The following is a 144,179-nucleotide window of genomic DNA, read 5'->3' on the forward strand; positions in this document are numbered from 1 at the left end:
TAGGTGCACCGATGCCCCATTGCCGGGCATGGTCCACTGTGGGGGAATCGCATCCCACACCTGTAGCACATACTCTCTTCTCCACCTGGCTGCCACCCCTGGGGTTGCTTGCTTGTTTGAAAGAATTTAATTTCTGAAACCAGGACAAAAAAGACCAAATTTGAAAAAAAATAAGGTTGCCCATTAGGTCAAAGTTAGTAGAAACCAAGAAGGCATGTTAATCATAGTGTATCAAACATGCATGATGCATCTGTTAGTTGAATGTTTGTTTCTCCCGATTTGTAATACTAATACAGGGCTCTGCAACTTTTGGATCTTCAGATGTTTTAGACTTCAACTCCCATCATCCCTAGTCAGCATATGCAATGGCGGGGGATCTTGGGAGATATAGGACAAAACATCTGGAGAACCGCAGATTAAAGATTTATGTACTAAACGTTATCTAGAGAATGTCTTCCATGACCAATTATGAGGTGCATAGTCTTATCTTGAAACTGCTACAATAGACATAAAAGAAAGACTCTGTACATTTTATAGATTTTCGATAGGAACACGCATATGGGAATAAAGAGTTAGGGTGCCATATCTTATTTAGAATTACATAAAATAAGTCTGACATTATGTATATCACAATATTTATAAATGCACCTTATATTATTAGATGCTAAAGGGTGTGTATAATCGAAGCAGTCAGAGACTGCGACCTACCCTCAATGATGTCTGCACAGCCACTACCAAGTGCATGCAAAGGGTTTGAGGGTCAATAAAGCAAGTTGTGCAGTGGTCCAGTGACACTCTAGACCAGTAGCTCGCTGTGTATGCACATTTGTTCAGCGCTCACAGCTCCGTGCACACAGGACAACTGGGGAAGAAGGACAGAACACAGCCCTGATGGTAAATGATGGCAGATGTGGATTAGGATTCTCACAAGGTGCCAACTTGGCAAAGGATGACTATGTGGGGCAAATATCTCAGGACCCCATGCCATTGTTTCTGCCACATGAGCTACTTGCAACCAGTGTGCCCGGATGCAAGCTATGGATGGCACCATCTACAAATAAGACGACAATGATCAAGGTCATGTGGGTTTGGGGGGCAGTTAATGCTACACATTCAGGAAAAGTTCATAAAAAGGACTGCCCCCCACACGCCCTTCATTCCACTGGTGAACACAGACTGAACGTTTCATCATGAGAGGCGGCCCCTGTTGAATTGATCAATGCATTTGATGCCTTTCTGATTGAACTGTTCACAACCTGTACCACCAAAACCTAATGAAGGGATCCGAGCCCAATTCATTCAGGGCTGTAATTCAGCAAAACTGTGACCCTTCTTCCGACGTGAGTCAGCTATGACGCCGAAATGCATGCTGGCACTGGGGCGGTGCCATAGAACACTAAGCGTCCGGGGCAGCGCACAAGGAAGCAGCACAGCACGGAAACCTGGCTGCATGCGGCCTCGGGGCCTGCCCTGACCCTAGCCATCCCTGATAACTATTCCATCATTAGAGGCGATAGGGATACTAAGCAAACAAAGGGGGGTGGATTAGAAGTTATATTTAAGAGTTCGCTCAATCTCAGAGCTGATAACACCTTGCAGCTGCCATCAGCTGAACCACTCTCTATTAAACTACTGATTTCTCCCAATCACACAGCCTTAGTGCATCTCATATACAGGCCACCTGGCCCTACCTCCACATTTGCTGAGGACATCTCATCCATTTTAGCCTCTAGCACTAAGCCTAAATCTCCAATCATCATACTTGGCAACCTCAACTTGGGACACAATATGACGCAGCAAGTTTTCTGGCTGACTTCGGCCTCACCCAACACATAAATGAACCTACGCATTTCAAAGGTCGCACCCTTGACTGGGTTTCAGACATGAACTGTGCACTAAAGGTAACCTCCGTGACACCATGTGCGTGGTCTGATCACCACAAAATAATATTCTCTATTAATTCTAGCCCTCCCACTGACAAACCTAGCATTGCCCAGCCAACCTATACGCGAAACAAGAAGGATATTACGGTTGAGAAACTACTCCCACTTCTCCTCCCTCTACTGAACTCTGCCTCTACCTCTTGCTCGGTCCCAACTAATTTAGTTGACACCTACAACCGTGCCATGTTAAAAGCCCTTAACACTATTGCCCCACTCAAACTACGCAAACAAAAACCCTGCAACCATCTTAATTCTTGGTTCACCCCTCACCTTCGCGAACTGCGTGAAGCTAAAAGAAAAGCTGAGTCACATTGGAAAAACTCACCGACACTAGTAAACAGAAACAACCTTACAGCCTCCTCCCTCCCTTACCAAGTAGCTATCCTAGCGGCGAAAAAAAGAAGTGTAGACCATCAGGATCACACAAGCTCAATCCAATACCAAGGAACTCTTCAAGATCCTTAAGGAACTCGAGTCCCCAGTCGCTCCATTGGATACATGCACCACAGACACTGAATGGTGTTCTAATATACAAAAAGCACTACTAAACAAAATTGCCTTGCTCCAAGCCAAAATTAACAGTAAAAAGAGCCACCTCTCGGACTCTGCGGGCAACCCCCAGCCCAACAATACCCCCGCTCCGAAGCATTTATTTAAACATTTCAGCTTCTCATCCCACAACCAAGGAAGTCAAAAACATCATCATGAAGCTTAAGCCTTCCAACTGCCAAGGTGACGCCTGCCCTGCGCCCATGGTAAAGGAAGCGGCTCACGACCTCGCTCCATTCATTACCTCCTTTATCAATTCATCATTCAAAACGGGCACAGTACCCGACAACCACAGGGATGCGTGGGACATCCCCGTAATTAAAAAACCTAACCTTGACCCTAGCAATCCCTCTAACTACAGGCCCATCACCACGGTGCCTTACCTTCTCAAAATTCTGGATCGTGCAGCCTATCTCCAAATCCAGGATTACCTTGATACTAACAACCTACTAGGGCTTAGACAATCTGGCTTCTGCCCAAGACATGGCACGGAGACAGCCCTGACTGACTTGAAAAGCCAAATCAAGGACCTGAAGGACAAGGGCAAACAAGCCTTCTTGTTCCTCCTTGACCTCTCTGCTGCATTTGATGTGGTCGATCACCAAATCCTCTGCCATCACCTTAAGATAGCTGCTCACTTTTCAGAAGCAGCTACTTCTTGGATCAGTTCCTTCCTAACTAACAGATCCATGAGGGTCTTCTCCCCCTTAGCCGCGGCTGACCCAGCACATGTCCCGTGCGGTGTCCCACAAGGCTCTTGTGTATCGCCCACATTGTACAACGTGTTTACTAAACCTCTCTTTGATATTCTCGACTATCTGGGTGTCTCGTACACAAATTATGCAGACGACACCCAGATACGCATCCATATCACTGGTGACTATGTAACCAATGTCAACGCACTCAACTCAGTCTACTTGGTCATCCAGGCCTGGATGGCTCACCACGGGCTCTGCCTTAACGATGAGAAAAGCAAGCTACTCATCTTAGGCTCTCAGTCCAAACTCACAAAGCTTGCCCCCAAATATTACTCCTTCATTATTGATGGAAATGTTATTCAAGTCACCAACGTCACGAAAACACTTGGAATTTACCTAGATTCCACTCTCTCTCTCTCTCAACAGACAAACTAACTCAGTAGTATCAGCATCATCGTACACGTGTAAACTCATCACTGCGTGTCACCCATTCCTGACAACAGACAACTGCCTGATCCTAGCCAGAACCCTCATCATGTCCAAAATTGACTATTGTAACGCCCTCTATTTAGGGACTAGTCAAAGAAACCTCGACAAACTTCAGGTCACCCAGAACAATGCCTTAAGGGCTGCTCTCAACATCCCCAGGCGTTCACACATCTCCTTTACCAGGCGCAACCTACACTGGCTACCCATTACACTTTGCATCTTACTCAAAACACTGGTACTAACACACAAGGCACAGAATAATGCTGCACCTGCTTACCTGGCTACGCGCTTCACACAACATACAGTGTCCAGACCACCGAGATCAGCACAGGCGCACACGCTTTCCATCCCCAGTTTCAAGCTCCAGACAGCCATGGGTTTGAGTTTCCCAGTACTGGCTGCTAAGCTCTGGCACTCCCTACCCAATGATCTTAGGAATGTGCCAGCCATCCATTCCTTCAAAAACAGAACTAAACGATGGCTTCACGAACAGGACGCACTGGCCTCTGCCTTATAATTAATGCTGCGGTCACCCGCATATAGGCCACTCACTGTATATACTGTTTATTGACCATACTGTTTATTTGACCATCAGGCCATTTGGTGTAATATTACTGATTCATGTTCTTACTCCTGTTGTAAATATGTCTATAAAATGTAACTTGTACCTATCTATGTAACACTTATCTGTAACTACCTTTCCAAATATGCACCCTGATGCTCGTTGGCAGGGTGCGCAATACAAATAAACAAAATACAAAATACAAATACAAATAAATACAGCCTAAGCAAAACCAAGTAAGGAGGGTGGTTATTGCAGGGATTGGCAGTGCTCTGTCTCCAGCAGTCTGAACCATCAAGCCAACGTGTATCGGTCTACAGCGCCAAGAGGCAAACTGAGTGGACACCAACACAAGGCGCGCAAAGTCTGTGAAGCCCAGGAACTGAACACAGACAGTTCAACCCCAGCAAAGAGGAAAATATCTCTCCTCAGCTGCAGGGCCAGGCAGGCTCCTCAGTTGCAGGGCCAGGCAGGCTCCTCAGCTGCAGGGCCAGGCAGGCTCCTCGGCTGCAGTGCGCCAGAGGCTATGTCCATCAGCCTCTCCGCTTGGCAGTCTGGTACAGTGAGCCAGAAGCTATGTCCATCAGCCTCTCAGCTTGGCAGTCTGGTTCAGTGAGCCAGAGCTATGTCCATCATCCTCTCAGCTTGGCAGTCTGGTACAGCGCAGCAGAGGCTATGTCCATCAGCCTCTCAGCTTGGCAGTCTGCGACAGTGCGTCAGGGGCTATGTCCATCGGATTCTTAGTTTGGCAGTCTGGGACACTGTGCCAGAGGCTATGGTCATCAGCCTCTCAGTCTGGATGTCCGGTATAGTGTGCCAGAGGCTATGTCCATCAGCCTCTCAGCTTGGCAGTCTGGTACAGTGCACCAGGGGCTATGTCCATCAGCCTGTCAGCTTGGCAGTCTGGTGCAGTGAGCAAGAGGCTACATCAATCAGCCTCTCAGCCTGGAAGTCTGGTACAGTGCGCCAGAGGCTATCTCCATCAGCCTCTCAGCTTGGCAGTCCGGTACAGTGCACCAGATGCTATGTCCATTAGACGCTCAGCTTGGCAGTCCGGTACAGTTCACCAGAGGCTATGTCCATCAGACTCTCAGCTTGGAAGTCCGGTACAGTGAGCCAGAGGCTATGTCCATCAGCCTTTCAGCCTGGAAGTCTGGTACAATACGCCAGAGGTTATGTCCATCAGCGTCTCAGCTTGGCAGTCTGGTACAGTGAGCCAGAGGCTATGTCCATCCCCCTCTCAGCTTGGCATTCTGGTACAATAGTCCAGAGGCTGTGTCCATCAGCCTCTCAGCTTGGCAGTCTGGTACAGTGAGAAAGAGCCACGTCTATCTGCCTCTCAGCCTGGATGTCTTTTACAGTGCACCAGAGGCTATGTTCAGGAGCCTCTCAGCTTGGCTGTCTGGTGCAGTGAGCCAGAGGCTATGTCCATCAGCCTCTCAGCTTGGAAGTCTGGTACAGTGAGCCAGAGGCTATATCCACCATTCTCACATGACAAAGTCAATCCAGATGTTATACACCTGATGGCCATCTTGCTCCCAGTCTTCATGGCTTCTGTGCATATTCTAGCTTAGTCTCCATCCTGAGTTTCTCCAGTTCACCTGGTGAGTTGCACAAGATATTGAAGGGCAAGGGGGACAGGGAGTCAAGTTTAGCAAGATTTTTCTCACAGGCCTTCAGAAGCACCTGGGAGCTCTGTGTTCTGAAATATAGATCTGGGCTACCTACATAGCAGGAGGCAGCCCATACGCGGCAGCGGCATAAACGTGGACAGAACCCTGGGTTTTTCGTTTCATGCACCTGCTTGTGGTGTGTTGCCCAAGAAGGCCTTGACTTGTCAGAGTGCCCTCAGGCCGCTTGGATCTGGGCTAGGAGGGCTGGGATCTTTTGATACCGGCCACACAGCTGCAAGACTGCGTAAATCCCAGAGAATTGTGATATGTGTTATAAGAAACATTTTAGGCCCACCTTCAGGATCACAGATGGATAATGAACTTCCACCGCTTCCCATACAGACCTCCCAGTAGAGATCAATGTTGTCCTAAAATGTTTCAAAACAAATGATAGCTAGCCTAATAATCGCCCCGCCCTTTCCAGATTGCTTACTGCCGATTTACAAATAAATAAAACTTGGCTTTCCATCTGACTAACGTAGTACCCTCCCTACATTTCACAGATCCGTAGACCAACATAATCAAGTGGACATGCAAATTGAAGTCTCGCCCACACACTGAGAAGGTGATCTTGAGAGATAATATTCCAAGTCCATGGAGGGGCTTATTTTGGCTCATCCAACAGCAGTGCCACTGTTTGGGTATGGCAGAAAGAGCACAGTGCAGAGAAGAGCACAGTGCAGAGAGGCGCGCCATAACTGCCGCCATCTTGGGAAACATTCCCCGCACAACCATGGACTCCGGTAGCTGTTTTTCAGAAGATCTCGGTTCCCTCCCTCCCGTACTCTTCTGGATCTAGGAAGAGACCACACCAAGACCAGGAGTGTTCTGGAGCATCCGCTGTAACATCGGTCTCATCACAGAAGATTGGAGAACTCGTGCTTAGAAGCTTCCAGGAGGACGGTCCAGTTGACACCGTCATTTCTAGTGTCGGCTAAACGACATTGAACTATATATAAGTGGCCCTCTAGGACAGCAACACACCTCACTCTTTGCATTGTGCTTGACGGTGGCGGCTGAGTGAGGAAGTACTGGACGTGCTCCTCGTGATCCGCGAGGACTGTGAAAGCCACCCGGAAAACCTATGTATCGGACACTGCCTGAGACACATTAACCGTAAATAAACACAAAGGCATTACAAAACTGTTTTCCATACAGGCGAGAGAGCCTTAATCTAAAGGTTTCTTTGGCCTTCAATGACATAATTCAATTCTGCGCTTGTGGGCATCGATCTTTCAAAATGTCGCCCAAAATCCCCATCGCGCCGTCCTCAAAGGTGGCCGGATTTGCTTAGCCCATCCCTTGTAATCCTTTATGCCCTTGTGAAAGCGGTCGATAGGCGCTGGATTTCCACAATAGACGAATGAATGCATTATTCTTTTATTAGGCCAAGCCTGCACTGGCAGCTTCACATGTTGCTCGATGCGTCTGCTTCCAATTTACTCCTGAGCTGTCAAACCCAAATGAGTTTAATTTGTCCCATTTCTATTTCTCCTACTAAAACTCCATCTTCCTGCTTTCATCGCCCCAGCATGGAGAACAATTCAGTGAGCAAGCATATCACATTTACCTCTTTTCTCTGTCACTATGAAGCTACCAATCCTGGGCTCTTAATGTAAGGGAGGGTACGATGGTGTGTATCCATGGGACGTTTAACAAGAGGATTTTTGTAATAAAGACTGATATTTATCTTTTGAATACCCCCATCATTATCTGCTATTGATGGGCTCTGAATCGATCTTCTGCTTGAGCGCATTACAAACCCCAATTAAGAAGGACTCAATGGCTCAGTCCAGTGCATAACGCCTTCTTCCTGTTGTGGGATGCCAGTGAGGGCAACACAGCACCATCTACTGGTGGGTTCCTTGTTGGCCGTCTCCATAAAGTACGAACCCTCTTTGTATGAAAATTGACAACCTAGGGTTATCTGTGGTTTCTCAGCCGTTGGTTCTGGAAGACTCCAGTTTTTGAATGATAAGCACATTTTAGCCACACTCTGGCAGATGAAGCGTTGCTGCGTAAACGTATTAGGCTGAGTAGTGTGGGCTCCCCTTCGCTCTAATTCTATAACCCTGGTACCCCTGATACAGCAATAATAAAACAGGCAGGGTTTTTGTTAGTGGAAAAATTATGGCCGTAGGCTTGTTTATTTTCTACAGAAAATAACACAAACAATAATCATAACAAGAAATAATGACACCAACTCGCTTTTGGGCACTTCATGTCCAGGAGGTGTAGATGCCCCGCCCTCTTCTTGGCTAGTCTTAGTTACCCGGGGCATCCGTTCCTGGACACGTGCCCCTGCCTACGACTTTCTGCAACCGTGTACCGAAGGAAGTACTCAGCGTTCCTGTTCCTTGTTGTTTCTCCTCGCCTTTTTGCTGGGTGGGTTGGGTGGAAAACGTTTCCTTCTCCCCCTTTTCCAGGCCCTGGGAGCTTACCCGTAATAGGTGAGCTCCTTACCCGATTGTGCTTGTCCTTCTTTTCGTAGGGGTACTTATACCGACTTCCTCCAGCCCCCCTGTTGTTTTTCCCCACACCTTTCCCCCTGAGTGTTTGGGTTCCCTTGGCAACGCCATGGGTGGGGGCGCCGCTTGGCTGCCCCTCCCCTTGCTTTTTGCGCCGTTTGGTTCCACCACCCCGCGCCTAACCTCCCAGGCCCTCTATCGTGCCGCGCTTTGTGCCGCACGGGTCCTGGGGCATAGGCTGAGTAGTGTGGGCTCCCCTTCGCTCTAATTCTATAACCCTGATACCCCTGATACAGCAATAATAAAACAGGCAGGGTTTTTGTTAGTGGAAAAATTATGGCCGTAGGCTTGTTTATTTTCTACAGAAAATAACACCAAACAATAATCATAACAAGCAATAATGACACCAACTCGCTTTTGGGCACTTTGTGTCCAGGAGGTGTAGATGCCCCGCCCTCTCCTTGGCTAGTCTTAGTTACCCGGGGCATCCATTCCCGGACACGTGCCGCCACACCTGAGTGGGTGACGCCTTGGCCGCTCAGGTCCCCCCAAAAAGCGTCCCTACTTGCAACCTCGTTCAGCTAAGGCTCTAAAAATGTTATCCGTAAAAATTCCCATCCCTTTGTTGGATAGATGTATCCCGTCCCGGTGGAACATCTCTGGGTTGTTCTGCGACAATCCATGCTTTATAAACTGAAGCCCCATGCTCCTACAGTACTTTTCTACTGCCTTGTTGAGCTTTTTCCTTGCAATTTCGATTGCATGCCTCCTGTGCGCACCGTACCAGACTCTGCGGGTAACTATCTCCGACATAAAAATTTCGGTTTTCCCACCAGCACTGGGCTATAGCCCTTAGGGACTCGCACATGTTGAGCAACAGCTCGCCCTTATTTGTTTTAACCAGGTCATTTCCGCCCAGGTGGATTACCAGATACTCGGGGAAGGGGGTCCCTAAACCCGATCAGATCCGATAATCGATCGTGAATGTCCTCCCAATGCATACCTGGGAGGCCCCAGCAGGATGTTATTGTCTTTTTAAAAACGCAGGCCCTCTTTGAAGTCTTCGATCCACCTGCCTGCCCGAGTTACAAATGAGTGGCCGACTATCCATGCCGACTTGTAGGGGCTCGTATCTGCATTGGGTGGATAGGAGAGAAATCATATCAAGTGTTCTCTTACATATCTTTTGAAGCATTGAGACCTCCACCCCCCGATTTTCTTAACTCCTTTTTCTCACAAGCCTCCTGCCCATGCCGGCGTGGCTGCCCCTATTCTAAAAGAGTGGGTCCCAAACTCTGCTGCATCCCACCCTGCTTCGGCTATGGTTTTCTTTAGCACTGCTTGGAACTGGTATCTGCTGAGCGCCCTGCCGTCCCTGCGTATTAGTAGCTGTCCCCCGACATCCGGCCGTACTTCAATAAATTCCTGGGTGATGCACCGGGGCAATGCTCCCTATCCTTAATGCAATTCAGTTCTATTGTTCTACCTTTCCCCATCTGGTCTGTTTTCGATTTCCTCAGTACTATTGACATGCCTTTGGATCCTAGGCTGATGTCGCCTCTTGCTAGCCCGTCCCCTGCAACTGTGTTGCGCGCTACCAGTTCCCCAATCCTAAAAGCCCCATAATACGCTAGTGCAAATGCCGCCCTGAACAGCCTTGTCTCATAATTGTCGCTGCACGTACCCTGCAACAACTGTAACAGTTTTATCATTTTAACAAAATTCAGGGGTCTCCTACTATCTGGCTTCTTTCCTTCCAATTTTGCCCAGCCCTTCATTGCATATTTTATCCGTGGGCTAACTGTTGGGTCTGTCATCCCGGCCACCTTAGAGGTAAATGCGACTGCGGCCAAATGTGCTGCTGCCCAGCTTTTTCTTTTCCCTTGTGCAAATGCTTTTTCCAGGAAGTCACACATTTTGGAGATTGTAATCTCCCCCACTTCTTGCAAACCAGTTTCCTTTAACACATTATTTACATGTTTCTTGTATTGCTTACCAGTTTTGTATGTTATGGTGTTCCTGGCCAATCTTTCTATCACTTGGCCTTGGACTTCCTCTTCTGAGTCAACCTTGTAGCTGACCGTTTTTTCTCCATTGCTTTTAATGGGACCCGTGCCTTCTGTGGCGTGGGCGTTTTTATCTTGTTTGCATCCGGCATATGCCAACTTCAAGTTTCACCCAGTTGCAGGCATGCCAACATTCAAAGTCCTATCTAGATGCAACGCAGGCTAACATCAACAATCCAACGATCCAACATCTTCAAAGGGACAGAAATGCTGCAGTGGTGGTGGGCTGTGGATGTTCGATACACAGAATCTTCTGTTTATGTAGATACCCAACGACGAGGCAGGTTCGTGGCCTCTGCTCCGTTGGCACTGCGTACAAAGAGTGAGGTCAAATTTGAGAGATGGCAAAGGATCTGCAGCACTGTAGAACGTTTTGACCAGGTGTTCTATGCTTTAGCCGGCTGTCTTCCCTATCTTACGTTCGCCTCTGTGAGATTCCCTCATGTTTGCAACATTAAGTGGTAGGATCTGCAATTAGCAGAATCCTGAATCATGTTGCTACACACCTCTCACAAGGAGTACGACACACGAAGCAGGTTGAAGGAAGGGGTTTGTGAGCCTGTATCTAGAATTGCATTTAGCGCTGGATGTTTAAAGGCGGTGATGTGCAATCTGGTGGGCACTGTGTAGACTAGGATTCTAAATCTCGTGTTGAGAGCCACCTCTCTTGTCATGGTGCATGTCAGTCCTGCCGGGCTTTCGAGGGCCGAAATCCAGATGGGTTTTCAGGATATCCCTCATTCATATTCATCATTTTATGCAAATATCTCTCATGAATATTAATGATGGGTATCCTAAAAGCCCAGCCTGGAGTTGGACAACCGGGACTGTTCTGCAAAGGGAGGCGACAGATGTGTCCTAAAGTGTTGCGATAATTGGGTTGTGCTTCCAGGGCAGATTTAGAGAATTGAAAGTTAGTAAACAGTGTTATGATAGGTTATTAATAACATGCTTAATACCCAGAGGATTCTAAGCGCAGACCCAGAGATCAAACATGTGTTGCTCCGTGTTGTCTTGATTCAAAGGCAAGCATGTTGCTCATGAACTATCCTCCCTAGAGTGTAAATTCGGTTGCTTGAAGGGCTTGGGGGTAAGTTTACTAGCTTATTTGGCTGGGCATCACTATAGATTGTACACCAGGTCACAACTCAGAATGTTAATTCTGTGACTGCCAAGTCCGAGCAGTGTGTGTCCTTGTCAAGAATAGACTGGGTCTAAAGGTGAATGGTTTTGGCAACAGAACATATGGGAATGCAGTGGTCAAACTGGTGAAACACAATTGAAAAAGCCGGTCAGCTTGATCTGAAAAGGTGATTAGTAAGAGTTTGATGCTAAACTATTTTCGATCACCCTGAGACAGGGTGCTGCCTTGCTTGGACTTGCGCCATCACAGTATAGCAATAAGTAGCAAACTATAGTGAGAAAATATAGGCTGAGCTCCGCATGCAGGCTCGTTAGACTGAGTGCAAGGCTGAGGTGGACAGATTATAAATGCTGGGGCACATGTACTAGAAGGCAATATAAAACGATATACCAAAATGAAACAGAAAGTGAACCTAAAAGTTGGTTTATTTTTCACATCTGACACAGCACAACTTCACACACTACCCTATATATGATTGTACTTCTTTCAGACTTGCACACAGCCCAGATGTCTGTATACATTTTGCAATTGAAGGTGTTACATCCCTTGCAACAGATGGCCAGTCAGAGCACCCTACTGGGGCCAGAGCCTGCATATAACAGCTATTGCTGGGCTCCATGTGTGCTTGCACTAGTAAGAGGCTCTTTCCAGAGCGGCTCCCAGTGCTCTTCCTTGTGGCTGGGAACTCCATGTGTTGTGCAGCTCACGTGCACAGTTTTAAACCCCATCTGTTTATTGTACTGTGATACATATCGCTATGATTAATGCGAGGACTTGTTAAATTCCCTTTAGCAGTGTTTTGATCCATGACCTGTACAGCATTCACCCGAGCTACTTATGTGCTTTAAAAATATACAATACTAATATAAACTGTTGCATGGACATGCAACATCCTGCAGTCAGAGAAGGGAAAGACTTCACAACAAAATGGTTGCTTCCCGCTGTGCCCAGGCTCCTTTTGCATCCGCAGAAGCTACAGGAAAGGGTTTCATTTATCTAATGGAGTAAACCAAACTGACTGCAGACTGAGCCATGGTGCCATTTGGGCTCTAGTGGTTTATTTCTTGCTTCTCCTTTCTTTTTTCTGTTCCCATTGGGATTGGTTCTGACTCTTTTAAATCAAAGCAGTTTTCACGTATTTGGGCTCCTGGAGAACAGACAACTTTGTGGACCGCAAAACAAAATATTAAAAGCACCCCAAGACTCTCTGGTGGAACTTCTACCATCCTCACTACTTTATCCGGATCACAACAGATAGCTTAATAGGTGGCTCTGGTAGAATTAACATGAGCATGAGAACTTCCTGGAAGTTCCCTTACCCCGTGAGAAACCTGAAAGTGTCTCCCTAGCTAGTCCCCGGGGATCAGTCATCCAGGTGGCCAGGACACGGCCATCACTACTGGATCCAGTTCTTGGGGGTGGACCAGTGAGGGAGAATCACCTGGATGGTGGGGGTCTTTGGGAGTGTGAAACCGACGGGCAAGACGCAGTATCCTCCTTCTTCTTTCAACACCTTTTCCCCATCCTACCCCATAGGATATTCGAAAAAACTGCCCCCCCACTTTTCCACATGAAAAACTTTCACACAACACGAAAGACAACAGACTAACACCAGGCCGTTTACCTGACATGTCCCAAAACCATAGTCAGGCAATAGACCAGAATCATGCACTCCTGTTGGCCCTTCCCCTTCCCCACAGGGATAAAAGGTAAAGCGCAAGAGCACAATAGGAGCAAGGCAGTCATCACGACTTAAGAGCTAACTCAGCACAGCAGTTCAAGAGGAGGCGAAAGGCAGCAAATACTGAGAGGGTGACAAGGAGAGAGTAACCTTGCCCTTTCCAATCAAGGCCAGTGAAACCTCCACAGGTGGAAACATAAGACCGCAAACAAAGGCCAAGTGTGATGCAGCAGATGTCAATGGTATACAAGACCCTCCTCCGCTGATTACCAAGCTTGTCTCTGTGGTACTAACCTTGAGTCCAAAGCCAAGCAGTTCATCACAGCTGGTGAGTCAAGGGGAGTATCAATAAGAAACCAAACTATGTTGAACGAAAAGAAGCCAAATGCAGTGGTCGAAGTGGATGGGGCGGTTGACCTAAACTTTTCAGAATTAAGTTTCACTTTTCCTATACTTTTATTTTAAAACGAAACCATTCCGGAGCAGTTTCTTTTTCAAATAAAGTGTAGGAAGAAGTTGAAATGTACACTTCAGTGCACTGCACTGAACGTTCCCTTATACAGCAGGCGCATTTGATTAGGGGTTTGTATTGCACGTGGGAGTGGGCATGGTGATGGTATTTGAGGGGAGTGGGGATAGGCCAGCAGGGAACCTAGTTCCACTACTTCTTTTCGTACACTTTGACCACTGGCCAAAGGCTAAATGGTACTTTGAAAAGCAAATGATACTATTAACGAACAAGGGGAAAAACCAGCGACAGAGGAGTCCGCCACCCCATGGGTGCTCACTCCGCAACCTCTGGCCAATTACCCAATTGTAAAGACTACCGTAACCAGAAGGCCTTGGGAAGAGGCGAAGAAAGGTCAAAGTGGTCATACAGGGGTCTTGTAAAATCCTCTGTACCGTCGAAGGTTTTTGACCGGCAGATGATTGCGAAAGCTAAGGGAAGTGAATCTGGTGAGGTTAGGGTCCAGCAAATCTAGCTCTTGAGGCCCTACGCATGTTTAAACTCCACTCTTTGAGATGGAAAACCTATGAGTACCAGGATAAAGGGGGAAGCTGCCTAGTGTGGCTGGTTAGTCAAGAAGAAGACAGGAGGCCCATTGTATCGCTACGCTCAAATACCAGAGAGATGGTATACACTCAGAAAGGCATCAATAATATCCTTTCTGAACATATTAATACCCTGCATTCTTAGTCCCCTCCCGTAGCTGAAGAACAAATGTGACTAATGGTCAATGAAAAACCTGGCTGAGTGAAGCTAGGGAGTGGTTAGAGCTGCGTGCTACATGGCGAGAGATTAGATTAGCAACCAGATCACTTAGAAAGGAAGGGTATCAGGTTTTTTTGGGCCCTGGATTAACAATGCTATTTAGGAGGGGATTCTGTCAGGGACCCTCAATGCCATCAATGCGGGAGGTGGTCGTCTCTGCTAGTTTAAAACCAGGGAAAGACCTCGGGATTGTTCAAAGTATCGGCTGATATCCATATTCAACATGGATTTCAAGATACTCGGCAAATTCCTAGCAATGGCAATCTAATATGCAGGAGTTCATTCACAGCAATCATTCCGGCTTCATACTGGGTTGTAACACTATTCATCGCCTACAAGCTATAGGCTCCTAAAATGCAGTGGAGGCATTCAACTCAATTGAGTTGTCTGCCATGTTCTGCACAACAGAGGCAATGACATTTGCCTGGATTTCTCAAGTAGATCAAACTGTTATATTTGAACCCATTAGTTAGGATTAGATTATGCACTTGCATGCCGGAGCGCTGGGAACTAGGAAGAGGGATGGGGCAGGTTTCCCTTCTATCTCTGTGACCTTTCGTTAATTCGATGGAGCCCAGAGGCCAACGCAAACTTGAGGGGACTGGGAATTGTTGCATCCGGGAATAGAGGTCATGGTTGCACTACATGTAGATGTTCTACCATTCTATCTAAGGGATCAAGGAATCAGTGCCTTAATGCTGGTGACCATAGAATGCACCTGGCTCGGTTTGGGACTTGAGATTATTTGAAACAGTATTTACTTTGTGCATAAGCGCCTAAAAAGCAAACAATAAATACATTATTGGGTAGATATGATAGGATAGGATAGGTTATTTATAACGCACTTAATACCCAGTGGTATCTAAGCACGGACCCGGGGATCGAACCTGTGGTGTTACATGTCGTCTTGCTTCAAAAGGTGCGCGTGTTGCCCCTGAGCTATCCTCCCGAGAGGATAGCTAGAGGTTCTGCCTGTTTCCTGGGGGAGGGCTCCAAAAAAGCTGCATCAAAGGCCTTGCTACCAATGCTTCTGCTGCTCTGGTCCCGATTTACATATCTGGGAATTTGGCGTTACCAGGTAGCACAGGACCAGTTTATGCATAATGTGAAACAGGTGGTGGCTGGGCTGGCCTCCTCGATTGATTTTTGGGTTAAGTTGCCCATTTCATTGGTCAGACGGGTGTCGCTGTGCAAAATGATAATGCTGCCTACATTGTGTGTCTTTTCAGGGTCCTCTTTGCATATCCTGGTCTCTACATTTAAGGATATCGATGGCTTCTTAACACGGCTACTGTGGGCTTATCAAAGGAAAAGGGTTGCTTTGAGGATGGTCCCTAGAAAGGATGAGGATAGGGATGGGTAACTTCGAGAGGGACTATGCCTCTGTTAAATTAAAATTTACAAGGAGATGGTTTGATCCAGATGGGAATTCTGAAAACAGGCTGTTGGGAGAATTTGTGCCTGGGATTAATTGGGATTATTTCATAAATACTAGAAAGCCTCTGGTGGGAAATTGTCTTATCTAGCAGAGCTAGGGAGAGCCTCATTGTAACAGACACCAAATCAGATTCCTTTTGCGAAATGTAGTCCCTTGCAAGTTTTGCTGCCAGTTAGCAAAAGAGTAACGCTGTATGACTTGGATCCATGGATGCAAATTGGCTGTTGCACCATGGGAGATTTTTACGGAGAGGACACTCACATTTATTGAGATGAACGAACAAGACGGGGTTAGGTCTGGCTACGTCTTGCAGTTTGTCAGACTAAGCAGAGCAATCAGTGATGGCTGGGGCGGGGGTTGCAAAGGGAACTAAACATGTGTACCTTATTTTGGACACTGCTAGAATTGGGCAGGGATAGTCGAGCAGTATCGCAGGCTGACAAGGATATATACTCTGATCTACCAAGGAAGCAGCTGGCTAACAATGCCCATTGGGAAGCATATATAGTCAGGGGGTTCACAGGTTTATAATGTAGAAAAATATCTTCACATGTCCAGAAGGTTTCTAGGAACGCAAAGTTCAAGCAAATCCAACATGATGCGTTTCCCTGCACCTACATTACCCTAGTCATAAAGCACACACAGGATGGATCGTTACTATCCAACTTTCTGAAACGCAATGGCAAAGCAGAACGAGCCTCGGTCTACCACGTGATATGGGCTACTCCAAAGGTGGAAGAATTCTGGACTCCTTGGAGATGATCACTAACAGACAAGATTTGGTAAGAAGAAGCACACATTGGTCTATAGATTCATACGCTTGGCATGTATCATAGCAAAGCGGTTGATAGCCATGATTTGGTTGGCACCTGAGGCAACGGTTGGGAGACTTGGGAGGGTGGCCCGTGTTTGAAAGTGAGGTTCTCACGAAGGAGATGGTAGGGGATGGATAAATGGGTTACTCTGCCTGCACTCCCATCCCCCTTAAATGCAGCGAGACAACACTGTAGGATTGTTCTTAAGACATTGACAGATATCATTTATCGTTATTTGTTTGAAATTCTGGATAGCCACACCACTGTGCAGGGAGTGTGAGACTAGAGGGTACCAGGCCATTGAGGAGCACTGTTATGTTGATGAGGAAAGGGGTGCAAGCAAGAGTTCACACAGTTGAAAATTGGATAGAACTAATGTGAATTGCCTGGAGTTGGGATTACTAGGAGGACTGTTAATCTAATGTTCACAAGACAGCGGCCCTCATTACGACCCTTGCGGAAAGCGACTGACCGGACCGCCACAGCGTAAATAGCGTTTCCGCCATTGCACGATGGAGCAAAGTGCGGCCCATTCCGACCCATCGGGCACGAGCACCACGCCATGGCGGAAGTGCAAAGTCCGCGATGGCGGAAATGACCCCAAAACGGCCCACACCGCCGCCGTACGGCGCCCTAGGTGCAATACCGCCACCCATCATAGCGGACACCGCAGTGAGCGCCAACCGGAAAGTACGGCGACCGTAAATATACGGAAACGGAAGTAAAAACATGGGCCCGGAAGGGGAAACAACACCCCGTACACCCATAAAACCACAAAATACACACAACCACTAAAAACACCACCCTGAGACACATCCCAACCCGTCATCCACCCTAGTGAAACCAAGAAAAATGGGAAAAGTAGCGAAGAAAGCGTGCGACCGCAAGCGGCAGGTCCACTTCTCCCGTGAGGAACTCACCGTACTCACAGAGACCCTCCAGGAGAATGCCGCCGCCGCCGTCTTCTCCACGCAAATGACCAGGACGGCACTTGCGAACAAGAAGGCCATATGGGCCCTGGTGGCACAGCAGGTAAGTGCGGTGGGGACCGCACCCCGCAACCCACAGCAATGCAGGAAGCGGTGGGACGACCTGCGGATACGCGTCCGTAGCATACTTTCTGCCAACCGCAACATTGCCACAGCCACCGGGGGAGGGTCGGAATCACCCATCAAGTTGACCCCCTGGGAAGAAATCTGTGCCTCCACCATTGGAATGGAGAGCATAGAGGGAGTCGGAGGGATGGAGAAAGGAGTGCAGACATCCGGAGAATCAGGTAGGTGGCCCAAATAAAACCATGCCAAATTCACAATGTCCAATCATGTGACTCACATGTGTCCACATAGCGCAACAGCAACACATGGCCAGGAGAACGTCCACACACATTGGCCGGATAGCGCACTTTAAAACACACAATAAATACATAAATAAGTAAAAACCCCAAAAACACCCACTACACGTGCAGCAGGCACACCCTAACTGCAGGCTGCCAAACAACTGCACCCTCACTCCACACACAAATGAAAGCACCTCCAAGGCCCCGACCCAAATCACCCTCAGGTACCACCCCAATGCATGTGATACATTGCCATTCCAATTCCCACAGACCCATTAATAACGCTCGCCCTCCTTTACTCCACCACAGGGTCCGATCCAAACGACAAGCTCCAGGACACCCCTACCAGCACACCTGCAAAGAGGGCCAAGACCGACGGCCAAAGACCCTCCACCTCAGCTGCACGCATCAAGACACGGCAGCAGCACAAATCAAGTGGCAGCACACAGGAGGGAACATCAACAGGCACCCCAGCAGCCAGCATGCCCACAACAGCACCACCACAGGTCCCCCCAATGGATGCCACAGAAGGTACTGCCTCTGGTGGCAGCAGCACCATAGGTGACACCCCATTAATGGCAGCATGCTCCGACACAGAAGACGGGGATGTCGAAGTCAGATCCATCCATGACCTGTCCCAATCCCCCTGTCTGTTCCATCCCGTACACCATGAGGATACCACGCAGGGGCACCCACAAGACGACGACTGGCCATCCCCCACAAGCCCTGTGGCAGGGCAACATGAGGCGAACAGCCCCTCTGTGACACCACCGCAAATGGCCATGGCCCAGCAGAGGCAACAGTCCCTCGACCAGTTAATCGTGCAACAGCAGCAACTGGCCACGCTCCTCAAGGACCATGCCGATGGATGTGGGGGCACTAAGGCAGACATAGAAACATCAACTGAGACACTTAGGGCACAAATGGAGAGTAGCACCGAGAGCCTGAGAGTCCAAATGGAGAGAAGCACCGAGAGCCTGAGGGGGGAACTGCATGCGACGGCCAAAGACGTATGTGCCGAACTTGCCGCAGTGCGCCGTGTGCTCACTGAGCTCTCACAAACCCTTAGGGACATGCATGGACGTGAGCAGGCAGAGACATCATCCGTTGCAAGTTCCGTCCAGGGCAGCCCCCAACGTAGATCTGGGAGGAACCTGCGCTCCACAGGCAGGGGTGCCCCTGATACCCGCAGAGGGGGCTTGCAATAGCGACTGCCCACTGGCAATGAGCATCTCTGGACACTGGTGTTCGGGGGGGAGGTAGGAGGGTGGAGGGGGTGTGTTGGGCTCACTTGGGTGGCGGGTCGATAGGGTGTTCAACATGATATCACATATGCCATAAACAATGCACGATCAAACAATGAGATGTGTGGACAATGATCTTTGTGTACTAGGCCATCATAGGCGTACAGTCCATATTGTGCATGTACCAGACACACACAGTGCCACGAGTCCCGTGTCCATGTATCAGCCACCAGGCGTGAGTGCTAGAAGCATGCATCTATGAGATGCTGACGAATTTCACGGCCCTCCTGTGCCTCGCAGACTCCTTGAGGTGCTGCCACATCCCCACCCTCATCATGACCATCTTCAGGTGCTTGCAGTTCTGCGTCAGGGGGCATGGGCACATTTCTACGTACGCACATGTTGTGGAGCATGACACATGCCATCACCATCTTTGCAACCTTCTCATGGCGGTACAGGAGTGCCCCGCCAGACCTGCTGAGGCACCGGAAACGGGTCTTCAGTAGGCCGAATGCCTGTTCAATGACTACACGGGTACGTGAGTGGGCATGGTTGTAGTCCTCCTCATGCTGGTCCCGTGGGTTCCGGACTGGTGTGAGGAGCCATCTCTTCAGTGGATATCCGGCATCACCTGTATGTGGACGATAAACGAATTATGTGGAATGCCATTGCTACGTACGCACCCCCCCCCTTCCTGCCAGGTCATTGCCGCATCACATACCCCACATCATCATGCATGAAATGAGACTCACCGAGTAGCCAGGATCTGTTCCCTGCGTGTCGCTCCATGTAGCGTGGTATTGTAGAGTTCCTCAAGACCATAGAATCATGGGTTGATCCAGGGAATCGGGCACAACAATGTGTAATGATCCTGTTGTAGTCACACACCATTTGTACATTCAGTGAATGAAATTGTTTTCGGTTGCGGTACTGGGCCTCCATGGCATGTGGGACGACCAATTCCACATGGGTGCAGTCGATGGCACCAATGCAACCCGGTATGACGCCAAGTGCATGGAATCCCACTTTTGTGTTGGTAATTTCCTGCTCCGAGCGTGGTAGAGAGATGTAGTCGTCTGCGTGCTGCAGGAGGGCATCGAGCACTTGCAATAGTGTCCGTGAGAACAGTGGCTGAGAAATGCCATGCAACTGTCCGACTGTGTGCTGGTAGGTGCCTGTGGCCAGGAAGTGGAGTACAGACACCACCTTCAGTAGGGGTGGGATGGCGGTTGGGCTATCTATCATGCTGACAAGGTCAGCCTGTGTCATGTCCACAATGGCGGCTATGGTGTCCCGGTCCAAACGGTAGAGGGTGTGGATCTGCTCATCAGTGAGGTTGAACGGATGTGCTCGGTGGCGTGGGATTGCGGGCTGCCTGCGTGGTGGTAGTGGCTGTGCTGGCAGCCCTTGCTGGCCCTGCCTTGCCCCCCTCCTCCTCCTGCGTCTCCTCCGTGCGGCCGGTTGTAGTTGGTGTTCGTCTTCTTCTTGGAGTTGGAGTACTTGCAGTGCTATCAGGTCCCCCAGGGCCAACATCGCGAGTCCTGCCGGTAGCATTTCGGAGTGGTTGTGGGAGGAGACTGGGCGTGCAATTTATGTGTTTTCAGGCTGTATGGCCTCCACCTGTGGTGATTCATTCCACCTGTGCAAGCTGCTCTCCCCTTTGGGCGAGCACGTCCCGCACACAACGCTGCAATTCGAGGAATGGCATCTTGCTATTGCAATCATGTATTAGTACCCGATGGCCGTGTAACATTGGTTGATATGTTCATTCGGCTATGGTCCCATTGTTTCACATGCATTCTTTGCAGTCGCGAACAGACTTGTGAAGGGTCAGTGGAACGTAGTACTCGAGTAACGGTGGACCCTCATGCATCACTGTACCGAGGTTCACCGACGGGCGGGGCGTCCCATTTGTGAGTGAAGGCAGTTGCCATTTTCACACACAGCCGCACTAGATGGATTAATTTGTGATTTCAAGCGGCCACAGATGCCTTTTCGACGTGATGTTGCAAATGAGGAATTCGAAGGGCGGCGCTTTCGGTCTTCAGCTAGCGGCGAGGAGATGCCCACAGGTCTGACTGCAAATATAACGTTCTATTGTTCAGTGTCCTTGGGACAGGGGCCATGGCGAGGATGCAATGATTGATATGAATAGTTTGGGATGCGCAATAGCGAAGTGGATGATGAGGCCGGACGTTCCCAAATACATGTTACTTCACAACACTGGAATTACGGGCTGGGGCACAGTGGATTTTGCAGGCTGCATAACGCACAGACTCAATGGAGTTCTCACATGTTATGTGAGTATGGTAACAGGCGTTATCATTACGGGATGAGGGAATGATGAATGGATGCATGGGCAGATGATTTGATACGGTGTTTGCCATGTACAGGGCTTCTTGGAATCTGTCCGCCTCCCCTGCGCTATGTGATGCAGGGCTGCCATAGTGGGACCATCGTCTGTCTGGCCTTGTTGAGCCCTCCCTGTCTCGACGCGCCTTCAGACACTTGTGTCCATGCACGTTACCAATCCCATCTGATGGATTCTCTTTTCACAGACGCATGCACAGGTACACTCGTTTGTGATGGTGTTTTCACCTCGATATGGATAGTTATGAGTCGCAAGTGGTTTTGGGGTGGTGATGATCCTTTGGAGTAGGCTAGCATGCATATGGCTGTGGATTTAGTGTGATCATTGAGGTGAGTTGTTCGGATGTAGTTCTGATGGCCATTCTTTTCTTTTTCTTTTCTTTTGGTTGACAGGTATCTCCTCCCCTTTTGCCACTGCCATCTGTATGCCACTCCTGCAGATGGGTTTTAATCCCGACACCTGCTGCTTCGTGTTAATCAGTGGAGCAGCATTACCATCTTATGGGACGATCGCCAATGGGCCACATGCCCTTACGCAGTACTAGTGGCTCGGAGCAACATTTCGGCCTTTCAGCTGGACTAGTGCCTCCCTATTGGGACGGCCCTGCGGTTCTAGGCGCTTCCATGTTGCCTTTTCGTACGGAATGTAGCCCCTGTGTACCATGAAGGAACAGGGCGTCACACAAGAAGTAGCTGGTCATTTCTTGCGGATGCAGCCCACAATGGTGAAATGTGTTTTGGAGTTCATGGCCTAATGGCTGTATGGGCTTGGTGAATTTGTTGTGCATTAAATTTCTATTCTGATATGGGCCGTGTAGCGTTCTTCTTTGCAAGTGATGTGGCATATTCCTATTTGGGGAGCGATGTATTGTGAGGATATCTGCATTGGGTTCCAGCTTCGGAGTATAGTTGCGTGGTACTGTGCTGGGCGCGTTTGCCTACGAAGCCCAGTGAGGTCAGGGGTGAGGGCTGCCAATATGACTGTTTGGATGATGTCATGCTCAGGGGCGGGGGATTAGCTTTTGTGTAACAGATGCCGGTCAGCCAGGTGGATTGGTGGAATGATGTGATTATCGGAATATTGCTGGTCACAGGTGCCTGTGTTTGCGTGCGTTTCTTGGTGGGAGACTGGGGTCATGTCCATTGGTATAGCTTCTGTATTCGTGCCATCTGTGCCCTGCAGCTCCCATTGGCCCCTCTTGTGATTCTTTTGTTCGTTGGCATGCATGGGTGACTTGTACATTTCACTGGTTGCATTGTGACTTCGTTGCACCTACGGGGAGTTGTACTATGTGGCCAGGGAGCGGTGTACAGGCACTCAGTGGGGCCGTTTACGGTTGATTCGCGATGCCGTACTTCTCACCATGGCGGAATGGTACTTTCCGCCGTGCTTGATGGCGTTAAGTACATGTCCGCTAGGGTCAGAATTTGCGTACCCTTGCGCCATGGTGCTGATTACGGTTTGGCATGGCGCGCGCGCGTACTTGGTGCAGTTAGCGTTGGCGTTCACTACGGTGTTGCTAATGGCATCGTACTTTACGGTGACGGGTCATAGTCGCACCGAGCGCTATTCGATGGCGGTATTGCATTTCCGCCATCATTTTTCGATTTCCGCCAGGGTCGTAATGAGGGCCAGCCTCTTTTATGATCCTGGATATGAATTTGTGCTAGTCTTGTGAAAAACCTCATGAACATTGGCACCGTCCCTTTCCTCATGAATTTCCTCCCCCGTACTGAATGCCACTGGTCGGGTCCTCGGGAAGAGAGGGCAGGCCTTGCCGTTGAGGCCACTGCCTAGGCAACCATGATGTGCATCTAGCAATCTGTTGCCTTGGGTTGGGTTGCCGGCTGCAGCCAGGACGGTCATGACTCATTGGCTGGATCCATGTACCGGAGTGCTCCCCTGAGCAGCAAGGAAGAAAGCCAAGGGAAGAGCTCCCTCAGCATGCCAGGAACGGGCTTGCCTTGCGTTCTCTTCTGAGTCTCGTGTACATAAGATGCAGAGATTGGGTAAAAGAGGGCAGGCCGCACAATCACTCGTAGCGTGGGCTGGCAGGCACCATACTATGCTGGCAGCAGTAGGAGAACAGCAGTGCCCTCCACGGGACCACCCACTCTGCTGCAGGCGGCATTATCACCACCTTCACCACCTGTTAGATTCGAGGTAGGATGGGGCGTACACAAGATATCATATAGCCCAATAATGTGAATAAAATAAGAAAGCACCAGCAGAAAACCAAAATTCAAAAAGGTCTTCAATATAAAAATTACCTCGGTACTGTAGAAAAGTAATTCCAAAACATAATTTTACAAAAGTACTATCCACCGAGCAGAACCCTTCACCGCAGACATACGAAACAAAAAAAAGAACATAGGAATCAATCAATTTTACCTTTGTTATAACAATTGTCTACATGGATCAGATGGAAATCAGACTGATCATGGACAAGAGTCAATTGCTCATCACAGTACTCTCAAAGTGTTATATGACGTAGCAAAGCCGTTATCATTATGTAGCGACACTGTCATCATTCAGTCACATTTTACGAAGCAGCAGCTCGCTTTCATGTTTTTGAAGAAGCCACAAGTTTCAACTGTGCCTGTTATTTTAGGCTCAGCCTTCCTCTGGGCTTACATGTTTCATCAATTTGGGCATTATCTTCGATACTGGAAGGTAGTCTACAAAGTGGAAACCAATGTACTAGTATTCTGTTATTGTGCCATCATGGAAGACCAACAATGTTGCTAAAATGTATATTTTAAAGTGGAACGCAATGATGCATACCGGTCCATTCCAGGATTTACACCACAGTGGTGGTACCACTGACAACTTCTCCTCCTACTCAGCAAATTCTCGTTTGTGGAGGGCAAAGCACAGTGGGCCTCATTACGAGGTGGGCGGAATGGGTTTACTGGCACCAGTAATGGTACCGGTGCCGGTAAACCCATTCCGCACTATTACGAGGTTCCCTTGCGGGACCCGCTCAGAACGTCTGCTCAGACCAGACGTCCTTTGCGGGTCCCGCAAGGGGACCAGGGGGCTAATAACGGGCCCGTTAATAACGGCCCCGTTATTAGCTCCCTCCCCATTTCCATTCCCATTGAGCCCTATGGGGGCTCGAATGGGGATGGGTTTTTTGAATGAGGAATTACCGGGTCCTCCAAGGTTGGAATGACCCGGTAATTCCTCATTCAAGGAACCCGGACCCAAGTTTGGAGGCAGGCATGGCACTAATAGCACCATGGCTACCGCCAAACTCGTAATGAGGCCCAGTGGGCCTCATTAGGAGTGTGGCAGAAAGGCAACAATGGCACCAGTAATGCTACCGGTTTCGTCATTACCTCTCCACCTATCAGACTTCGGCTCCACCTCCCCCTTCTCCTCACCTGAATCTTCTGATATTGAGTCCTTTACCGTAGTCCGGATCCGGGGTCGTTCCTTCTTGTTAGAGATAAGATCCTTAGGTGATCTAACCTTCTTATCGTGCAAGTAAGGTCTGGTCCCTCCGGAGGCCACCGTGGCAGAAGTGGATACCTGCCGTGGGGGGCTCCCAGTGGGCCAGCCTCGGTGCCCAAGGGAAAAAGCCGGAACGGCAGAAAAAACCCTTGAACGAAGATCTGCAGGCAAGGTGAGGAGTGGTTCCAGGCCAGGTATAAGGCAGGTTCTCCCAGGCGGAGATGAAGAAGGTTCAGTTATGATGGATTGAAAGGTGAGAGCTTTCTTCACAGTCAGGACACTTCAGAATGCCGGGAGTGTCAGATGCTTCGGACACCGAAGCAGATAGAGGCCGCAAGCAGTTTAATGTACCGGAAGGCAGAGCGAAGAGCTGAGTGCGAAGGGATGGGATTCGCAAGTGGAGAAAAGTAAACAGAAGGTAAGTCAGAAGCGGAACGCGAAAGGGATCGCGAGCGGAGAAAAAGGATTCAGAAAGGCAGAGCGAGGAGCTGAGTGCGAAGGGATTCGCAAGTGGAGAAAAGTAAACAGAAGGTAAGTCAGAAGCGGAACGCGAAAGGGATCGCGAGCGGAGAAAAAGGATTCAGAAAGGCAGAGCGAGGAGCTGAGTGCGAAGGGATTCGCAAGTGGAGAAAAGTAAACAGAAGGTAAGTCAGAAGCGGAACGCGAAAGGGATCGCGAGCGGAGAAAAGGATTCAGAAAGGCAGAGCGAGGAGCTGAGTGCGAAGGGATTCGCAAGTGGAGAAAAGTAAACAGAAGGTAAGTCAGAAGCGGAACGCGAAAGGGATCGCGAGCGGAGAAAAAGGATTCAGAAAGGCAGAGCGAGGCGCTGAGTGCGAAGGGATTCGCAAGTGGAGAAAAGTAAACAGAAGGTAAGTCAGAAGCGGAACGCGAAAGGGATCGCGAGCGGAGAAAAAGGATTCAGAAAGGCAGAGCGAGGCGCTGAGTGCGAAGGGATTCGCAAGTGGAGAAAAGTAAACAGAAGGTAAGTCAGAAGCGGAACGCGAAAGGGATCGCAAGCGGAGAAAAAGGATTCAGAAAGGCAGAGCGAGGAGCTGAGTGCGAAGGGATTCGCAAGTGGAGAAAAGTAAACAGAAGGTAAGTCAGAAGCGGAACGCGAAAGGGATCGCGGGCGAGAAAGGCTGAACACAGATAGTAGGTTACGAGAAACTACATATAACTAGAACACAGAGCGGACAGAAAGGGTAGAGGGACACAGGAGAAAATAACAAGCTCACGCCGAAAACGAGAGCTAGGAGGAATACTCGGAAAAAAGTAACGAGCTACTCGGAGCGCTGGTAGAAGTGTAAGCAATACACAGATACAACGCGCCGAGCTGGAGGCGGGGCCTAAATTTATAGTGAAGGCAGCCATCTTGGGTGAGGACTAGAGCGTCCATCGATCCCACAGCTTCCACCCTCGATTCCTGACACCACCACACTACAAGTTCTGCTCACGGGTGCCAGACTGCACACCTGGTCTGACCAGGAGTGCATACCAGCACCCGCGAGCAGAACTCAGGATTTCACCAGCACCGTTATTAATGGTGCAACTATGCTCCCTGCCCTATGGAACAGAATGGGGATCGGGAGGTTGGCCATAACGGCACCCGTGAATGGGCAATTACCGGGTCCGCCAAACTCGGCATGACCCAGTTCTTGCACATTTGCGGGTGCCGGAAAAAAAAAAAACTCCTCCGGTGGCAGCCGTGCCCTTAATAAGGACATGGCTACCGCCAGAGTTATAGTAAGGGCCAGTGTCTATTCGTCCTTTACTCCCATGCTGTAAAATTCTAGATTATAACGTGGCAATTCCTAGGGACACACAAAACACATGGGGCCTCATTACGAATATGGAGGTAGCCATGGTGCTATTAGCGCAATGGCTGCCTCCATACCGGGTTCCTTCAATGGGGAATTACCGGGTCATTCCAACATTGGAGGACCCAGTAATTCCTCCTTGAAGGAATCATTCGCCATTACCATTTTAGCCCCCACAGGGCTCGAATGGGGGGGGGAGGTAATAACGGACACATTACAAATGGCCCGTTATTAGCTCCCTCTTCCCCTCGCAGGACCCGGAAAGGACGTCTGGTTTTACCAGACGTCTGTTCTGGGTCCCGCAAAGGGAACCTCGTAATAGGTGCTCCCGTAATGAAGGGTGCCAGTCCCGTACAGGCACCCTTCATAACGGGACTGCCAGGGTCGTAATGAGGCCCTGTGTGTCAGAACCCATCCCATTCATCACTAAATTCATTAACTCCTCCTTCACCCCCAAACCTAGTACCAACTAGCCCTAAAGAATCATAGGACCTCCCTCTGCTTTTTTTTTTTTTTTAAAAACACATCCCTTGACCCCGAACAACTATAGACCAATCACCACAGTTCCCTTCCTCCTCAAGTTCCTAGAACGAGCTGCCTACAACCAGATTCCACACTATCTGGAATCCCATTACATTCTCTGCTTGAGACAATCAGGGTCCAGACCTGGCACGGGACGGAATCAGCACTACGTGATCCTAAAGCACAAATTAATGCCTACAAAGACGAAGGCAAACCAGCCCCTCGCTTTCGACCTGGTAAACCATAGCATACTCTGACACCACCCGACGTCAGCTGCCAACTTCTCACCAGAAGCAGCCACCGGGATTGCCCCCCCCTTCCTAGAAGGGAGAACAATGAGTTCTCAGATACAGCCAGTGAAGACCCGATCCCCTGGGGTGTCCCCCAGGGGTCCTGTGGCTCCTTTTGTCTCCACCGCACTGTACAATATATTCACCAAATCCCCATTTGACCTGGAGAAACTAGGTATCTCATACACCAACTATGCGGACTACACGCAAGTACTCCTTCCCTTGACAGGCGACTAGGACCTAGATGCCCAGCTACCCAACTATGTGTATGCCACAATACAGGCATGGATGGCAACAAGCCACCAATGCCTCAACAATAAGACAGAGATTCTACTAGTATGCTCCCCAACAGTCGTCAAAAAACTCAACCCACAATTCTCTGCTTTCATGATAGAAGGGATTAAAATCACAGTATACAATGTATAGGGGTGTATCTAGATGCTTCACTCACCCTAGACAGACAAGTGAGTGACATCTCTTCATCCTCAGCTTACACGGCAAAACCCATCACTGCCACAGCACATTTCCTCACCTCGGACAGCTGCTTGACCGTTGCCAGAGCTATAACAGGCGCAAGGCTAGACTATTGCAACTCCCTCTCTGCAAGAACCTCCAAGCAGAATCTTGGGAAAATGCAAGCTATCTAGCACAATGCCCCAAGAGCAGCACTCAACATCTCCAAAAGGGACCACATCTCTACCGCCAAAAAACAAGCTCATTGGCTGCCAATCAAAGAAAAGATAATCTTCAAGACTCTCACCATCACACACAAATGCCGGAGCAGCTCTGCTGCTCAATACCTTTCTCAGAAAATCATAAGACCTGAACCAAAGGCCAGTGAGAGCCTGTCACGCACTCAAAGTCACCACACCAGGAGTAAAGAGAGGCAAAGGCAGCAGAGCAAGTGTCCCTGCAGTGGCGGCTACCCACTGGAGCACCCTCCCCACAGACTTCAGAGCACAAGAGTCATACTGGACCTTCCACAAAGCCCTGAACACCTGGCTCTGCGTCTAACTATGCCACTAACATTCCATCGACTTTTACTGTATGTGTGTCAAGCTATATTCGAATGTAACTGGGCTGCAACAGCGCCCTGATGCCTAAGGGCTTAGGCACTTAAATAAATTATAGGGCAGGGCACAATAAAAATTCAGCACTGAAGCTTCCAATACATGTAGCTTTTAAAGAGAGGGAATTTGCATAGATGCACAATCCAACTCGGATGAGAGTGCAAGCATGTTTTTTTCCCCTTTGCATTAGCAATCAAGCGAAGTTGAGAATAGAGCACAATTGCAGGGGTGCATTATATGTGACCGCAGGTTGCTTACGATACGTGTGTTGCTATGCAACCGACTGTTGCACCTTTTTAATAAGCCTGCACTGAGTGGAACATTTCAGGCACTGCAAAGCAGGGCCCATGTTTGATGGGCTTTAGCAGTCCAGTCTCAGGCATTTTAAAGCAGCGCTCCTGTAACGTGGTGCTGGATGAACAGACACAGTCATCTTCAAGGAAGAGGAGACAAATCCAAAAGCTCTTCATGGTTTAAGTTCATATTTACAAAGGGCACAGTCACACCAGAAGGCAATCCTGCAGGAGAGGCAAACTGCACAGACTACCAGGGCCAATCCCTGCCCTAACATGACAGCCTTCCAACTTTTACTTCTTTTGACAGCCAAAGTAATCCTTATCTGTAGCGTCTGAAATAAAAACATATTGCTAGTTTGGCCAATTCATCCACAATAAAATGAAAACACTTGGGAACTGCCTGCAAAAACAGCACTTCACTTCGCAAAATACATCACCATATTTTTGCAATACCGTCAAGTCAGAGGTTATTTTAAATTTAAAAACAAGCTTCAAAAATACCCTTTATTTCTACTAGTTATATCTGGGAAGAGATGTGTTCAAGTTCCCAAATTGCAGACTCGTATGAAATACGGCTTCTCCACTTAACCAAAGTGTGTTCTCCAGGACAAATCCTTCATCTCACGATCCCTTGTCTGTCAAAATCAAAGTCTATTTAAATGTATTTAGCTCCCACCTTCTGCTACTTCCAAAAAAAAAAGCCACATCTCATGTATCCATGTAGGTAAATATAGTGACAATTTATATATACTTCAGTTTATTTTCCTCCTGCCTTATCATGGCAACATGTTTTTAATTTAACGTCCCATGATAGCGTTGCATATTGAAGACTCACTAATATTTATCAATATCATGGATGTCATCATTTATGCAAATAAAGGGGAACCCCACACACTTTTTGCCAGCCCTGCTCAGCACCAATCACTCATCTTAAAATACAACCCCATATATATGTGAAAACATTGTGTGCTGAGCGGTGGAGCCACGTGCGTCTCCTCACACTCTTTTGCCAAACTTTCTGGCGCGACATACCAGCAAGAAACCTGTGGGTTTTGATTAAACTGCTTTCAGATTGCCACACCTTTTGAATTCTGCTCTGGTTTCAGGTGCACTGTGGATATCTATGGGGCTCCCGGGACACAACTGGTATATAACATAGCCGAACCTCATGATGCAGAGTACTGCTAGCTCATCTGCACTCAATGCGCACATTTTCACCTTTTACCACATACATGAACCAGAGCAAACCAATGTATGGTACTGAATTCCTTTTAAGCATGAAGTCAATTTGTATTCACTTAACTTTACGAGTTAATGGGCCTCATTACGAGTCAACTGGTATGGAAATAACGGTGGCGGGAAACCCACCGCCACCGTTATTTCCATACCGGGTGATTCGAAGTCCTGCAGGCAGAGGTGTCATTCCCGCCAGGTCTGACCTGGCAGGTTTAACACCGCCCACCTGCAGGCGGACGTGGAAACACCGGCACCATCACAAGATGGTGCCAGGGTTTCTATGGGACTCAATGGGAATGGGGATTTACCAAATTCCACCTCTGGAATTTCCAGGTCACCGGGGATGTTATGCCCCAGTAATTCCAGGAATCACAGAAGCGGAATGGTAACTCGAGTCCAGCAGGTACCGAGACGGAAAAACCGGCAGGTTACCGCCAGACTCATAATGAGGCCCAATGTAATCAGGTGACGTACTGTTCTTTCATCTGTTCTTCTAGTTTGTGGGGGGTTGTTCTGTTCAATTAATAAAGCACAGAGAGGTATAACGGGCAGACAATGGGGAGTGGTTACCACTGAACACCTTATTCCATTAGATCTTTTGCAGCACACCCCTTCCACTGTTAGTGCAGACATATGCAACCAATCTAGCCAATTCTTACTGTGGCATGACATTTTGTATTGGGTGTCTTTACTAAGTATTATTATGCAAGTATACGGACCCTGTGGTGCAGCCAGATTGGACAGGTTTGGTGGGATGAACAAGTTACTTTCTTACCTGGTAACGTTCTTTCGATGGGATGGTCCGACGACGTATTCCATATCTATGACATGTAATCACCACAGCTGTGCTGCTTCGGAAACTTTTTTCGGCGTCTGCGTCCTGCGTCGATGACGTCGATGCGCCGTCGTCGAGGGCCTCCTCCGACATCATCCGATGTGATAAGTAGGACGCACGACGCCCGTAGCCTCAGTTGTAGTTTTTTCCCCCAGAACGTGTGACACTAGTCAACTGCCAGTCAGACACAAAGCCTTGCGGAACGTAAGCTGCAATCGCAAAAGAAATACTGCAGCGGGGAAGGCAGGGCGGGAGCGATATGGAATACGTCGTCGGACCATCCCATCGAAAGAACGTTACCAGGTAAGAAAGTAACTTGTTCCTCGAGGGGATTGGGTCCTCCGACGTATTCCATATCTATGACAGACTCCCAAAGCAGTACCAGAGCAAGGAGGAGGGAAAGAATTTAGAATCAAAATTTAGAATAGCCAATCAAATAGCAGAGCAAAGGACCGCCTTGCCAAAGGCCAGATCCTGTGCTCGGATGGAATCGAGGGAATAGTGACGTACAAATGTATGTACTGAAGCCCAGGTGGCTGCATCACAGATGTTGCGAATAGGAACACCCCTCTGCAGGGCAGTAGACGCAGCCATACCCCTGGTAGAATGGGCCCGCAAGCCAGCCGGTGGGTCCTTACCCGCCAAGCGGTAGCACTCCGAGATGGCCAAAATAATCCAGCGAGACAAAGTCTGTTTCGTCACAGCTTGCCCAATAAAGAGTTGATCGTCCACTCTGACCCGGGACATCCGTGAAACATAAAAGCTTAAAGCTCTCCTAGGATCAAGTCTATGGAGCCTCTCCTCTTCCTTACCAGGATGCGGAGGAGGATAGAATGCCGTAAGAACAACCTTCTGGGCCAAATGAAATTCCGTCACTACCTTCGGAAGAAAAGAAGGACGAACTCTAAGGACAACCCTGTCCTTGTGAAATACAGTGAAGGGAGGCTTAACTGAAAGTGCCTGTAACTCACTCACTCTGCGAGCGGAAGTAACCGCAACTAAAAACACAGTTTTCAGAGTTAACAGCCTCAAAGGGCAAGAATGTAAAGGCTCAAACGGAGCACCCATAAGAAACTTAAGAACAAGGTTTAAATCCCAACCGGGCACCAGGAAAGGTGACGGAGGGAAACACATTAGTGAGCCCTTTCAGAAACTGTGAAATCAAACGGATTTTAAAGTAAGAACACTCTTCAGACGAGCGCTTAAAGATGGACAGCGCCGCCAGGTAACCTTTAACGGTACCCACTTGCAAGCCCCTGTGGGCCAAAGAAAGTAAAAAGGACAGAACCATGGGGATGTCACATGCAAAAGGATCCACATTCTGAACTCTGCACCAGTCGCAGAACTTACGCCAACGGTACAGAGACTGTTGCTGGCCTTCGGGCCGAAAGCAACACCTCCATCACGTCCTCAGGGAGGTCCCAATCCTTATACCTCAACCTTTCAGAAGCCAAGCGTGAAGGTTGAGGAACCTGACCCCCCCCTCCCGTGAGAGCAGATCGTCTCGGTAGGGAAGACGACGTGGAGGGCAGATGGATAAGTCGAAAAGGTCCGGGTACCACGTCCTCCGAGCCCACGCCGGGGCAATGAGGATCATCCGGGAACCGAACTTCTGTAACCTCCGCAGCACTTGCAGGATGACGGGGACTGGAGGAAACGCGTACAGCAGCGGGAATGACCACTCCACCACGAACGCGTCTCCTAAGGCTCCTTTTGGAGGAAATTCCCGCGAGCAAAACTTTCGCACTTCCGGTTGACACTGGAGGCGAAGAGATCCACTTGAGGGGTCCCCCAAAGGGCAAAGATCTCCAGGAGAATCTCCTGAGCCACCTCCCACTCGTAAGAGATTGCGCTCTGCTGGCTCAGCGCGTCCGTCACATTTTCGTCTCCGGCCAGATGAACTGCCGAGATCGAAACTTCCTGCTGGATGGCCCAGAACTCGAGCTGCATCGCCTCCCTGCACAGAGGAAGTGACCCTGCCCCCCCCCCCCCCCCTTTTTTTTGTCGAGGTAGTGCATGGCCACCGTATTGTCCGTCAGGATCAGGACACTCTTTCCTCGCACAGTCGGCAGAAAAGCCTTCAGGGCTAGCCTGATGGCCCTCAGCTCCAAAAGATTGATATGGAGTCTGGACTCCGACGGAGACCAACGACCGCTGACTGTCAGCCCGTTGGCATGAGCTCCCCATCCCGTGAGGGATGCATCCGTCACGATCGTCACCTCCTGCCAGGGAAGACAAAATGGAGCCCCCTTCATCAAGTTGCCTTCGACGGCCCACCACAGAAGATCCCGGGCGACCGAGGGCGGCACCTGAACCGGGTCCGACATCCTGCCGGAGGACTGCGACCATTGCGTCTTGAGTGCCCACTGCAAAGATCTCATCCGCAGGCGAGCCTCTGGCACCAGAAGAATGCAGGATGCCATGAGGCCGAGCAACCTCAAGAACTCGAACGCAGGGAGCGTCTGGGCATGCTGAAACTTGTGCACCATCTGCTGAATGTGAAGAGCCCTCACCTGGGGAGGAAAACACTGCCCCAGGGAAGTGTCGAGCACTGCTCCGATGTACTGGAGCCGCTGTGTTGGCGTCAAATGGGACTTCTTTAAATTGAGGGAGAAGCCCAGCCTGTGAAGGGAGCGGCAGGTGACGGACAGATGATCCAGGACTTGCTCGGGAGAGCTCCCCCTGATCAACCAATCGTCCAGGTAGGGGTAGACGTGAATCCCCCCCCCCCTTGCCTGAGATGCGCTGCCGCCACCACCATGAGCTTGGTGAAAACCCTCGGGGCGGAGGTCAATCCGAACGGCAGTACCCGAAACTGAAAGTGCGAGTCGCCAACCGCGAACCTCAGGTACTTCTTGTGCTTGGGATGGATCGGCACATGGAAGTAAGCATCCTTGAGGTCGAGTGACACCAACCAGTCCTGAAGCTGAAGGGCCTGGAGGACTTGAGAGAGAGTAACCATCTTGAACTTGTCCTTCCTGAGGAGTTTGTTCAAACCACGCAAGTCCATGATGGGTCTCAATCCCCCGTCTTTCTTCGAAATCAAAAAATAAGGGGAATACCATCCCTTGTTCCTCTCCGCTACAGGCACCAGTTCTATGGCGCCTTTCTCCAGCAGGGCTTGAATTTCCTGCGCAAGGAGCGGATCCGGACTCTGCAAAGAGAGGTTCCCCGGTGGATTGTCGCGAGGCCTGTGCCGAAAGGGAAGACAGTAGCCGTGGGTTATGATCTCCAGAACCCACACATCTGAAGTAATGGCTTGCCACTCTACAAGATGCTGCGCCAGCCTTCCCCCAACCGGCGAACCATGGGACATGGCCTCACGACTGAGTGGGAGCGGCTGCGGCGTTACCTGAGGGCAAAGAGGCAACTGCCCGAGCGGCCTTGGCACCACGGGTACCCTGTCATCCACCTCTGGTACCCCTGCGTTGGCCTCTTTGACTGCCAGCTCCTCTCGCTTTACTGAAGGATGAGTAATAGCGAAAGGAACCACCCCTCCACTGCTGTCCCCTAGGACGAAAAGGCGGAGGTTGGCGAACTGCAGCGCCCAACGATTTCGCTGCAGCTTTTGAGGTCTGCAACCTCTCAAGGCTCTCGTCAGCCTTGCTGCCAAAAAGGTGTTCACCGTCAAAGGGCATGTTGAGGAGCCGGGACTGCACATCAGGAGCAAACCCCGACTTCCGCAACCACGCAAACCTGCGTATCACGGTGCTCGCCGCCATGGACCTACTGACGCATTCAGCTAAATCCAATCCCGACTGAACGGACTCACACATGGCATCCTTACCATCCTGGAACATAGCAAGGAAACCATCCCGTTCTTCCCCTTCGGGAATATGTTCAGCCGCCAACGCAACACAGTTCCACAGAGTGTGTGTGAAACGAGACAAGGCACAAATGGAGTTGGCCGCCTGAAGCGCCATACCACCAGAAGAAAACACTTTCTTCGCCCAGCCATCAAAACGTTTGTCGTCCCTATCAGGAGGGATGGTAGGGTACGACGCCTGCTTTGCCGGGGCCGTGGCCGCCTGCACCACCAAACTCTCCGGAGTGGGGTGCCTGGTCAAGTAGCAGGGGTCGCTACTGGCTGGACGGTATTTTCGCGACAAGGATCTGCCCACCGCCGGGAGACTCTCCGGAGCAGTCCAAGCCGCCGCCACCCTTCTCTGTAAAGCCATATGGAATGGCAGTACCGGGTCAGTTGGGGGACCAACATCAAGGATGCCCGTCAGATCATCCTGCACAAACTCTCCTGGGGGAGCAGACCATCCCAAGTACTCAGAAACCCTAGCCATAAGGCGCCGGTACGAGGAATCGGCATGAGAGCCAGGCTCAGGCCTACAAAACTCCACCTCCGGAGAGGTGTCCAGTCCACTGGCATCATGCAGTGACTGTCTCAAATCGTCAAACTGACTATGGCCCGAGACAATTTCATCTGGAACCTGACCAGGAACCAGGCCATCAGAATCCTCATCCGCCTCTGAAATATAGTCCAGGTGGCGAAAAGAAGGCACCCAAGAGTGCTTGCTCTTAACCAGAGCCTTCCTAGGGGGTTCTCCCATGCCACGGGGTACCTCCGACACGAAAGGCGTCGAGCGAATCGGCGCCGGCATCGAGAGACCCGGCATCGGCGCCAAGGAAATCGGCGTCGACGTCAGACGCAGCGCATCCAGCATCAGCGGCATCGACACAGCTCTCGAGGACGGAGCCCCGAGCGTGTCCCTCGACGACCCGAGCGTCGACGGCTTTGATGACTTCCTCAAAGCCGGAGCCTCGAGAAAGCCTGTCGACGCCCTCGACGCCTCAGACGTCGATGTCTTCCTCGAAGACCTCACAGGTGCACACGGTCTCGAACGCGTCGAGGACCAGGACCAGGACCTGGAACGGGTACGGCGAGAACGAGTCTCCTTGTCCGAACGGGACCTCTCCCGTGACTCGTGCCGACCACTCATGCGAGCGGTGTCTCTCGACCTCTCACGACCGACCCCACTCGGGGGCGCGGACGGCTTAGTACCCTGCGACTCAAGAATCGCCAGCATTTTCTTCCCGAAGGAAGCCCATTCCTCCGGCGTCGCACGGCTGGTGGGGTAAGCGACGTGCTGGGCAGAGTCCGAGGAGGAGGACCTGGAAGACGACCGGTGTCGGCGCTTCCGAGAACGCCTCGAAGAGGCTGAGGAGTGGCGAGACCGACTCCTAGAAGGAGACCCACGAGACTTCCGACGATGACGCGGAGAGTCACCCCTCGAATCATCCATCGAAAGCCCCGCAGACTTCGACTTCCTGGGCTTGGACACCCAACCTACCGACAACTTCTTACGTTCGCGTAAGGCTTTGGACGTGAGCGACTGGCAGTCGATACAGTCATCCGTGTCGTGGGCCTCCCCGAGGCACCAGAGGCAGGCGTCGTGCGAGTCCGTCACCGACATCTTGGACCCACACTCCCCGCACTTCTTGAAACCCGGACGCGGGGTCGAAGACGAAGTAGAAGACATCTTCACACGAAGGATTTGCACAAAACGAACAGGTTCGAAGAACAGAACTCCAAAGAGTCGAGGCGTGAACCGAGAATCACGAAGCAACACGTTCGCGGAAAAAACGGAACTGAGGCTACGGGCGTCGTGCGTCCTACTTATCACATCAGATGACGTCGGAGGAGACCCTCGACGACGGCGCATCGACGCAGACAAAAGTTTCCAAAGCAGCACAGCTGTGGTGATTACATGTCATAGATATGGAATACGTCGAAGGACCCAATCCCCTCGAAGTATTTTTATGGTAAAGCCAAATGCAGCAAGTCCTTGTGTGGGGATACGGGCATATGCTGTGAGAACATCAACATGTTTTTTATAGTATCATTGCTGGCATTCTCAAAGCAAACGTGGGGTGTTCCTATGGGCATACTATGGTATGTCGTCAGCATGGAAATGTAGGGGAAAAGCCAGCGTGAAAACACTAGCACATTTCAGGGGCAAAAATATCATGAAAAGGTGTTGGAGAAAATATTTCTGTGCACTGTATGTAACATACATCTATTGGATTTTTCATTAGTTACCCTACAAAACCGATTGCAAACTTGCTTTTACCCAATTATTAAAAGATGTGCTCTAAAAGGCACTATTTTAACACATAAAAGAAACATTCAGGTGAACACCGCAAATGTTCCTCAATTGGAGCTACCGCCCTTGCTACGCTTGGTCACTATGGCATATCTGGGAGACACATTTACACCTCTCCACTTAATTCACCAGCTGCCACTGGTCAGTCACATTCTCAGGAAGTGACCAGAATCAGGGAAAAATATAGATGTAATGGAGCATTTGAGACAAGCAGAAGCTGGCCTATTACAGGCAGCAGATCAAGATGCTCGAGAGCACCAAGAAAATGCATGCATAATAAGAATTAAGAGGGAATTTGAAATCAGAAGATAAAGGATCGATTGGCAGAGCAGCATGCTTTAACCAAGCCAAACAGTGTCAGAAAGTTCAACTCCCTGGCAGAGAAAACGATGGGAGAAATTAAAATACTGAAATTCAGAAATATAAACTGGCATCAAGACACCCTGATCAATCATGGTACGGGATAGGCCCTATGATCAAGGAGAGATACCCCGCCTATCAAGGACCTCATGTAAATTGCCCATGATCCCACCCCCCCCCCCCCCCAAACCAGGTACAGACAAAGCTCATGCACACCACTCAGATAACAGGGATGGGGCAACTTGACTCACCTATTCAGAGCCAACTTGATCATGAAGGTCAGTCCTCACCCAACATGGATGACTATTCACCTCTACCAAACAGAAGGGAAGGGTGGGGTGGGGTGGGCAGACCAGAGTGTCATGGGAGACCAAAAATAGTCAGCCAAGTACTTCGGCCCCTGAAAACTCAGACTTGCAGAAAAATCTTGTGACGGAGATGATCTCACTAGCCTTGCAAAGGGAAAAGCAAAGGTTTCAGCCTAAATTGGGCATTCTAAAAACCACCACATATTCAGGTGAATGGGTAGATTCCCCAGACTACCTAAAATGACATATAGTACCCATTGGCAACAGTCTGAAGAAAAGACTGCTCTATCCTGTGCCAAAATGTGATGAGACCCTGAGTTCACAGTGGCACAGGCAAAAGGAGGAGTCCAGATCCTATATTTCTGCAAGGCATTCCAATTCTCAGTGATAGCACTTAAAAGCAGCCTCGAGTCTGACAGTGAATGGATGCAGGTTCAGGGGCAAAAATAATACCAGACAAAAAACAGGTTTTGTTAAAGGCCCATTCTGGCAGATTAAGCCATAAAGAGCCTCATGACCTCAATATCACAAGCCAATTATTCAGTGTGGGAGCACTTGGATCTCTATGAACAAATGTCATCATTTTAAATTCAAAATGATTGCAATTGCATGGAGTTACCGAACTGGGAAGTACATGACTGCAAAACTCAAAATGTCCTGCATGAGAAATGAACCCACCACCTCAGCACCTGAATTTCAACAAGTACACTCAAAATCCTAACAAACCTCCCTCTTCACCCCAGTTTCAGGACAATAGATCCCCGAACCAAGGAGAAGGGTGAATCAGGACAGAGTAATGGTAAAAATGCCCAATACCCAAGCTCCTTCACTAGAAGGGTCAGTTACTTAGGGAGTAGCAGATATGAGCAGAGACCTCCCTACAATCTAGAAACCAAGGAAACTGAAGCAACAGGTCCAACAATGACTACCAGGGGCACATGCCGAGGGCTCAGCCAAACCCTCAACCTAACCATGCTTCCCAGAAACCCCCCCCCCCCCCCCCCACCCAAAAAAGAAACCCAGGTCTGATACCCCAGGAGGGAAACGACTGCAGGAATAAATAAAAAAAAAAAAAAACAGGTTCCAGAAGATGGAGCCAGTGTTGAAGGGAGATGTGAAGCCCTTGAAGATGTTTCCTTCATTACCAGGACAATGCTAAGCACTTCAGGAGGTTTCCATTCTTACCAGAACAGAACCCATGGAAAACCTCCAGCCGAATCGGGACTTTTTGGAAGTTAGAACACACTTTTTGCACTCAAGAGGAGAAAAAGGGTAGATTGTATGCGCCGCCGTCAGGAACAGGGTCTGTGTGAATTATCGGCTCTACCAAGCTACTCTTCTGTCCAAATAAGCCTTCAACCAACTGAATTTAGGAAAGGGGGGGGGGTAGTTCACCAGATTCCCCTCCTACCTCTTCCTAGACAACTCCAAAATTTCAATGGGAATATTTCCATTTAAGACTGCAGGTCTAAAAATAAAATTGTGCACCATATTTTAAAACACCCAGTGATAGTCATGGCTCCAGAGGGCCCGCCTTGTTTACTGGTGGAACAATTTCCTTCAGAGATTGTCACCTCACTATGTGAACCAGGTGCTCAGTACCCAGACTAGCCATTCAAGAAAAGAAAGAAATTATTAGAGTCTGAATGGCACCTGCCATCCTATTGAGCAGCATAGAAAACAATTGTAATTTCACTTTAGAATCAAGTCCCAGAAATCACCATCATCTCTGTAGGAGAACAAGCTGGAGGCAGGCACTCTTCCCAACTCTGGAAAAAATCAAACTTCCTCCCAGTTGCAAATAGCATTTCACGCCGAAGTGAACACTCATTTTTATACTAGTCAAACGACAGACTGAATTACTTGAATGGGGACAGTAAAACCAGCCCTAAGTTTGACATTCAGAAAAAAGGTCCTGCTAAATGAGTGGGAGAGCCAGTGCTCACCAGAGTATGTCTGAATAAGGACTAACCAGGAAACTCCAAAAGATCAGACCATTCCTACATTTAAGTTTAATGATAAACGGGAACTGGGTCTGTAAACACCACATCCTAGCAGGTGTATGCTAAACATGTCCATTGGCAACAAAGTTACAGAAAACAATTGTTGGGTATTTGTAATGTAGCACTAAACTTGCCCAAAGGCCTCACGACATAATACATAAAGGACACATGAATCAAAAACACAGCAACATATCAGATCACGCTAGAAGCAAAGGAAAAAATGAAAAATCATTCCAAGGATCCTAAAACATGACATTCACAATTGAGCTTCAACAAGGTAATGTAGGTCATAGACCAGAGTACCAATCAAATTGAACTGGCCATTAGATTTAAGATCACCCAGAAAGGTGGATGATACTACCATTGCATCCCACACGGACAGTCTATTCTTGTCGATTCCAACCAAACACAGAATCTTCAGGTAAGGGTTTCTGACCCCCAGCCTGGTCTTCAATCTTAGCAAAGTCACTTTATTTCAGAGAGCCACCTTCAGTCCTTGCCCAGTCAGCTTCTCAACATCTGTGATCACAACGTTTCTTCTGTCCATGACAAAACCACTCAGGGACTTGTCCAGTATTGCAGGCATATGGTCCTTACTCCCACACAAGCTCTTAAGGGGAGAAGAACAAACAAAAAACAAACAGCAATAACTAGGGTAATAGAACACAAAGATGCTTGAAGGGACCCATCAGCTCCCATAGGTAGTTATATCAAGGTGAAGGGAACCAGACGTTGCCTTCACCTCACTTAAGTGGCCTCCTCTTACAATGGTTGCCTAGTAACCGCAATTCAAAGGCAACTATCAGTTTGTCAAATTTTGATCAGCCTTTTCCTGACAAACCTGTAGTACACAGACAATCTATACCCAGCAGTCTGCAAAATTAGTACATGGATTAAGATTGCAGATAATGATCACTCAATTTGCTGGTCAACCAATCTCACATGGCCCAGGGGAGGTTGTAGAGAGGATTCAAAAGTACAGATGTGACCAGGTCTCAAACACAGGCCAACAGTTAACTCGACTGCTCAGTGCAGTAAAGAGGCCTAAGGTGCAGATTTGAACACTGGACAAAAGGAGGACCCTACTATGAGAAGAATTCTAGCAACACGAAGATCCCACGAGATTTCCTCCTACAGAATCAGATTATACCAATTAAGAGAGATCTCTGGGTGTTCAACATTTTCCAAAATGTCTGAATTCAAGACTTTTGGCACAGAGCAACCCATCTGGATGCAACCAGTGCATGGTACTTACCTCAATCCAGAGCCCAATTTTGAGCCATGCCCATTATGCAGACACTGCTGTTATAGGGGTTTCACACAATAATGGAAATCGAGAGGTTGCATACCTAAGTGTACACAATTTCAGCAAGATTCCCCTATACACAGAAGTCCCAAAAAAGGGGAATGACACTGCCTTTGCATGGGGAATATCAGGCCAGATACATTCCTCTTGAGGAATGAAAGTACATGTCGACTAACCAGCTTTTTCACAAAGTGGGCAGCAGGTCTACCTGCCCTGAATTTGAGAGCTGCTGCAAATATTAACCAGATCTCCAATTTCAGCATCCCGCAAAAGATCGGAGAGAGAGATGTATTTTACCAGTAAGGCGAGGAATGTAGGAGGTTCTAGCATTACAACTCCACATCTTCTAGATGGGTTGAGATATACAATAAGGACATTTTAAGCACACTGAAGTTCGGGGCCGACTCTGGATCCAGTTGGGACATTAGGTCTAGACCATCATCTAGAACTACAATGTCTCCATTTGATCTCATGACCGGATGGAAAATAGTTTTACCTCAGTATCTGCTCTATAGAAATCGTAGCAGGCACTGATTAATGCATCCACTACTCAGGAGGCCATCATAAACCCAAAGAAATTTCAGCACCCATTTGTTTACGCACAGTGCAACTTTGAAAGGTTGGCTGAAGGAACAAAATCACACGACCTGGAGCCCAGGAAAAAGGAGTAGGAGGTCCCATGAAAAAAGGAGTAGGAGGTAGGTGACAAGGTTTCCCTGTACAATTCCCAGCAAAACCAGACCAAAGAATGGAAATGTCTTCCATCTTGGGTTGGTAGTTTTGAAATAGGTTATTAACCTGTTGCCTACAAGATAGACTAGAAACAGGCCCATAGCAATTGGTTAAAAAGCAGTCACCGCAGATATGCTCGAGACACAGGATAAGCCCACTGAAGTTAGAGCCAAGAAACCATCTGAGGAATGAAGATCAAAACCCAGTATGGATGCAGGATATATTATATATCTCACAGGTGAGTAATTACATTCAAAGAATGTATGATACATGATTCAATGAATATTGTTTTGGAATGTAAAATTGTTTTGTTCTGAAATGTTATCAGGGGAATTACATTTTACACTAGAAACGTTGTTCCAAGTAGTGAAAATAAACAATATCACCCACTGCTAGAAAAATAGTGGGACATGCTCCAGCGAAGAATTTGATTTGAAAAACCCCCACTCTTGCCCAGGAGGGAAACCATGATAAAGAGATGTGGGAGGCGATTGTTGGTGTTCAAATGAAACGCCTCACCTCCCAACACCATACTGCATTTGGCAGACAGGGCCTAAAACAATGCAACAATACTTGTAATTTGAAAGCACAGTGGACTGGCAGAGAAAAGGGCAGCAGTTACTTCAACTGCAAAACTATGAAACAGTTGGTTCATTTGTTAAAAAGACCATGGAAATGTGTATGCTGCAGCCTGGAACAAGGAACAGTTTCATACGAAACTGCACTGCAGAAGAGAATACAAAGGCAGCATTCCATGCTAAACTGCCACATAGAAATGTGGTGTCTAGGAAAGAAGAAAAACACTAGGTTAAAGCCCTGAAACTAATGTATCATGCAGCTTAAATGGGAAAACAAATCTCCATTGCCAGAGTAATGTGAATTTATTAGGATGTAAAGTATATGGTAAAGGTGCATGTGAAATCTACAAAGGATGAGGCCACATGTGTAAAATGTTGCAACATTACCATTCTCTGGGCAGAAAGCAATGCTGGTATTTACCCATAAGACTCTAAGGAGATTCAAATCCCACACATGGTTTACTCCCCAACATTCTGCTTTTATCCATCTTAAAACAAATCTTTGAAGCAGCAGCCTGGCTGTGACGGAATGTATGGGGTTAAGATGCCAAACAGAGGAAGTCCTTAAGGGTTGACCTTTGTAAAATAGAATTAAAACTCAAACTGAAGATCTGCATTTCTTCCCCAGAAATTGCCAAAGTAAAATAAATAATGTGGAGTGCCCCAATTTGACGGTGGATCCAGATAGAGATTCTTCATAGCATTCTGGTGAAGGAAGCGGGCGTGTTTATACACACATTCTGCACTCAACACTGATGGCATTGCCTAGTGCACAGGAAGACAGCACTGCATGTGTGAAGTTGTATAGAAAAGGGTTGTACATTATTAAAATTAAACTTCTTGTAAAGTAGAGTGCCAAGCCTATGATCTTATCATGTTCTAAGGTTCTGCATCATTGTTTGCATCAAGGTGTGGGATAGAAGGGTTGACCTGTTTCAAGACCCCAAAAGTGAACTCGCACATGTGGTGTAAGGTCAGATCTTTTTATGTTCATTCCCAAAAGAGTTTGTGGTATGGAGTTGTGCCATGGAGACAGTGGTGTCTGTTGTATTTTCCAGTTCATTCATATATATTCTTTCGACACCAGCCAGATGCTTGGCTCATCTATGGATGAGGGATCTATATGTTCCACGAGTCAGACAGGGCTAGATTGAGCAGGACTATTGGTGTTTTTGATGGGGAAGGAAAAGGATTCCCTGAATTGATTGTGGCCACATAAATATCAACAGTTCCCTAGTAAAGGGACATGGGTCTCTTGGAAGAGGGTTTTCTGTAAGGGGCTCTGAACAAGTGTACAGTTAGTGGGGTGCATTACCCCCACAAGAGTTGATTTAGGTTTGTTTAGCCCTTTATACCAACAGGTGAGAAGTAATCCTGTGACTCAATCTAGTCACAGTGTAGGGTTGCTCCACAGATAAGGGCTGCATCAGCTACTTTTACGCCATAGGCAAATACTCCCGAAAATGAAGGCAACATGACCTTGTGTCCTCACCCACACAACTCCATGGATCTTTGGACCAGCAGTGCACGTGGCAGCAGAGGAAGAAACCACTATACCTGCATGATCAGAAGTAGTAAATATGTATCTTGGGTGCGATTACACAGGAAAAAAAAAAACTCATTTTGAGTCACAACCTTAAATAGGTTGCCACCCAGGGGCACATGGACAGAAGCAGCCTGAAAAGTCAGCTCTGTATCCACTGTGTCATTTAGAGCATGTGCCCAAGTTTACACTGCGGGGGGGGGGCAGGGGGTGGCAGAGGGTCGGGTCTACTGGCTCTGGGGTGAAATCCCAGGCCCAGAGCTAGTCGTGAAGGGGCTATCGAGCCACGAGTGGGTTCCACCATTAGGAGGCCCAGGACAGTGCACATGGGGCCGCGGCTCTCTGGCAGACTGTAGCAGTGCATGGAGGCTACCGAAGCTGGATTTGGAGGCAGTGGTGTGAGACCCCCAGGCAAGACTTGCCCAGCACAACTGCCCTGAGCAGATGCAATATTGAGGCTTTGCTGGTCAGGAGTAAACCCATTGTGTTATGTGCATCAGAGAAGGTGGGCCCTGCGGTGCTGTGGTAGTTGCAGGCAGCGACCTCACCAGTTGGAGTTATACAGGTGTCCTGTGAGCAAGGGTCTGCTAACCAGGCTACAGGGTTAAGAGGAGGAGCGAAGAGCCACATACAGCGTGATCATTGTGGGCCAACTCTGGGATTGCAAGTGGAGGTGGCCTAGGCAAAGTGGACTCCTGGGTGGGGGGGCAGAAGCAGAGTTTTGGTAGCCCTGCATTCCAAGGGGGAAGCAAACAACTGGGAGCAGATTCTGAAAATTAGTGTCCACTGGCCTTGTGGGTAGCACTAAGATCCAGTGCCTGGTGCTACAAAGGAGAGGCCCGTGGGCCAATGGAAGGCCCGCCAGTGGTGGCTGCTTACTGGGGCTTCTATACCCTCCTGCCTAACAGCCCAGGGATCATTGGTGTGTTCCACTAGTGGTGGGAGGGCGAGGGGGGGGGGGGGGGGGTTTCAGTGCCCGACAGGAGAGCACCCAGGTCACGTGGATGATGACTGCTTAGCCCACCCAGGTCCCATTTGACTCTCTGCTGGAGGTGGCTACAAGTACTGGGGTACTATTGAACACTTGGGCCCACCTGCTGTGCGGGTGGCCTGAGCTAGACAACCACCACAGCCTGGGAAGAAGGACACAACCCAGCCATAAACACCCTAGAGATGTGGGCCCCATTAAGGGGTTGTGCCTACCTCCTGGGGGTGCCGATTCCAGAGGTGGTGCATTAAGGGCCTGACAGCTGGGGGGCAAGGAAGCATCCAGCGCGTCCTACTGGCAGACCACCCCAGTAGAAGCAGAAAGGCATGTATTAGCAGGCAGAGATAGAGTATGGCTAGTGGGGGTGCTGTGCAGAACCACAAGGCCATGTAGGTGATCCTATATTGGGCCCAGAATAGGAGATATAAGGGAGGTGTGGGCCCGAAGTCCTGGGGTGTGTGCCCACCTCCCTGGGGTTGGAGCCCTGGAAAGCTCCACTGCAGCAGAGAACAGTGTGGGGCACTGGTTGGTGCCGGAGGATATTGAGCAGCGCTTTGGGCAGAGCTCCAAAATAGCAGACCCCATTGAGGGAACAGAGGAGGCACCAGCTTCATATCAGCAGTGTGGGGCATGGGGGGGGAACTGTGCAGTGTGCCCACCTTACCCACAGGACGTAGACTAATCCCCAGCAGGTGGCAAACCACTCCTCTTAGCCATAGGTGGACAGTTTCCCATTGAAGGGAAAACCCATGGACAGGTGATGGCCCAGACAAACTGTACCCTTGTGAAAAGTAGGCCAGGGAGGTGAGGACCCCATTAGAGTACCACAACCAGGCACAAGGTTATATGTAGCCTAGAACAAAGCTGGCCGAATGTGCGTACCCAGGCAGCCCGGGTCCCACAGCCGATCCAGCATCATGGAAGATAGACCGAGGGAGAGGATTTGTTGGCGACCAAGAGATGTTGCATCCCCTCAATAAAATTGAGGGCAGATATCAGCAAGGTGGACAAGATTAATGTGAGAATGATAAGATTGAATCTACAGGCAGTGGAGCATAACCAAACCTCCTTGGACACTCAACACCCAAATGGACTTAGATGGGAGAAAGAGCGAAGAGAAGCAGCAATTGTCTTGAGGATGGACGACTGATATCATGAAAGAAATGCTTCTTCAGGATACCAGAGACAGGGTGAATCAGAAAGATCCCTTAGGAGGACCACACATGACATCACCATGCTCCTCTTGAAGAGGACTCAATTGACAAGAAAAATTGAGATGGTTCATTTAGCAGGGTCTCAGGGAGTGGCAACCACAGCTGGCAGGGAGGATATTCATGAGGAAAGCAGTGGGAGAGATGATCTCAAGTGTAACGGAGTATTTGCAACTACAAGACAGCTGGTCCACAGCGTACAATTGCTGAGAAAGGGGAGAAGGCGGATGCCCTTAGCAGCTAGACTACGGGGTCAGCGTGCTGAGAGGTGGGCCGTGGAGGGAAGACTTGAGGGTTTGGTGGCCGAGGGGGAATCCAGGAAGTCTTTGTAGCATTCGAGGGCCTGTAGAGTATCAGGACAGCAGGCAATGAGGAATCTGGCAGACTCCACCTCCCCCTGCTCATGAAAACAGAAGCCTGGAAGCACAAATCAGGGGCATGAAATTAGGGTAGTAGGCTATTGGGTAGTAGGCAAGGCTCGAGAGGGGGGGGGGGGGTTAGGGTGACATCTTCACTTCAGAATAAGTCCATTCTTCCGGCTGCGCTCCCCTTCCCAATTACATTGTTTCACATTTTGCCCACAGGGAAAGCAGATTTACACATGTTCTAATCCCGGTGATACTGAAGGAGGGCAAAGACCCCCAGCATGTGGCTCGTACTGTTCTAGACACTTATCGGCAAGGCTGGTCCACTCAGACCAGGTGGGGTTTGAGATAGTGAGGCAAGGTGCAGATACCATGAGGAAGAGGTTACATCTGATTAACGAAGCACAGGGGGGTGGGCAGTCAACCTCACACCTCTGTGGTTGAAGGCCTTTGATAGGGTGGAGTGGGATTGGAGGCAGGGTGGAGTGGGATTGGAGGCAGTGCTACAAGTTCGGTGTGAGTAAGAAACTTAAGGGGCATCATGGCACTCTATTCTTCCCCAGGGCTTGTGTGGCTGTGAATGTGGGATACATTTGGAATGAAGGGTGCCTGCTCTGACTCCATTTATGCCATCATTGGAACCATTGGCCAACAGGTTGAGGAAGAACTGTAGAATTGAAGGGATTAGGGTCAGGAAGCAGTTAGGTTGTATGCGGATGACATGCTCCTCCACCCAGCAAACCCATTTTCACTCCCGGCAGCAGTGGAGGATTGCGCAGTACAGGCATTCGGCAGGCTTTAAATGAATAAGGCCAAGTTGGTACTGTTTCCCCTGGAAAGCCAGGGGATGATCAGGGACGCTTTCTCAAACTGGGCATGGTCAACATGGGGTCTGAGTTCTCAGTATCAGTGTCACAAGAGGGCTTGAGGGTCTGTATGAGGACAGCTTTCCTCCCCTGATGACAGCCCTGAAGAATGCACTTAAGTTCTCCCCAAGATACTGTAACTGTTCCAGATGTTGCCTTTTCAGATTCCTGACCCACTTCAGAGCAACCAAAGGGACTTTCTTGTGGCAACTGAAGACACCCAGATAGCAATGTTGTGAGTCTTCCTAAGGAAAGTGGGTGTGTTGGGCTCCCAGACACATCTATACTACAAGGCCACCCAATTAAGAATATTGATTCCAGGGGGACCTACAATGGGTGGTACTCGACAATCATTACCAAGGGCTGCAATGGTGGAAGAGTGGCTAAGGGTGCACAGGGCAAAGTTAATACATAGGATACATGAGCATCCAATCCTGGGCACTATTGGGAGTATCTTGCAACAAAGGTAAAGGAATGTCCAGGGGGGGGGTGGGGGGGGGGAGGAGGGGGAATCATCTTTAGGGCATCTTTGGGTACCGTGATTCAGGACAAATTCCCAGGCCTGGAAAGGCCAGGACAAATGTGGAAAGGTGGGAGATTTATTACAGTATTGGAATAGGAGGCGGCCCTTGGGATAGGTACTATGCTTCCTGGTATTTGCAGGCCAAGGGGGGGGGTCTTCACTAAGGAGGCATGGATAATGAGTGTACATGTGGAGCTACCGCCCTTTAAGAAACTACTGTACACACTGATGGGAGTGTTTATTGTGCAGGGCCTTGGACATTATGGGGTCCGGGGGGAATTGGACGATTTGAGGATGAAATGGGAAAGTGACATGGTCTGGAATTGGACCTGTTAATGTGCTCAAGGATGTGGCGGGGGGCCTTCAAAACCTGTTTCCCGTCAAGACAGACTACACGCCACAAAGCTATTACACAGATGGCAATATGACCTGAAATGTATGTATCAGGTTGTGATCCTGTGCTGCTGGCACGATTGTGGGTCGAGAGTCAATTATTGGCATATATGGTGTGGATGTTCAGAGGTCCAGTCCTATTGGGATGAAGTTTTGACCTGAATAAGGTGACTAGAGTGAATGCTCCTACGCTGGTCCTTTTGGTTGGAGGCACGAGAGGAAGACTATTCGGTTGGCGATAAGGGCAGGCTTGGCAACATGTTGAAGGGAGTCTAGTTACCAGGGAAGAGGGAGTGGATTAATGTAGCCTGAAATATATATGTGATGGAATGAACAGCAGCACTCCATGGGGACCACAGGGCAATGCAGCAGAATGGTCAGTTGGGCATACATCCGATAACACTGACAGGGAACAGTAATTGTGGGGTTGGATGACACCCAAAGTAATGAAAATGGGGAGAAACTATACCTGACCTGGAATTGAGTTGTGCTTAACTGCATAATACAGTAGCACACTGAAAATTGGTCGGATCGGGGTGGCGGGGTTGGGGGGGTGGGTGTTCCCAGTAAGAACACTTCCTGGCAGATTAACTGCTACCTGATGTATTGATAGAAATAAAATATCTATCGCCCTCATGCACAAGTGTTCAGAGCACGACAAGGCAAGGGAGGTGAGGGGAACAGGGGAGAACAAAATGCGATCTTACTAGGCCCAGTGACATTGAAAACACACAAGTGCATGGGGAGGGGAAAAGTGCATGAAGTGGAAAGTGCAAAGCAGAGGAGAAAGGAAACAAACAGTAGTAGTGCAGCAAGAAATTGGCAAGTTATAGGTTTAAGGTAGCAGACAGGGTAGGTCTGATAATTGAAGGTAGAAAAAAAAAAGGGTGCTGTATGGTTACAGATATACCCCATGGCAAAGGGTTGGCCTAGAGGCAGTGCAGGAGGGTGGCAGGGTGAGCAGGTAACTGGGCCTGGAAGACAGAGGGTGGCCAGGTGCATGGTGCCAAGAGAGAACAGAGCAGGGGAGAGGGGGAGCGAAGGCAAAAAAAAAAGGTCTTGATGTGCTTCCACAACCGGAGATGGTTTTCTAGTTTTAGAGTGGCAGGGAGGCTGTTCGAGGTAGGCCCCCACCAAAGAGATCTACCCCCAGCTTGTGACCGAGGTAGGAGCGAAGAGCTCAAGAGCAGAGGGAAAGCTGAAGGTATTTGAACCCAGGCCCCAGAAAGCCATGGACAATGCAGAGTGTTTTGAATTAAATCTTGCATCCACTGGGAGCCAATGGAGAGATTCAGAGCTGAGAGATACGATCCCTGGGCTTGAGGCAAAGGACAAGTCTCAGTCCTGTTTTGGATTAGTTTGAGAGTAGAGGCAGGTAGATTTAGAAAGAGACCGATAGTCCAACCTAGAGAGAGAACCAGAGCTTGGGATACCATGAGCTTCTGGGTGGAAGCAGAGGAAAGGCCGAGTACCCCTGAAGAGGTGCAATAGGAAGTTTTACTTTTTTAGAGACCTCAGCGATGTGGGCAGAGAAGGAAAGGGTGTAGTCAAAGATGACCCTGAGGTTCTTAGCCTCGCAGGTGGGGGAAGGAGGGCCAAGGGAAGCCAACCAGAGTGTGAGGGGGAGAAAGGATGGTGAAGGTGTGCCGATGAGTAGGTTCTCCATCTTGCTGGCATGAAGACAAATATCATTGGTGGCACATCAATCTTTTGCAGGAGATGAGGTAGCCAAGGGCAGCCTGAAAATTAGTTGCGTCAGCGTAGCACTTTTGAGCAGAACATGGCAATGCAGTGGGCAAGAGTTGACGGTATTGGTTGAAAAGCCAGGGCAGATCGCTTAGTCCCTTTGGGAAACACCACAATTGACCAATGAGCTGTGCAATATCCTTGTTATGTTCATGAAAATGTCAATTAAAAAAAGGGGTAAAATGCATCCGAGCACTGGCCCCACAGGTAACCCACTCGTTATGACTGAAGTGATGGGTATCCAGACAGACAGGCATAATGGAGGTGTGGCAGGGTACAGTGCTATAAAACAGTTATATCAGTGAATTATACATCTAAATGAGGTGCAGAGCTAAGTAGTGGAATCCCATCTGGCATACGCCTCACTGGCAGTGTGCCATGGTGCAGCTTTGCTAGCTTTGACAAGACAAGTTGATGGCAATTGGTTTTGGAAGTTCATTCATGCAATTTGTTTCAAGAGTGCACTTACACATTCGTTGTGCCCATGATAAAGCAGGTTTGATCACTCGAATGCAATTGGGTTCAATATTGTCCTTCAATGAATGCAGCACCGAGTAAACCACCACCACCGCAAGATCCTGGAAGGCATACCTTGGCATTTCAGCAAGGGGGCAGATTACGGCAGAAGCCTCCATCTTCAGGTGGCACCACACGAGGGTTAATGACTGAAGAGAGTCAGGAAGATGTTTTAAATCCGCGGGTATATCCTTGCCTTTGGAGGCTGGTCTGCATATCAACAAGGTGCAGGTTAATGCTTCCACACCAGAAGATTACACTTTACACCCATTGAGTAACTTGTGCATCAATGAGGGGTAGGAGGTGCAGACAGAATTACCACAAAGCCACCCTGTTTAGCTGGTCACTCAAACTGCATCATGGCAAACCTGTAAAGGATTTATTTCTGGCAACGCTAAAAAGGACCAAGCATTGGACAGTGAGCCATTGTTCCAAGTAGACAAAGTTATTACAAGCAAGAGCTACGGCCAACAAAAGATGGTGGGGTACTACAAACATTAAACTGAACAATTCAGCAAGGGGCAGCCTGCAGAAGGAAAACTCTGGACAAGGTTTTGTAAAAACAACTTTTTATTAAATCTTTAAAGAAAACGAAATCCACCACTTCGGAAGAAAAGAAAACAAATTTGCATTGCTGAACCGTTCAGTTTACAAAATGAAACCCTGCAAAAATGTGCCTCCCCTACATCATTGCACATTGTCCCTCCTTAGAGGGAATAAGGGTCTGCTTCGTTTTAACAGTTGCTGGAGGGATCCTGCCATGCAGGGTTAGACTGTTCAATAACTCCAGTTATGCACACGTTACAGCCCAAGGCACTGTCAGTGGCACATCAGACTTAAGCCATAAGTCGGAAGTCGCAACTCCTACCACCATCATTTTGGATACCAAAAAGCAAAATGAGTCGTTCTGGCTTGTAGCATTTAACCAGGATGCCACCTTGACTCAGTCATGGCCCACGGATTCCATCCCCCAATGTGGTTCTGCCACCAAAAAGGACTAGCAGCAATTCTGCATCACAGGCCCACAATCAGGAACTGCAAAGCCTCTGCCATCTAGTCTGGTAAATGGCACGATACCGTTGTGCTGGTGGTTTCCCAGCAGTGGTGAGACACTTGACACGGTCCATCCAGGAACAGCTCTGCTGACCGAGAACAAGGTGGCATGCACAGCAAAGTGACCACGAGAAGATTACCAGAAAGCAGCTTAACGTCAATCATTTCTCTCAACTATCCAATACTTTAAATGACCACAAACTGCCAAGCCATGAGGCCACGTCATCGAGGGCATAAAGGAACATAAGCAGCTTGATCAATACTGCCATCAGGTTCATCTTGTTGCAGATGCCCTGCTGTAAAACTAACTCTGATTTGTAAATACACTAGAGCTCATGTGCCAGCCCAATCAGAAAACTCAATGTACATACTGCACCAACGTGGGCATGCCCTGGATGCACAGGCTAAGTGGGTGCCACATGTGACCTACAAACCAAGAAGACTTAATGAGAACTAGAGACCAATAGGTCCGAAATCCTGCATAACGCTCAAAGCAAGGCACCAGTCAACCAAGGTCCACCATGCCATCTGCTGGGAATCTTTGGGTTCAAACTAAGGTAAACACTATTGTAGGTTGTCAGTGCACAGGTTCCTAAAGACACTGCAGTTCGCACTTCAGGACAGAAGACAGTGCTACATGCAAAACGTTACAAGTCAAGCCAAACAATCTGAAGTTTTAACAGGGCTGTTACTAGACCCACCAGAAGGCTGAACTGCCCTCGACACCACAAGGTTGTGACAGTTAGGGAATATAGTCTGTTGCAGCAAAAGTGTTTAGGTCTGCATTGGTCTTACCTATATCCGAGTATCTGCAAAGCAGACCAAAGATTGTCAACTACAGCATCATCATTGCAGCTAACGGAGCGAAAGGGCCCAACATTCATGATCCCTCTATAGTCTCAACCAACACTACCTGGTGTGCTGGAGAACGCCCCACTAAACAGACTAGGACCAGAACTACCAATCAACAAACGTGGCCTCAAAATGTGCAGTGTAACACAAGCAGATCGCAAAATAGCAGGCAGTGTAGTCCCTGCAGGTGAAATTGCTTGGTGAATTCACAAGAGGAAACACTGACCTAGATGGTAACAAAAGCAAAACCCAAAAAAAGATACTGCCTAACAAGGAACAATCAATTGAATTGCTGCAGAGTGAGCAAACACAAGCAGCCTGCGATTACCTGCTCAGGATCACAGCATTTTCTGCTTTGCAAATCATGGTAATGCATGATCACCGAGCCCTGCTGTCGCCAAATCTTGAAATGCTGCAACTGGTCTTGTGAATGCCACTAGGCAAAACGGGCAGCACACCTCCACCCCGTAAATTACACTAGGTTTACCTTTTCCTCAAAACACCCACTATGGCAGTATCGTTGCCAGCAGTAAACTGCAAACCATCAGGAAATTCCCTTCCCACAGCTGCAATGTTAAACCATGTACAAGCAAAGATTTCGCAGTGTAGGCTCTATAAAGGGAACTATATATTTAGCAATATTATGGGGCCAGGTGGCAACTGCTGTGGGTTATAGAAGCCATGTGTACACATTGAGTAGGTACAAGGATTAGGCCAGGACTAAGTAGTCCGTCGACCACGAGTGCCAACTAGCTTACATGAGCAATATTTCCTTGCTTATGCATGCCTCCCAAAGCCATGTTCAACCTGACAAGCATTCAAGCGATCCACTTCAGAACTTGAAACCCAAATGCATGTAGGCCTCCACAAAGCAGAAACCCTTGAGCTGTGCTTCCTTAGACCCGAGAGATGAAGGCTCATGGCTAATCAGTCCCACATGTGCAGGATACTGCCAGATTGTTGGCCACAAGTGAAGACCTGCTCTGAAAAAGGTAGATATTCTCCCTTATCCCACCCAAAGTCCTCAACATCTACAACAATCGGATGTAGCCAGATGCTCTATACAAAATATGCACACCAGTCAAACTAGAGAACACTGGTCCCGAGATGACCAAGCGTGCTCATTAATCTGCATACATGCAGGACCTTAGCAAAGATCAAAACAAACCATCAACATGCACATGGGTCCAAAGGTCAACCCTGCAGTAGCTCCATCTACAATAGGAAACCAAATTAAAACCATTACGCAAGTGAGATTTAAATGGCCCTCGGGCAATGCTACCAATGCAGTCAATCCACGGTGCATTACAAAAAAAACGAGAAGATACAGGGCAAGATCAGAGGGAGAGTGGAAGTTCGCTTCCGCTATACTTGCTAAACAATGGGACTTGAGACCTTCTGCAGCAACAGCTCCCCCCCCGCCCCACCCCTATAATGCAAACTGCATAGCTTAAACACCCTCCGCAGAGAAGTGATTGTGCGCACTAAAGCGCTAATTCACAGTACAATATATGCCCAGAGTTCACTATCCAAGTGAAACTACCATTTTCTCACTGAAAGGAGGTAAAACCAAGGCACTTCAAAAATAAATCTTTAACTTCAAAGGGCACTTACTCCTTCACAAGTCAAATCCAACTTTCCCTTTTTTTGTATTTTCTAATTTTGATTTTTTTTTTTCCTTCTTTTGCAATTTCTGCTCCCCCTCAAAATAGTAAAACAATTTAACATAAGCATATTCAAGCTTTTGTGCATGGTTCACAACCAGATCGCAAACCGAACTGCTAAATTTGGCCTGGAGAAGATAACATGACCAAAACCACCAAGATGAACTCCTCTTAGAACCCCAGCATCATTTTACAGTATTCCAAATATATGCAGTCAATTGCTGCTCCTCTTTGGAGAGAGTTTGATACAAGTTTGTCAGAAACTCCCACCCTTGATGAAGAACGAAGCAGTCTATGCCCAAGCACTGTGGGCAGGAATGATAAAATTAAAGTGAGGAGGGGTGGGGGGGAAAGGGGTGCAGCATAATCTAACAGATGGGGGAAGCATATCCAAATCTCCCTGATCATCAATCTAGGTGCTTGTGAGAAAGTGCAACTCCAAATGTGCTCAACCACTAGCCCAATCCACCGTGAACCTCAAGGGGAATGATGGGCACTGACCAGGTCAGTGCTGCAGCCATGTTCATTTTGTCATGCGACACATGTCCACTTAACAGGTCGACCGCGCATCTCACACCAGAAGCGCCCCTTTAAACAGGGAAGCTCGCAGCTAGAGAGCCAGTGATCATTGCTAGCTACAGGGGAGCCAGGTAGGATAGGTCTGACTGCAGGAAGAGGCATTCGCAATGTAGTAGTTGCTGAAATTCGCATCACTGACATAAGGGGCTGGTTGGTAGTAGCACGTAACGTTTGCAGCACTTGGGATGATGTTCTGCTCAGCTAGGACCCGCAGAGCGAGCAGGGAGATTAGGTTCAGGGTCTGCCTCCGCTCGTGCCCCATGAGGCACACTGTACTCTCGTTCACAACCCGACGAAGGATCATGAGGTAGTCATACTTGCTCTTTTCCTCCCCTATGAAGTGGTTCCGCAGGTAAGTCTCCAACTTGCGCTGCTGGTCCAAGATGTCAGAGAAGTCTATAAAGAAGCGAGAGCACATGTAGCGCTCAAGCATTTTGATTTCATCCTTATCCACCGGTTTAAAGTCTCGCACCAGAAGGTTACTGTATTTCATGAGTCCTCCACCCCGAATTGCTTCTGGATTTTTGGTGGCAATCAGCTTGTTCTGGAGATGGTCCAGGGCAGCAACAAAGTCACCATAAACGCTCTCGCCAATCACAGTGGGATGGAAGTGTTCAGACATAGGATTTTCTGAGCAGCTGTAGTAAAAAAGCAGCGAGTCCAAAATAATCTGAAAAGAGTCCACACTGAATTCAAACTGCCTCCGGATGGAGTCCACGAACTTCAGCTCAATGTTGCGCCCATCTTTATTGGACAGGGATATTAAACTCCAGCGATCAGTATCTGTGCACACTTTCACCAGCTTTTGAACATATGCTTCCTTTAACGTCATGGGGCTGATCTTCTCTTTGTTCACACCCTCTGGCAGAAAGTTTAAGAGTGAACCCAACACAACATCTCGGACCAGATGGAACTCTGCCTCTGTAGGCAGGTCCACTTTGAAAATGAGATCCAAGTCCTTGTAACCCAAGCCATTATCCTTGACCAGGACATGGCTTGCTGCAGAGCCATTGAGCCGGACATCGGACACCTTGAGACCCTTCTCCTCCAATCTGCAGCGCACCATCTGGACAATGTCTTTCAAGGTGATCTCCAGAGTTGGAAAGTTCCCACGTCCGTGGACTGGGACAACCTCAGTAAGGAAGTCATTCAAACGGCTGACTTGTTCCCAGCCGAGAACACTGCTCGACTTGCAATCGCCATGGCCTTCTTGATCCGTCATCGTATTACTGTCTGGCGCCCTGTAGAACTGAAAGGAGAGTAGAGTTAAAGATATCGCAAAAAAAATCCTATACTAAAACAAGTGGCAAACCACTACAGTCAGTCAAATTACCAGCTACAAGCCAGCCTTCCAATATACATTAAATGGCTATAACCGGTCTAATTGCAGTATTGAGTGAGGTGGTAGAGGGCTAAGAAAGCTAACCTTGATTATGGACCCTCAACCCCTCCAACCTGAAAACCCTTGTGGCCACCAAACTGATCTCCACGTGACATGAATCACTATATAGGGGCTGTTGTAAGATAAGCTGCCGCTTTGTGTTGGGTCGATGATTAATGCAAAAAAAAAAATCTGAAGGCAAAAAATAATAACGTTCTCTTGTGACATTGCAATGTAATTATATGTGGGGCAACCACCCCTCAGCACTCCCCCCATACAATACCCTAATCCAACCTCTACATATAATTCACTTGAAAAGCGCAGTACAATAAATGTGTTGCTGTGCAGTAACTCGCCATAGAAAGAGGCAGCAGGCATCAGAAACCTGACTTGATCCATGAACTATGGGATTCTTTATATTGAAAATCATGGTAACGCAATCATGTGCCTTTTGAGTATTTTCCCCCTATAGGTTGAACACCATCTCCTGTAGAGAGAAGGGTAGAAGATCAACATGCAGTGCCACTGAACGTGGTCAACATGCATCCATTTGGCTGAAAGGTGGAAATTCAGGTTAGGATAAATGACTCCCCCCCCCCCCCCTCCACCAATTCTCATCCGCAGGTAGTTAAGGTCGTCCAAAACAAATGGAGCACTGAATAAAGGTAAAAAGATAATTCTGCAACCAACTAAGGTTGATCCTTTGTACCCCCAAAATGCACCACGGATTGGTGTCTTGAGCAGAAGATTGGTGGACTGGTGCAGAGGTTTGCAGAAGGGGCTACTGTCCATTGCCTAAGGTTGGTTCGACCCCCTTATGAAAGTAGGGGCATTCATGAACATCGTGAGGAAGTAGTCCCGCTCCAAGCTCAGTATACCAACATCTGGCAACTCACTTACCCCTTGCTCCTTGTATAGGAGAGGTGCTAGGTGCATTTTGGCCACAACAGCCAGCGAATGCAAAGGCATTCAATGCTGCAACGAGTCCCACAACCCCAGACTTAGGTCCGTCCAGTCATGCATGTACAAAGTTTAGTCTGAAGTCTATGGATGTTGCATCGTTTCACCAATCAAACAGCCACTCACAACTGCTGGACCTACACTAAACTGAGCTGCACATTCCTTAGAAGTTCCCCAAGATACTGTATAACCAGTAACATGCATCCCATTAGCACAGCAATAGCCCCATTCTCTTCCCCATAGTGGAGTTTGTTGTACTGTCCAAGTCCACCCTCCCCTGAATCAATCCCCATTCTTCCTTTCCAAAGACTAGCTTTGGTGGCATCTTCAAACGGGTGGGGATGTCACAATATGCCACCTTTTCAGACAAGGCTATGAGCTGGAATGCCACTATGGTGATGGGCACAGTATATAGATCATCCTGGCCGGATTTTCCTATGGTGCAGTACTACAATGGAAGGTTAGTTAAGACTCTGCTCTGGATCCTCGCTCCATAGTCACTGGTCCGGTGCTGGCTGTTGAAGCAGTTGAGCCTGGAGCCAAGAGAGTTGAGCCTGGAGCCAAGAGAGCAGTGTTGTGTTAGTCACTCTACCTCACTGTTGGTCTGCAGGTACTACCTAGACTGCTGCTGGTCGTGTGTTAACCCAGGCCCCATCTGCCACTATCACAGGTAAAAACCACTTGCAATGCTTCTTTCTCAACCTTTGAACTTGGGCTCCCCAAGGACAGCCACAGGTGTCACGTTCATAGATTGCAAAGATATAGAAAATCTAAGGCTGAAATTTGCCTTCACCACTAGCTAATGATCGACTCAAGAAACTGCATGTATAGAACTGAGGTGGCGAGTACTAGTATTGTACAACTTGATGCTGTCTGCCCCTGAATACCTAACAAGAGCCATTTGTTTTATTTGCTTATATAGCACACTGAACCCTGTGGTAGCTAGGCGCATGACTTGGTAGGACCTGTAGATATGTTACAAGAAAGAATAAAAGCAATAGTACATTTCGAGGTGCATTTACAGTGGCTATAAGGGTTACATGGGTAAACTGATGGCATTAATAACTTTATACAAAAATATACAAGTGGTGACTGGTTGTGAGGGTGCCCTCGGTAGAAGTGGTCAGGGAGAGGAGCCATGATTTTACTTCGAAACAGAACGCTAGGAAGGAGTGCTCAGGGCAGGTGGCAGGGAGTTCCACGTTTTAGCAGCAAGAACTGGAAAGCTGGTACCGCCTGATTTCTGAAGTCTAAATTTGGGAATGCTAAGGCAGGCAGTGGGCATAATTGGATCTAGTGGGTCTGGCTGTAGTTGGCAGCAGAAATGGTCAGTCAGGTATTTGGGAGCAGTGTTAACACTTGTGGGTGATCATAAGCACATGGGGAGCCATTTTGACGTCTGTCTGGCTTGCGTAATGTGGTCAGTGCGTGGTATGTTGAGGGCTGCTCTGAGCGTGTGGTTTTGCAGGAATTGGAGCTTATGGACGTTTGGTTTGCTGGTGCCTAGATAGAGGGAGTTGCAGTAGTCTATTGTTGATCGTATTAATGCTCTGGCCAGAGTGATGCAGCTTTGGGTGGATAGAAATGGTCTGCATGCGGCTATTAGTTTAGTGGTGTAGGCAGATGAGGATGTGGCATTGACCTGTGTTGTGAGTGGAGATAAACCTAGTGTTTTAGCATCTTAGAGACATTGAAGACGTTTCCTTCTATGTTGAAGGAGTTGTAACGTGGGTTGAGTTGGTTTAGGCGTGGTCTAGTGCCAATGAGTAGGAGGTCAGTTGTGTCATCATTGAGACATGAGCCATGCTTGGCCATCCAGTCTTGGATTTTGCTGTAGTATATTTCATTGAGTTGGGGGGAGGTGTCATTTTCATGTATGGGACTCATATCATCAAGGAGGTCAAACGACATAGGGGAGACAAGATCGTTGGGGAACACCGCATGTGATGGGCAAAGGGTCTGCTGATGCTGTGTCAGAGAAGACCCTCATGGATCTTTCAGCAAGAAAGGATTGGATCCATTTAGCTGTGTTAGGTGAGAAGGAGTTGCGATGTTAAGATGTTGTGGTCAACCAAGTCGAAGGCCGTGGAGAGGTCCAGGAGTAGGAGAAGTGAGGGGTGTCCTTGGCCTCATCCATTCGGATCTTCAGATCTAGAAGGGCCGTCTCCGTGCCATGTCTAGGTCTGAAGCCCGATGGGGGCAGCCTAGAAGGTAGTGAGTTTCGAGGTGGTTCTGAATTTGAATGTATGCTGCCTTATTTTGATTAAGAAAGGGGCGGTTGTGATGGGGCAGTAGTTTATGCTGGGGTCTAGAGTGTGTTTCTAAGTGGTTTATCCTCGGCGTCTTCAAGATTCTTGGTGACAGTGCAAGATGCAAAGGAGTTGTTCAGTGTGGGATAACGGGGCAAAGTCTTTAGCTCCATCTTTGATGGCAGATGGGCATAGGTCTCCTTCACAATTTGTTTTGAGGCTGGCAATTATGGATACAACCTGTGTGATGGTGACAATTTGAATAGGATGGTGATGTGCGCTTGTGCCTTTGGAGACTAGGAGGTTTTTTTGGTTTCGATTTGGGACTGTAGGAGCGCTAGTTTGTCTAGTAGTGCTTTCTGGATGTTGGCACACCAGGGGCGTCTTTGTCACAAGTGGATTGGGGAGGTATGGGATATTCCATTTCACTGAGGATTGTGAAGAGTTTTGACACTGGAGCTAGCATTTTGAATTCTGCTGTTGAATGTGTCCGAGTTTTGATAATGGCTGTTTTGGAGAGAGCTAGGTTTTGTGGAGAAGGGTTCTTATTGCATTGCACCTCATTCAGAGGATACCAGGGTGGGCATTATCTGATGTAGATTTGGGCATAGACTAGTGCAACACAAGAACCTTCCACGCCAGTGCCAGGTTTCTGTGCATCTGAGCGCTTTGAGGCAGAGGGTTCTCACTACACACGAGCTGCTCCGGGGCCCAACCACCACCCACTTCACCAACTAGCTTGGGGGGGGGGGGAGGTGGGAGACTCATTTACTCTGAGATATTGGGATTAACGTGGGCACTGCAGGGCAACTGCACAGTGAAGTTACTACATACAAACATTTCAGAAGGGACTACAACCCCTGGGTCCAGTACAGTGAAGATGTTACTTCACCCTCCTACACTCGTGATGTCACAAGCCCCGAGTAACCTTATGTAAGTGCCAGCTGGCTTCTCAGGCAGATGTTTCAGGCTGCAAACAGGTTCCTCCACCTGTAAGGTATTGTTTCAAAGCAACAAGAGCAGTTACTGAAGGAATGCTGTATAGTGATACTGTGGGATGTTTTTACCCATACATCCGAGCCCTACCTCAAAAACTGCAGTACTGACATGGAAAACATCATGCTGGCCAGAGATTCCCAGAAAATGCAAGAATAGGCTGCCACTCATTTTTGCCGATGTTATGGGCACAGAAGGGCACTGCCTAAAACCACCATTGGACTACCCACACAGTAGCCTGAAACCATTGGGAATGGCAATGCCGATTGCCAAAAGCAACCTAGAATTGTGGGGAATTCATTTTCTTAAATCCCAAAAATGGGTGCATTACCAGTACTCACCACTATCAGAAAGCCGGCGTTTTAAAACACCAGACTTTTCTTTTTGTGTAAAACTGAATAAATGAATGAAATAGATAAAGGCAGGCCAAAGAAAGACTTACTGAGAGGTGGATACAATCTAAAGTTATATTCTAAAGTGACTTGAAGGTTTATAACAAGACTGGCTGAGTTGTGGATTTCAGCAGTTTAAGTAAATTTGGACTGAAAGACACTAAAAATCTAAATGTTTAAAAGAAATGAGTGACCTACTTTTGAGTGTCACATAGGTTGCAATTGTTTAAATGTCATAGTTTTAATCAGCATTTGAATGCAGAAAACTGGGTAACTAAAAGTGACATTAGCTGGGGCCTGACTTAAGGAACTGAATTCTGCCCACCAGCTACCCCCGACAGGAGATGAGACTTGCACAACAGCTGTGTTCCCAGGCCTAGCTGCCCTTTTGCTGCTCCCACCAAAAGGGATATGACACTTCCCTGATTGAATTACCTGGGCTCTGCAGGAAATTGAACAAAGCCCTGTCCTGACTCAGGCAAATGTTTTATTATGGGGGCCGTAAAAAGTGGCTTCCTCCTGGAAGGAAAGGGGAGGAGCACTGCCTGTGAGAGCAAGCTGAGCTTGAAGAAAGTGGAAAAACTGGTTTCTGTACCATGTGACCTGAAAAGACACACCCCTGGAGCCAGAATATGGTTTTAGAAAAAGATGAATAACTCATAGTACGGACTTGTCATAATTATTTAAATGATACCATAATTCTTGTGATTTTTCTGCCCACATTTAAGAGGTTTTTAGAACTGGTGGCATGACCTGGGGGCAAACTAGCAGTTAAGAGGGTATTACTTAAAATGTATGCATGTGAAAAGTCTGAAACTTCATCAATTAATGCCTGCATGCCTTGCACACATTTGGGTAAATTTGAGTAAGAATCTGATCTTGGTAACCTGACCAAAAAGTGAAATATGTTGCCATTTCTGAATGCAAGCTCCCAGGAAGAGCAGGTTTGGACAGGGTATACCTCCTGTGATATGCGATGGGTGCATGTAATTTAAACAAATGTGTACCTGTGCAAATATGTCTTTTGGGTCAAAATATAGATTGTGCGCAATTTGACAGGGGTGGGTTCTCTGTACCATAAACAGACCTCATCATGATGACACTTCATTTCATTCCCCCAATCAAGGGGAAGAGGATGAAGTGGCCAATGACAAGTGGAGAGGGGTAGGGCCTAGGAAGCTAGCCTTTCCACCCATTTTCAAAACACATAAAAGAAGACAGTCAGGACAGATAGGGACATTCAATTCCATTTGCTGCAACGCGCTCTGCCGGACCATACCACACCCAGATATCCAGATTTCAAATCCAATCTCCAGAGAGCAGAGCTGACCCAGACCACTTAGCAGAACCAGAGAGCTGACCCAGATCACTGAAGTGCCGAGACCAGACCAGAGTCCAGTCTAAAACCTGACCAGATCCGTGGCGAGGCCCATTCTATTTCTAAAGATATTGTGAGTACCTAGCGGAACTGTGCAGAACCAATCTCTTAGTTAAAATAATATAATTCAATCTATTTTAATCTAATTAGAACTGCCTAAAAGCGGTCACCTGTCATTTTCTAGCTGCTAGCTGTCACTTGTCACTTTGAACTTTAAAATTTCAAATCCGAAAAACAACCTTCACAAAATCGTTCATAACTCCGTAACAGTTTGTCTTAGAGACTTGCAGTAACTTTCCTCTGAAAGCTTAGAATCTTGGCTTTGCAACGAACCTAGAACCGCATTCCTATTCCATACACTTTTGCCGCAACCGCGAGAAACGCACTCGCGAATTTGCCGCGATTTGCAAATTTCTCCATGTGTGAAAACAGCAGTTTTCTTGCTTTCATTTGCCAAAAATTCGTTTAACCTGCTAGTTACGCCTAGATCCTTGCTAAAGTGAGCCTGAACTCATCCCAAGTATATTTCACTCACCCTGAACCTCCTAAATGGAATTAAAACCATTTTCAGCATATTTTTCACTTATTGCCAGCTCATAAAAGCATTTTGGGCCTGTGTTTCCAACTTCTGTGGTCTAAGCTTGCTGGGGTGAACTGAATTACATTTGATTGCATTTCTGAGAACTGTGTGTTTTCCTTCCATTTCCTTGCATAAAGGGGGGAGGGGATTGCCAGAGAAAAGTGATTACATTGTTTTGTTGAAATCATATTGAGTATTTTCTGTATTGCATTTTCATTCAACATTGCATCCATTTGAACCCTATAAAGCATTCTCTACCACATTATTCTTCTGTCCCTATTTACCAGTGTTGCTATCTTATCCATCCTATAACCACTCATCATTGATTATAAAGAAGTGTGCTAGTGCCGGACTATCCATTATTGATTACTGCTCAGATTAAGTGTGATATTCAATTATTAATTTATTATAAAGTGTGATATATATAGTTTAAATTATCAAATAAACCTTTAAACTTGCAAAACAGAACTACTTCTTGGCTCAGTGGGGTCAGGGGGATTCCAAGAGGGGTGTTATATAGGGGTAGTCATCCAGAGCGCATGAACTGGACATAAAGATATATCAATAAGGGTTTCCATTCAGTATCCCAGACTAGGCATTGACTTAGCTGTAGTGTTGAATTGAATCCTCTTACAAATTGGGGGCTCGAGCGGGACGTTTGGGTTAGATCTATCACTTGTGCAGATTAATACAGTGTGCCAGCTGACCAGATACACATATCCGGTTGGATCACCACGCTGTGTTACGCTGTAAAGCACTCCTCAAAGGAACGCTCTAAGGAAAAGGTCTGTTTTGCAAAAATAAAATACAAACTTCTGTAAGTCAGGAAGGAACTCAAATTCCAGAATGACGACCTTACTAGACATGAAAATAGCCAGAGAGCACTTCTTACATAAGTTATTTGTGAGAGGTGAGTGGACTCACCAGGACCGCATGGTCTGGTTGCAGGCCATCACGCAACAGGTCACGGAAACAGGGTCAGATATATGGAGAGATCAGGGTCCCTTACATGTGGCCCTGCGTGAACTATACATGGCTCCTAAAGCCAAGGATGAACAAGACAAGATGGTTAGGATAGCGGCATACCTGTAACTATATAAGGGAGGCATGCAGGATAAATGTACTGAAAGCCAAGATCTGGCGAATAAGCGACAGATGGCATTAGAGAAGGTCCAATCTGACCTGGTCTCTTCTGAGCAGAGACTGCAGGGGAGCCAGGAGTCAGAAAATGAGAGTAGACAGCACATCATTAAAATAAAGAAGGATATGGACATCCTGCAACAGGAAAAGGCTGACCAGGATACCAGATTTCTGGCCTTGCAGAAGGAGTACCAAGAAGGTTTGGACTCCCTACTGCAGAGCCAGAAAAAGCTGGAGCAACAGTTAGACTTCAATAGGGTATGTGCTGAGCAGGTAGTCACCCTGCAAAGCCACCTAGATAGGGAGAAGGCAGAGAGTAATAAACTGATTCTGAAAGACCTGGATATACCCAGGCAGAGTTTGATCAGGAGCGCCAGAAAGCTGGTGCCTTCCAAAGGCAAAGGGACGACCTGGCGGCACAGATGCAGGCTCTTAGTCAGGAAAGGGATACCTTAGGCCAGGAAGTCTGCCACTTAAAAAGGAAAATGGAAGAAAATCACCTGGCCCTCCAGGGACTGGGTGACCTCCAAAAACAACACCATAACTTGTTAGAGCACACCAGGAAGGTGGAGGATGCTCTGGCAAGAAAGGAGCAGCCCAATAAGGACACAGCTCAGGAGGTAACCCTCCTGCAGCAAAGACTGGCCCAGTGCTCCAGGACCAATCAGGAAACGCAGAGAGAGAATGAGGCTCTCTGCCAGCACAATGATAGGTTCCAACAACAGGTAGCGATGCAAGGGAGACTGATAGTCTAGTAAGGCCTTAACTGAGGAACTGAAGGCGCAGGCTTTTGCATTGCAACAGGGAGCAGGGGCGGATAGAGATGAGGTTCGCTGGGAAAGAGAAACTCCTGAGCATAACCCCAGGAGCCCTAGTACCAGAGGCCTTTATCTCTCTCAGGCCCTGGACTCTGCCACCCCCATGTCCCCTGGCACACAAGCACCGGGCCACAGGGATGGCAGATTACTATCCAGCCAGAAGCATGGGGTCATAGGCCAGTACCTCCCAGGAATGGATGGGCGGGCATCCGGGTATGGGCACCCAAGCACAGTGCAATTTAGTGGGGCACCCCAGGAGAGTAGGCCCATTAAGGGCATCCTGAAAACCTCTGCCCAGTTAGGTCAGTGGAGGGGGGGGGGGTACCCATCAAATCCTGGCAGCAAAGAGGAATCTGAAGACTCCTCTGAACGGTACAGGACACAGGAGACCAGGTCCCCACATTCTGCCAGCCATTCCCAGGCTCGCAGAATCCGGGAAAACCTGGAAGATCAGACAGGAACCTCTGGAGCAGTGCCTCTGAGTCAGAGGACGAATGGACAAGGGTTACCCAAACCAAAAAGGCCAATAAGGCAAAAAGGGCCTCGATTAAGGACCCATTGAAACAGATTAAGGCAATCAGGAGTGTCATCACACCTGATCATAAGAACGCCAAGTACTCTGTTTGGGAACACTTGGAGCTCTATGAGCAGATGGAGACTTGTCATTTGAAGGACAGCCAAAGCTGTATCCAATATGTAAAGTGGACATTCTCCCCAGAGTACTCCAGTTTCTTTGCAGGGCTGGAGGACCAAAATCATTCCAGGTGGTCCACCTATAGGGCGGCCATATTAAAACATTTTTCTGTTCACAGAAATCCCCAAGAGGCTCGCAAGGCAGCCTACAATTTGCAGTGTGGGGAGGATCAGGCCCCACAAGAATTTGTGCAGGAGTTAAAGCGTGCTTTTGCACAGACCACAAGAAGGGTGCGCACGAATAGCAGAGAATTTATTAATACGTTTTTCCATGCCTTGCCCAAATACATAATGACCCAGCTCGTGAGGGATTTTCACGAGAAAAGATCTTTAGACTGGGTCATTGAACAGGCGACCCGGATCTATGAGGTGCAGAAGCCAATAGAAAATAAAAATAATGCGCCCAAAAACCCCAAAGCCAACACCCCTGCTGCTGCCAAGGTGGCAGAGGTAAAGGTCACCCCCGTTTTAGAGTTGGAGATGGGGGGGCCTAAAAACCTACCTGCACCTAATAATGCTAGGCCCAGAAGGTCCTCGGGCCAGTCAAACAGGGAGTCAAGGAGTAGTCCCCACAAATGGGGTCCCTCGCTCTCCTGACTATGTAAGTCCCCGTTACAAGGGAAGTCGACCCATCCTGGGTTATGTGTGGACTCCTCCAGCCCAAGGGGGGGATCCAGCCAAGCACCTAACCCAGGGAACTTCCCTCCCAACGGCAGAAATTCTCCAAATCCTGGGCAGAACTTTTTCCCCAGGTATCCACCCAATTTCCAGCCCCAAAATCCTCCACCCTTCTTTCCCCAATTCCCTGAGCCCAGACAACCGAATCCGGGAGAGGGGAGGCCAAGGGTGGAGGGGTATCCAAATCTTCCCAACCAGGGGTACTACCAAAGAAGGGATAGCTACCCTTCCCGGGATCAGCCCAGGGGAGAAAACAGGGCCCCGTATCAGCCTGAGCGGGTTTCCCAGTTAGAGCGCTAGGTTCAAAACATGGCGCGGGATCTGGGTCACATACTGAGGGCTCAGCAGAACCCTCAGATCGGCATGCCGGCGCAGAACGCACCCAACTCTGGACCTGGTGCTCCAGAACAATGACAGGGGCAGCACCCCGATAACTCACTGGTTCCCAGGGAGGAGGCACAAAGGGAAGGGGGTGTAAAGCCTTGGAGGAAGCTTCCTCCCCAACTTGTAAACAGCCCCTGGAAAACCAGGAACCGGAAACAAAATCTCTTGCCCCTGAAAGTCTGCCTTCTAAGGAGCAGAGGGGGGGGTAGGAGAAACAAAAGAGCCAAACAGACTCAGTTTGAGGAGGAGGTACATATCTTCCAATTTGAGGGAGAGGGATCCTCAGAGGATCCTGGGAAAAGGATCTTCTCCTTCAGAGAGGGGGGGGGGGAACTCCTCCCAAAGAAAAATGGGTCCCTAGGGATGCAAATCCAGACTGGGGAGATGTGGAGACTGAGCTACCGCCGCCCACCATCTCATCCCAGAACCAACCGCAAGAAAATCCCCTGGTTCAAACCCATCCCGATGACTGCCTCCAAAAAAGGGCGGGGCGTCCCAGAACCGGAACCAGGGGAACCCACAATGGCTCTGACCTCCAGTCGCCAACTTTTTTCCTTTCAGATTCCTAAGGCTCTCCACAGAAGTCTGCCCAAATCTCTTCGCTAGCGATGTCCAAAACCAGAAAGTTAGCCCACCAGTTGTCCAAAAATGTGCATTATCTGTGCCCCCTTGAGGAGAAGGAGGGCAGATACTATGCCCCGGTACAAGTACAGGGTACAATTTTGGCACTGGTGGACACGGGATCTCAAGCTACCCTTCTGTCCAGAAGGGTCTTTGATGAACTGAATGCAGGAAGGGGAGGGAATTACCAAATTCCTCTCACCTCACTTCCTGGACAACTCCAGAACTTTGACGGGAAGGAAATTCCCGTCGAGGGGACGGCAGATTTGGACATTAAAATTGGCCGACACAAGTTGAAACACCCGGTCATAGTTGTGACTCCAGAGGGCACCCCTTGTTTACTGGGGAATGACCTCCTGAGGAGGTTGTCACCCTTAATAGATTGCATAAACAAGGTCCTCTGGACCCAGACTAGCCGACCAATAAAATTGTTTTGAGTGTCAACCACGTTAGTTTAAACGGCACCTGCCACATGGTTGAACAAAAATTTGACCAAGTAGAATTTCACTTCCAGAACAACCAAACTCCAGACGTGACAGTAATAGCAGTAGGACAACAGACTGATGATGGGGGTCCTCTATTTCTGAAAATCAACCTTCCTTCCAGTCTAAAGTGGTATTCCACGCTGGAAGGAAACACTGAGATTCTATACTAATCCACAATCAGAAACTCCCACTCCTATAGTCCAGAAAGATGTGAAATCAGCTCAGAGCCTTACTGATGTTCAGCAAATTGGAGAGCAGTTGTTCATCCCTGTCCAATTAAATGATGGGAAGGACTCTGTTCTTGCTCGAGTGTGTGTGAACAACGGTAAGAGCTTCATCAGCAAAGCCATGTTCCGCCAACTCCCAAAAGATCCAGCCATTCCCACATTCAAACTGATAGACAAATGGGAAATGGACCTGGAAGCGCCTAATTCCAAACATCTCCTGCCAAGCAGGTGTATGCTCAAAATCTCCATTGGCAACAAGAGCATAGTCCATAATTGTTGGGTCGTGCGAGACGTCACTGCCGCCTTTTACTTAAGCAGTGACATTCTCAATCGCTTTGCCATTAGTTTGGACCTAATAAACTTCAAAGCTTGGTCCCGATTAGCGGATAATCCCATGGGCTTTGATGATCCAGAAAAAGCATTTAGGTCAGCTCAATTGCTACCTTATGCAGTTGAAATTCAGATCAAAGAGGAAGTCACCATCCCAGAAAGGACCCGACAATTCTCCCTCGAAGTGAAAGTTAAGAGGACAATATTTGCAAAACCCTGATGCTTACATACATCTAAACGCTTCTCTCCAACAGCCAGGGTTGGGGGTAAACCCAACTCCATTAGTCAACATAGAACATGACACCATTCTAATAGAGGTGGATAACAGCGACTTAAAGATTATTACTCTAGCCACAGGCACCATTATTGGAATAGCGGTTGATGACCGACATTTTTCCATCGATTTAGGTAATGAACTGTTAGGACCAATCCCCAAGGACTGTTTTGACAGTGACGACAATACAACACCAGACAGGATTTTTACCCGGCATGGGGGGGGAACTTCCTGGTGTACACTTCCTGCCCTTATGGTAAGGAAGATGTGACTTGTGACTTCAGGAGGGATCAGGTGATTTTCCAGGTCCATGAGGGCTGCCTTTCCCACCTGAAGCCTCCAGTTCAAATCAGCACTCTGACCAGGGACTTCTCCACCCAGCTGGAGGAGGCCGCTGAAATAGCCAAACCAGAAGTCTTTCCAGGCTTCAGGCAGATGGTGGAAGAGAGTCAACCTAGCTGAGGCCTGTGTGACTCGAACAAAAGCAAAAGTTGAAACAAGTTTTCTTGGATTTCCAAGATCTCTTTGCAGTAGACTCATGACTGTGGCCGCACCGACATCCAAACAATCCCCACGGACCCTGGCATGACTCCAGTGTTTGTGAAGCAATATCGTTTGCCTCTCGCATCCATGGAGTCCCTTACTGAAATAATTAAGAACCTGGAGTCCCGGGGAATAATCCGTCCAGCCCAATCCGGTGCTGGGATTATTGAAGCCAAACGGCCAGTGGAGACTCTGCACCGACCTCAGGGAGATCAACAAACGGGTCCATACTTCCCGATGGCCTCTGCCCTACATTGACCAAGGGCTGGCCCAGATCCAGGGGTCACAGGTATTCACTGCAATAGACCTGACCAATGGATACTGGACCGTACCCGTCAGCAGGGAGGACCAATACAAACTGGCTTTTACCTTTGGGGGCCAGCAGTACACATGGACCCGGACTCCCTTCGGATACCTTAACTCCGGTAATGAGTTCAATATTTTCCTACATAAAGGCCATGCCCGACCTGGGTGCGAGGGGTAACCTGGCTTATGTAGATGATGTCCTCATCAAAAGTTCATCTGTGGAGGAACACATAGCGGAGATCCGTTATGTTCTGACCCAGTTGAGGGCCGCCGGAGCAAAACTTTCCTTTCAGAAAGCACAGTGGTGTAGAACCCGTGTTAATTTCTTGGGGCATGAGATTACTCCTCAGGGTCTCTGTCCCCAGGAAAAGAAAGTGGAAGCACTTCAGAAACTGAAAGACCCCACAACTCTGCGGGAACTAAGGAGCCTCCTTGAACTGACTAATTACAGCAGAAAGTTCATCGAGGGCTACGCAGAGATCACCAGACCCCTGATTCATCTCCTGAAGGGGGGGGTCAAGTGGGAATGGGGTCCAGAACAAGCCGAGGCAGTAAGACAACTCAAAAGAAGCCTCTCACAAGCGCCTTGCCTTGCTTACTCTGTCAGAAACAAGGAGTTCTTCCTGGAGACGGGGTTCTCTAATACGTGCTTGACAGCAGTATTATACCAAAAGCATGACAAGGTCAATAAAGTAATCTCCTATGCGAGCAAAACTTTATCCTCTGTGGAGGAAAAATTCAACGATTGTGAGAAGGCACTCCTGGCAACGGTGTGGGCATTGAAGAGTTACCGCCCGTTTATCCAGGGGGAACACATCATAGTGGAGACTCCACACCAGCCTCTGCAATATCTCCAAAGTGATAGAATCCGGCCCGGAAATGTGAGTAATTCCCGAATTACTTCCTGGATTCTGTCAATGCAAGGCTTTCCTGTGGAGGTCAGATATGGCCAAAACAAGAAGAGTCCCCTCGCGCAAGGTCTGGCTGACTTGCATGATTGTGCCAGAGAAAACTGTGTCGAGGACGAAAGTCTAAAAATAAAGGACAACATGGAGGCATACCTTAATTCCCCCCACAAAGTCTTTGAAGAGGACAAGTGTGAGGGAAGGCCCACTGTCTATGTGGATGGATGCTCTTACCATGTTGAAAACGACGGGGAGAAAGAACTGGTGGCCGGCGTAGGGAATGCATGGGTGAAGGAGTTCCCAGAACCCTCAGCTGGATACAAAATTGGTCCCCGAAGTAGTCAGGTGGCAGAATTGATGGCTGTGCATCAGGCCATCCTCACTGCTGTCCAGCATCAACTCCACGAACTGGTCATAATCACAGATTCGGATTATGTACAGAACGGGTTCAGATTCGGATTATGTACGGAACGGGTTCGTGGAGCACCTGGTTAATTGGAAAACCAGAGGCATGTTATGTGCCAACAATAAACCCTTGAAACATGGGAAGTTGATCCAAAACATTGATGATCGGTCACCTCGAATGAGATGACCATCTATTGGAAAAAGATTAAGGGTCATTCCAAAGTAGAGGGACCAGACAAAACTGGAAATGACTTAGCTGATCAGCTGGCCAAAACCGGGGCCATCCAAGGGGATCTAATTGATATTGAGTCCCTGTTGGGGGAAATCCAGGTCACTGCTATCACTAGGTCCCAGACAAATGCTCACAGTGATCTTTCAACTGCCCAATGGAGCAAGGAGACCCCTGATGCTGATTTGATTACCGCTCAGAAGGGGATCCAATTATTGGTAAGTTTTACCAACACCTTGAGGACCCTGAGAACTTTCCCCTGACGGATACCGATTACATTGGGAAAGAGGACCTAAGAGTGTTGATGAAATGTCCAAAAATGTTCCGAATCCAAGACGGTTTGCTGGTAAGGAAATCCAAAGCTGGCCACGATCAGTGGGTGGTTCCGACCTCATTCCGAAGCCTGATGTTAAGTCACGCCCATGATGCGGCCACCGCCGGTCATAGGGGGTTTCACACAACACTGGAAATCTTGAGAGGGTTGCATACTGGCCACACATGGGGCAGGACCTTGACCAATACTTGAAGGGGTGTCTTGTGTGTGCGCAATTTCAGCCGACGTCCCTCACACACCGCGTGCCTCTCCAAAAGCGGGGGATGACACTGCCATGGTCAGATTTACAAAATCGACTTTGTAGGCCCCGTGATTCGCTCTGCTAGGGGGGAATAGGTACATGTTGACTGTGACATGCTTGTTTACCAAGTGGGTGGAATGTCTCCCAGCCCCAAATTGCAAGGCAGAAACTGCAGCTGCCCTGATGATTAACCACATCTTTTCCCGTTTTGGTCTACCTCAAAGGATTGAGTCAGACAGAGGTAGCCACTTCACCAGTGAAGTGATGACAAAGATGTGGGAGATACTGGGGGTCAAAAGGAAGTTGCATATTGCTTACCGGCCAGCTTCTTCTGGGGCAGTAGAGAGATATAACCGAACCATTGTGAGCATACTAAAAAAGTTTGTGCCAGATTCTGGGCCAAGTTGGGATATCCGATTACCTCTGGTCCTAATGGCCATCAGATCTACCCCTTCATCTGCAACCAAAATGTCACCATTTGAGTTGATGACTGGGCGCAAGATGGTGCTTCCTCAGCATTTGCTCTACAGGACCCAAGAGCAGACCCTAATAAATGCCTCCACAACTCACGAGTATGTGGAGAATTTAAGGAAACACCTTCAACATGCTTTTGCCTATGCTCAGCGGAATCTAGAAAGATCAGCTGATAGCATGAAGACCCACTATGACCTGAAGACTTCCAGGAAGGAATATCAGGTGGGGGACCGGGTCTATCTATACAATTTCCAAAGGAACCAGGCCAAAGAGCGAAAATGTTTGCCTACATGGAAGGGACCCTTTGAGATTATAGACAAAATCTCCCCTGTGGCCTATAAGATCCGCATCCCAAAGGCGGTTTGGCAGAGGGGGGGGGGGGGGGGGAGGGGGAAGACAAGTGGGTCCACATAAACCAGTTGAAGTGTTGCCATCCCAGGCACACTCTGCAACAACTGGAGGAATCCTCTGGAATCCTAGAGGGTACTGTCTCAGATTAATTCAGTTCTAACTTAAAATATCCTACATATCGCCTATCAAATTCTGAGTTTATCAATGTGGGCGTTTTTGTTTTTGAATGCAAAAAGAAATGTGCATGTCCATATGTTTTGACTATAAATTTATATGCCACCCCACTAGATCAATGGTGGGGGAAGAATGTCTATGAATTGGTATTGCCGCTCTTCCTTTGTCGTCCTAGGAGAAAGAAAACCTGGAGACGGGCCAAGGACGACGATCCGGAGACCGGGAGCAGAGACGCAAGGGGCCCAGTGTACCGCCCAATACTCCCATCAGGACCGGCGAGGAGAACCGATGGATCCGACCGGATGGAGGAAAAGATGCTGAACTGTGCCATCTATTGGAAGAAGAGGAGGAAACATCCCAGGTCTTGCGAGTCCCATCAGTGAAACAGAATGGCCATCGCAAGAGGGGGGGCTTGTGGGATGTTTTTACCCATACATCCGAGCCCTACCTCAAAAACTGTGCAGTACTGACATGGAAAACATGATGGCCAGAGATTCCCAGAAAATGCATGAAGAATAGGCTGCCACTCATTTTTGCCGATGTTATGGGCACAGAAGGGCACTGCCTAAAACCACCATTGGACTACCCACACAGTAGCCTGAAACCATTGGGAATGGCAATGCTGATTGCCAAAAGCAACCTAGAATTGTGGGGAATTAATTTTCTTAAATCCCAAAAATGGGTGCATTACCAGTACTCACCACTATCAGAAAGCCGGCGTTTTAAAACACCAGACTTTTTCTTTTTGTGTAAAACTGAATAAATGAATGAAATAAATAAAGGCAGGCCAAAGAAAGACTTACTGATAGGGGGATACAATCTAAAGTTATATTCTGAAGTGACTTGAAGGTTATAACAAGACTGGCTGAGTTGTGGATTTCAGCAGTTTAAGTAAATTTGGACGGAAAGACACTAAAAATCTAAATGTTTAAAAGAAATGAGTGACCTACTTTTGAGTGTCACATAGGTTGCAATTGTTTAAATGTCATAGTTTTAAACTTAGAATCAGCATTCTAGCTGCATATGTAAAAATGGTCCATTTTATTTGAATGTAGAAAACTGGGTAACTAAAAGTGACATTAGCTGGGGCCTGACTTAAGGAACTGAATTCTGCCCACCAGCTACCCCCGACAGGAGATGAGACTTGCACAACAGCTGTGTTCCCAGGCCTAGCTGCCCTTTTGCTGCTCCCACCAAAAGGGATATGACACTTCCCTGATTGAATTACCTGGGCTCTGCAGGAAATTGAACAAAGCCCTGTCCTGACTCAGGCAAATGTTTTATTATGGGGGCCGTAAAAAGTGGCTTCCTCCTGGAAGGAAAGGGGAGGAGCACTGCCTGTGAGCAAGCTGAGCTTGAAGAAAGTGGAAAAACTGGTTTCTGTACCATGTGACCTGAAAAGACACCCCTGGAGCCAGAATATGGTTTTAGAAAAAGATGAATAACTCATAGTACGGACTTGTCATAATTATTTAAATGATACCATAATTCTTGTGATTTTTCTGCCCACATTTAAGAGGTTTTTAGAACTGGTGGCATGACCTGGGGGCAAACTAGCAGTTAAGAGGGTATTACTTAAAATGTATGCATGTGAAAAGTCTGATACTTCATCAATTAATGCCTGCATGCCTTGCACACATTTGGGTAAATTTGAGTAAGAATCTGATATTGGTAACCTGACCAAAAAGTGAAATATGTTGCTTGGACAGGGTATACCTCCTGTGATATGGGATGGGTGCATGTAATTTAAACAAATGTGTACTTGTGCAAATATGTCTTTTGGGTCAAAATATAGATTGTGTGTAATTTGACAGGGGTGGGTTCTCTGTACCATAAACAGACCTCATCATGATGACACTTCATTTCATTCCCCCAATCAAGGGGAAGAGGATGAAGTGGCCAATGACAAGTGGAGAGGGGTAGGGCCTAGGAAGCTAGCCTTTACACCCATTTTCAAAACACATAAAAGCAGACAGGACAGATAGGGACATTCAATTCCATTTGCTGCAACGCGCTCTGCCGGACCATACCACACCCAGAGATCCAGATATCAAATCCATCAATCTCCAGAGAGAGCAGAGCTGACCCAGACCACTGTTAAGTGCCGAGACCAGACCAGAGTCCAGTCTAAAACCTGACCAGATCCGTGGCGAGGCCCATTCTATTTCTAAAGATATTGTGAGTACCTAGCGGAACTGTGCAGAACCAATCTCTTAGTTAAAATAATATAATTCAATCTATTTTAATCTAATTAGAACTGCCCAAAAGCTGTCACCTGTCATTTTCTAGCTGCTAGCTGTCACTTGTCACTTTGAACTTTAAAATTTCAAATCCGAAAAACAACCTTCACAAAATCGTTCATAACTCCGTAACCGTTTGTCTTAGAGACTTGCAGTAACTTTCCTCTGAAAGCTTAGAATCTTGGCTTTTCAACGAACCTAGAACCGCATTCCTATTCCATACACTATTGCCGCAATCGCGAAAAACGCACTCGCGAATTTGCCGCGATTTGCACATTTCTCCACGTGTGAAAACAGCAGTTTTCTTGCTTTCATTTGCCAAAAATTTGTTTAACCTGCTAGTTACTCCTAGATCCTTGCTAAAGTGAGCCTGAACTCATCCCAAGTATATTTCACTCACCCTGAACCTCCTAAAGGGAATTAAAACCATTTTCAGCATATTTTTCACTTCATTGCCAGCTCATAAAAGCATTTTGGGCCTGCGTTTCCAACTTCTGTGGTCTAAGCTTGCTGGGGTGAACTGAATTACATTTGATTGCATTTCTGAGAACTGTGTTTTCCTTCCATTTCCTTGCATTGCATAAGGGGGGAGGGGATTGCCAGAGAAAAGTGATTACATTGTTTTGTTGAAATCATATTGAGTATTTTCTGTATTGCATTTTCATTCAACATTGCATCCATTTGAACCCTATAGAGCATTCTCTACCACATTATTCTTCTGTCCCTATTTACCAGTGTTGCTATCTTATCCATTCTATAACCAATCATTGATTATAAAGAAGTGTGCTAGTGCCGGACTATCCATTATTGATTACTGCTCAGATTAAGTGAGATATTCAATTATTAATTTATTATAAAGTGTGATATATATATTGTTTAAATTATCAAATAAACCACTTCTTGGCTCAGTGGGGTCAGGGGGATTCCAAGAGAGGGGTGTTATATAGGGGTAGTCATCCAGAGCGCATGAACTGGACATAAAGATATATCAATAAGGGTTTCCATTCAGTATCCTAGACTAGGCATTGACTTAGCTGTAGTGTTGAATTGAATCCTCTTACAATACTGCCAATTTATGATACCATGAGCCATGATTAGCAGACCTAGTCACCATCCCTACACTTGCAATGATGCAGTGACACGACCACGTGGGGAGCCTGGCAGAGGATCAGTTTATGAAGCTTCCTGCTGGTACAAGCACTGGGCCGAATATGACCAGAGCATGAGTGTTCATTTTTAATGAAATCTGGGGATCGAGAACTTCGGTCAACTCCTCCACCTCCCACAGTCTCACTAGGACTGAAGTCAGATAGAGGAACAATATTCATGTTCCAAGATAGCCACTGACTGAGCGGGGTGCAGAAGGCCTAAACATGCAAAGGGCAAAGTTGGTTCTGAGGTGAAACATTGCAGTCTAGGCGGCATATGTACAGGGTGTAGTAAATTGAAGAACCATTGCAGGTGGCTCCAAGCCTGCCCTTGTATGGCTACGAATACATGTACTCCATGCACTTACACTGTGTGGGGGTGGGGTTAAAGCCATGCAAATTGGTGTGGCAACTCAACCCGATTTGGTCATTCTAGGTCAAAGACCACCAAAACTCCTTTGGACTAGGTGCAGCACGGGCGGGGGGTTTACAGAGCAGCCCTTCCAAGCTCCATGAGGAACGCATGACGTGCAGAGTCAGCAAAAACTGAAATGTGCAGATTAGTTGCGTTTGGTTTAGTGGCCACAGTAGTTGCCAGTAGCAGCATCTAGGCAATCAGTGCGCTGCATAGAAGAAACGTGCAGGGACTGGATTGCATAGGTCAGTAGTAGGCAGAAGCAGCTGTGGTTCTGCCCATGGGTGCAGACTTGTGCAATAATACAAGTTTGTTAAAATGGCCAGGGAGCACACACGTACATTATAATACTTAGTCACACAGCAACGCCCCTGCCAGAATTCTAACAGGTTGCAAAGGCTCAGATACATGCAACATGCCCCAAGCGACGAACCTTCGAAGTAGTGCAGGCAGGTTTTCACTTCATCTACACACCTGTAATCTAGACACAAGAAAATCCCAAATTCAGGTAAACCAAGGGTGTGGGATACTGAACCAAAAATAGGGCGCAAGAGGTTTGGTCACCCGAAAAAGGTGTTTTACATAATGGACGAGGAGATATTTTACAGCATACTGAAAGAAAAATGGCTTTTACCCAGATTCCAATCAGTTTCATAGGGTAATTGATCAGGAGGCAGGCACAATGTCTTGCTGCATGCAGCTGGGGGATCTCCATGCAACACAGGTTATCACTGGTAGAAGACCAGCTGCACATCTCATTCTCACTAGGTGAGCAGTATTGTAATACAGTCAACCTTACAGTGGCGCGTTATGGACCAGGGGGCGCACTTTCTATGCTAAAATCTGGTTCCTGGCAATGGACTGTATGCTGGATTCAGTCCTGAAGACATGCAACATCTGCCTAAGTTGGCAGCTCCAAAGATACATGGAAACGCTCTGCATGGCACCACTGCCAGAGAATGTCTGGACTCCTGCAGTCTGGCATATACATGCTTGTTGCATTGGACATCCCCGAATTGGATGCAATATTTTCCACCTATGGCATACTCCAGGTGGTTACATTTGATACAGAACCCTAGTTCACAGGAGGTAGTTACATGCGATTCCATCACAGAAGAAAGCCCCCAAACCCCTCTCCCCCACCACTATGGACTCGCGCCATTGGGGCGGTCGAGTGTGTCAGGTCCAACAGCGAGAGGTGAGATATCAGACAATACCAACTCTTGTGAAATAGAAAGTGTCCAGCAAAAATGTTCAAAACAAGTGCGCACAATACTTCTGCAGGATGCAAGGAAAAAGGAGACTTACAGAACCAAGGGACAAAAGGAAAGCATATGCAGACGCAGGGCATGTTCATGGGACATGCAGATGGGGACAGGGTGGTAGGAAGACGGTCAACACAAAGGCACTTCCCTTTTGACACAAGCATTGACTGTAGGTTTTTGGGTATAGCTCTTTATTGAAGGGATTTGGAAAAGGCCTCTTTATCCCTAAAGCCAAGAGGGATTGTCCCAGCCTCAAAGGAAACTAGTGAAGAAGTCAGGACAGAATGGCCACATGTAAAAAGTCCATCTTCGTCAAATCACAAAAACCTACTTCTGTCCCCAAACTGTGCAAGGATGAGATTTGTGGTGGTTAAAACCACCCAGTCTATTGGGCAATAAGTGCTAAAAACAATGTTCATACATGGTTCGCCTCCTTTCCCCTGGGCTGGGAGGCCCTTCATCCTCTCAGGTACATGACAAATCACCACAGGGATAGGTCTCTTGGATCCTTATCCTACCCACTAGATACAAGTGGGGGATTCCTATTAGTGCCATGTTTCATTATTATTTTAGGCACACCGACTTCCACATGGGTGCAGACCCCAAACGTGCACTATAGCTTGGTTCACTCTCCTGTCAAACATTTTTTCACATGGGTGTGGCACCCAGGCTCGCAATATCCTTCAAGGTCCCAGACTCATTTTCAACTCCTTTTACCCCTTTGCTTCCCCAGCCCTCCAATGCCTCCTGGGTACCTAGTTTCCTTCTCTATAAGAAGCGGTCTTTCCCCAGCAGCTGTGATGTTCCGAGGCAGGTGAATAGGTAGGGCCAACATTGCCGCAGGCATTTGTTTCTGCACAGCTGTGGGTCCTTCCTCAAAGGCAGTATGCTAGAGTCTGGATTCCCAGAGGTATGCCTCAGCAACAGTCTGAGAAGTTATCACAGTTAGGACCATTAGAGATCTTACTCTGGGTTCATGGCTGTTTTTGGGAGAGGGGGTGTAAATTTTGTACTGTGGACGCACCGTCCTGGACCCCATGGGAATGCCTCTCCTTAGGGGAGAAGGGACGACATCCTCAGATTGACAGAGAAGGGGGCGTGGGTTAATGCAAGCAGAATGAGCCAACAAAAGAAAGATTTCCTTCTGCAAATGATTTACAAGACACTCGGAACAGACCAACCCGCATAAATGCAGATGACAAGTCACTGAAGAACCATACAGATGGTCAAACCTGACCAACAAAGCAACAGTTCAACCGCCCCAGCCCCACCTCCCCCCCCCCCCCCATATGTCTAAAATCCCCTCACGGCCAAGAGCTCAACAAAACCAATAAAGATTCAGAGGCTCTTATGACTTGGGGATACTGTTCCATAGTCTCAGGCCAAAGACAGCAACCTTTGTCTCCCCTTGAGACAAAAATGGACAGGAGGGAGGCGGCCGCAGTGAGCAGCAACTGACTCCTTGTTAGTCCGGTTGATGGTCAGCCAGGAAAGATAAGTACCATCTAATCACATGGGCAGAAACATTGCCAACCTCAATTCAGCGAGGCAAGATGGTTTCCCTCAAACACTCCCCAAAATGTCCTGTACAGCCAGCAACACCATCTACATTCCAAAACTCTGGACAGAAATGAAAAGTCCAACAATGACTCAACAAAGTACAGTAGCAGGTGAGTAACAAACTATCCCAATTATAGGAGTCGAGCAATAGGCCGAACATTCTGGAGACAGGCTGGGTCCACTAACAGTGGGGTAGTAATTTCCTTCTTCGGCTGTCGAGGCACTGTTCCTGGTAACTGGCGGGATCTCCACGTCTTGCTGCACAAGCATGCATTGGAAAAGGTCGTGTAGGTTTTAGGACCGTTATGTTTGAGCACATTATTGATCTCTGCCTCCAGCGCTGTACAGAATCTACTACAATCCCTGATCCATAGGTATGCAATGTGTCCAACCGGAAATTTACCAAAATGGACCTCTGAATAAGCTCAACACTTCGCCCTGTGCTAAAGACAACTCAATGGCCGAAGCAACATAGCTTGGCAAATTTAATGAACACTGCATCTTTGAATGATTTGCTACATTCTGGTTTGGCCTCAAGGAGATATTGTTGTAGGGCCAGTTTGACCGTTCAGCCCTCCCTTCTGATTGGACCAGTTTTGGGGCGGGGGGTGGGAGACTCCTTTTAGGATTAACCACTGTTTTGATTAGGCTTGAGGGGTACATTTATTGAACATATAGCCAAGCCATTCATACAACAGAAAGAGTCCTCACTAAATGATGAGGAATAGCCTCAAAATCTCTGGATTCCGGTTTACTCTTCATTGGTAAATTCTGGTCAGACCACAGCAGGCAATATCCGTCAGTGTTGCGCCATTGCCTATGATCATTAGCACATCCAAGCAATGACCTTGTGGGATGGGAGGTAGACAATGCTGGTCTAAAATATCCGATTCTCAGACATCACCTGATCCTCTAGCTAGAACAAGTGCAATGCCTCTCTGCATTTGCTCCCTACAAGGGTTACAAATGAAATCAGGTTACTTCAAATTAATCAGTGCTGTTGCACGCTTGGAAGCTGTGTGTACCAACAGTGGGTGGGATATTAGTTGGGTTTAAAAATACCACAATGCCTGATTTTAAGTGTCCCATGGCTAAACATAGGTTTGTCCAATTCTTGCAAGGCTCATATCTTCCCATAGTTTACCCATCGGGGCAACATAATAGCAGCCCCTTCTATCAGTGAAGTCCGGCACTTGAAATTACTTACCAGATCCGATTCTGCAACCCTGCACCGGTCCCTGCAGTCTGCCACAAAAACAAGCATACAAGGTAATCAATGGAGGGAGAATAACCGATGACCAATACACTGGAGATGAAGAGTGGCAGGAAGGGACAGCAGAACTCAAGATGCAGCAAGTGCAAAAACACCAGGGAGCAAGGACTGAAGCAGCCAGCCCAGTGAATTGAAGCAATTCCTCAAAGTAACCAGTCATCCTAGTTTTGCAAGAAGGATTGACGACGGTGTGTGGAAATGACAGTGGTGTGACGTTACACAAAAATAACCTGTGTGGTTGTGCTTTCTTGTTGCGCGTCCGAGATTTGAAAGTGCTGTGAAAATGGTCCAACATCTGAGAGGTTATTCAACATGCGCTAGTCAAGGTAAATGGGCGGGGTGAGCAGCGCAGGATGAGTTTGGCAGCCAACGGTTCAATTCTCCCGGTTCAATTCTCCTGCCAGGAATCATGATGCGAGTGCAGCACGCCGCTTACATTCATCCACTGTTATTTCACAAATGGCAGCGTCAGGAACGCAGCACACCCGCTTGCCTGACGAGCTTGTCTGGTGCACAAGTGCAGGGTCCACAATCATCGTACTACGCATGCAGGACGCAGCCACTGACAACTTCATACGTGTGTGAAAGCACTCATCTTCATGCTTGCTTGGCACCATTGTGCGTGAACTGGAACCCATCGTTCAGAGTTGCTGGTGACTCACCTTCACTGCCCTCCCAGGACACTGGAGCACGATGCAGTTATACAGCGCTTTCGCCAAAGTGCTTTACACAGAGGTAATTTGTGAATTGGTTTCTAATAACACAATAGACATCAGAAGACCATAAACTGCAAAAGGCCAAGCATAAAACATGTATGAATAACATTCTATAGACTAATTTAATTACTATAATTAGCGATTTGTGGCTACCTGCCATAAACCACTCACAACATTCATAAAAATCACGAGAGGCACCAAGATTCAAGGACCTCGAGATTGCAACAGGAAATGCCATGAGTGTAATGCCTATGGTGTCCAGTGTACATAAGATATTAAAGCAGGAGCGAACTCCCTAGCATGGAAACACCAAGAGTAAAGTATTGCGTTTTCCCATTACGAGTTGGAGTAAATTCTATATTTTAAAAGGTATCATGCTTTCCTCTGTACATTTTACATACAATGACGGCCCAAATCATACATCGGATCACCCACCTATCCCTCTTAGGGTGCACCATTCACTCATGCTCTTCACTTGCCAATTTTTTTCTATCCTTCTTGCATCTTGACTGGACCCCACAGCATCAACTTGCTGCAACTTGTTGATTCCGATTAGGAGGTCTGGGCATGTTGCTTCAGTTGGTGCTCATGGTTTCAGCAAGATAAACCCTTCTCGGAAACCACTGTCGGAGGAAGGGCCGATTCCAAGAAGAGCCAAGCAGGGGTGGACACATGGATATGCATTAGTTATTTGTATTTGTATTTGTTTATTTATAACGCGCAGACCAACAGGCCCGGGGGCATCAGGGCGCAATTTGTACAAGGTTGCAAGAAAAGAACATACAGGGAAATAAATTACAATAAAAGTATAACAAAACAGCATAATACAATGTTCATAATTACAAATATTACAGCAGGGTACAGTATCCCTAGGCTCCGCAGAGGGAGTATCCCTGAGGTAGTTGGGAGGGTAGCAGATCGGAAATCATGTAAGGGAACAGGTGGGCTGGGTAAGTAGGACAGATGTCTAACACAACTATTGCTGGTCAAAGAGCCAAGATTTGGTTTTATTCTTGAAGGTGTTGAAGGAGTCTTCAGCTCTAATGGCAGCGGGGAGGGTGTTCCAAAGTTTGGAGGCTAGGACAGGGAAGCTAGTGCCTCCCGCTTTTTGGAGCTTAAACCTGGGGGTAGTAAGGCAGTGAGTCTGAGCAATTCTTAGTGGACGGGCAGTGGAGTGGCGCGAGAGCCGACTGCAGAGATAGATCGGAGCCTTGTTGGCTAGGCATTTGTGCGTGAGGGCAAGCGTTTTTAGGGAAATTCTCTGCTTCACGGGTAACCACTTAAGGCTAGTTCTGGCTTCTGAGATGTGGTGGTTACGAGGGATGTTCAGGGCCGCTCGAATTGCATTGTTCTGGGTGGTTTGGAGTTTGGATAGGTTTTCTTGGCTGGTGCCTAAATATAGAGCACTGCAGTAATCTATTTTTGCCATGATAAGTGTTCTCGCTAGTGTGACGCTATTGTGGGTGGTGAGGAATGGTCTGCAGGCTGAAATGAGTTTGCACGTGTAGGCGGAGGTGGACCTGACTGCATTAGTTTGTCTTGACAAGGATAAGGTGGAATCTAGGTAAAAGCCTAGTGTTTTGGTGTCTTTCGAGACTTGTATGGAGTTGCCGTCTATGTTGAATGACTGATAGGATGGCTCAAGTTTGCTCAGACGTTGTGAAGTACCCAGGATAAGTAGCTCCGTCTTATCGTCGTTCAGACATAGCTGGTGCTGGGCCATCCAGGCTTGGATGACCAAGTAGACGTCATTGAGGGCCTTGGTGTCAGCAAGATAATCACCAGAAATGGGAATGAGTATCTGGGTGTCGTCCGCATAGTTGGTGTAGGAGACACCCAGATGATCAAGCACATCAAAGAGTGGTTTCGTAAAGATATTGTAAAGAGTAGGTGACATGCAAGAACCCTGAGGAACACCGCAATGAATAGGGGAGGGAGCTGCGGCAGCGGAAGGTGCAAAGACCCTCATAGATCTGTTGCTCAGGAAGGATTTGATCCAGGCCGCTGCGGAGGGAGAGAAGTTGGCAGCAGAGTGGAGGTGCCTGCAAAGGATCTGGTGGTTAACCAAATCAAATGCGGCGGAAAGGTCAAGGAGTAATAGCATTGCTAATTTGCCCTTGTCCTTCAGGACTTCGATCTGGGTTTTTAGGTCTAATAGAGCCGTTTCGGTCCCATGTCTGGGCCGAAATCCAGATTGTCGTAGACCTAACAGATTGTTTGATTCAAGGTAGTTTTGGATCTGCAGGTAAGCTGCCCGGTCCAGTATCTTCAGCAGAAATGGTACTGTAGTAATAGGTCGTAAGTTTGTGGGTATGCTTGGGTCAAGGGAAGGTTTTTTTAGTAGCGGGATCACCCAGGCGTCTTTAAGTTATGCAACCACACAAGCAATTTCCCCGAACTAGGCCGCCTGGTTAAAGCAAGCGTGGTGTGTGAACTGTTAAGCTACATGAATGACTGCAAGAAATCCTTTGCACAAAGTCACGCGAGACAGGCCGTGCAACCAGCTGCCAATGGCTATGCAGATTTTGGTCTTCACTACATGCCAGCTATTGAATGCAATGTTAACCAAAATGTATATAAGCTGTATGAACTTTGAATGCTTAGATCACTCCTGTGCAGACTTCGAGTGTGCAGGGAGTCATGCCCTGTCGTGGAAGGCTAAATTGAATAAATGGATGACTTTTCTCATTTGGTCCGAGTCCTATTGTTGGGGTCCCTTATACCAGGTTGTGGTGAGCAAAAGGTGCATCCTTAAACTTCAGAATCACTCCGGCCTCTCCTTCGCCCTGCACCCCACAAACAAGACTGCTATTGCCCTCACCTACTCTCCCCATCACTCCTTCCTTGGCCTCTAGAATGTCCCAACATCCTAGCCTCCATCACCCACAACTAACAAAAGCCTGATCTCATGAAAGCAACAGTAGCAGTTCGCCACACCGACTCAGTTACTTTAATAGGCGACCAACTCAAGTCCATCCACTTTACCAGCTCTCCATCTAAATCCTGTCCTCTTCTTCCCCGATCTGACCCACAAGTCACCTACCTACATCGGCATTGTGAATCCCTCTGCTGCCACTTGCTTTGACTCCCCAACTAAGTGGGCAGGTTAGTCCTGCACCATTGAATGTGTCCCTCTAAATCAGTCTCCAAGTCACTTCAACATTAGCTCCACCTTCTACTCTTCTTCAATGTCAAGCAATCGAAGGACTTACCTGAATTCATGCGGTTTATAGTCAAAGGTTCCAATACAAAAGGATAGAAGGATCAAAAAAAAAAAAAAAAAAAAAAAAAAAAAAATCCAAATGCATTTTTTTTGGGTCCCCCGCTAAAAAAAAAAAAAGTTTTTGGGGGAAATACCATTTCCTATATGAAACCAAAAAAAATATTGCATTTCAAAATCATGTATTCATAGCTTTGACTGGACACCAATTCATGCCTTTTCTATGGACCTTACTTTCACTATGTATGACATTTGACCAACAGTATTCTGCTTGCACATTCACATCTTCCAGTCCCCAGCCTTGGTTACCTCCGAGACTAACAAACATGCCTCACTACCTACAAGGCTGGTGAAAATGGCAATTAGCCTACAAAATCTCTTCACGCCTTAAATCTCTGCACTGGACTATCAAAAACACATCTCCCTCCACAATCACCCCCGCAAGTCTACCCTAATGACTTACTTACCTCTGGAATTAACACCCTTCAGCAGTGGCATCCCATCTTTACTCTCAGTCAACGACTTGAACCTCTGCTGGACTATATCCTGCCTGCTTCCAATCTGCAAATGTCAAGGCGCCTAGAAGCGGGGGAGGGGGGAAGACAGACAAGGATCTTACTAGGTCAGGGGAGAAGGAGATGGGGGCGGGGGAATTGGGGTTGAGGAGTGCATTGCACAGGATAACAGTAAAATAAGACAGTAATCACGGACAGTAGATAAAAGTGCAGCCAGCTGGTGGCAAGTTCATGGGTAAGTGCAGACATCAGGTGTCAAGTGCTGGTAGGGGACTGTAGGTAAACCGAACAGTCCCCTAGTGCAAGGGTAGCCAGGTAACCAGTGCAGTTATCGTCAGGAGATCAGAAGAGAAAGCAGAAGCAGAGAGGAAGATCATGAGGTGCTTCTGGAACCCGAGATGGTTCTCCTCAAGTTGAGAGTTAAGGAGGCTGTTCCAGAGGGAGCCCCCAATAGAGAAAAGATCTACAACCAATTTGTTGCTTGGAGAAGCGAGGGAGTGATCTACTTCAATCTAGCTGCCATAGCAAACACAAACGGCACTCCTGCAGGTCTCCACCAATGCTCACCACACCAACGTCAATACTCCTACTTGGACATTTCTGCAACTCTGCATTGTCGACAGGACCTTCAGTTCATAACCTTTGCCTGGATAGCCTCCAACCTGGAAGATCTTTGATCTCACAAAATTGGTCCCCAGCCCTGTTGGCTGCCCCTACCCCCTGGAACATTCTTTGGACCCCTTCTCTTCACCGCTGCCCTAGATTTCTCATCTTTGTTGCGGAGGAGCCACTGGCCACCTGGCTCAAGATCACAAGAGTTGGAATCATGTCCAAGGCCAAAACCTGTGGCAGCCACTGCAAAGTGCAGTTCATACTGCAAGGGAAGCCAAGATGACTCTTAAAGTGGGAGGGCAGGGTGACGACATCCTTGATGGATCCTTGTACTAAAACAGTACATTATTTTACTAAGCGCACCCCTGAAGTAGTGTCCACTTATGGCAACAGTTAGCCCAGTCTGTCACAGCATGAAGTCAATTAATGAACATGATGCAGTACTGGTGGCAATAGAGGGTCCTCAACTGCCCCGCATTACAGGCAGCTCATGAAAAATCTTGACAGGAATAAACTAGCATTCAACTAGAAGCAATAATCACCAACTGCGACACCCGAGCACAAATTTACCAAAAACCGACTCAACCCAGATGCGCTTTCCTGCCACAGTACTCTCGCCAACTGCCAGTAGTGAGAAAGCGCCAATTTTTCTCTTAGAGCTAGATTTTACCAGAAACACCAGCAGGGAGCTGCTAGTGACAGGAGCTTGCAGTTGGTACCAGATATAAAGATGCATGCCCAGAGCAGCTGCCAGGAAGGAACTACTGAGAAGTAAGAAGAACAGCAAGTTTGAATCCAGGCAATTCGGGATGCTACAGACCAACTCTGCTGCCTTAGTAATGCTAAGCAGCACATGCCCAGTGCCGCCTCCTGCCCGGTACCCAGCCTTGCAAAGGCTGGAACAGAGGTACATCATTGCCATTGAGACAAATTTAGTAGCACTGGCAAACGGTTTTGTAAATTGTTTAAAGAATGGTCGCAACTGCACAAAGTGAATTAACCAAATAGGCCCATGGGTAAAAGTGGCCCACACCAGCATACTGAGCCTGCGCTTCAGGCATTGCCCTATGGGCCAGTCTAAGCCTATCACAAGATACAATAATGTAAGAAGCAAGTTAACAAAACATGAGACAAACCAGCAATACGTAGAACAGTTTCCTTGGATGTTGAGGTGAGGGAAAGGTGAGAAGGGAGCAGGAGTAGTAAAAGGAAGAGGAACAAAATTCCAGTATGTGACAGTCACGTGGACCATCCGCATGGTGGGTGTGCGCTCGCCATCAACCTCTGGAAAATGTGTGGCACCAATCTGCACACTTTCCTTGCTCACTACACACCACACAAACAAGTGTACTCTGGGTACAGTCAGTAAATTAAAGCCAGCACTGCCTGCCCTAAACCTTTCCCAGGGAAAGGAGGGCTACACCGAATCCAGAGAACCCTCCAGCAGCTCCAGAACCGGTACCCATAGAGAACCTCATTTTTGGTCCCAGGTCCCTACCCAACCAGCCACACCCGCACTGCCTCCTGCAACCTTTATACTGGATTTCTTTCTGTAACCCTTCCAGTCCACTAGGGGTGTCACGGTATTAGTTTTATGACGGTACAATAACCTTCTTGCCAAATGACGGTATATCATGGTTATCACGGTATAGCAGGTGGAGTTATATTTTCTAAAAGGTCATACATTGTCAGATTTATCATCACAAACAAAACCAGGCACCCAGGGCCAGAATTGGGCTTTTCAACATACTTTCCACTGAAATGCCACCCCTTGCTTCCACCAAACATGTGTGGAGAGGAGGGGTGGGGGGAGCCCTGCTGCGACTGGCAAAGCAAACTGAATAGCTTTTCTTAAGTGGTCATTTCGGCTTTTAGCCCCCCCAACTGGCTACTGGTGAAGATGAACATGTTGCCATCTTGATAACCTGCATGCCACAGACCAATGGAGTCTGATGGTAGTATACGCTTGTGCGCATACACACATGAACAGCCTTTAGTTTACTTGCGGGCCAAAAGGTGTTCAGTAATCACGGACACGTTACACTTGGTATGGCAGCAGGGAATACCCACAGAGAGGAGTAAATTTCACACTGACATAAATTAATGATAGAACCAGTGAAATCCCCCATTGTCATGTTTAGAAAACATTATCCACTATAAATATATAAACCCCAAACCGCCAACCCAAAGTAAACCCTTTTCCTTCCTGGCACTGTATTTATTCTTCCTATGCTAACATATTGATTTTGTGTCAGGTGCGTGTGGTTTATGGAATGGCATTAAAAACTGCTCCAACTGAAACTACTTGGCAGACGGCACATCCAACAGTGCAAGACCAAGACTGCGCAGCACTTGCTTACTGCAGCCTTTCCAAAATCAGATTGAAAAGCACACTTAACGGTATAAACAATTGACGGTTATTATTGTTCAATTAAGTGGTTCACGGTATACCGTAATACCGTTACATCCCTACAGTCCACTTACCTGCACTTTAAGCCTTGCACTTGCCACCGTGGTGGCTGCACTACCAGTTTTTGTATCCCTTACTCAGCACTTTTCCCATCCCCTCTCCCTGCGTGTTCTCAAAGTCACTGGGCCTAGTAACATTGTGGTTTGTCCTCCCTTGACTCATGCTCTGAAACACTTGTGTATGGGTGCGGTACAAAGAAAATATATACCCAGCCAGCCCAGCAGCAAGTTTAGGTGGAAGGGTCATACTCTCCATACCCAAATCCAAGGACAAGGCAGCTGCCTGCAACACTTCAGGTTTGGGCCATTCGCCTTAAAGGACACGAGCCCAGTGAAGAAGCTGGGAGAACTGCACTGGCAAGCATCTGACATGCGCCTTAAAGGGCATTTGAGCCAGTCAAGCTGCAACTGACTGCACCCATGAACACCGCAGTTGCTAAAGTGACGCATTGACCAGTGCTTCAGAAATGCTGACCAGCACAGAGAAAGCCTGAGTCGCTGTGTAGGCCAGCCTGTAGCTTTTCAGCTTCACTAATCTAAAAGCCTGCTGCCTAATACCCACAGCTCCTTCTTGGACACTGCAAAGCACCCTGAAACTGACAACCCTGTTGAGCACCAAACATTCGCAGCACAAGGTACATTGTGGTTCCATCTCCATGGTCCTTTGCAGTAGGCCCCTAGAGACGTTTTAAGACCCATTGCTCCCTTTGTGCTGAAACCAAGAATCCCTGAACCGTTAGTTACTATACTGACTGCCCCCTTGTCAGCATCCAGAAAGCATTCCCTTTGAAACTGTCCTTTACCGGGTGGGTTTATGTTGTAGTGTGCTAGAATAAATTAAATGTATACAACCTTAACAGTCCCTTCATGGTAACTGTATTTTCGCGGTGTTGCAACTAACCAACGATCCACAACCTTTAGCAATAGGCCTACTGTTCTTTCCAGGTTTCCTGGACAAGGTTTAAAATTGTTTGCAATCTGTTTGGACCCCTTCTGGTGTACTAGAGGTGTGGGCGGATTGATGGTTTAGAAACATGTTCTTCCCTGGACCACTGGTGCCCTGTAAATTGATTGTCACAAGTGGGACAGAGGTGCTGCTACACCCCACCTGTACATATGGTGGGGAGCAGGAGCATACGGCTGTTCATGTCCTGACCCAGACAGCTGTTCTACAGCCAGCAGAGCCGAACCACACAGCAACATGCTGTCCCGACAGGAAACCCAGAATATATACAAAAAAAAAAAAGTTATGCCACAGTAAGAAAGGGCTAGACTTGGTTGCCCCAAAATGCCAGACTACGCAAGCAACACATACTGGCTTGAGTGGCATTTGGAGCAGTTAGCCTAGCCCTTTTGTACCATGCATGATGTTCTTCTGGGCATCTAGATCAATGGTTGTGGCAGTGCTTCCGTCTTGCATAATGTGCAAGTGCTGCTCATCCTACAGCAGAATGCTGCAAAGGCAACTCAATCAGGTTAAGTGACTTGCTAGGAGGTTATATGTTTACACACTCCTGTAAACCATATGCCTATTCCTGCTCCAAAATGTCCGAACCAGAATGGGTACAGGTCCCTTGCGTCACTTGGTGGGAATCTGTCCCTTTAGCAAAAATAAAAACTGCCACCTATTGATATGCAGAATTATCCATTTTGTTCACATTTGAAGACCACCGTTGAGTCATATCTGGGGGTGGCGAATAGATGCTTTAAGAATTGATTAGATGGATAAGCAGGTTTCCTTTGGCTTATATTCTATTAAAGCTCAGTCATCTTAAAAGTACCCCCTGTCCCCCAAAGAAAAATAATCAGGAGAATTTCCAAAAGCTAAGCTGGCAAAGTAGAAAGGTGCTGTGCGTGTCTAGGAGTCGAACACAAGGGCAGCATGGTGGTCAATACTTTTTTTCCACAATTGGGGGGCGGGGGGTTGGAGGAACCCATATCTAGCCCTACCTCCAAGAGGTGTTCCCTGCCTCAAAGCTAGCTAACGAAAGTGGTCAGAGTGGTCAGGGTGGTCAAAGCCTAACACCTTAGTTAAGTTGGCTGCTGCCCTGCAGCCTGGCTTTGCAATAAGATTGTTGCCCAGAGCCAGTGTTACACAAAGTGGGTTTCTTTGAGAGCAGACCACATCTGCTACAGGGTAAATTAGCCTGGTTCTCCTTCCAAGCGGTGCTGTGATTTCTCACTTGCTGTGGGTCTCAGATCCCATTTCCCCCTTTGTTCACACGCTTGCCAAGTAGGGTACGCAATGTCATTTTGTTCCTCTTTCAACACGCTAGGGGTGTCATGGTATTGGTTTTATGGGGCATGATAACCTTGCCAAATGATGGTATATCAGTTATTGCAGTATAGCAGGTGGAGTTAACTAATCTTAAATATTTCTTAAAGGCCATACATTTTCAAACTTGTCGGCATGTTTTTAGATGATCCTCCAGGAATATAAGACAGCTGCAGATTTGGTCTTTCACGGCGCTCACTTGTGTTGATTGCCATGAAAGAGTGAGTAGTGGAAGTGTTAAAATGCACATTTTGAGCAATGGGCTTGCTGCTCAGTCACAGGTCAATGCTTTGAAAAATTGGCCTCGACCTGCATTATTTTGCAACCACATGGCATGGGCATCATGACCCCTTGCTGCGAACAGTCATAAAAGTTTGTTTTGATCCCATTAACAGGGAGAAAAGTCACTCATGGGAGGTCCAAAAACCCATGCCATTGTGTTTCTATTGTTATAGCCACTCACCGAAAGGTTGTATATTTACCAAATCACTATAGCTTGTTAACCATCTGCCTGGTGTATTATAAATGTCTGATGTGAGTTACCACTGACCATGTAATCCTAACAGGACAGGGCGCTGTTGAGATTCTTGCAATACATGTTCATTTACCTCTTAGCGATAGTGGCACAAAAAAGTGTGGTACAAATATGGCCTAGACCAGCACATCACCATTTTCCACAGGTCTGAGCCCATTAGGACCCTTGCTGAGAAGGAGGAATGCCTTCATGGGTGACATCACATATCTAGGATACACCTGAGAAATCTCACCCCCATTGCTCTGGATACTTCCAAATTGAATGTAGAATCTGTCCTGCCTGCTCGAGTCCAGCGCCATATGCAGAAGGCATGTGAAGGATCAAGCGAAGCAACAATTCTAGTGCCAATGTGTGAATTGGCATGAGAACAGTTGGGGGGGTGGCAGTACTACTACAAAGCACTGATAGGCCCAGTTCATACAGTCTAATTTGTGGCCATGCATCAGAAGGGAATCCAGTTCATTCCCCTTTGAATTCTGGGATGTGTAGTTCCCATCTTTCAAATTGGTGGGAAAACTACAAGGCTAATCTTTAACCCGACTACTGATCAGAGAAAGCAGTCACTGCATCAAAGCTGCTTTTACTAATGTGGTCTCGCTTTCCCTATGCTCTTGTCTGCCAAACGCCACATCCCACTGTGCAAGATCTAGAATGCCCAGCACTTGCTTACTGCAGCCTTTCCAAATCAGATTGAAAAGCTCACTAATAGCTGCAGGCCCTAAATACACCAATGTGGCGGTTATTACAGTTCAATTAAGCTGTTCATGGTATCTAGAATGGTATACCGTTATACCCCTTTTTCAAACACAGCCTTGGTTTACTCGTCCTGCCAAGGTCCGAGTGTCACTGGCACATCAAATTTGTGTTCCTCTTGAATATATGGAGAGCACTCCCCAACCTGGGTCCCAGACGCCCCCTTCACGTGCACAGTGTTCCTTTATCCAATCTCTTTATTCCACAGCACTGGTATACTCTACCAGGTCTGCGAATGCCACGTTTCCGCACAGTTTGCGATTTCCCCTTGCGGTATGCCTCTCATGGGTCCCAGGCCACTTTCACTGCTAGGCCCCAATGGACCACAGACCACCGTCACTTCACACAATAGTATCTTGGGATATCTTCCTTCAGTCCACTCCTGCCAAGGTCTGAGCATACCTTATACTTGAAATGTTTGCATTTCCCCCTGTTCCAGGTATTATCTGTTGGGTCCCAGACCCTCTGCTAGGGCTCTGGCCCAGTGAGTATTCCTCCTTCACTTTGCTCAATCCCCCGCCCCTCCGTCTCCCCAACCTTTGCACCTGTAGGACCTTTGCCATGTTGGATTGCTGTGGATCTCTTGGTCTGGGAGGGGACCTTGTGTGCCTCTCCTGCAGTTCACAACTGATTTGGTGTCAGCGTAGCAGCTCCAGTAACTGGTAGCTAAATGTCCTCTTTTCCAGTCAGCCACCTGTGTTTTAGGTTCATATTGAGCTCAGAATATAGATGCCATTGTTCTCTTGCCCCACTGCCTTTGAATGACAGCTGACCAATCACATTGTCACAGGCTAGAGTGCCTTCGTACCAGTTAGTAATCTTCATTACTCGCACACTCTTCCTCATCCCAGTACGGTATGTAGGGCGAGTGGAATGGTGGTATCACAACAGTACATTGTGGCACTTGGTGGAGGTGTAAGAATGATTTTCAGGGAAGGTCGGAGGGTGAAAGGGATCCTGTGTTTTCCCTATGTAGTCACTGCTCTCAATGGGTGTAAAGACCGGAGGAGGGAGGGGGGGCTGTACTTCTGCTCTCTATGGTAGAGGAGAGGCACAGAGGACCCTAGCCAAGATTCTCCATTATTGCTACATGGTCGAGCAATCAAGGCCTAGCTTCTCCAGAGGGGATGCAGGCTGGTTCTTGTACAGTGTAGTCCCCAAGCCACCATTCAAAGGAATGTCCACACACTATTAGTTAAAACAGTCTTTATATAAGTCCAAGGTTATGTACACTATCACAATAATGCACTCTGTGCTCAGAAAATCTACAATGGCAAATATATACAGTGATACCACAACTCTTATCAGATTTCATTAAAGTGCATCAACTATACTCTGGTCCAATGTCACAGATCACTAAAAGGCAATAAACAATAGACGTAGGAGGAAAGCAGCTGGTTAGAACAATTGGCAGAATACTGGTCTCTACTGTACACAGTTGTGTGGCGATCCCCCACCTGGGCAACCTGCAAAGTAAAGATCTCTCACAAGCCCAGTCCATATGTTGTTCTAAAGCCTTATTTCATTCTATGTTTCTACCACACCAATGTACCTGGAATAGCAGAGTTTGTCGATGGATCCTTCTTGAACGGCTCCCTTTAAGGTAGGAGCCATGGATCATCGAGATCCCATGGGGAAGAAGGGTTGGACGACAGTGAGGTGGCAGCTTCATTGACGATGGGAGTGTTGGCGTCCTGCAAGGAAAAGGCATGTAGGGCACCTCATGTGACAAAAATTCAGGACCGGAAAGAGATAGTGTGTCGATTTGTCAGTGTCTCTATGGTCGTCAGGTGGCGGGAAACCCACCAGTGGATGCTCCTTGGCCCGTCGGCGGCCTAGACTTCCTCCGGCAGGTCAAAGCAGTCGACGGTGCAGGGGAGAGCGTCCTTGGATCAAATGTTACTTAGGCAAAGGGAGCACGGCAGCTCTGGTCAGCAATGGCGGTGGCTGACAACAGTCCGGGTGCTTCTTGGGGATTCCGCGGCAGTCCGTCTCCGATCGACAGCCTGTTGTAGATCTGTCTACCAGGAAGCTTTGGCAAAGATCAGCTGGTGCACGATGGTCCCTCAGGAAGAGGGCGCCTTACCAGGTCCTCTCTGGGTCAGTCCTTGGAGACACAGCAGCTTTCAGATCGACGAAGTAGAGCATTAGCAAGACTTCCCTTCCAGCAGGGCTTCAAGGTTAAGCTTCAGTTTTACTCTATTTACTCTTCAGCTTCTGAAAATGAATTCTAGCAGTGAGAGGCCCCCAGATATACTAGTGGATCTCCCATTCATTCTGATGGGACACTCAGGCAACCAATTGGTCAGAAGGGCATTCATGCAGGCAATCGGGTGCATAGTACATTCAAAACAAGTTGTGTATTGGGACAAGTACCAAGCCATTCAACACTCCACACTGCATTCATACCAGTTTCGGGCAGGGCTGTCTCAGTCATTGTGTCAAACACCAGATAATAGACATCCACAACAGAATGTGTATTCATCACACACTCCATTCACCAGGTCCCACCCACAGGGTGAACCCACAACACAGTCACTGGAAAAGCTCCAGCCAGTCTGGCCTGGACTTCACAACAACACCATATAATGGAACTTCCACCCAACAGCCAGTCAGGGGGAAGGGACAGAGTCAGGGCTTCCCAAGTCCAGTTAACAGGCAATAGAAAGCAAGAGGCCACATGGGCCGTCTTGTCTCCTATCAGGAAACAGATTCTAGTGTCAGGACCTGGGTATCCCAAAATGGAGGATACTCAGAGCACCTGACAAATTCAGCATGGAGCTGCCACCAGCCCATACCCTGCTCTGTGGGCCACACAGGTGCCCAGGGTTGCACCCCCACCAATGGGTGCCATGGGTATCCCATGGTCTGTACACCAAACCCAAAGAGCTGCACCGCCAGGAGTCCCACATGAATTCCTGTGCAGAAAACATGCCAGAACACATGATAAAAACAGTAAAGGGCAAGGATAGGGAGGCCCTGTCCCTCCGATGCATTTCCAGCATCACAATGGGGTCTTCACTCCCCCAAGAGATTCTCCTGCCGAGTAGCAGCCCCAGGGAGACATCAGGTAGCAGCCTACCACCCTGGCCTCATGGGAGCTGAGGGGGGGGGGGTCTAAAGCAGCAACTATCTCCAGAATCAGTTCATGAAAAACAAAATCCAGATACAAGGCATATGCTTTAATGGGACATGTGGTCGGGAGAGGTGGTAGTGTCTGCACTGGAAACAACCTGGGGTGAAATCCTAGTGGCTGAACACGTGAGCAAGTAAACTTCTGGTCTCAAAAGCTTCCAGCGGGGTTGCGTCGGCCCTCTTAAAAAAAACAATTTTTTTTTTTTTTTAAAGTGAATGGACGCTGTCCACCTACAGTCATCCTTTACTTGTGCCCCGAAATCAACACAGGCACTGAACCAGTGAAAATAGCCCCTCCATTCTGCAGGGCAGCAGCCTCCTGTCTCACCCTGGGTAAATCTACTTGCCCTCATTTGCACTCCTCGCCCCCCTTGTTTGGCTTTCAACCATTGAAAGAGTACAAATGTATAACTCCTAGAAACATGATCGGCAAAAAAAAAAGTCATTCCCCCACCTTGAATGGAAGACCACAAATTCAGTAGAAGGCAAAACATGTCCTGTTGATTTTCATGACAAAAAGTCTTGTCTGAAAGGTTACCCGTTAGCTTCATGTATAATGTGAAAAGTATCGACCCAATAGCCGCGTTACAATGTGTGTTAGACATGAACATGAAAAGGCAGATGAATCCGTTTTAAACTGTCCTGGAAGGTTCATACAAGTTAGGCAGCGTGCTTTCAAAATAAAAATGCTCCCACTTAAAGGCTCTGAAAGTGATGAGCAGTACTTGGCTGCCTCGCGGTCCATAGGTACACCACTGGTATACGAATGCCCCTGTAACTAGTGGTACAAGCTCAGCGTAACCTTTGCAGCCACTGATGCTGGCGTGGAGCAGTGCCAACGTCACCAAGTCCAATGGTACAGCCAGGCACAAGGATGTCCGCAGCTTTGTCGCATTTGTACAATGCCACCAATGCTCACGCTTTAAATGACAGCTCGACGTGAGTCTCCTCGCCACAGCTCCAAGAAAGGGTCCCCCGCCCCGAGTGCTCGTAATCTCCCAGTTATAAATACAAACGACAAGGTAGGGTGCACATTCTGGACCTACAACGTGCGTGCTAGGCAAGTGAGCAAGCAGCATACCTGCCGAGTGATGCCCGATGCTAAGTATAGGCTGTGAGCAGAGGCGTTGCTAGGGGGGTGGGGGGGAAGGCTAAGGGGGCTATAGCCCATGGTCTTTAGGTTGCTAGCCCCCAGTCCCGACAGTTCCAACATCAGCGTAGCCCCGGTTCTTTGAGACCTAGCAACACCCCTGGCTGTGAGCCCCCGTGGTGGAGGAGATTACATTACCAGGAAAGCTGCACTGAAACAAACCAATGCTCCCACCGCTGGAGTGGGGCTGGCATGCGGGCAGAGCCTAGCAGAACTGATGTGGCCTATTCTAACACCAAGCAACTTCACCCTGTCAAGGCCAACTCCATGCACCACCGAGTGCCAGCATCAAATGGCAGACCAACAATGACCGACCACCATTCCAAAAACACCAATGCATTCTAGTAGAGTCTACCATATATAGTAATGAAGTCACTGTCCCATACATGCATCTGCAAAGATATGTCAGAACTGGTTTCAGCCTGTCGGTAGACCCCTCCTCCACCCACATGCACTGTTGGAAAAGGGACAGATATTTCATCAGATCAGGTTTTCCAGGCAAACCTCCATTGGGTCCAAATGGATCCGGAACGGCAAGAACTTCCACCCAGTGGAACCATAGTACACGTGCGAAAAAGCCCGCGCCCTAGCCACATGGCTAACAGCAGGAATACCTTTTCTGGGATACTTAGTTTTGCAACTGCCTTGGGAATCGTTTTAAGAACCATACTGCTGCGGGAGCCTATTAAGAACATACAAAAAGGCCAGCAGAGTGCAGAGAGCCATCGGGTAAAGAGCAGGCTTTCTACCAAACAGAAGGGAAAAATACTACACGTGCCATGTAATGGGGCTAGAGGGGCATACAAACCGCTTCAAGCACTCCCTGGCGGAGCAATTCACTGCACACTGGCTAGCTCAGAAGTGACGTGTGTGTAACCATACCCGGGCAGGTTTAATCAGACGCCAGGCTCCAAAACCACTGGGAGCCTGAAAACTAAAAATAGAGTTCTTGCAAAAAAGGTGGCGAGTTTAAATAGCTGAAAGTAATTTAACACTGCCCGTAAAGTTGACAGTTCAGCCACTCATCCGGTCCAGCAGCAGACAGCGAATGAATGAAGAGTAGGTGTGCAGTCGGACCCCATCCAAGATCATATTTCCCACAAAACAATTTCCCCTTCCCAAAAATCCCCAATGTTCAGACCTATGGGACCCTAATCAGCCGATCCACTCCACTATTTGCATTAGGTGTTGCCTAAATTTCTCGATCTGTTGGCCACAACACACGGCTCCTGAGAGCCAAGTACACACGCACAATGATCACAACTGCTTCCATTGCGCAATGCAAGAACCAGTCTAGCATCATGCACATGCCCGCCACCTTGATCCCCAAGTGGTCTAGAACACACTACATTGGGCTCCCATGCAGCACATATTACAATAAAAGGCGATAGGGACTCCATGATGGTGCAAACCTATGCGTGTGTTAATGCCTTTTGCACAAGTCAATAATGGCTTTATATAGCAGGGCCATCCCCCACAACCCCAGGATCCAGGACATGGATGCAATGGTTACCATTCCACTCAACCACAAAAACAATTTTTTGAAACACAACATTTTATTGGAGCAAACCAATTGGGGCGGTCCAGCTACATAAGCAAAGCAGTGTCCTTAGCAAACTTCTAAGCTAGTCCAATAGTTTTCCAGGCTTGAAACACTCGCAATGCAATACGAAGTAGCAGACATCCTTGACAAGGAGTCTCAAGTGTCCCTAAGGGGGAGTCAGCGCCTGTCGTCCAAACTTGGCTTGAGTACAGCCCCCTGGAACCGTTCACAGCCAAAACTACGGGACACAGGAAGCACATTTTACAATACAAAGGCAATGTAGGCGCTATGCTGGTGCACATAATGCCGTGTGCACGAGTCAATGGTCCCTTTAGATAGCACAACCTGTATCAGATATTGAATGCCAACCAGCACATGAATTTATTTGATACCAGTAGGAGGGGTGTTCAGTCACACCTATGTGATGGTATGGTGCAATAGTTCATGCAAGCAGCAGGACAGAATTAGAGCCCCGAGAGTCTATGGTTACAATTTCCTGCAATCGTCTTAAGTCACAAGCCTTGCATACCCACCGCCTTCCATGTCGTCAATCCCATGAAAGCAAAATACGTTTTGCAGCACACGTTACAGGCCATCTTTGCTGGCATTCAAGCCACCACCACTCGCACGTGGTGCCTAACCAACTCCCTCTCGAGTACATTAGGAACTTGCTAACATTTAATTTTGCAGGTAACCTGCAGCAAACAACCCCTCGTTACATTCCCTTATAGCACCATTATGATGCAACCACTCCACATGAGCCTCACCTTTCGACAAGTGCTCCCTGAGGCATGTTAAAGTGGTCCACCTGCACGAGCCCCGACATCCTTAGTGTGACCTGGTACCTGTGGCAGCAGATGCAAAACTTACAAGGCGGCGGTGCTTTAGGGCATCAAGCAAGCGATCCCGAGGGGAGGCTGGAGGGGTCAAGGCCAATCAGTCCATTATTTGGCATCCTAGCACATGTGCCACCCGAGGGCAGCAGATCATCGGGGTCGCCAGAGGGCACAAAGCAGCAGCTGACTAGCAGGTCAGCAGTCTGTACTGTCTACAGAGCCACGCCCCCTGCTGGATGCTGGGGCTGCCTCCCTTTCACTGGCACTGTTCCATTCTTCCTCATTGTGCCCTGCTGCAGAGAGTGGCCGGCAGCACGCCTGGGTGCTGACCAGAGCACATCCCGTGATGGGGATGGGGATAACATGAATCTCTGCCAGGGGGCGTCCCCTGGGGGTCTCATGCTGGAGGCTGCCAGCCAGATCGCCCAACAGAAAGGAATACCCCAAGCACCAAGGAGTCTGGCCATCTCAGGCTGCCCACGAGATCAGCCCCCATCCAGATACGCGAAGATCGAGCAGGAGTGGAGTGCCAATCCCTGCACCCGCCTTGCAGCATTCTATAGCCCGCACATGCGAGGTGGTCAGGGCTCAGCTACCCTCACAGCACCCAGACACGGGAAGCAGAAGGGGCAGCACAGGACCTGCACAGCAGTATAGTGGAGAGGGTGTTGCTAACCTGGCACTGGTCTGGAAAAGGCACATGGGGGGGGTGGGGTGGGAGGGGCACACAGCGTGGCAATGATGCCTTAGAACATTGGCAGGTGACAGAGGGGCTATACCAATTAAGATGACCCCTCCCCCACCATATGATAAGTCCCTAAATTCCTTCCTTTAGGTTTGGCTCGGCGCTGACCTCACAGGTGCCCTAACTGGAGGGGGGGGGTTGGGATGTTCGCTGAAGAACCCCCCTAAACTCTCGCCCCCTATCCCCACCGTGGTAGAAAAGCGGGTGAAGTCAATCAGTCGCCCCCCACATGTCGTTTGCGGAAAGCACGTGGAAGAGAAGGAAACACTTGCTCCAAAACTACACACGTGAGCGTGGGGGCAAGAACAGGAATATGATGTGGGGGTGGGGGGTGACGCGTAGCTCAGTGGAAATAGCTTTGAAGGCAGCTGGTCACTTTTTTTGGCCTTTACCAGTTTCCCTTTATAAAAATAAAAAAGTTGCAAAACAGGCACACAAACACCACCCCCGCCCCCAATAACTCCAGACACAGTGTAGAAGCCGTGCAGCTGCAGCCGCGGCACGCAGGCAGCGAGCGAGCCATCTTTACCTAGGGGTGTATAAATAAAGCTCCAGAGGCCGGGCGCGCATGTAGCAGCTGCAGCAGCTCCTGTGACTGCGACTCCCACGCCAGCAGCTGATCCTCACTGACAGCGGAGAGAACGGGCCGCGCCGCGCTTAAATGCGCGACGTCAGAGCCGCGTCACCGCCTGACGCACGCACTCCTGGAACCCTCCGCCGGCGTGCTGCGCGCCTGCGCGCTGCGCTCCGTGCGCCTGCGCCTTGCGCTCTGGCCCGCGTGCGCGGAGCCTGGCCTGCGCACGCCCCATGGCAACGGCGCCAGGGGGTGGGGAGCGCTCCGCCGAGCGCCCACAGTGAGTGGGGACTACTTAGAGCTAGCATGACTCAGGCTGCCCGAGAGACTTTCCAATGGAGAGGTGCCAACATTGCAGCTTGCCTAAAGGGGGGGACCCCCACACAAGTTGCTGCTCTTCCCGGTAAAAGGGTGCCAAATGCTATAGTACCTCACACACTGAAATGTATTGCAAAAGTCTAGAGTTCTTTCAGGTGTTCCACACCACTAAACACGAAAATACTGTTATATCCGCCCTACGTCCCGCAGCGCGGTGACGTAGGGCCTCTTAATAAAAGCCCCGCCCCCGACAGTGGGAGGCAGTTCCGGGCGAACCCAGCACAGCGTGTGGGTGTCTCCTTTTGTCCGCGCTGCTGCCGATGCCGCGCCCCAGGCCACGCGGCCTCCTGGACCGGTGCCAGCCCCACGTGCGGGGCCTCCCGAGCACCGGTACATAACAATGGCGACGAGGAAGTGAGCGAGCAACCACGCGCTCTACATCACCTCACATGCGGACGCCACACGGATGTCCCGCACAAATTTTTGGACACCCGGTGGGGGGCCACCGAGACCACGTGACCCCCACCCCAAAAAAAAAAAAAATGTTTTTTTTCTCTCGTTCATTCCCTATCCAAAAGGGGCCGAGAATTTTTTTTTCTCTCTTCGTGTGCTTTTCCTCCTGCATGGCGCACATGCTACAAGGCGCCCATCTGTCGGCGCACAAGTGCCAGGGGGCACATTCACCGCGAAAGAACACTCCTCAATGCAATGTGCGGACGAACTGATGAGGCAGGACGACATCAGGCCAGCACGACAGCATAATCAACAGACCGAGGGTACGTGACACCATGGCCGCTGGGTCATCAACTCCTGGACCTTCCACGCCGTCCAGGATCGCGGCAAACCTGTCGATGGCGTCGCCACCACCCCGCTCGCTGGGCAGTTCGTCGACGTTGGTTCAACCTTTCGACCCATTCACCGACCCGTCGTCCAGTGGACCCAGATGGCAGTTATGGCTACAAAAGTTCGAGATGGCCATGGAATGCAAGGACATCACGTCATCCAGAAAGATGAAAGCTCATCTGCTCCTCAGTGTGGGCGACGAGGTGCTACGCATCTTCAACTCCCTGAATGTTGATGATGGCCAAGACGCGTACCTGAGTGCGAAGGACGCCTTAACGGCACATTTCCTCCCGCAACTAAATCCAGACTATGAGACTTTCATTTTTTGCACGACTATCCAGGCCACTGATGAGACTCTAGACGCCTACCACACGAGGCTGAGGAAACTGGCCATGTCGTGTGAGTTCATGAACACTGAGAGGGAGATCAGACGACAAATCATAAATGGCATACATTCGGAGAAGCTGAGGCGTCTCGTACTCAGTGAGAAAGGCATCCCTCTACAACGCATCCTGGAACTGGGTCGACAGAGGGAGCTTGCCCACTTCAGGGCCGCCAACATGGAAGCGACACTACAGAAACTGCAGCCGCCACTCTCAACAGCGATGGTCGCCCAGATCTCCGACAGACCATTTACGAGAGGTGAAAGCGGCGGCAACCACACCCAGAACAGGTGGCAACCTCGAGTACCAGGACCCACGGAATGTGGGTGGTGTGGTGGTCAAAGACACGGAAGGCGAAACTGCCCGGCGCAAGGCACCACATGCGGAGCGTGCGGCAGGAAGGATCACTACGCGAAAGTGTGCAGATCAGCGAACACGCCACTGCAGCCCCCACAAGGCACTCAGGATAAGGGGTCCCAGAAAAAAAAGAAGCAAGCCAGCGCAAGGAGGGTCGCGGTAGTCAACTCCTCGACGGAAGAGGAAGGCGATGATCTCTCAGCCCTACGGCAAACGGCAGGCATGGAAAGCGAAGGAAAGGGCGGAAAGGTATACCTGGTATCCGCACTGAACCAGGGGCCAGTACCGCCGAAAAGAACCGCCAGGCGACGAAAATGCACAGTCTCCATCCAAGGCCAGTACGTACAGATGACCATTGATACGGGAGCCTCGGTAAACGTCATGCCAACCAGTGTCTTCCAAACTCTTACACCACCACCTGAGCTCAAATCTACAGACACTCATCTATTTGCCTACGGCAGCCGGAGACCCCTGCCAGTCATCGGGAGGTTCCGCACCATGCTTGAACATGACGAACAGAAGGTGTGGTCAAAGATATATGTCGTGAAGGCGGGGATCGAAAGCCTACTGAGCGGAGATGCGGCTGAAGATTTGGGCGTGGTCAAATTCATCTGCCACATTGACTACGCAGCCGAAGTCGAGAACTTTCTCAGGCAACCCCCCAAGCTACAGAAGGGGAAAGGCTGTCTCAAGGGAAAGACTATCAAACTACACATTGATCAATCAGTGCAACCACGTGCGGTGAGACACCGGAGGACACCGTTCCACATGAGGGAACAGGTAGAGAAAGAGTTAAAGTCACTGGAAGCTGCCGGAATCATTGAAGAAGTCACAGGACCAACACTGTGGGTCTCCCCGATGGTGGTCACCAGGAAGCCCAAACAGCCCGGAAAAGTCCGGATCTGTATTGACATGCGTTTGCCCAATGCAGCCATAAAAAGGGAACGACACATAACACCAACAATCGAAGAAATCATCACCGACCTCACTGGGTCATGTGTGTTCTCGAAGGTAGACTTAAAAGCGGGGTACCACCAACTTAAGCTCCACAGAGAGTCGCGCTACATTACCACGTTCTCAACCCACCTGGGTCTGAGGAGGTACAAGCGCCTGAGTTTCGGCATCTCCTCGGCCGCGGAAGTCTTTCAACAGACCATCCAGGAGGTCATCAGAGGCATACCAGGGGTATTGAACGTGAGCGATGATATCCTAATACATGCACCATGACACCAAGGAACACATCACGAGACTACTGAAGACACTCCTGGGCAGGTTGGAAGAAGCCGGACTCACAATCCATCGAGAGAAGTGCGAGTTCCTAAAATCGGAAATAACCTTTTTCGGGTACAAGTTTGACCACATTGGCATCTCACCTGATCCCCAAAAAGTGGCGGACATCCAAGCTGCTAGTCCCCCAGCGACCCCCACCGAAGTACGCAGTTTTCTGGGAATGGCCACCTACTGTGGCAGATTCATTCGAAACCTAGCGACCCTATCCGAACCGCTACGGGAACTTACAAAGGTCAGCACCAAGTGGGTCTGGGGGCAGGAATGCCAGTAAGCTTTCGAGAGCATTAAAGACTCCCTGTCGACTGATACCAAGATGGCCTACTACGACACGGACCTACCGACAGAACTATTTGTGGATGCCAGCCCAGTAGGACTTGGAGCAATCCTGATGCAAGTCACGAAAGAGCGCAAAAAAAGACCGATCGCATATGCATCCAGGGCACTCACAGCTAGGAACAAAGGTACTCCCACATAGAGAAGGAGGCCATTGCCGTACTATGGGGGTGTCGACACTTCCACATGTACCTGTATGGGCGCAAGTTCACAGCAGTCACTGACCACAAGCCCCTACTACCAATTTTCACCGGGTCATCGGCGCACCCACCAGCCAGAATCACCTACACCTCCAGCAATATGATTTCGAACTCGTCTATCAGCCGGGCAGTAGCAACCCGGCGGACTTCCTTTCGAGACACCCACGTCCAGCCACTCAGCAGGAAGTTCTGATCGCGGAAGAAACGGAGGAACACATTTGTCAAGTGGTTCGCACCATGAGGCCCAAAGCGGTAAACATTGAGGACATCGCAACTGAAACCCTAAATGACCCCTGTTGCGACCTGGTAAAAGATGCCATCATGTCAGGCAACTGGAAGGAATTCATGACGCACACCCGCAACAGAACCGAGGGGGCTAGGGAGTTCCTGGCCGGCATGTTCACGGTTCGACAAGACCTCTCAATCACCGAAGGAGGGCTCCTGCTGAGGGGAGATCGTATCATCATACCCCCAAATTTGCAAGACAGGATAGTAGCCGTAGCGCATGAGGGACACCAGGGTCTCGCAAGAACAAAGGCCCGGGTCAGACACAGGGTGTGGTTCCCGCACATCGATGATCGGGTCGAAGGCTTAGTGAACACCTGTTTACCCTGCCAAATAACGGGTGGGCCCCCAGATCCAGAACCGATTCTGTCGGCCGAGCGCGGTCGGGGACGATGGGAAGCGATCAGTATTGACTTTTGCAAAATCAGAGAGGGTCTACATCTACTGGTGGCAATCGACGATCACTCACGCTACCCAGAGGTCGAGATACTGGAGTCCACCGCCGCGGAAGTGGTCATCCCGGTGATAGAAAAGATGTTTGCCACTCATGGTCTGCCCACAACCATTAAGAGTGACAATGGACCCCCGTTCACAGGGGAAGAGTTCAAGCAATACTTACAGGAATTGGGCATCAAATACCACCACATCATGCCGAGGTGGCCACAAGCCAATGGGGACGTCGAGCGGTTTATGAGGACCATCAATAAGGTGCTCCGAGTGTCAAGGGCAAACGCCAGCCCGTGGAAGGTCGACCTATACCGTTTCCTGCGGAACTATCGGGTCACCCCACACAGCACCACGGGTATACCACCTGCTGACCTCATGTTTGGAACCATCATCAAATCGTCGATTCCCCATCACCCAAGCAGGACCCCCGATGACGTCGACAATGCCCGCATGGAGATGAGGAGAACACGTGCCAATGCTCACATGAGTGCCAAACGAAGAGCAAGGCCGTCCGACCATCGGGTGGGTGACCAAGTCATCATGTTACGAAACCCCACGAAGTCCAAGCTAGACACCAGGTACGAGGAACTGCCTTGGACTGTCAGTAACCGGCTCGGAACCATGATAATAGTGACCCGGGGGCGTCGGAAAGTGACAAGGAATGCCTCCTGGTTCAAGCCCGTGCCTTGCACTCTCTGAACGGACTGCAAGGGCCCTCAAGCCGACGACAACTTACAACAAGACAGCGAAGAGCTGGCGCAAGACCCAGAGGAAGAAGCCGCATGGGACCGCAGCTGGCAACCAGAGAGCCTGGCCGGCAGTGGGGACGCCTGCAGTGAAGGTGAGCAGATTCACGAGCCGAGCGGGGACAGCCCCCAGGTGAAGCGGTATAGTCTGAGAGCCAACACGAGGCCGCCCGCGAGGCTGAATGACTATGTATGCTGAGCAGACACCGTCGCCAAGAATCCCACACAAGGGGGAGCTGGCACAGTGTGAAAAGAGAACTGTGTCAGGCGTTTGAAGTTGAGTATGTTGATTGTGTTATTGTTAAGTTTATTTGAAATAAAGGAGGAATGTTATATCCGCCCTACGTCCCGCAGCGCGGTGACGTAGGGTCTCTTAATAGGGCGCCCCAGGCCAGGCGGCCTCCTGGATCAGTGCCAGCCCCACGTGCGGGACCTCCCGAGCACCGGTACATAACAAATACTATTTTTCTTACGACTAATCAAATCACACATATGATAAATACCAACGTTATCCATTCCATGCAGAAGACACTAGACCAGCCCATTCTGGGGCTTGTACTCCTGGGTGTATAATGAGAAAATCCAGAACTACAAGTCCTAACATGCAAACTTAAAACCCGGACTGGACTAGTGTCTCCTCCCCGAATCGGATGGATAATATTGGCTTCAAAAAATGTGTTTTAAAATGTAAAATGTATTTCAATGTGTTATCAGAGCCAAAGAACTATCCAAATTTTTTATTTATTTTGATATTTGTAAAGCACACCTAACCCGCAGGCAACTGGGCGCTGATAAAACATAAAAACCCAAAAGAGCAATAAAATAAAAATTGCAATACATACATACACTTTTCCTGAGAAGGAGCTGCTGTCTTATTATCCCGAGGGACTGCTGGCTGCAGAAAGCTTCGCTCTACTGCTCAGTGGAAGGAGAACACACTGGGCAGACTGCGCTTCCTGGAGGAGGCGGAGCGTGATCACGTGATCAATCACGTGACTGTTTTGGCAGTATTTACAGACCCACAACCCACCCTTGTGGCGTTAAGCCCGTGAGGGGTAAAGGGCGAGGACTGTTGTGTGGCTGTTTGGCGGCTGATATCCACTGACTTGAGCAGTGCTGAAGCTTACTGTTAAGTAAAGAAGGATACCTGCAGAAAGATCATAAGGGGCAGAGCATCGGCGAGGGCCTCACTAGCATTTGAAGTCCGAGGTTTGGTTCAGCATGGTGATGGTGAAAGAGGGCCCTCTGACCCGTCATAAATCATTGCTTTCTCGAAGGAAAGGGGCGATGAGTCTCCCAAAGGAGGTAAGCCCAGCTGCCACGTCAGAACAAACTGCTCAAAATGATCAAATTGAGTTTACTACAGCGAGAGGCTCAACCGGGGTTACTTGCCTAGAATTAGGCTTGGTGCCCTCACTAGCTGCCCTGTGCTTAACATCATTGGGCCCCACTCGAAAGGAGATTGATGGTACCAACGGCGCCGTTAACCAATGGGTGAGCTCTGACAGTGGCTGTGTCAAGTTGGTACCGGTATTTTCCCCTTCAGTATATGTTGACGCCAGCGATGTTGCGCAGACCTCCCCCTTTGATTTGACGGATTCTGACCTTATGGCAATAAACTTACAAAATGTCCTAATACAGGACAAGGAACTGCAAAAATCACCAATGTTTCACTCTCAAGGTGCTGGAAAGACTGACGCCTCAACGTGGCATTCTCAGTCCGTGGTAGGTAAAAACATGCTAGAGGAACAGGTCCCTCAAATGGCTACCATAAATGCAAAATGTAGCGAGGGGATTATCAAATTGACATCTAGCGAGGGTGGGCTCCCTGTGATTTTGTCAGTAATGGAGCTCTACTGATCTCTCAGCCAGAGAAGCACGGCTTACAACTAAATTAAAGGCAGACTTTCTAGCCACCTATGAACGCCTAAATGATAGTTTCATACAAAATCAATCCTTGCATAAAAATAAGCTAGAAACAAAGCGTAATAGACGATCAGCGAGCATACTCCATAAGTCTAGCGACAGAGTGGACATCTCAATGTTGTCTAGCACAAATGACTCTCTACATCAAACGTCTTGCGAAAACATCGATTCATCAGGCATTAAAGACGTTGAAAAGACAGCCATAACGTGTATTCCAGTTGTGGACGACTTGGCAAAAGAAATTAACGTGATGCCCAGCATGGCGAAGACAGCCGTCAACTCGGATAGAGTCGTCCAGCCATCTAAAAATTCTATGTCAACGGCTGCAAGTATTCAAATTCACAATAATGTATTAGCGGCAACTTCAATCGCCCTACTTCCATTTATGAAACTGTATGAATCCCTACATAATGCAGTAAGTGATCAAATGTCCCTGCTCACAGCCGTGAACGCAAAAATCTCAAGTCTTGAAAGTTTTTCCCAATCGATAACCACAAGACTTGATAGCGAAGCAGAAACATCTGCAAAGTGGCAAAATAGACTATGCGATCTTGCCCGTCAGGCATTCAGTGACAAATCTGCATTAACGGATGCGGTAATCGAAAGCACAAAGTGGATGCGCCATAATATGTCTTCAAACATGAGACCAGGTGATGATGGGTCACATGTTCCAACCTGCAAATCTCTTTTGGGTAAAGAACCTCTTGTGGTGGATGGACAAACTTCCAAAAAGCACACAGTGATTGTCAGTGGACCTGTTTGCAGTGAAGCAGTGGGCATTAAAGTTGCTAAACTAATAGCACCAGAAAAAAGCACATCTCTCTCCCATGGGATGAGCCTGGCGGGAAACTCAAAAAGCGATCAGAGCCAGCCCGCTGGAGATAAAATCCTTGATCCTCAGCAAGACCGTCCCGTGAATATTGGTGAGGGAGCCACTACATTTGCTCAGTTAAATGTAGAAACTCAGCAGGCAAAAGGGGAAGTGGTTCAGGAGCCAAAAAACTTAACAGATAAACTCTCATTTGGGATTTTCAATAAGCCTACAACGTTGGACAAAGAAAATGAAAAGCGTCCCCAGAAAACAAAGCCTTGTGGTACAAAATCCATTCAAAAACGTCCAAGCTTGAAACAAGTTGCCAAACGTGCTCGCACAACGTGCAGGAAAAACTTTATAAGAAATCATTCAACTCCGCCGCCGCCTGTATTGTTTAATCGCCCGGCAAAAGGTTCGGAGGGCATATCGAAAACAAAAATTGACTTAACGAAAAAACTGACTCCCAAACCAAATGCTAAAAGGGCAAGAGAAGCCTCAGTCAGTGATAACAACGCTGTCTCCGATGCCTCATTAGAACTATGTGAGTATTCCACATACTCCATTGATGATGATGTGATTGATGAGGGCGAAGACACTGCAGAGATAAGTATACCGGCTCCTGCGAAAATTGGTATAGAATTTGAGCCGCGATCAGGTGTCGTAATTAAAACTCCTCCCAGATCTGGCGTGCTTGGGCCAAAAAAAATTCCAAAGGTACTTTCAATACAAAGTGCGACAAAGGAGATGAAAGGTTTAAATTCGAACAATGGGGTGACGTCTGACCCCCCAAATCCCTTGTGCGATAAACTAAATCCAAAATTAACAAGAGCACAAGTTGAAAAACTTAATAAAAGTGAAATTATACCCTGTAAAACAAGAAGTGAGGGATCCAAGAATGGTTTATGGAAAATTCAAATCAAAAACGCCCTGCCAGAACAAAAAGAAGTAAATTTGAACCGAAGAAATATTTTAACACTGCTGCAATGTATTCCAACGCTGCGTGCAATAAAATCTGAAGACATAGCAGTTGTAGAATATATGTCAGAGGACTTCTCGGATTGGGTAAACTTACATCTACATTCCAGATCTCTTAGAACAGCTGTAATGGATGCTGCGGACGATATCATGTTCTTTGGTTTTGAAGTCATAAGTGCGGAGGCCTGCATTGAGGAAAGTATACATCCCTCGCCGGGGGACAAATCCGAAAATGAAAAGAGAAGGGATGCACTGTGGGCCCACTTGAACATCAAAAAAGTGTCTGGTGTGAAAGAAACGAAAACAACAGGACAATTAGCAAAGAGTGGATTCCATTGATGGAAACCATCAACTTCTATCCTGGAACACTCGTGGCTTCACGCATCTGTTTGATGGAAAGTGGCAATTCCCGGTGCATTTATCAATTATATGTCTTCAAGAGACTTGGATGCGTGAGTGCCCGGTGTGTGATGGTTATACAGTACTCCTGAATCCTGCTGGAAAGAACCTCTTTGGCAGACATTTTGCTGGTCTGGTTACAATGATCAAACATAACAATGATTGGAAGATTGTATCTTCAGAAAATCTTAATATGTTCATACAAGTAACTAAAATTCAAATTACACAACCTTCTCCTTCTGATAGTCAAGTGATGTTGATTGTAAATATATACTGGAATACAGCAATGATTTCACAATCTAATTTTGTTGGAGCTGTGTTGTCGGCGGTGGATGAGTGTTTATTAGTCTACGAGGATCCCATAATTATAATATGTGTGATTTCAATTATACTTGGTTGAACAATTCTATTGACAAATGCACCGAAACTGGCCCAACAAACAAAGGAAGACTGCAAGATCGGGGAGATCGCTGGCTAAAAGAGATGGCATTAAGAGAGTGCTCAATGCTAAATGGATCCACCCGGGGTGATATTCCTCCAGGCTTTACATGGAAGCGTGGCGTGAGTAAAAAGACTCTTGATTACATTTGGGTGTCCAGAAATTTTCTATCAAGAATCATAACGTTTGAAATAAAAAAAACAGAAAAAAGCGACCACAATGCTTTGCTGCTAAATTGGGAAAAGGTAACCAACTATGTTTCACCCAAATACAAGGAGAGTGTTACCATAAATAATGGAGCAAATAGGCTGCGACTGAGTGCGTCCCAGCTGTTAACATTGACAAACAACCTTGAGAAAGAAAACTCAACAACGGCAAGGATAAACTATCCATTACTGCTATACTACTTCAAAGTGAGGAACCCCAAGCAGAAGGGGGCTGCCATTGAAGTAAAACATCCTTTCAATGTAACTATAAACACTGAAAAGAAAAAACTTCGTGATGATATAAAATTGCTGAAAAAAGCTGATGAAGAAAGCACATTCATGCAAATAAAAGCCAGGCGCCTGAAATATCGGAACTGGATCAAATCTTTTAACTCGATCCGGTTGCAGAAGCAAGCTGAACAGATGTTAAAACTGATCATACTAAAGGACAGCAGACACATTTGGGAGATTATCAATACTGGCAGCCTAAATCACTCTTACTCAATGTCATATAGTGTGAACGGCGCCAGTTGGGTCGCTCATTTCTCCGAAGTATTTAATGACGACAACTGTATCGTGGTTCCACCACCATCTTTAACAACGGCAAAATGGAAAGTGGCAGTCTCCGCTGATGACATTGAATGGGCGATTATGAAGCTAAAGTCCTCTAGGGCTGTTGGCCCAGATGGAATTTCCAATGTGATGCTGAAAACCAATAAAAGTTTATGGGCAAATATGATGAGTGCCTTGTTTAAAAGAATTTCACATGATAAAACCCTGCCGGTTTCCTGCCTGAGGGCAGTGATGGTCCCAATATTTAAAAAGGGCATTCGGGACGACCTGAAGAACTATCGCCCGATAGCCCTCTTGGATACAATTGGAAAGGTCTTCGGCTCCTTCCTTCAAAAGCGCCTGGCAAACTGGGCTCAAGAGTTTTCTGTGGGTGACCCTCGGCAAACAGGTTTTACTAGAGGAGTGGGAGTTGAGCTAAATCTAATCCTCTTAAATTGCCTAAAATTAGATGCCTTGAGGAGGAAGAAAATGTTGTGCCTTGCATTTATAGATCTGAGTCAGGCATTTGACAGCATAAACCGCAACCTCCTATGGAAGAAACTAAGTGATTGGAATTGTCCAAGTGATCTGCTGGCGCCCCTGATTGCTCTACACACTAAGACGTCCATTCGAGTAAGATTAAATCAACAGGGTGATTTATCAGATGAGATATATACAAAAAGGGGCGTGAAGCAAGGTTGTCCGATCGCTGCTCAACTATTTAAATTTTTCATCTCCGATTTATCAGTGGCCCTAAAAGACCTAAGGATATTTCCGCCAGTAGTAAATGGGCAAAAAATAAGTTGGGTCATTTACGCAGACGACATCGTTCTCATGGACTCCACTCCAATTGGGCTACAGCGCCTGTTAAACGCGCTTCATAATTATTGCCTGCAAAACGACTTACAAATAAATTCTAAGAAGTCAAAGATAATCATGGCTGGTCAAGGAGCGAAAGCTCAATCAAGGCTAGACTTATCGAATAGTATCAGATACCTAGGCGTTCAATTCAATAATTCCATTCGTGAGTGGGACTGGACGCAAGATCTAATGGCCCGGATGAAAATGTTCGCACTTCAAGGTTCCAAATTGCACGCAGCCTATGGCAAATTTTCCTTTAAGCCAATATTAACATTTTACCTTCAGAAGGTGGTGCCTGCAATAACCTTTGGGAGTGAATCAGGTTGGAATATCCCGCAAGATTTATGGAACATGCTTGAGGGGAAATTCTGGCGTAAAGTTCTACATTTGCCGAAAAACATCTCTGTATTAGCTATACGATATGAGCTATGCATTGAATCACTCTATGGTACAGTTCTATGGAAATCAATCTCCACCATGAGGAAAATGATGCTGGAGCAACCTGCGAAACCATATGAAATCTTGCATACAGTCTCAGAGCACCCATCGGCTGTTTTGATAAATAAGTGGAAAGAAAAGTTGCTCAACATATTGCACAACGCAGATGTGTCACTCGAGACTGTACTTTTGCGCCCGCAGGTAGCAAAAAAGAAAATTTGTCTATATAATTGGATAACCAATGAAGAGTGCCGAAACAAGCTGACTTCTTCTTTAGTACTTGGATGCGCCCTCAACAAACTAGACGCTCTACCAAAATATTTGAAAAAATTCCCTTCAAGTTATCATAGGCATATGTTCCTCCATCTAAATCTCTATAAAACCAAGGAGATACAAGTAATGAGGCGTGAGATATTAGAACAAGATGTCCGATGTAGGTTCTGTAATCAAGCAACAGAATCCGTACGACACTTAATCACAGATTGTGAAGCGATTGGCGATCAGCGTTCTCTTCATTTAGCTCAATTCCTTCCCCAATCAGGAAACATGGATGCGTGGTGGTGGTATCTGATTGGAAGTTTTAACACTCAATTAATTTGTGCAACTATAAATTTCATGGATGCTCTGAGACTTTGAGACTAACAACCAGAGGACTCTTTTACTTAAGATAGTTGGGATCTTCGAATTTCTCTGTGTTTTTAGATGAGGAGAAACTGTAACTTAAAGTTTTCATTTCTTATGTATAAACGGATGTTACATAAAAAATAAAAAATAAAAAATATATACATAGAACATAATTCAATATAACACTGAAATCATGAAAGAATTACAAGAAACGTTCCCACCAGCTGCCCGTCAAATTGATGCATATCATATAACATGTTACGCTACTGCTCCTACTTGTACGAAATATTATTGTGGGGTAAACAATTAAAGTTCCACCTTTTTCCATGTATCATATAGGCATAATAACAGAGACATATTGCCCGAATTTAGGCAGTATGACCAGAAACCATCTTCTTGCGGGGAACACATATAATGTACAAACGGTCCCAGATTTTTTATATATACTGTGACCATAACTTCACAGGATGCCAGCATATGTGGTATGGTTCCCACAGTATTAGGATTTTTACACAAATTGCAAGTACGATTCACTCAAGGAATTCAAAACCAACCATCTCACAAGACAGGATAGTCAAACCCATTACACTTAGGAAAGGGCACTTAGGAGTTCTAACAGCGTTGCTCTATGACACTCCTTTTCTCCTCAATAGCAAACTAATCAAGGCTCTCAGACCAAACTCCAATTTCGCCAACTCGACAGGTGTTGAAGGAGGGAGATGTAATAATGATCGCCAAAATGTGCCTTCCAGTACTTGCATGTTCACTGAGTGTCTAGGAGCACACCTTCAGATTCTAATAATTATTAAAGACTTATAAAGAGTAGTGGGATGCAGGGGATATGAACCAACCTTGACACTAGGTGGTGCATAAAATAAAAAAACAGCAGTGGTCACACACAGTGATCTCAGACCAAAGTCCAATTGCACCAACTCGACAGGTGTTGAAGGCGGGAGATTTAATAATGATCTCCAAAATTTGCCTTCCAGTACTTGCAGCCAGTGATAGTTTGTAATCAATAATGCCTCCAGGTCATAGATTAAAGCTGGACAAAATCTGGTTTATACAGCAGCGCAATACCCTCATAACTATACCCTGCTGTATTGCCTGCAAACATTTTAATTCAACATGTCACAAATTTAACTTTCTGATTTCTTTTTGCAATAATCTCAGTATAATTCCGGTGCCCAAATTCCAGACCAAGATATTTATGTGTCGTTGTCAATCCTACTGGCCCTCCATTCTATTGACGAGGCATACTCCTACGATTCTTGTTTCCATAACACATATATTGTATCTTATCCACATTCAATACTAGACCATTTACTTCTGCATATCTACATAAATCCATTGTTGTCCTATGCAGACCGACACAAGTATGATCAAGCAAGACTATGTTGTCCGCATAGGACAGCCATTCCACGTGTAGCCCACCCACCTTTGGGGGAAAATGATTCACAGATGACAAAAAAGAGGATAGGTCGGCAATGTACAAATTGAAAAGCAGGGGGGTGAGGACACATCCCTGCTTCACCCCTCTATTGGTAGAAATAGGGACTGTGCCCGCCCCCCACTATCCAACTGTTCACGCACCGTGGTTCAGTCATGTAGTTGTATGATGACCTCTAGCAAGCATGGGGGAATCCCATAGTTTCTAAGCTTCGGCCACAGCTTTGTGTGGTTCCTGGTATCAAATGGCGCTTTAAAGTTGACATATAATACGTAAAGCGCACTGGCACCATTCACTGTAGCGTTCCCCATTAGAGTGTCCAATGGTTAGATATTATGGGCAGCGGCAGAGCCAGCTCTGAATACAGTCTGGAACCTGCTCAATATATTGGATTTGTCAACCCACTTGCAGAACTCAATATTAATGTGGAAACAATGTTTCTGGTAACATCCAGCATGGTTAACAAGGGGTAGTCTGAGGGTATGGTCCTACATTCTTGCTTAAAAACAGGTATCAGAATGGCACTTCTCCAGGACAAAGGGATTTGGCTGCCAGCGCAAATCTTCCTAAACAGAGATAACAGTATTACAGACCATAGGTCAGGATTTTGATTAAGGACTATGTTGGCAAGGCTATTAGGGTCAGGCGCACGAGAAGCTTTAAGCCCTTTTATTATCATCTTGACATCTTCATTATCAAATGCCAAATCAAAGCTAAGGTTAACTCTTAGTTCATTATTTTACCTATCTCTTTCTCCTCACAATAAGTGGTTTTTAAATGTTCCACCCATTGGTTGGCAGGAATTGGGTTGAGCACACGATAATGCGGGTTTCCCCTAAAGCTACAGAGCAGCTCCCATACCCATTTTTTTTACGTTTCCCCCAGCCAATGTCTGGATCATATTTTGCCAATTAATCTTTTTTTATTGCAAACTTATGCAATTTTACCCACTTTAGAGTTGGTTTCTATGTTTTTTGATAATTTGGGGTAAAACCGAGAAATTATAATACACCCCCCATAGCAACCCTAACGACAACCCTCAACTTACAGTTTTCCATAACTATCTTCCTGTCTGTACATTTTTTAGTGCCATCTTGACCAGCCTTAAAAATTACAAGATGATTGATTTTTACAAGCTTAAGAGTAAATTTGAAAATCCACTCCTCGATTTCCTCAGCAGACATATTTGAGATAAAATGAGGAGCAGTGCCCATATTAAACATCAGATATGTGGAAATCGTTTCTAAATTATGCATGGTCCAACTTATACGATGATTCCCCCCTGCATTGGCAACACCACCACAATTGAGAAGGGGGTCTATATTTAATTTGGACAAGGACAAAGTCAAGGCCACTATTTCATGATTACTATTGTCAATATGTATAATCTCTAAACTTCTGACATATTTCACAAAGTCACCAGTACAATAGAAATAGTCAATCGTAACTTTTTTCTGACCACATTTCCAAGTAAAACCTCCTGGAACATCTGCTTACGTACGGCCATTTAATGGTTCCCTGCTATTAGAATATAAACTAGTTATAACCAACGTCTTGGGGTTGGCCGCTCTCCTTGGTATGTCAGATGGTCTAGTAGCAGGCTTATTTGATACGGCTACCATCTTGTTCAGCATTTTCTCATTCATAATTTGTTCCGGAGTAGAGCATCGGTCTCCTCTAATTCCACAGCTAGTGTCTGAATCTGATACTCTGGATTGAGAAATATCCACCACATCTGGTAGGTCATTATTTCCGTCTAAGTGATCCTTCACAATCCAGCTTGTCAATGTTCCAGCTCTCTTGGCTTCCTGCTTTTTTTCCCTGTTAATCTTTTTTCGTGCGCGTTTACTGGAGGGAATGATACGATATGGCATTTATAACGCGCCTGTACACAAGTGTTACTAGGTGCGTCAAGACAAGGAAGGGGAAACATAGGGAGGACAAAACAACGATCTTACTAGGCCTTGTGTCATTCAGATCGCGCAAGTGCGGGGAAGTGGAAGGGGAGAAGTACCGGGGGGTGCAGGTAACTCAAAAAGTACAGCCAGAGTGTGGCTCAGTCCAGGTAACTCAAAAGTGCAGCCAGTGGGTGGCTCAAAGTGCAGGGAGAAGGGACTGTAGGGTTGCAAATACAGACCACAGGTGCTAGGGGAAACGAGAGGCAATGCTAAGTGCAACTGGATATGCAGTAGCCTGGGCCCAAGTTCAGAGGGTAGCCAGGTGACCAGTGCGCAGAATGGCAATTGAGGGTACAATCAATTCAGAGTCACCAATACTGTCATTATTTATTCCCTCCTGTGGAATAGAACGTCCTTTTTTATTTTTCAATTTCTGGCGTCGGTTTTCTTTCCAGTTAAATGAAGCATCAGTAATCTCTAAACTGTCAACCAATCACACCATGTCACCCAAGGCTATGTTTTCCGCCACGTTTGTTATTGGCACAGCTGGTATAATGACATTAGCAAGTTCACAGTTAGCGTTTGAACATGAGGGAACCATTTTCTTGTGTGAGTCATTCCTACATAAATCTTCGATGCACCGCAATACTGAGCCCTGCACTCCCAACTCCTCATGAATTCGGCTGCAGAGTTTTAGCAGAATTTTGGAAGACAACTGAAGAAGACAAATAGCTGTCACAAGATCCAGTGAACTGCTAGGAACCGAGTCATACCCCGGAGAATTGGCTGCATACTTAGTCTAGTGCCTTGATCAGAATGATCAGCCTTCACGGAGTCAGGTTCAAAAGCCGCACCATCAATGAGCACGCTATAGGAAGCGGAGAGAACATGCCTGTTATGCTTCGGTACCACCAATTGCACTGCCTTTTCAGTTTGCAGTGAAGAACACAGATTGAGTAAAGAACTATTATCAACCTAAGAGGTATGTGAGTTTTGAGGGATGCCAGGCCCTTGACTAACATTAGCAGCATTCTGTGGTCCGGTGGTGGGTTTCCCTGCGTGAAAGTATGCTGTTATCTTACCAACAGATGGCCCACCTTTAATAGTCATACTTCCTTTGGAGAACAGTGGCTAATTCAGGAACCTCCGCTTGGAGACTCTTATCGGAAGCCGTGCACCTACAGCATTGGGCCATGCACCAGTTACATTCTGAAGATTGTAACTACATTTTTTTGATTTCTACTTTTTTACCATAACTGCTAAACAACACCAAGATCAATGCAGTAAACGTAATGTAATAAAACAGGGACACCAAGGACTGCGATACCAATTCAACGTGGCTATGTATCGGTTTGCTTCTTTCTTATTGAGCATTGTATATTAAGCAATAGGGAGTCCTGTCGTCACCTCAAACATCACTGCCTAACCGCCACACCATCCAGCACTCACAGAGCACTCGCTCAGTGCACATGCGCTAGAGCCCAGAGCTGTTTTTATTTTAAATCATCTGGTGGCAGGGGGCGTGGTGATAAGCAACTCCCAGGTTAAATAGGCTTCCAAGACTGAGCAGCAAAGTCTGCCCAAACCATCCAGCACTCACGTGCACTCGCTCAGAGCTCTCGCACAGGAGCGCACAACTGTTTTTAAAAAATACTCAGGTGACAGTGGGCATTGTGGTGTGCAACTCCCAGGTAAAATAGCCTTCCAAGACTGAGCAGTAAAGTGCATCCAAATGTCCAGAACTCACAGTCCATTCGCTCAGAGCGTGCGCACAGGAGCGCGCAGCTGGGGTTTGGTAAATCTTCAAGTGACAGTGGTCGTGGTGGTGAGCAACTCCCAGGTAAAATGTCCATCCAAGACTGAGCAGAGCAGCAAAATCCATCCAAACCGTCCAGCACTCACAGTGCACTCGCTCAGAGCACACATGCCGGATGCGGGCAGATGGGTTTTTTAAAATCCTCAGGTGACAGTTGACATGGTGGTGAACAACTCCCAGGTAAAATAGTCTTCCAAGACTGAGCAGCAAAGTCTGTTCAGCACTTATAGCGTACTCGCTCATAGTGCTCGTATAGGAGCGCGCTGCTGGAGTTTTTAAAATACTCCGGTGACAGTGGGCCTGGTGTTGAGCAACTCCCAGCTAATATAGCCTTCCAAGACTCAGCAGCGAAGATCATCCTGCACTCACATTGCACTTGCTCAGCACATAGATGAACTCTGAGAGCATGGTGGGATGGTCCCAGGACTCACGTGATGGGTCGAGGTTGCAGCCCATCTTTGCACCACTGTCCAACATCTCCAGAAATGCTCAGGTCACCTTTGTGAATTCGGTCACCTGAGCATTTTTGCGCTATTTTCTGAGAATCTGGCCCTTGGTGTTCTCGTTAGAAAAGGATGAAATTATGATACGTGCACACAAAACAGAGAACCCTGGACCATATAGTGCTGCAGTAGACGTTTTTACAAATGAGTAGACACTTAACTAACTAACAAAATTGTTTAATGCTTTTCTAACCCAAAATAAAATTCCACGCTCATGGCAGATTGTGGCGAGCATTCTGATACAAAAAAGGCAGAGAGAAAACCCCTCAAACTATCACCCAATATCCCTTCGGATACAGCGGGAACAATATTTGGGAAGATTTTGTTAAATCCGTTAGAGAAATGGGTATCTGCAAATGGTATTCTATCTGGCTTACAGGCTGGGTTTCAGAAAGGAGTTCTGATCAGGCTTCAGAATGGTAGCTGATTGTGGAATGTGTTGTATTTTGGAAATGTAACCACTAGCTAGGCTTTATAGATCTAAGGACTGCTTTTGAGTCAGCTCCTAGATACCCTTTATGGTTAACTCTGCAAAACTGAATGTACTGACCCTTCACACCAAATCCGTTGGCTGTCTTCATGACCACCAGTCCGGCTTCAGAGCATCTAGAGGCAGGGAAACTGCTCTCCTGTACACCCATGATGACCTGCTCTCAAACCTTGACTCTAGCTCTCCTTCTGCCCTCATCCTCCCAGACCTGTCCTCAGCCTTTGACACAGTTAATCATGCCACCCTCTAAAAGCGACTCCATGACACTCTTGGTATTATGGACCTTGCACTGGATTGGTTGACCTCTTTCCTTTCTAATCGACCTTCCCAGGTACAACTGAGCCCTTTTCTCTCCTCCATCTCCCTCTCTACCAGCAGCATCCCCCAGGGTTCTATCCTATCGCCGTGGCTCTTCAACATCTACCACGCCTCTCTGGCCCACCTGATCTCCTCCTTCTCTCCTCATTTTCTGTGCAATGCTGATGACACTCAGCTCTCCTTCAAACTTCCCTCCTCTTCCTCCTCTTTGATTACCGACTGTCTGACTGCTATTCAGACATGGTGTACATCTATCGATCGCTGTCTTAATGCCAGTAAGACCGAGATCCTTGGTGTTGGGACCCCTGCTCCCTCCTACCCCCACATTCTCTGGCTGCCCTCCTTGGGTCTCTGCCCCTCACCATCCTGTGAGGTAAAAAAACATTGGTGTCATCTTTTACTCCTCTCTTCCCTTTATCCCACATATTACGGGCCTTGCCAAGAAGGCCCACTTTCAGCTTCACCCCCTCAGAGGCATTCTCCCCTTCCCTGTCTTCCCCCAGAAACTCAATGTCTCCAGAGCTCTTGTCCTCTCTAGGCTTGACTACTGCAATAGCAGGTTTCTCAATCTACCTTTTTCCTCTCTCCGCCCCCTTCAACTAATTCAGAATAGGACTGCAAGATTTATCCTTGTCCTCAAACCAAGGAACTGCATCTATCCAGTACTTAAATCTCTTCACTGGCTCCAGGTGGCTTCAAGGATCAAATTCAAGACCCTCTTCATTATCCACAAGGCCTTCCGGGGCCTGGGACACTCCTACATCCAACTCGCTCTCCCCAAATACCTCTCTGCTAGAGCCCTTCAGTCCTCTAGCTCCAACTCCCTGCTGATCAAACGTTTTTCCAATGGCCTCCCTGCCCCTCTCAGACTTTGAAAGGGGCCCCTAGGGGTCCCTCGTGCTATGGAAACAAGGCAATGACCATACACGAAAAGATGCGCCAGACACGAGGTTTCAAATTCCCAATGCTAGGGTTTATTGCAAGCAAAAGATAGTATCAATTGGCCAATTCTGATCCCACGCCCCACGACGTGAGTTTCCTAGACCTCGAGGGACGCAAGAGAGCGAATTACGTACATCAGTTACATATATACAAAATGCATATCATACAATCAGCAAAGTCATGTTCAACACCCCTCTGTATTAAGTTCCTTTGAACTCGGGATGACGATGGACATATCCAACGAGTATGACGATCATAATACTTTCGATGTCTATTCTAGTAACAATGTGCAATTTAGAAAGTGCGGAGGCATCTTTTAGAACACGGTGGTTCTGTTCTTGGAAGCAATCTGTACACAGGGGAAGAGCCACATTCCAAGCTTTGCTATCTATGAGGTACTATTCGTGTCCTGGGAGCCGACACGTTCTAAATGGTTTTGCGAAGGGGGGCCGTAAGAGAAGCATAATTCAAGCCTTTAACTGTATTATTCTAACATATTCTACCATCGTACGAGACTGGCCGGCAGCTGTGAAGTGATTAAATGCCCTGCAGCTTCCTCCCAAGGCTACAGAGAGGGAGCGTGGGCATTCCTTTCTGGGCTACTCATGAGGAGTTCAGCAAACTCTTCAGTCCCGCGACCTTGTCCTTTCATATTCTGACAACAATGTTAACAGTTGAGCAGAGTAAGCAGAATCTGCAAGAATTACAAGCTGCAAAGCAGTTTTTAGACAGAAAGCAATGAGCAATGGTTAACAAGCAAAATGGCAATTCTGCTACGTTTAAAATGGCCGATTGTTGGTCAAGCATAACAGTCTATATTTCTATAATTCGGTGCATAAGACGGTTGGCCCACGGCCATCAAGTTGCGTCTATCATTCAAATGAAGGGTATTCATTTTTCCAGATTGACAAGCCCTCCTTTTGGCCATGTGCCAAACGTCTTATTTATTCATTGTATCCTCCTCTTCTGAGGAGGAGTCTGGGCTATCTGCATCTGAATCATCTCCATCATTGATGTCTATCGCCATGAATTATTTTACTATTTTTGTTTCCTCAGTGTCTCTGTTATTCCGGCCATGCGTTTGTTTTCCTCTAAACACCATGTGCATACATCCCTTAGTATATCCATCAGTTATTTCAGTGCATATTATTGGTAAGCATTGTATGCAACAGCAGCATGTTATGAATATCCAGAGTACCATCATTAGTATCGAAATTAACTTCCATCCCCAAGACCGCAATAATCCCCATAACCAGGATTCTATCCCCCAACCTCCTGCTTCAGTAGAGAGTGTGGAACTTATGACATGTAATTTCCAGATTGCTTTAAATATCGTAGGGGAGTAATCATCAATATACACACAGCATGCAGTTTTTACGAGCTTGCAAACTCCCCCACGATCAACTAATATTATATCGAGAGCCATCCTGTTTTGAAGTGCCATCAATCTTATTCCTTTCTCTTCTAACGTCATATTCAATAAAATATCCGTTGTGGAATCTATTGTTTTTTGTAATATTCCAGACAGTTTTCTTATATTGTAAGAATTTTCTATTTGGGACAAGAACGGTATAAATTATTAGGCTATATCCATTGCTATCATTCCATCCTCACTACTCCTTTGAGTTCTACCTTTTGTTCGTCTGGCTACTTCTGCTGTCTCCAAGAGGAACACTCCTGGAAGCAGTAGACCTAGGTAGCATGTACCTCCCCAGTTCCTAGGTAACAATGGATACGCTTTTTCTCCACATCTAAAATAAACATGGTCTCACACGTATATGGGTTCTATTTCATGTTTTAAAACGACTGTGTTCAGGCAGTTGCTAAACGTTCCTACTTTATAGGAACCCTTTTTCTGTAGACATAGGGGAGCAGTTTTGGGGCTGTGATCCACTGCATAGGCAGGGGGCACAGCATCTTTGTTCCATTCATCCCTCATCCGAAATTTCATTACTGATGTCCTTTCTGCTGGCGGGGTTGGTCTATTCTGCCTATGTAATCTATCTAGTCTTGTTATTTTTTGTGTATTCCCTCTCACGGGTTCTAGTGCAAATATGCGAGCTTTTTGGAATATGGAACAACCCACAGGTCTCATGATTACTTCCTCAAATTCATTCATATTGGTCTCATCTAGCTGACCCGTATTACTCTTGTTCCATTTCCCAAAGAACATTGCACTTAACGTTACTTCACAGGAATAAATCAATGGCAATGGTTGTGCATACCAGCCTATCCCTTTCCCACGATGCTGTGGTAAATGGGCGCAAACCCAGCAATCTTTTTTCTTTAACACCGCATGGGTCATGTTCATGATGAGCAAAAATGTATTGTTGCCGTAACCTTCTCTATGTCTTTCTTCCATTGGGGGCAAAGTATCAGTGATTACATGAACCGGGCTTTCAGTAGCTGTTTTTGGCAAAAGTGTTTCTAATGGGTGTACGTACTCCAGGAACCATAGTATAATAGCTGTTATTGTTGGTACTATCATACTTAAGAAACATAGGACCAATGTCCAAATCAGTACCTTTCTTCTTCTATCATGCCTTTTCCCTAAATTTACAGTCTCTAAATCTATTATTTTTTCAGCAGGGGTGCAGGAGGAGGCTGAAACCGGTCCTGACTTGTTCTTCATCGTCCTTCTTCTTGCTGGCGAAGTTCGTCGTGAATGTCTCTCGTTCTTGATGCCAGAAAAGTTCAACGAAAAATGTCACAGTTCAATTCTCCCAGCCTTTTCACAGCCTGGATCATTTATCCACTCCCGAGCAAAATTAGTTGTTCTTTCTCCCACTGCTCAGATGATTTCTGAACAGTTCTTTATTGATAGAGTACTATGTGCATCCAGCTTGTCCCGCTCTGGCTTAGGACCCAGGTACTCTATAAGCACACCGAGGAGCCGTGAGTTTTGAATTGTCTGACTTGCACAATTCTCACACTTCTCTCCTTTACGCCCCTGGTTCCTACTCCATCCGTGAGTAGAACTAAAGGCCAAAAAGAAAAGCATCAAAGATCTGTGGATAACTTTGCCTGTCGAGGCCGCAGATTATATCGATTCGCTCCTGCTATTGTATGATCCGTGAATAGTGCCCTTGCATTTTCAGTATCAGGCTCAGTGTCTGCCTGTGGCACAATGATGGGCAGCGATGGGCGTCGTGGAAATGATGTAATTTCTTTCTCTGGCTTTGGTGCATTCGCGAGAACTGGTGGGCGCCAAAGGGGTACACGCGTTGTTTCTGCTCGTGTTTGCAATGCAGGGTTTGTGTCGCTCGGCAGTGATGTTGTTTCCGCTGAGCAACGTTGGGGCACTTTTCGCCCTTCCCCCTTACTGGCAGCCTCCTCAAACTCTGTTTTGAATTTCACTTCTCGTTTGCGCTTTGTTTCAACATTCACTTCTCGCTCAGGCTGATGCTGTGGCACTGGACTGGCAATAGTTTCTTTCGTTTGCGAGACCGTTGTCTTTTTCTCGTCGTCTGGATCAGGCAAAGTTTTCAGTGACGCTGGGAACCTTTTGGCATGGGTAGCATGGATCCATGCCTTGCGTCCGTCCACTCGGATGGCCGTCTGTGTTGCTAAAAGTACTTGATAGGGGCCACGCCACCTGGGTGCTAGTGCTATCTTCCGTTCAAAGTTTTTGATTAGCACCCAGCTCCCAGGCTCCAGTGAGTGCCCCGGTCCTGTATATCGCATCGGCAACGCCTCCTGCACCTGCTGATGAATCAAACGTAACTTTTGTATTAAAAGTCCACAGTAAGTGCTTGACATAGGATGCTCGACCTCACATAATTTTTTAGGCTGCGGTGCGCACCATACATTTGCTGGTCTCCTCATTATAATCTCATAAGGGGAGAGCCCAGTCTTAGCCTGCACAGACGTGCGCATACACAACAGCGCTAGGGGTAATGCATCCACCCAACTCAACTTGCTCCCAGTGCAAATTTTCGCTATCTTTGACTTCAGGATTCCGTTGTGTCTCTCCACAAGCCCGGCAGTACTGGGATGCCTGGAACTGTGGAATCAATTCTCTATTTGTAGACCTGCACAGATCTGTAGCACTACTGCGCCCACAAAGTGGGGGCCGTTGTCTGACCACAGGACACGAGGCAACCCAAACTGGGAGAAATACTCCTTCAGCATTACTTTTGCTGTGGACATGGCAGTACAGTCTTTTAAAGGATATGCCTCCACCCACTTGCTGAATGCACAGATTACCACTAACACTTACTTGTAGTTCTGGCACCTTTCCATTTCTATGAAATCAAAATGGACCACCTCGAACAGCATAGAGGGTGGGCCGAAACTACCTTCTGGAGTCACGGTTCCCTTTCCTACATTGTGTTGCAGGCATCTGATACAATTCTGCACTAGCCTTTCTGCATTCTTTTTTATGTGCTCATTCTTCCATACTGTGGATAAATGCTGTACCATTTTCTTTGCACAAATGTGGGTAGGGCTATGCGCCATTATAACCATTGCAGTTACGTAACAATTTGGCAACATCCAGTTCTTTGTTTCCTTGTCCACCCAACATCCTTCCAAAAATAACTCAGCAGAGCCCTACGCCCACCCCTGAATCTTTTCGGTCGTGGCCTCAGCCTCCATTTCTTTGACTGTGGCAACTCCATTCTCTATCATACAAGGTACTTCCTCAGTCTGTACTGTCATCATTTTATTCCCCAAATCTGTGGCTGTTTGCTTTGCAATCCTGTCTGCAAACGCGTTTCCCTCTCCCACTCTGCATGTTACTTTCTTATGCGCCTCGCACTTTACTATAGCTAGGCGTTTTGGAAACGTGAGCGCAGACAACAATCGCACAATCAAAGGGCCATGCTGAATCCTGGCTCCATGTGATGTCAAGAAACCCCTCTCAGCCCAAAGTCGGCCAAAATTGTGAACCACGCCAAAGGCGTACTGGCTGTCAGTATAAATATTTACGTTCAGATTCTCAGAGAGTTCACAGGCTCGGGTCAGTGCTATTATTTCTGCAGCTTGTGCCGAATTGTATGGGATTCTTCTGCTTTCTACAACACTCTCTAGGGTAGTAATTGCATATGCAGCCGTTGATGTGCCATCAGGTAATTTAAAACAAGAGCCATCGCAAAATAACTCCCCATCTGGCTCTTTTTGCAGGATATCGCTCAAATCAATCCTTCCCTTTGTTTCTTCTTCAGTGATCATTAAACAATCATGGGGTGGTGATTCGTTGTCACCAATTTCTGCTATGGGCAGTGGCATTAATTCTGCAGGATTCAATGCGCTACACCTCACAATTTGGATGTGGGGTGCAAACAAGATGAGCTCATATCTTGTCAGTCTAGCTGAGGTGAGGTGTTGCGTCTGCGTCCTATTTAATAGAACGTCTATAGCATGTGGCACCATCAGAATTAAAGTGTGCCCCAATACCATTCTTTCCCTTTGTTTCACTGACGCAGCAGCCGCTGCGACGGATCGTAAACATTGTGGTAGTGCGCGCGCTACAGGGTCCAACGTGCAAGAAGAATAGCCGCACGGCCTATTTCTTCCACCTTGTTCCTGTGTCAAAACCGCCAATGCACATCCTTCACTCTCACTCACAAATAGACTGAAGATCTTTTTATAGTTAGGAGTGCCTAAAACTGGCGCAGCACACAATGCAGCTTTCAATTGCTCAAACGCTTTCTGACATTCCTCATCCCACTGTAAAGGCATGTCTGCATCCTTTTTAGTCAATTTTATCATCGGCTTCACAATCAACGCAAAATTACTGATCCACTGCCGACAATAAGAGGCCATGCCTATTACAGCTCTCACTCCTTTTTGAGTTTTTGGAATAGGCATACTAGAAATACTTTCTATGCGTTCTGGTGTTAATCTTCTCCCTTCTTTCGAAAGTAGGTATCCCAAATAAGACACCTCCTTTTGATTATACTGGAATTTCTTCAAACTTGCCTTATGACCATGGGTTGCTAAATGTGTCAAGATTAATACAGTACTTTCTTTGCAGATCTCTTTCGTGTCAGCAGCTAATAACAAGTCATCTATGTACTGCAAGAGTACGCAACCTTTGGGCAGTTCTAGCATGGCTAGCTGCTCTTTTAGCGCTCTGCTGTAAATGCTCGGGCTTTCAGGATGGCAACTGTGAAGGGCCTTGCTGGGTGCTGGGAAATTGTGTGTCCGCGGTCTGCGCTTGTGGGAGTACTCGTGCTGTGGGCGGGGCTTGGGTTAACACTTGCGTAAGGGGAAGTGCTCGGGCTGCGGGAGGGGGTATGAGAGCTACTGGTTGGGCCCACGCAGTCACTGCTGGCGTGTTTGGTTTCGATTCTGGTTTTGGGCCTCGACCCGTGTTAGTTAACAAATGTTCCATTAATTCATATGCTATGTGTAGTACCCGCTGCGGGTATATTCTGTCTATGTTCATCTGGTCCTGACTCCCTTCCCGTCTTAGACTCTCAGTCCACTCCTCCTCTTCCTTCTCTTCTGCTATCTCAAGCTTCGTTTTATGCCTACGCGCATGCTTCTCTCTGCTCCTTAGTCGGAGCATCGCTTCCCTCCTCCAATCTTTGACGGTCTCAAAAGCTGCAGGTCGCGCTTTCTTTCTAATCAGCACCCTCTCTAGGTTATCTATCCTCCCCATCTCAAAACTACCATTAATCGGCCACTGATGGTCGGGTTGCTTTCTAGTCTGCCTATGCCAAATTTCACAAAATATTATCGCACCCACACCATATTTCGCATACATATCATAAGCCGGCGTTCCCCCAGGCGGTGCACTTTGGCCATATTCCAAGGACTGTCTACCGCAGCTGAAAAGCCCTGCTAAAGTGGACAGTACTCCAGGCATTGTTTCTTTAACCTTCCCCTTTGGTTAGCCACTTTTACCTGGACGTTTGAGTTTGCAAAATCAACACTCTACCAAAAATCAGGGTTCTCTTTGAATCGGGGAATGACTCACCTGATAAAACAAGTCGCCTGTTCTAACGCACCCTCTCTCCACATCGTGTCTGCGCTTCTCTGGCTTCTGCCTCGTCTCGGGACCATCGCCTCCTTTGTCCTCTGGCCCGGTACGTCGATCAGGGATCAGATGTGTGCAGATCTGCGGAAGGAATCTCTCCTCTCTTCTACAGGGTGGCCTGTACACTTCTTGATCCCGGCTCGACCGTCCCATCCTCGCCGTTCTTCCGCCTTTACTCCGTTACAACGTCTACGATGGGGCAAGTGGGGGAGGGTCCCTATTCAGTCACCATCTTGAAAGGGGCCCCTAGGGGTCCCTCGTGCTATGGAAACAAGGCAATGACCATACACGAAAAGATGTGCCAGACACGAGGTTTCAAATTCCCAATGCTAGGGTTTATTGCAAGCAAAAGATAGTATCAATTGGCCAATTCTGATCTCACGCCCCGCAACGTGAGTTTCCTAGACCTCGAGGGACGCAAGAGAGCGAATTACGTACATCAGTTACATATATACAAAATGCATATCATACAATCAGCAAAGTCATGTTCAACACCCCTCTGTATTAAGTTCCTTTGAACTCGGGATGACGATGGACATATCCGACGAGTTTGACGATCATAATGCTTTCGATGTCTATTCTATGAACAATGTGCAATTTAGAAAGTGCAGAGGCATCTTTTAGAACACAGTGGTTCTGTTCTTGGAAGCAATCTGTACACGGGGGAAGAGCCACATTCCAAGCTTTGCTATCTATGAGGTACTATTCGTTTCCTGGGAGCTGACACGCTCTAAAGGGTTTTACGAAGGGGGGCCGTAAGAGAAGCATAATTCAAGCCTTTAACTGTATTATTCTAACATATTCTACCATCGTACGAGACTGGCTGGCAGCTGTGAAGTGATTAAATGCTCTGCAGCTTCCTCCCAAGGCTACAGAGAGGGAGCGTGGGCATTCCTTTCTGGGCTACTCATGAGGAGTTCAGCAAACTCTTCAGTCCCGCGACCTTGTCCTTTCATATTCAGACAACAATGTTAACAGTTGAGCAGAGTAAGCAGAATTCACAAGAATTGCAAGCTGCAAAGCAGTTTTTAGACAGAAAGCAATGAGCAATGGTTAACAAGCAAAATGGCGATTCTGCTACGTTTAAAATGGCCGCTTGTTGGTCAAGCATAACAATCTATATTTCTATAATACGGTGCATAAGACGGTTGGCCCACGGCCATCAAGTTACGTCTATCATTCAAATGAAGGGTATTCATTTTTCCAGATTGACAACTTGAGCCGATCTTCTTAAGTTCTGGAAGCTTCTCAAGATCCTGCTCTTCTCTACCTCTTTGCCTCTGCTCCTCCTGTGCTAACACCCCAATCTGCCAATGTGACTGGCAGCCTGGTCACTTATGAGTCTCTCTGAGCACTAGGCCCCCACCGACCAGTCTACCAGCACACCCCTAAATAGCACTGCCCTTCCGCGCTCCCTTCCTGACTACTCTGGTGGGATGGGTACCTCTCTGAGTCTGGTCCACCCTCTGTCCTCGCACTTAGATGGTGGTTCACCTCCGTCCTCGCACTTAGACAGTGGTCATCCCTCATTCCCTGGGACTTGCCCCTTCGCCCGCACTCTCCCTCCTGACCTACCCCCCAGCACTTGCCTAGCCCCTGGGCCCTTCCTCCTTCTTCCCTCCTTCCCTGATCATCACCACGCCCCCACCCCCCTGCACTTCTTGTTACTGCACTTGCACGATCCGAATGTCACAAGGCCGAGTAGGACCATTATTGTTGTTTATATCCCCTGCTCCCCCACCTGTTTTTTCCTTGTGGCCCCTGGAAACACTTTTGCTGTATAATGCGCCTTATAAATATTCAATTAATGAATACAAAAAAATACCATCAGAACCTTTGCAGGTAATTATGAATTTATATATAGATAGCATGGCAAGTGTTCTTTATGGCTGGGTGGAGAGAAATATGTGGCTTTCCTGATTGAAAAAGGAGCAAGACGGGTCTGTTTTGGCCCATGTCTTTTTAATCATTTCATTAACAATGTTGTAGATAGGATTTCAAATTTCGTAGCTAATTTACATTTTTTAAATGGGTTCACAACAGAGATTTTATTATTCACAGATGCCACAGTCATAGGCCTGCATTAGAGTTTCGCCGCAATCCCACCAGAATTACTGGCAGGATACCGGCAAAACTGCATTACCGTTTCTGCTGCTGATATCCCGGTATTAACGGAATATTATGGGTAACTGAGATGCCGGTAAGTTCCCATTCCGTGGAGTGCCATAGGACTCTATGGAATGGTATTGCTGAAATCACTGTTGCCAGTGACTCTGGCAACTATTTGCCAGCAGGGGCTTGCACTCCCAGAAAACGTGTATTTCCCCCGTCTAGAAAATATTGGTGCCGGAATTAGTGGCATTTTTTTCTAGCAATTTTTCCAGATCAGGGAAGTTATAATGAGGCCCATATTGTCATAAACGGCATCAGGATTAAAAAGAAAATGTTATTTGGTGATTTGTGTAAAATAAAAAGTCCTGTAAATAATTACCTAAAGACAAAAACCATGGTGTGTTTTGGGGAAAAAGGAAGGCTACAAGATAGAATTTGTCAATTAATAGCTTGCTCATTGGAGAAGTTGCTTTTTACGATTATCTAGGTGTTCAATTTAACAAAAAGGAGACCTGGCAGGATCAAATGATGACATTGAATGTAATCTTTGCTTTGAATTCCAGGGCATTTTTAAGGTTTGTGCGAAAGTAAGAGAGAAGGATGATTAAGCTGGCGTTAAATGTTTTAAGTCAAGAGCCAGGAAAGCATGGATCTATAGTGCAGAGAATTGGGGCCATTCAGATTGTACTTTATTAATACAAAGTGAAAACCATATTTTTAAACAATTATCCAGACTTCCCTGGCCTGCCTCAAATTAGGATATTCGTTATGAATTAGGGTGGCTTGCTATAGAATAATTCTTTTTTTGGCGGCACATCCTGGACTGTATAAAGCTCCATACGTCCTTAGAGTTGTCATTCTCTAAAGGATCTGCGACTGATGTACTTAATCTATAGCCTGTTGCTAGCCTTGAACCCTTATGAAGAAGTTTCAAGCCTAATGAAGAAGTTGCTAGCCTTATGAAGAGGTTTCAAGCCTAATGAAGCAGTTGCTAGGCTTATGGAGAGGTTTCAAGCCTAATGAAGAAGTTGCTAGCCTTGTGAAGAAGTTTCAAGCCTAATGAAGAAGTTGCTAGCCTTATGAAGAAGTTTCAAGCCCAATGAAGAAGTTGCTAGCCTTATGAAGACGTTTCAAGCCCAATGAAGAAGTTGCTAGCCTTATGATGAAGTTTCAAGCCCAATGAAGAAGTTGCTAGGCTTATGAAGAGGTTTCAAGCCTAATGAAGAAGTTGCTAGCCTTATGAAGAAGTTTCAAGCCCAATGAAAAAGTTGCTAGCCTTATGATGAAGTTTCAAGCCCAATGAAGAAGTTGCTAGCCTTATGAGGAAGTGCACCGACTTACGCCCTGCGTGTAAAACAAGTCCTGTAACTTTTCACCACTTCTTGATTTTATGCCCAGTTTTCAATGATATTTGAAAAAGGCATTTAACACCATGGCTGAGGAACCATGTAACTTCAAATCTGATTTCAGCTTTTTTTGTAACGTTTTTATTTGCATTTTACCTCAAACATTACAATAACCATTTAAACAACGACACACACCACACTTTCTACTGGCACTTTCGTTGGAGTCCTTATCACTTCTTATCTACTTGTATCACGGCAGGGCCCTTCTTCCACCACCCATAATGTTCCCACGCCATGTTGTGCAATTCGTCTGGGTGCGAATGGGTCGACCTCGTCTCTTCCGGCTCCTCTTGGTCCGTGATCCCAAGGCTTCCTCTGTCGTCTGTACTTGTCCTGCTCTTGTTGTCTCTTTCATTGCTTCCAAACAGTTCTTGTGCGAGTGAGTTCCATGCTAATATCTTTGCCCCACTGTTGCCTTCTCCTCTCTGCGTTGCCCTTGTCCACACTGACTTTTCAGCTATTGCCCATTTGTTCAGATCCGTCCACCACCCCTCCAGCGAGGGTTCCATGCTTGTATTCCATGCCATTACTATGCAGCGTTTGGCCAGTATTGTCATGAAGTCTTTCATTTTTCCCAAGTGAGTCCTCTGCTTGTCTCCTCTCAGGAACAGGCCCAGCAGATAGGAGGCTGGCGACCACACCTGCATCTGGATACCTTCTTTCATCGCTCTTTCCTTGAAGGTGTCCCAAAAGATTGTTATTCTCGGGCATGACCAGAACATGTGCACCATACCTGCCTGCGCCTCCGCACAACGCGGGCAGCTTCGGGTCTGTTTTGCTCCCCATTCTCGAGACTCTTTTCGGTGTCAGATGTGTTCTTTGTGTGAGATAGAGCTGCATCTCTCTGAACCTTGCATTCCTGGACACTTTCTTTGGGTACCAGAAGGCCCTGTACCATTCCTCATCTGTGAAGGGTTTCTGAAGTTCTTCTTTCCATTTCTCTCATGCTCGTAAGTCTCTCCTATTGTTGGCTCCTAATAGTTGTTCGTAGAACCTGCACACAGTGTGTCCCCCTTCTGAGACGTCATACCATGCGTCCAGTGCCTCCCTGCATCATCGTCCTCCGGTAGGGTCTTCCACCTTTTCCTTATCGTCTGGACCATATTATTATACAGTAGGAACTGGCCCTTATGTACGCCATTTTCCTCTATCAGGGTCTGGACGTCCACCCAGTTCCCATTTTGCCACAGATCTCCTATTTGGACTACCCCCTTGTCCTCCCACTGTGTTCTGAACATTGCCAGGTTTGCTATGTGGGCATCAACCAATCCCACCAGAGGAGTTTGCCTGGAGCAGGGGTATCTCATGTCTTGGATTTTCCATGCTCTCTTCCATAGGGTTCGGCCCAGCTTGACCATACTGGGGAGGGCTCTGGCGGAGGCCGCATCCATCCACAGGAGGAGCTCTCTCAAATAGTATCACTGCAGCGATGGTCAAAATAGTATCGAATCTATGGATATGTCCTCGCCCAGCCTCTGCACCACGAACTGGAGTTGCACTGCCAGGTAATACCATTCAAAGTCCGGGAGCCTAATTCCCCCCCATTCGTAGTCTCTTTGTAGTGTAGCCAGTCCTACCCTGTTTCTCCCTCCGTCCCACAGGAACTCCCTTGCCATGGCATGTAACCGTTTGAAGAACCTCCCAGGGATATTGTAAGGAATGTTAGTGAAGTAATACGGGAGGCGGGGCAGTACTGTCATTTTTAACAGGGCTACTTCCCCTGTGATCCCCAGAGGCAGTGTCCTCCAAAACTGCATATCCTTCCCTATTTTGTCCAGTGCCACCTGTGTGTTGCCCGTATGTGTCTCTTTAATATCATGGTATATATCTACTCCAAAGTATCTAAAGGAACGTGGGGTCCGTGTGTCCTTAAAGCCCGCCAGGGGAAACAACAAGGATTTCTCCTTATTGACAGTCATTCTGGACAGCCTGCCAAACGCTCCCAGGGCTTCCAGCAGGTCCGACAGGTGTACCCGTGGGTTCTGGACATAAAGCAGCATATCGTCTGAATAAATCGATATTTGGTGTACCTCCCCATCTTTCTCTATCCCAGTGTCTTTGTACTCTGCTCTTAGGAAGGCCGCAAATGGTTCTAGGGCCAAGATATACAACATCGGGGACAGCGGGCATCCCTGTTTCGTACCCCGTGCTATGCTCCACTCCCACAAAAACATGCCTACCCGTCTTCACCCTCGCCTTTAGATTCTTGTATATCTGATATCAGCTTTGCACCATTGTAGGCCTTTGATCTTATTTGCTGTTTCAACATATCTGTCATATGCCTGGTGCAGAAGAGCTTAATGCCTCAAAACGGATGCCAACGATTTACTTTATTTGTCTTTTGATATTTGTTATAGATTTTTGTATTATTGTTTTAATCATTTTACTCAAACTATTTCATTGTATCTATTTCTGTAAAATTATGAGGTTGTATTTTGTATGCTTTTATGACAATTGTCAAAATAAAGCTCAAGTCTGAACGATGCACCCTGGGTGGAAAATGTGAAAGTCAAGTGCAGAAAATTTGCAATTCAAGCTGCTGTGTTGAACAAGAAACACGGCAAGTTCTGCTTAAAACCAGTGATTGACTTTTATAAGCAATAAGCTGTTCCTGCTATGATCCATGGGGCAGAGTGTGCTCTAGGTTGTTCATTCTCATTATGGGCCATGTTAGAAAACATTTTCTGGTCGAAAGTCTTATGGCTCCCTAAAGGAATATCAACCACGTGTATTCGGTATGAGCTAAATCTTTTATAAATAAATGTGAGAATTTGCTGGAACATGCTCACACTCTACCGCAAAATGACTTTGGAGGAAGTTTTACCACAATTCAAAATATTGCAAGACCCAAACAGCGGAGTGAAACAATGCATGCTGTCAATGTGAGCAGACCGTTGTAAAGAAATAATGAAAGATTTCGACATTGACAGTATTAAGCTTCAGACCAGACTTTGGCTGCAAGATTGGATTGCAACGGGAAAACAGAGACTAAAACATACGATAATGAAGTATGTACCGAATGAAGCAAAAGCATTGAATGAAACACAAAAATATTTGGTGAAATTTCCCAATCGAGATCGGAGACTGTTATATATGAAATTTCGCCTTAATCAGTTAGAGACCAATGAGACATTAAGTTTATGGACAAATCATGATGACATCAAACGTATGTCTAGGCTCTGCAACAAACAGGATGAGACTTTGAAACATCTTACATTATTCTGTACAGTCCTTCGGCCAGAAGGGCCAAAGCGCTTGGTCTGCATAATTGCAGAGAATCAGAAATTAAGTGCTGAGGACTGGTGGCAAGTGATTTTTGATGAATGTAATAGGAAATTAATAATTCCTTTAACTTTGTTTTGGAAGATATGATAAAACGACTGGCAGACGCGAATGATAGAAAATGTAAGGAAGGAAGGGTCTTTTTTGACTACCCTCCCCTATATTCCAGTCCAACTATACACACTACACTCACACTGAGGCTGACCATGTGCCCCTGGCCAAGGTGCTGGACCGCTCCGGGGTGACCCATGCATATGGAACTCATATAGGTAGGGCCAACCACAACATTTTGTATTAGGCCGAGACAGGCTCTTAGAAACACCAAGCTGCAGGCTGACGCCTCTCCTCATCCGCGTCCGCGCACAGCGAGCAAGTCAACCCCCCTCCAACGCCTCGCTTGTGTTTTTGCGACCATCCTGTTGTCACAGAAGACTGGGCGCGAAAAGCTACAAACTAAACACTGTATCACTCGCCTTCCTCCTTACATCACTGCCCCGTGAATGACCGGACCAGGGCCTGGTCTGGAAATAACCACCCATCTCCACAAACCTGCCTCTGTACTAGTAGACCCTACTCGGAAGACATACTACCCACACAACCCCTAACCTCTCATATTACTTGATTTAACAGATGCATGCCCCACAACTGTGTGCCACTCAGATTCACCCCTATCACTAATCCCGCGTGTGACTATATAGCCTTCCTTGTACTAAAAACATAATAAAACAGCCTTCATGAGATCTAAAACGAACGCTTGATAAATATGTTAGCTGACTGATTGTAGTAGATAGGACACTTGGGCCCATATGCCCCTACCCCACGGTTCAGGTCATCTGTGGTCAACATAATATATGCATATGTACGATGTTAGAAGAACCATGCGACATGATGTAAATTACGTGGCCCAAAGGGTGGCAACAACTAAGATGTGTCTTGCTATAAATCGGACATTGCCAGATTCGTGTAGTGTGATGTATATAAAGGTAAACCTCCAGCTTGGACCCAAGTCCTCACATGGCCTATGCAGAAACGGCGAATGCGAAACACACGCAAGACCCATTTTGTGTACTTCCAATCCCATTTTCTTGACCAGGCCTCCTCTCCCAACAGCAGCGCCGCGCACAGTGAGCACTGATGGCCCCCACCTTTTTCCCTTCCCGCGCCTGTGCTGCCTAAACTCATGTCTCACGGATGTCTCGATCTTACAAATGTATCCTTTCATCCTTCCACTGGGTCCGTGCTCCCCATGCCCCCTGAAAAAAACAACCCCCACACCTTTCACATGGTCAACAATTTGCAGTGAACTAATTAAATTGTCCATGTGAAATATAAGGTTTCCTCCCTAAATGTCAAGATGTAGCTGGTGATCATTTATTGCCTACTCTGAAGTAATGTGTAGATTAGAGAGTTAGCACCAGCTGCCTCACCCAGAACCAACATGACCTTTACCTCGCACCGACCAGCCCAGCTGATGCACGTGATGTCCGACGTCCCACCAAGCCACCATCCAATCACAAGGAGCCAGCCCATAAACATCTATACTGGGCCTACTGCCCCACCAATCGAACTGTAAATTTTGTACTGTATGCATTTCATCATCAGTGACGCTCTAACCCTTTAAAATGTACTGAAAGTGTATTATTTGGAGGAGCGCTCCTTGTCATGACCCCTGCCCCTGGCCCCAATAGGCAAGCCATTTGGGCTGCGCTACGATCTTCCATCATGGTCTTAAAGGCCTCACCATTTTGCCCGAGGCTCTCTTCGAGTCAGTCCTGGCGCCTCTGGCGCCATGCTCATGTGTAAAGCAAAGAGAACTTGAGGACTAGGCTTGGCAATAGCCTTTTACACAACATGGATGCCCCCGCAGAGCTCAGTCCTAGAACCGAGCTATGTGGTCTAGTCTTTTATGTGTGGTCAGACCTAGGGGTACCTGGGATACCTGGGGTCTATAAAAGCCACGGCCAGCCTGAGGAACACGCTTCGCGTTACTCTGCGCATGGCAGTGTGACGCTCACCTCGTTCAGCTTGGATCTTCACCAGCATTCCGGAGCCGGTTACCTGCAAGAACAAGAACACTTAGGGCCTCATTACACGGTAGGCGGTAAGGGTTTACCGGTACCGGTATTTTACCGGTACCGGTAAACCCTTACCGCCTTACTACGAGGTCCCTTTGCGGGTTGGTGAATTTAACGCCTGCTTTTTGCTGGCGTTAAAAACCAACCCGCAAAGGGACCAGGGAACTAATTACGGTACCGCAATTTGCGGCACCGTAATTAGTGCCTTCCCCATTCCCATAGAGCCCTATGGGTCAAAAATGGGAATGTGGAAGGGCAATGGGGGAAAGGGGAATTACCGCCCGCCAACCTTGGAATAGGGCGGTAATTCCCCTTTCCACCAAGGCGGTGCCAGTATTTTACCGGCATGGACCAAGGTGCTAATAGCACCTTGGTCCACCGCCATCTGTGTAATGAGGCCCTTAGTCTACACTTACCTGTGAGCGTATCCTGCTCCTGTCGTCCACTCCGGGGTCCTGAGAATATTACATCTCAGCGACGTTCCCTCGATCCTGAAGAAGCCGCAATCTGGGAAGAAAAAGAACAAAAGAAAACAGCATTAGTAAGCGTTTATGCTTCAATACTGGAAATAGCCAAAATATCACACGCTTACCTGGGTTTAAATCGCCTTTGGCCCAAGTCCACTCCGAGCCATAAGAACAACCTGCAAGAGAGAAGAAACACTGATTAGCACGCAAATGATCAAGAAGGCGGTGCGGGCTACGCTTTACTCACCGCTCTGCATCTTCTCAGCAGCATCCATTCTGGGACATCGCATCGGCCTTTAAGGAAGAGAGAACAAACAGGTCAGCATAAGAAAATGCACATAGCGTCGCGCATCTCGCTTTCACTTACCATCTCGTGCGCTGCCCCAAGCAGCACGGCACCACTAGAACTCTTCTTGCACCTAAGGAAGAAGGAGAGACATTAATATGGGAAATTGCAAAGTAAAGGACTAAACTGCCAAACCATCAGTCTTACCGGGACAAACTGAAGTCGCAGCAGGGCTGGACCCAGAGGGCCCGCACCAGTGAAGCAACTAGGTGGCGTCGCGCTCATCCAACAACGCACCCCTTCAAAGAGAAGCAGGACAGAGAGTGCACCATACAATAAGAGCACTAGGGGGGAAGTTGGGTCCACAAAGGAGGTGGGCTCCAGGCAAGAAGAGACAATAAGATTAAACCCAAATTCCTGTTTTTTCAGACCCGGTCCTCGGCCGAGCAAGAGTCCAAGGGAGGGGGTTCCAGGTCGGAAGTGGTCCAACCAGACTGGGTGGCGTCTCCCTGGATATCAGGTGAGCGTTACAGTCCTCTGCATGCCCTATCTTATCTAGATAAACTTTACCTCTTAACTTTACCCGCACTTGGTCTTGGTCTTATTCCTTACCGGGGTGTGTCCATTATTGACTCTCATTGGGAGTTTGTAGTGTTTTTTGGGGGATTTCTCACTTTCATTTGGTGACCCCGACATGATTGCGTTCTTTCCGTTCCTTCTGGCACGAGACGTCCCCTGGCCACAGTGGACACAGGGCACGCCCCCTCAAAGCCACCCATCTACGGAAACCGGTACACCTAGATGTACGCACGCAGTAGGGCAAGAGGGTGTACGGGTCCCAGCTTTGCAAAAACCCACCGTATCGCTCGCCGGAGCTGGGTGTGGCCATTGAATGCAGTGCGACGCCTTGACAGACCGGGTCCGGAGGGTCCCGGATCAAGACGGACACATGAGTATCAAGTGTGAGCAACATTAAAAGACGGTAGGGGAAAGAAACGGTGGGACAGGGAGTCAGGCAGAAGGGCATTTGCGATTTACCAGTGCGAACAGAGAGAGGGGAAAGCTAACAGAATATAAGGGGAACTCTTCTTCTAAATCTATTCCTTTTTCTGCATATGGCCATTAGGACAGTTAAGGAGATTACAAGGTGAGAAGAGGTACGGGAAACTAGCTCTGTGAGGGGGAAGCAGCCGGCGCTGCATTAGTGCTATCTAGACTAGTACAGGAAATAGAGAGGAAAAATAAGTGGAAGTAGTAGGAGTCTCGTATAGAGGAGGAGACTCACAATAGTATTTAGAAATGCTTCTTTTCTTTTCCATGCAGGGACACTCTTAGATAAAGGGGGAGGTCCGTAAGGGACCACGATTAGGAGGACGGGTCTGGGCGACAGGTGGAAAGAGGATTAAAGGGGGGAAAAGAGACAGGGAGATTTTGTGTTTAATCATTAAATGTGGTATGTCTAAAACGTCCATTGTTGTGTAATATGTATAGTTTATGTCTGCTGTGCGCTGTTCAGTGTAAAATAGGCAATTGATGTCAAAAGGTGATATTGCATAACTACATTGCTATTTGATTTCGTTAAAAATTGTGTGACACAGTGTGGTGAATTGAAGGTATTGTCACAAGAGTGACAGAAGACGTGGTGCAACATTGTAGTAAAAGATTTTTGATTTATTTTGCTGGTTCATAAGGAAGTACAGGTACCATTGAAGTAAACATGGGAGCAGAGACACCAATCTCACAAATGTGTCAAAACCTGCCAGGTTATGCAGACAGAATCAGAAAATACCATGACCAGTGGCTCACCGAACTAAAAGGAGAAGGTTTGCTCCAAGTATGGCCTGAAGGGGGGTCGTTTCATAAGAATGTATTGGACATGGTAGGAACCTGTTTATTCGTGAAGTACAAAGGGAAGCAGTTGCAAAACAGAAGAGAAATACTAGATTTGTGTAAACCTTTTGAGGAAATACCACCAGGCAGAACTAAGGGGCAGGGCGCATCTCCCATGACAGCAAATAGTGGTGATAACAATGACTCAAACGGAATTAACCCAGTTAAGAGCTATATATTCGAGCAAAATTGCACACCAACGCAGAAGTCAGAACAGATACAGGTACCCCAGGCACCCAATAAACAAGCGGAAGAGGGTTGGAAAAAGGGAGAAATTTTGTTCAGAAATAATGACACCCCCACAAGGATAGTGGAGATAGAACACGCAGACAAACAGGTGAGTATGGAAGGGGAAAGTATATTGTCGGATAGGGAAGAAGAATATTGGTGCGATATAGATGAGCAAGAAGAAGAGGAAAGAAGGTTAGACGAAGCAGCAGGTGGGGGACAATTTTGAGCAGAGGGATCCCCCACAGGGAGGGTACTTGAAGAAGAAGGCTGAGTTGCGAGGGAGGCTGAGAACAAGAGCTGGGATGATGGCAGTGTTGGGGAAGAGGGGAACGAAGGTGATTGCAGGAAAAGCAAGGGGTAAGTTACAACTCCCACTAATACACAAGGTGGGTGGGAAGACCTCATTATGTCCCATGGCAGAAATAGATAAAGCAAATCTGCTAATGACACTACCCCTGCTGTCAGGAGGGGCGAGTAGATGGATATTTGCATTTGAGAAAAATTTTGCGGGGGTTCCCCTAGCTATAGAAGATGTTAAGGGTTTGTTAGTTTCTGCGGTGGGTGATCAAGCTAACAGGGTGTGGGTGAAGGCGGGGTTCCCCGGGATAACATTGGACTGTGACCGTAATGATGGGGCATCATTCAACACAGTAAGAGCCAGGATATTGGATGCACTGAGAGAAACGTTCCCTGACACACCTGATCTGCAATCAGTGATGCAATGTACAATGGGGAAAGAGAATGATTTAATGGCTTACATTCTCCGGGTGCAAGAGATGTAGAGAGCGGAGACAGACACAGCCTGGGATCAATCCACTTCACTGTTCTATTTCATAATTAAAAAAGGGCTCCCGAAGGAGGTGCAGAAAGCACTAGATAAAATAGCTGGGATAGAAGCCAAGGGGTGGCACGAAATACAGAGAATCATAGTACAAGGATCAAAGAGAGAGAGAAGGAGATAGTTCATAGAAGGTTGGCAGATGAAGCAAAGTTAATAAAGCAAAACTGGTGAAGGTTACAGCTGCAGTTCAGCCCTCCCCCAAGATAGAGGAGGAGAAGTAGAGGCGGGATCAACAGCTATACAGGCAAGGGCGGCAGCGAATTGGGCAGTAAATGGACAGGAGCAATGGAACGGTGAGGAGCAATATGGAGGGCCACAATGCTAAGAAGGAGCGGCCATGGAGGAAGAGGTGGGTACAGAGGAGCAAGAGGAGGAGGGGATGGATATGGAGGGCAAGGACTCAGTGGATGGGGACAGGGAACATGCTGGAATTGTGGGAGATGGGGACATTTTGCAAGATGGTGTCGAAGCTGCCCTATGACCCCCATCAAAATGAACAGAATTTCGGCCACCCCCAGCCTGGCAGCCCATATGGCTTACCTATGGGCGGAGCAAGGAGGGAAGAGCAACCTGACCCAGGGTACACATACGTACAAAGAGTGCACTCACAAAATGTACAACAACATTCACAATATCAGGAAAATATACCCCTAATGTGCGAAAATTCTGTCGCCACAACAGCAAATGGCGCAACAGGATCTTACAGGAAGGCCACATTGGTGCGAAACAACGTTTTTAGCAACGGCAAGAGCATGTGATCCTCAGCATAGGACAGCCCACAGAAGGCACTTGTGTGTCTAGTACTATCAACGACACTCAACGCAGCAGAGGAAGCACTGGTGGGGGTGGAGATAGGGAACAAACAATTCATTTTTATGGTAGACTCGGGAGCAGAAAATCCATGCCTGAAGGAGGGCCGGCTCCTGCTATCGAATCATAAAATGGAGACGCAGGGGTTTTCTGGGGTGGTGGTCGAGGTTCCATACACAGAAGAATTAGAGGTGATGATGGGGGGAAAAACATTGTGAGCACCCCTACTGTACTATGAAGACTCACCCATAAATTTACTAGGGAGAGACCTACTTAGCAAGCTCAACATGACCATTTCTTTTACAGACAGAGGGATAGTATGCTCAACACCCATAATATGCATCATGCGCGCTATGATAGTTACACATACACAAGCCACAGCACAGCAAGTGAGGGGAGTGCCAGTTAACCCAGACATGTTCATCCAAGGGCTGAAGGTTTGGGCATGTGTTGTGCCCGAACTAAAGTGCCAAGAATGGCGAGTACCATCTGAGTTTGTGTTTCACCCCATAGCACCCCCAGAAATAGTGGTGGGATCAGTGGTGTCTCTAGATTTACAAGGGGTGCAAGTGTCATCACAACGGATAGCAGTTATTGGCCTAGACATACATGGATGTGAATGGCGAACAGTGCTGTGCATAAATGCCAACACAGCATTACGAGATTTGTCAGAAAAGAAGCTTTTCGCTGACACTGATGGGGAAATAATAATGGAAATAGCAATTCCCTATGATATAATGTTAGAACAGACATGTGCCGCTCCCTCTCATGGTCATAGTAAGCGCGCCATCAGCATACTTTAATGAAGATATGCAACACGTACCACCAGAATTATGGACAACAGGTCCTCACAATGTGTGGCTGTTACAAGAAGTAACACCTGTGAAAATAAAACTCAAGCCAGGGACATTGTTGCCCCAGGTGAAACAGTACCCCCTGTCACGAGAGGCAGAAGAAGGAATAAAAGAAACAATACATGCACTACTACAGCAAGGGATTATGGTACCCTCAAATTCTCCCTGCAGCACTTGTATCTACCCAATCAAAAAGGCAAAGGGAGGGGCATGGAGGATGATACAGGATCTATGCCCCCTCAATGACGTCATACAAAAAGAATTCCCACTCGTCCCGAACACTGCATCAATTTTATGCAGCATCCCAAAAAGAGCTACATGTTTTACAGTAGTGGATCTGAAAAATGCATTTTTCTCAGTACCACTGGAGCCCAAATCCCAACATCTGACATCATTTACTCTGGGAGGAAAAAGGTATGAGCACGGCACACTGCCCCTGGGATATTGCGAAAGCCCAATTAGCTTTAACAGGATATTACACAAAGACCTTGAAAACATCGACACCAAGAGCACAATCATTAGTACGTGGATGATCTGCTGATCTGTGGAGAAAATGAGGAAGAGTGTAGAAAGGGTTCAATAGCGCTATTGACATTGCTAGCACACTTGGGCTATAAGGTGGACAAACAGAAATTGCAGTATTGCTTGGCAGAAGTACTATATTTAGGACAATTGATATTGAAAGATGGCAAACGAATAATCTCAGACAGAGCAGCCATTGCACGAGCGGTAAGTAAACCCAGAACAGTAAAAGAGATGCAGAAATTTCGTGGCATGTGTAATTACTGCCGTGCATGGATATTAAATTATGCAGCCTACACAAAACCCCTACTGAATGCACTAAAGGAAGCACAAAGGGAGAACGCAGCCTTACAATGGACACAGGAAATGCATAAGCCTTCAGCACAGTGAAATGACTGATCTCCACAGCACCCATTCTAGCGACACCAGACTATGAACGTGAATTCTATTTATTTTCACACTGCGATGGTACACTCATGACAGCAGTACTGACACAAAAGACATCACTGGGCCACAAACCTCTAGCATATTAAAGTGGTACACTAGATGCAGTAATGCAGGGACACTTCACTTGCGAACAAGCTCTTGCAGCCGCAGCGTTCACAATTGACAAAAGTGCAATAATTGTGATGGGATGCTCCATGACTTTGTTCATGGAGCACTCATTGTTCACCATACTTGAAAGATCAAAAAGCACATTAACAACTCAAAGAGCCACAGCCTATGAAATAATATTATCAAGTGTCAACATACACATAGTACGATGTAAAACAGTAAACCTAGCCACATTTCTCACAGAAGCATGCACAGAAGAAGATATGCAAAACCACGATTGTGCCACATAGAGGGGGGAAAATGATGATACACCCACAGAAAATGAAGATGCTCTAACAGAAGGAGAGGTATACTTTGCGGATGGGTCAGCATCAATAAATTGTGAAACAGGAGAGAACCATGTAGGGGCGGCAGTGGTACGATTGGAAGAGGGGGAGTATGAGGTGATCGTACAAAAGAGATTGCCTGCCCACTTTTCAGCAAAAGCAGCTGAATTAGTGGCATTAATTGAAGCTCATACATCATGTTAAAAACAACACAAGTAGAAGCACCATGCGTGAGTACATTACAGTGACTTTTCAAGGATCTCAAATGTGTAAAATGAATAACACTCTGATTGCCATGCCTCACTATTTTCAGCCTATTTCATGTTGGTATATTTAAAAAAACCCGACTTGTACAAGTTTCTGTCCTTAATATACAACCATGTAGGACATTCTTCAGGGGAATGTGTCTTGTGCCGATATTAAAACATCTTCTGTGGTTGGAGGGAGTACCCTGTTAATCAAAACAGATACCCTATTAGTAATTTAATTATAAAGTGTAAATCTCTAATTACATCTAAATGCACCCTTATCCCAAAAAAGGGTATTGAAGTATGTTGCTTATTACATACCTCTTTTTCCTAGTAGCATCTCTTGAACCTTTTCTGGTTCCTTATGGAGATTCCCAATTTCTTCAGGGAATTCTTGTGTATCCTCTTCTCCTCTCTAACCTAGTGCACAATTATGATATATTAAAACCCTAGGCCATCTCTAACGTCCCATAAATGACTAGAACGCATAGAATAATCCTGCTTACCAGTCTGGAATTTTCTCAGGGTTCTCTCAGATCTAGACCTCAGATGTAACTAGCCATCCCATGAAACAGAGTAAAAATGCTTTGTTAAAAAATTCTATTTAAAACTGACAGGAGTTTATAATAGGTCAGTATATCAATAAGGAGTGGAACACTTACTTGTAGGTCGTAATGAAGCTAGGAGTTGCTTCCTCCCCATGGGATTTCTCTGGTAAAAGCAAAGAAAACCATCTTTGCTGCTTTAAATGGACTTAAATCTGTGGAGATACAAAATATCCACATCCTCAGTGAGTTCCCACTCTCATATAGGGTATCTCAATCAGCCTTAATGCTACTCAAAAGTTGCACTTACTCCGGTTGTGTAAAGGAGTCCTCCACCTCTTCTCTCAACCTGCGTACTCGTTTGTATGAGTCTGCACTTCTGCGTTACAATCGCGGGCGCATACTACACCCCACGAGACGCAGTGATTTCACCACGCCATGCCCAAAACGTGCGCAGTGACATCATCGCGCCGCACAGAAGTGCGCGAAATCCGACGCAAATGAATCGCTTCGTGTTATGGGACTTGTGGTTGCCTTGTGGAATGCAACATGAGTCTTTTAAGAGGCCACTAAGCGTAGTGAGACCCAAACCTCACAGTACACAGCCCCACTAACTCTCATATGGGTTCTATAATACATGTAGAACAGCAGAATGGGGATCTAACGTATTCCCAAACTCGCAATGACTAAGTTACACCATGTATGACATCATAGTGCCGTACAAGGACACAAGCAATGGCTCACAGGGCAAGCATCATAGACTTCTATAACGCAGCACAATATAATATAATGGCTCACATGACATGTACATTTGCTTGTATAAGTGTCAAGTAATTACATAGGGGAACCCTTTAGCTTGATTCCTAATTTGACAGTTGTTCATGTAAATACATACTCTTATTTCTTACATTCACAAGTGTTGCAGAACGCCAATATTGCAAAAATCAAAACTAGCATCACATGAACAGGGATAACGTAACTCAATTACACATTTTGTGGTTATGTCAAGAAAAAACCATATCGCTTGGTTTGGCCTGAGTCTGGAAGGTAAAACCCAGTATTATAATTAGGCATTATGCCAATCCACTCCATTAAGGCTGCTAATGTGGCTCTTTGACAAAAAAAATCAGTTTTTGTTCAAGGTGCAGTAGTTTCCTGTTAATCACAATTTGCGATTGACCTTTAATTTGTTTCAGAAAACACCACTCAAACTCATTACATGTGTGCTTCATTTCCATAAAATGTTTGACCATAGGAGCTTGTTCGACCTCATTTCTAATACAGCTTCTATGTTCAATCATCCTAGTTCTGCATTTCCTGTTCGTTTTGCCAATGTACATGCGTTTAACAGACATTTAATCAGATAAATAACATTACTAGTGTTGCAATT

General features: G+C 47.4%; 1 protein-coding gene across 2 annotated transcripts; it reads right to left on the reverse strand.

Annotated features, from left to right (window-relative positions):
- Nucleotides 1-51,378: 51,378 nt before the first annotated feature.
- On the reverse strand, nucleotides 51,379-99,578 carry TENT5C (terminal nucleotidyltransferase 5C). Of its 2 annotated transcripts, XM_069635766.1 has the most exons (3): nucleotides 99,457-99,578; nucleotides 76,759-76,806; nucleotides 51,379-56,223 (listed from the first exon to the last, which is right to left on the reverse strand). In XM_069635766.1, exon 3 carries the CDS (start codon nucleotides 56,194-56,196, stop codon nucleotides 55,027-55,029), a length of 1,170 nt encoding a protein of 389 aa, XP_069491867.1. In that variant the 5' UTR covers nucleotides 56,197-56,223; nucleotides 76,759-76,806; nucleotides 99,457-99,578; the 3' UTR covers nucleotides 51,379-55,026. The 2 variants fall into 2 exon arrangements, with proteins under 2 accessions (XP_069491867.1, XP_069491866.1); XM_069635765.1 differs by lacking the exon at nucleotides 76,759-76,806.
- Between the last annotated feature and the right edge of the window lie 44,601 nt (nucleotides 99,579-144,179).

Source organism: Ambystoma mexicanum, chromosome 7p, assembly GCF_040938575.1.
Source record: "Ambystoma mexicanum isolate Mex_15411 chromosome 7p, UKY_AmexF1_1, whole genome shotgun sequence".
Taxonomy (NCBI): domain Eukaryota; kingdom Metazoa; phylum Chordata; class Amphibia; order Caudata; family Ambystomatidae; genus Ambystoma; species Ambystoma mexicanum.

Coding starts and splice junctions, on each gene's coding strand:
- TENT5C (XM_069635765.1), bottom strand. CDS start 56,196: ATGACGGATCAAGAAGGCCATGGCGATTGCAAGTCGAGCAGTGTTCTC.